This window comes from Lissotriton vulgaris, unplaced genomic scaffold (assembly GCF_964263255.1).
Source record: "Lissotriton vulgaris unplaced genomic scaffold, aLisVul1.2 SCAFFOLD_251, whole genome shotgun sequence".
Classification (NCBI taxonomy): Eukaryota; Metazoa; Chordata; class Amphibia; order Caudata; family Salamandridae; genus Lissotriton; species Lissotriton vulgaris.
Genome location: NW_028250285.1, coordinates 1,963,755 through 2,107,933, shown reverse-complemented (window position 1 = coordinate 2,107,933; position 144,179 = coordinate 1,963,755).

Here is a 144,179-nt window from a genome sequence, read left to right as displayed (position 1 = left end):
GGCTTCTTGAATTGCAATTAAGGAATCTCTAATTGAGATTCCTTAAATGCAATTATTCGCAAATATGCTATTTCTAAAAATGCGATTTTTGCATTTGGGATGATGAATCCCAAATGCAAAAATAGCGTTCGCAAAGGGCCAGATTCTCAGAATCTGGACCTTTGCGAGCCGTTTTCGGCTTGATGAATCTGGCCGTATGTCTTTCTTTCTTCATATAGATGCTCCTTCCAAACCAACACGGCAGGAGCTGGCTAAAAGGGCCCGGCAACGGAGGCTGGAGGTGACTGTCGCCGAATATCGGCGGCTGGTGGCCCAGGAGGAGGGGGACACGCAGTCGACCACAACATCGACCAAGACAGCTGCCTCCTCCTCTGCGCTCCCTGGGTCAGCTAGTCAGCGCAGCAGGTCTCCAGCGGTACGGAGCGGGGTACCGCAGCCACCCGCCACCGTCGAGCAGCAAACAAATCAGCTGCCCCCCACAGCAGTACCAAAAAAAGGTTGCAACGCCTTTCACTTAGGGTGTCCTACCTCGAGCAGAAGCTGATCAACACCAAAACCCTGCTCAAGACCCTCCGCAAGGCGAATGCCGACCTGGCCCGAAAAGTGAACAGCAGCCAGCAGTAGGAGGAGACTGTCCCTTGCCCCTTTTTTAAAGACTTCTGGGGGTGGGAATTGGGAGTTGGGTTTTTTGGACTTTTCACAGACATTCGTTGGGGTTAGTGAAGGGGGATGGTTTGCCCAAATGTTTTCAAAACTAAGTGCCTCTCGCAGAGTAAGTACATTCAATAGTCTTAGGACTTTACTAGTACTACCGTCAGTCTCTCGTCTCTCCTAATACTCCATTATACTACCTCCCCCCAAACGCTTATCTTACCTGTAATTTGTGTTTGGAAATAGGGCTAGGCACAGGGCTGGCTGCACGGGAAATGGCGATTAAGGTTAGCAATCCTGGGCGGATAAAATGTCATCATTGCGGTGGTACTAGTGGTGTTACACAGTGGCAGTTGCAGCATATGAAAAAAAAGACAATTAAACCTTGTTTGTCCTTACCGTAGCATTAGAACGGTACGATAGAGAATATAGCAGGTGACAGTACACTAGAACAGTGTCACAATGTAGCCTAACAAATGGTAAAGTATTGAAAGTATAAGTAGTACTTGCGTTGAATTTCTTTGACATTGGCTACTACTACAAGAAATAGTACTGAAGGTGAAGGACACAGCAGCGTAATAATTTGCCATGTCTAGGAGGAGGATGTTCTTGATGACCAATCAAGTTGATGGCGCACATGAAAATCTGCTTTCATTTGCCAATAGTGACTCTGTGTCAAGCTTAGTAAGAATATGTCCTTGGATTCCTTCACCAGCCTGTTGCTATGACCTTATCCTCCCCAGCAAGTGTGTGGAAATATTGCTGTCATTTAGTCACACATCAATCAAAACCACACAGCCCGGGGGAAGAGGGTTTGGAAAATGGATGGGAAAGGGGGTTTTTGGGAAAGTTTTGTTGAGAGAAGAAAAAAAATAGCACAGCATGGACAAACAATAATTGAAGATAAACAAATCTTTGGGTACAAAGCTATCCATAAATCTTTTAAGTGACATAAAGGAAGTGAATGCACTACTGCATGCATGGTTACTGAAAAGTAAGTAGTACTTTCCACAACCGTGAATGAAAGAATGCGACAGTACAGGGCTGCAGTAATAATTATGCGTTTTCACTTGCCTATCTCTGCACTCAGAGAAACACTTCTTACATTAAATTAGGTTTAAAAAATAGCAGAAGTAAAACCTATACAATGGCTGTAGGGATGAATTTAGAAGCAGAGATCAAAGAAATGCAGAGTCACACTCATAGAAGTTCACAGCAATAACATTACTTAAAAGATAATTAGAAAAGAACGGATACTGTATCTGTATGTTGTTGTAGTTGTCCTGTTGAATTTGGTAAGTTGCATGCTTCCAACCATTCCTCTTATTAGCGGGACTCCTCCATTCCATCTTACGCTCCGTCCATCAATGTTGGTGACCAGAAGACACCCTGCCACTGCCTGCCTGGCGGATGCTGAATTGCGGCTCGCTAATGTGAAGCCTGACTTCATCCTTTTTTCCCATTGCACAGGCTGAAACCCGGCCTGTAATTATTGATGGAAAAACAGGAAGTGATATTAGAACACCACTGACAAATAAATATAAGGTATGTACGCTGTGTAGTGCAAAAAGTCACACTTTGAGTTTCCTAATAGACAGTACAATATTTTTGAAAGTGCGTACTCTGAGTCTCCTTTTGAAGGATAAATAAGTATGGGCGAATTAATTTAGCGGATCTTTGCCCTCAAGCTAGGTTTACTGTAAACTGTGTTTTAGAACAAAATTAGACCTTCCCAGCAGTGGTCCCAGACCCTTACTAAACCCAGTCGCAAAAATGTAGAAGACCCCCAATCAGATCTCCAAAAACGAGGCCTAGTAGAAAATGGTGACAAAACGTACTTTGAAAGTAAAGTAGGCCCAAATCCCCCCTTACCCACCATAGATTGTATTCAAACCACTTGCAAGCAAGCAAAAGTATCCATACCCAGCATTGCTCCAAGACTCGCAAACCCTCCCACAAACACCAGGAACCCCCACAAACAGCCCCCCGAAAACGGTAGAGTGAGCGAAATCCCAGAAAATGCAAAAACTTTTTCCCCATGGATTGTCTCCAAAACACTTTCTTTCGGGTATTAGACCTTCCCAGCAATGGCCCCAGAACTGTCAACCCGGGAGAAAACAAGTTTAACCCCCCCCCCCCAACAAGCCAAAAGGCAAAACCCGGGAAAAGCCACATTAGAAAACTTTGGACCTACCTGGAATTCAGTCCAAATGCGCTCTGCAGCTAGGCCCCAACGCCCCTTTTCCACCATGGATTTCCTGAAAAACAAATGCAATCAACATAAGACTGTGCCAGCAGTGCTCCCAGACCCCAAAACCCACCCACAAAAACCTGGAAGCCCCCAAACAGCACCCAAAAGACAGGCAAGTGAGCAAAAATGCAAAAACCTTTTCACCATGGATTTGGTCCAAAACACTTGATTCCAATATTACACCTTCCGAGCTATGCCCCCAGACCCCTGCAGCCACCCGCAAAAAGCAGAACACCCCCAAACAGGCAAAAAGCAAAAATTGGCCTACCTTCAATTCAGTCCAAATACGCTGTGCAGCTGGGCCCTAACTCCCCTTTTCCACCATTGATTTCCTGAAAAACAAATGCAATCAACATTAGACTGTGCCAGCAGTGCTCCCAGACCCCAAAACCCACCCACATAAACCTGGAAGCCCCCCAAACAGCACCCCAAAGACAGGCAAGTGAGCAAAAACGCAAAAACTTTTTCACCGTGGATGTGGTCCAAAACACTTGATTCCAATATTACACCCTCCGAGCTATGGCCCCAGACCCCTGCAGCCACCCACAAAAAAGCAGAACACCCCCAAACAGGCAAAAAGCAAAAATGGGCCTACCTTCAATTCAGTCCAAATACGCTGTGCAGCTAGGCCCTAACTCCCCTTTTCCACCATGGATTTCCTGAAAAACAAATGCAATCAACATTAGACTGTGCCAGCAGTGCTTCCAGACCCCAAAACCCACCCCCAACAACCTAAAAGCCCGCCAAACAGCTCCCCAAAGACAGGCAAGTGATCAAAAGCGCAAAAACGTTTTCTGCTCCGATTTTCTCCAAACCACTTTTATCCGGTATTAGACCTTCTCAGCAATGCCCCAGACCCGTCAACTCACCCGCAAAGAAGTAGAAAACCCACACAAGTGCCTAGTCTTTCTTCATAGGGTGTAATCCAGCCACCTGCTTTGAGGGAAATAGGAGTTTGGAGGAGGAGCATAGAGGAGCATGTTCTTGGGAACTTGTGAACCTGAGGAATGCAGACTGCGGCACCTTCAAATCAATAAGCAAATAAGTGAAGAAAGTTCTGCTGATGGGCTTGTTTTTGTGATTAGGTGTTACAGTTTTTTTATATAGATTTTGCAAAACAAAGAAAGACAGACACACAGGAATAAAAGTGAATAAGGACGAAAAAGAAAGTTAGTGATTCATTGACTCATTTTCAGGGCTCTGTGTCAGGGAAGAAGAGCTCGTCCTCAAACTCTGCGAATTCAGACGGGAGTAGGTCAGTTAACAGAGAAGAACTTCCCTCATCTAAGTTGGTGTCCTCCTTGTCTTCTTCCTGCGTGCATTCTCGTATTTTGTAATCTGGTGGTATGAGGTGCTGATTCATCTTGATCATTGTTAACCTCTCCACATTTTTGGGCGAGAGGAAGGTCCTTTTGAAAGTTACAATGTCACCAGCAGCACTGAAAACACGTTCAGAAGACACGCTTGCAAGTGGGCAAGACAAGTAATTTATAGCCAGGTTGGTGATCTCTGGCAACACATCTCTTTTCCCATGCCAATACGCCAATGGGTCATCATGAACATAGACCTCTGTTGAGTCATTCAGATAGTCCTGCACCATCGACTCAAGGTTCTCCAGGGTTCTTCCACTTTGCTTACTTTTTTCTGGGACCTTTTGAGAAGCAAACCCAAGCTGAGTTAGCCAATCCTCTTCTTCACACAATGTTACTGTTGTGTCTGGTGCAGATGATACAGTTGCTGGTGTCTTTAACGGCTAAGAGGAAAAATCACTCACTTCTGCCACAGCCATGGATGCAGAAGTGGATTTGTTTGACTTCGGATGGCCTGCTGATGCTGATGAACTGCCTTTTCCTTCAATTTCCTGCCGTTCTCTTTCAAACCGACTGGCTGACACAGCTAGCCAATGTTTTTACTTTGTAATATCTGCATCATCAAAAGGAAAGAATACTCTGCCTGCCACTGCCTTTTTGTACCGTGGATCCAGAATAGTAGCACAAATGTAATGCTGTTCTGTGTGGATCTTGTGAAGACGTTCATCGCAAAGTAGGCTCTGTAATAACTTCTCCGCCAACTCAAATGCTTCTTGCTTTCCATCTTTTTGAAACGTAGAAGACAACGCCTTCAGTTGGTGCTCTAGCATGCGCAACAATGGGATAGCTTTTGCCAAATTGCAGTCCACCCTGCTGACTGCACGCGTGAAGACCTCAAAAGAACGAAGCATGTCTGTCAGGCGTTTAACTAGCTGCCATTGCTCCACCTGTATCCTCAGGTCAATCAGAGGTGTAACCAGTTTAAAGTAATACTGATCGACTACCGCATACTGCTCATACAGACGCTCAAGCATGTAGAAGGTTGAGCTCCAAGGTGTTACCACCTCCTGGATGAGTGCTTTCACTGGCAGTTTAGGTTCATGTTGCAGGCACCTCAGCTGCTTCCGGGTCTTAAAAGAATGGTTGAAATGTGTGCACATTCTTCGGCAGGTGGTCAGTAACTCGCACACTGGACTTTCTTCACTCAGGAATTTTTTAACAACCAGGTTTATACAGTGCGCCAAACACGGCACTCTGAAATAGTTACCCTTATCCATGGCCTTAACTACATTGGCGCCATTATCCGTGGAAACATAACCAATCATGCGTTTTCTTGGGGACAGCCATTAAAGACCTTTGTGTTAAACTCATGCAATATGTTTTCTCCTGTAAGCCCCTGAGGAAGAAGCTCTGTCTTTGAAAAGCGTCCGCTGCCGGAACAGCTGTTGGACTCTTTCAGCGAGTTGTGAGCTGCCCATACCTGAATAAAGTTGTATACACTGCAGTTGAGTGCTTCCCTTACGTTGGACAACCTTGAGCAGGAATTTAAATAGGCAGCAGTCCTGCAGTTGGGAATGCACCACCCCGCAGACCCGAGGGGGCCAAGAGGCGACGGATGCGAAGCCTTGTGTGTGGACAGCGGTGAAGGATTGAGGGCAACTCCACATTCTGTGGCTCACCCAGAGCTCTTTAAGAACGCAGTGGAGCCATCTTGGCGGCTAATACGGCACTTCAAATCCCTTAATGCAGCGCGAGCCTCATCAGAGCACCCCATCCAGGGGCGTGTCAGAAAGGTGAAGTGATCAGGCATGTCATGTTTCTGCAAAGCCTCTGAGGAAGAAGCTCTGTTTTCGAAACGCGTCAGGCGACGGAACAGCTGTTGGACTCTTTCAGCATGTTGTGAGCTGCCCATACCTGAATAAAGTTGTATACTCTGCAGTCGAGGGCTTCCCTTACGTTGGACAACCTTGAGCAGGAATTTAAATAGGCGGCAGTCCTGCTGTCAGAAATGCACCACCCCGTGGAACCGAGGGGGCCACGAGGCGACGGATGCAAAGCCTATTGTGTGGACAGCGGTGAAGGATTGAGGGCAACTCCACATTCTGGGGCTCATCCAGAGCTCTTTAAGAAAGCAGCAGTTTAAGCAGTGCAGCCATCTTGGCGGTTAATACAGCACTTCAAATCCTTTAATGCAGCGCGAGTCTCATCGGAGCACCCCATCCAGGGGCGTGTCAGTATGCAAATTTAAAGGTGAAGTGATCAGGCACGTCATGTTTCCGCAAAGTCTCTGAGGAAGAAGCTCTGTCTTCGAAACGCGTCAGGCGGCGGAACAGCTGTTGGACTCTTTCAGCGTGTTGTGAGCTGCCCATACCTGAATAAAGTTGTATACACTGCAGTCGAGGGCTTCCCTTACGTTGGAAAACAATGAGCAGGAATTTAAATAGGCAGCAGTCCTGCTGTCTGGAATGCACCACCCCGTGGAACTGAGGGCGCCACGAGGCGACGGATGCAAAGCCTTGTGTTTGGACAGCAGTGAAGGATTGAGGGCAACTCCACATTCTGGGGCTCATCCAGAGCTCTTTAAGAAAGCAGCAGTTTAAGCAGTGCAGCCATCTTGGCGGCTAATACGGCAATTCAAATCCCTTAATGCAGCGCGAGTCTCATCGGAGCACCCCATCCAGGGGCGTGTCAGTATGCAAATATAAAGGTGAAGTGATCAGGCACGTCATGTTTCCACAAAGCCTCTGAGGAAGACGCTCTGTCTTCGAAACGGGTCAGGCGACGGAACATCTGTTGGACTCTTTCAGAGTGTTGTGAGCTGCGCATACCTGAAAAAGTTGTATACACTGCAGTCGAGTGCTTCATTTACGTTGGACAACCTTGAGCAGGAATATATATATTATAGTTAGCTGGACATTTTACCGACATAAAACCATTGAAATTCCCACGTTGTAGTTAGTTGGACTCACTATAACTTGCGCGCCTGCAATGAACTGCTGATGACGTCACATATTACATCACTCATGACATGGTCAGTGACATCACTCATGACATCACTGATGTCACGTTGGAATTTCTATGGTTTTATGTCAGTAAAATTTCCAGCTAACTATAACTGGTGTGAAACCTATGGTTTTTTCAGTGAATTTAATAGGTTTTTTAAATGCTAACTCCTAACTATAACTGGTGTGAAACCTATGGGTTTTTTCAGTGAATTTCATAGGTTTTTTAAATGCTAATTCCTAACTATATATAGGGCCTCAAACCTATGAAATGTAATATTTTTTATAATGAATCCTATATTGTATATTTATATAATACTATTTTTTATTTTTTTGCCCTGGTGCGCTCCCGGTGCGCCCCCCGGTGTGCGCACCGGAAAACACAGTTTTCCGGCTCGCCCCGGGTCGCGCACCGGTGAGCGTCCCGTTAGCGCTATTGCCGCGAACGAAAACATCATCGTGACGTAGCGCGTAGCCGCGTCCGCGTGATACACGCGGCGTAAGCGCACCCGGAAGCACTCGAGCGAATACGATCGCGCAACGTAAGCATCCGATGCGCTTACCCGACGCGCCCCGTGGCTTCCAAATGATGAAAGCCCGGGTCATGTGACCTGAAAATAACACTTTTCATTGGTTCAGGACAGTTTTTTTTTCCAAATGATGAAAGCCCCCACCTTTTTTCCTTATTCTGACTTTGTCCTTTGACTGAGGAAGACCTGTTTGGAGATCTTTGAGTAATATTTTGTACTTTAAAATGGCTACAGTAGCAGCAGCAGCTGGAGCATCTGCACCACCACCACCACCACCACCAAGAGGACCACCACAACATCACATTGGTGGTCAAGAAGAAGAGGAGGGGAGGAGGAAGAGGAGGAGGGGAGAAGGTGGCTGCCAGAAGACAATACCCCATACAGGCCAAAGCAGCACATTGTATGGGAGTTTTTTTCCATCCCAGAGGGCAAGAAGAAAGTGAATGTGCCAAAGGTGACTTGCCAAATCTGTGGCATTAAACTTTCAAGGGGGAACCCTAATAAGAAATATTCATTTGGTAATAACACTATGATTCGGCACAAGCAGCGCAAGCATCTCAACAATTATGCTGCGGCAGAGGTGAGAGAACTGGCCAGCAACCCTCCCCAATCTTCACCCAGCACCTCCAAACGAAAGCAACCCACTCCATCGGGAACAGAAACAAGGGAGATGGTCCCAAACATTCAATCAAAGTTTGGGCAATACAAGATCTCTTGTATTTTTTGTGGTAAGACCATCACCTATGGTGAGTAAAGCCTAACGCTCATCAACTGTGCTGGTGACAACCACAAATGCCCCAAAAATCCTTAATTTTTTCCAGATTTACGCGCACCGGGGAGCGGACCAGGGAGTGTACCATGGGGGAAAAGAATGACAGAGTTTTAAAAAAATTTAGCCTTTTTTTTATAAATCGGAGGTAGTTTTAAAAAGAACTGTTTTTTTTCTTCTTTTTGTTGTTTTATATATTTATTTATTTTTAACATTTTGTACTTTTTTTGGCTTTTATGAACAATTTTATATATTTTTTGTTATTTTTATGGGGAGAAACAAAAACCAGGGAATTGTAAACGGCTCAACTGGAGCAAAAAAAAATCAGGAAAAAATTATTGTTTTTTGGGGCAATTGTGGTTGTCAAGAGCACGGTTGATGAGCTTTATGCTTTGCTCACCATAGGTGATGGTCTTACCACAAAAAATACAACTGATTTTGCATTCCCCAAACTGGGGTTGTATGTTTGGGACCATCTCCCTTGTCTCCCTTGTTTTTGGTCCCGATGGAGTGGGTTGCTTTCTTTTGGAGGTGCTGGGTGAAGATTGAGGAGGGTTTGTGGCCAGTTCTCGGACCTCTGCCGCAGCATAGTTGTTGGGATGCCTGCGCTGCATGTGGCGAATCATGCTGTTATTGCCAAATGAGTATTTTTTGTTAGGGTTCCCCCTTGAAAGTTCCATTTTACAGATTAGGCAAGTCACCTTTGGCACATTCACCTTTTTGAGGCCACTTGGGATGGAAAAAAACTCCCATACAATGTGCTGCTTTGGCCTATATGGAGTATTGTCTTCTGGCAGGAATGTCCTCCTCCCCTCCTCCTCCTCCTTCTCCTCCTCCTCTTCTTCATCTCCACCACTGTGGTGTTGTGGTGGTCCTCTTGGTGGTGGTGGTGGTGATGGTGGCTGAGATGCTCCTGCTGCTGCTGCTACTGAAGCCATTTTTCAGTCCAAAAAAGTAGAGAGAGGTCTTTCAACAGGTCTTCTTACTCAAAGCACAAAGTGAGAATGAGGAAAAAAGGTGGGGTCTTTCATCATTAGGAAAAAAAACTGTCCTGAACCAATGAAAAGTGTTAATTTCAGGTCACATTACCAGGGCTTTCATCATTTGGAAACCAAAACTGTCCTGCACCAATAAAAAGTGTTATTTTTAGGTCACATGACCCGACGCGCTTACGCTATGCTTACGTTGCGCGATCGTATGCGCTCGAGTGCTTCCGGGTGCGTTTACGCCGTGCGTATCACGCGGCTACGCGATACGTCATGATGATGTTTTCGTTCGCGGCAAAAGCGCTAACGGGACGCTCACTGGTACGCGCACCGGGAGCGCTCTAGGGCAAAAAAAAAACCCATGATCAATATACATAAAAAAAATTTATTTTATAAATATACATTATAGGATTCATTATAAAAAATATTACATTTCATAGCTATAGAAATTTGCTATTAAAAAATCTGTGAAATTCACTGAAAAAACCAAAGGTTTCACACCAGTTATAGTAAGGAATTAGCATTTAAAAAACCTATGAAATTCACTGAAAAAACCATAGGTTTCACACCAGTTACACCATATATATATATGTATGTATGTACACATATATATATATATATATATATATATATATATATATATATATATATATATTTTTTTTTTTTTTTTATATATATATATATATCTTTTTGGTCTTATGTGCTTATCTTAGGCTGATTTTCATTGATTTTATTTTTCTGTTTTATTTGATGAATTTTATTTTTCTGTTTTATTGATGAATCAATAAAAAGTGAATCTGGGTTTAATTGCATCCTGTTGAACCATCCTTTGTCTGTGAGAAGATGTTAAAAGTGTTAACAAGAGACGGAGGTTCCTACGATTTTGAAGTGCCCCTCTTCCCTATGGGCTTTTGTTGTGGACTACGTCGTATGACTTCTCCTGGGTATTTGAGATGTCATCAGTGTCATCAGAGATTTCATAAATGATTCATAGAGCATGTTATGAGTCATGTAATATGTAAAAATTATAAGCAGTGCACGGTGGGGCCGCAAGTTATAGTTAGCTCTTCTAACTATAACTTGTAAATGGCTGTGATTTTTAGAGGGCAAAATGTGACAGGGTTCTTATGGAGAAGCCATGCCTTCTGCACCCAAGTAATATGACGCTGGAGGATCACCTTTGAGTGCCACCCATGAAGTTCTCTATTTACAGGCAAGCCCACTGCCTCTGGGGAAGACCATACAAATAAATGAGGTCCATAGTGGATGCTTGCTGCCTAGAGCTCAGTGGCCAGGACCTCGACCAAAGATCACCTGAAGATCACAATGGACCCTAAAATGCCAAGTTGGGTATTAGAGTACTTTTAACATGACAGGATGAGGAGTTGCATGCACAAACCTTGAAGAAGCCTCAAAACAGTCCAGATTGGTGAAATAGTCACTGAGCGGACAAACTGCCACTATACATCTCAGTAGAGTGTAAAGATTCTCAGACTCATCAGCACAATTGTGGCCAACACCAATACTCCCTAATTCTCACACTGGGCAGATAATCTGTAATTTATCATTTTCCATTAACAACAGCTAGGAAATATGTAGGGGAAAAGGGGGTAGAACAATGCAGCAGAAAGTAGGAGCCTCTTGAAGAATCCTCTCACTGCGAGAAGATTATTAAACTAAGGAAGAAGGAAATAGTACAAGACATCAAGACCTGGCTATATCCGGCAAACAGATTATCACCAGGCACACACAAATATAATTTACAAGACTACTCGAACCTCTGGAAGAACATTGCTTTACTAATCAGGTCCAATCAGAAGTAGCATGGGGTTTACAGAAGTTAGGTTGTAGTGTCAGGAGACTTAAGGAGTAAGTCAGACAAAAGTATAAGAAACCACAAGAGAGCATAATGAACGTGAGCGCATGAAGGTTGGGTGCGAGCTCAATGAGTAAGAAAAGTCCATGCAACTCACAGTGTTGCCAGGCAAAGAATATATTTAAAGGCCAGTTCTTAAAGCTGACTCTGTCTACCATAACCTGAAAGTAGAAGGTCCATTTGAAGGCTCATGTCTCTTTGGCTGCACCATCTTTGGTAAGACTATGGAAGTGGTGATCTGAGTATGAAGATATCAAGGGCTATTGGATCATGGGCATCACTTCTCAAGTAATCTTGAGGGTTGAACCTCATTTCCACCTAAAATCTTTTGGAAAGTAGTCTATTGTTCAGAACAAGAACTTTAACCCCTTCACTGCGGCGGCTATTCCGCCGCAGTGCTAAGGGGGCCGGTCGGCCGCGCGGCGGGCGCATGCTGGTGACGGAACCTCTCCATCACCAGCCGCGGTCGCGCTGTGCTGATGACGGAGCGGTTCCGTCACGGCCCCGCCCGCTCAATGGAACGCTCAGCGCAGGCGCGGAATCCGCGCCGCGCAGGCGTGCCGAGCGGGCCGCGACGGAACCGCTCCGTCATCAGCACAGCGCGATCGCGGCTGATGACGAAGTGGTTCCGTCACCAGCAGGGGAGGGGTTAAACATGTAAGAACGTTAATACATGATACAGATAGGTCACAAAATGCAGTTGTACGCTACCTATCATTGTTGAGAGCATCTTCCTTCACTCGCACATTTCATTGACAACACCTTTTCCATCTTCCCCCTTCCAATTAGAGTCTAAGGAATAGCCTATGAGCCAGAATATCCTTCGAAGAAGCAGGGAGTAAAAATGAAAAAAATAATATACATTTAACAATCCCAGGCTGTAGACTCTAGAGCTAGACAGATTTTACAGGTTTACATAAAACTGCTACTGCGCAGGCAATTGAGATTTACAGGCTGAGAGAGCAGACAGATTACACCAATCCGAAAGGCTTGGTTCCCACTGGTGATTATCTCTCAAACATCAGCTTAAATATATATTTTGAAATTAATATTTTTTTACCCATGCATAAACTTTCCAGGTTATAAAAATACACACATTTTTCTGTCAAATGCAATAGTTTCATTCGGGTTTGAATATACTTATTTCGGCAATTTAACATTTCCTTTAGAAAATATGATTTTCGCCCTGAAACACAAGTTTTCCACCTTTAGTAAGTACGTTTTCTGTCCATACATCAGTGCTTTTTTAACCCAAATTGTATTGGGTATTTTAAATGTCGAGACTTTACATCACAGAGTAAAAACTGTTTGTTAATGTCATCCACAATTAACTATCGGTCCAAGTAGGGGACAATTCCTCCCCAGGGTTAAACGCATTATCTCTTGTATGACCTGTCCAAGTACTCACATGTATGCTACATATGGACAGATCCTGCCTACTATGCCCATACATCTGCATCTAGTGTCATAGATGTTCATAATAGGCCAATAAATGTTGTTATGCCAGTGCCAACATTTCATTTTGCAAGCGTCTCCAGATTTTAATATTGTACGGAAAGGCAGTTTTAATATTTAGGCACGTCATTACTTACGTTTCATAATTACAATGAACTTGTTTAAGCTGTGTGCAAACTGTAAGACATCTTGTCCTATTGGATCAAACAAACGATTATTGAAATTTAAATATATCTGTGTGATGTGCCTCTCCAGTACTTATATAGTTTTACAAGTTCCCTATATCCGATTCCCTGAGGGTGGTTCCGTTCCGTGACCTTGAAACTGACGTCCTTTATTTGGGTGGCACTGGGTGGCCTTTGCCTCAGCACAGAAGCCTCCTTTCTATGGCGACCTTGGCATGACTGATATTTATGCACACATATAGCATATCTAGGGGGCATCTTTACAAGGAAAGTGGCGGATTGAGACGTTAGCCTTCCTGGCTTAAAGACACGCTCCACCACTTCAGAAACGCAGGGCTGCACCATATTTACAAGAATATGGTGCAGCCCTGCGTTTTCCCCTGGGCTGGCGCTACACTTAGCAACCTAGGGCCAACGCAGGAACCCTTGCACCATAATGCAAGGGGGTCTGCGTTGTGGAGAATATTGTTTATGTGCAGCAAGGTCACCCTTCCTGCACATAAACAATCTTTTAATGCTGTTTTGTAACTTCTATGTGTGCTGCTTAATACAGCACACATAGAAGTTGCAAAACTGCATTTTTAAGAAATTATTGTTTATGTGCAGGAAGGGGGACCTTCCTGCATTTAAACAGTCATAGGCAATTTGATGTTTCTATGTGTGCTGCAAAAGACAGCACACATGGAAACAGGAAAAAACGAGGAGAAATAAAGCATTTTTCCTTGTTTCGCCTGTTTAAGACCAGGTTTTCCCTGGTCTTTTGGCGCTGCCTCCTATTTCCTTTGCACTTGTAAATAGGGGGCAGCGTCAAAATGAATGGGTGTTGCGGTGGCACGCCCATCGCAATACCCATTGCCCTCCCCTTTCACGCTAAACACAGCGTGAAAGGGTGCCTTATTTACAAGGCAGCTTTAAGCCACGTTAAGTGGCTTAATGCTGCCTTGTAAATAAGGCAAGGCCCCTATCCCCGTCACAATGTCACTGAAAGTGATGTTGTGGTTTCGATAGGGGCTTGTAAATATGCCCCCTTGCTCTCCTCAATGAATGGTTTACAGAGGGCTGGGACGACCCCACATACCATCTGGAGCTACACCTGCTGGGGTTTGAGGGACTTCTCGGCCTACTTCATGGGAGCCGGATGCCCTTAAGGTGCCCCCCTGTACCCTAGTGGCGGTGCTCTGGTGGAGGACAGCCTTGCTCCTAATCCAATGGGACCACCGTCTGACGGACAGGACTCCGCTTGAGGGTTTTGCCCAATGGGAATGGATAGGGATCACATACCTGTAGGACATTCGCCGAGGAGGGACTCTGATGTCCTTCCAGGAACTAAGAAACCAATACGGTGGAGGGGATGTTGACTGGTGGTGTGCACACCAAGAAAAAACAATATATGAGGCGCAGGGGTGCCCCCAAAAGCACATTAAAATATGGGGGAGGTGGTGGACGCATCATGGGACCCTAGCATAGTGAAATGTTGATTGTGATGATGTGACTGTATTGTACTCCAGAGCTAGTAAGGAAATAATACCTGTACCACAGTGCATATTGCTTGCATTGTTAAACAGAACAACATTTGAGTACCAAATATTATACCTGTGTGATGGGTCTTCTTACTGGCTAAAATGTTCCTTTCCCTTATGACATCTGCCATTGTCCCTTGACTATGAAATTGTTCCAACCTGGAATCTCTACATAAAAAAATTGTTATGATGAACCACCCAGTTAACAATAGCTGTCAAAGCTCGAGCAGTGTGCCAAATTGTTCTCAGGCATAATTTTGCTCTACCATGATTTTGTAATACCTATGGTTCATCCTTCATCCTAAGTGCTAAATAATTTTTAGAACCAGGATGCTGACTGCACAATGCAGTGCTATTAGTAACTTTAGTCATCAACAACACCACTGGGTTTGGCTCCCAACAGTAAGGCAGAGCCCTTAGTAACTAAATTACAAAAATAAATGCCAGTACTGGAAGTCTTTTCCTTTCTAACTAACCGGTATAAAATCCGGAAAGTAGTTGGTGTGAGAGTGTCGTATATGCTATTCGGAATTTGTACATTATATGTGTTTTTAATGTTGCAATAAGATGAAAAATGTAAAAAGCAAAAAATTGCAGGCAAAGATGTGTTATTTTGAATAAATACTAATTTCAATTTGATTAATTCAGACCAAAAAAATCGTCTACGTCACTTTTTGTTTTCTGTCAATTAGTGGATTGTTAGTTAGAAAGAAAAAGACTTCCAGTACTGGCATTTATTTTTGTTATTTAATTAGTCACTTTAGGTCATTGTAATCTGCACAGAGGAATAACGTCACTACATTGTGCAATTATTGAAAACGCCACTGTTTTTGACAAAGTATTCTGTTGAACATCATGGCTAAAAATGGCCAAAGCAGTAATCTTTTTTTATCTAACATTGCGTGACCCAGGTCAATGAAAAAACTGAATGGTGTGGGGTTGCCATGAAATGGTAGCATGGCAGACCTGTCTGTACTTTTTTGTTCTCTTATGACAGACCCCAAAAGGAGGCAGGCTGGCGAGACATCCAAAAGGGTGCTCTAAATAGATGTATATACACTGGATGAGCATCTGCTGAAAGTGTTTTCAAATGGCAGAATTAGGGGTGGATCTGCTATCTGCAATACCACCACCCTGTACTTGAGGTGAGGGATGTGATAGAAAGGTGGTCAGTACACCCATAAACAGAGGGTGGGCCTCTGTTCAATTGCTGTCCTACTTTAGTATATTACTGTCTGACCTTAGTAATTTACATGTTGCATGTGGATTACGATCAACCTTATGAAGTTCAGAACATTGGCTTAATAAATAAAAGCAGAACGTGATGTCAGATATAGATGCGTGTTTGCTCCTCTCTTAAATAGATTCACACAGAAATCTCCAAGAAGAACGTAAGAGTCGATGCTTGTTAGGGATCCCCAAGATCCCTGGTTGGCTGAGGTAGGTACCGCAGGCCAAGCAGGGACCCGTGAGCCCCAACGTTAGGGATAAGACAGGTTGCCTCCAGAGATAGCCCCCGCTCCACCCCCTTGGTAGCTTGGCACGAGCAGCCAGGCTTATCTTCAAGGCTTAATGTGTAAAGTATTTGCAATTACGCTCACAGCAATCCAATGATGACACCACAAATAGACCCCACACGAGTTTCATCGAAAACAAGTATATGTTTATAAAACGATATACGATGCGACCACACAATACTAAACCAACATATGCGTCGGGGTAGTGTTCCCCCTGGCCTATTATTATTAAGCTAAACTAAACATTCCTACGTAATCGTAATGTCCTAAAATGCAGTTCGTTATGCAACAGTCTGGTACTTCACAACATAAGAATAATGCAGAGCATAATACTGTTATCTGGTGATCTGTGCGGTTACTGTAAGGCAATGCGTAATGCAACAATGTGGTAAACTGCTATGTCCCCGTAATGCAATGCCTCTGATTCACCTTCAGGTACTCTGTCAGGAAAAATCAATGCAACGTGTAATACAGTTAAGAGGTAGTTAGTTATGTGAAACTAATGCAATGTGGAGCACATATATCCGGCAGTTCGGTATGCAACACTAATGCAATGTGTAATACGACGATCCAGCAGTTCGTGATGTAGGACTAAAATGAGGCATAACACATCTATCAGGCAGCTTGTTATGCAAACCTAGTGCAATGCGTAACACACCTCTCTGGCAGTTCGTTAAGCAAACTAATGCAATGGGCAATATGACAAAACAGGCAGTCCGTTGGGCAGCGACAAAGCAATGCGTTCGACAATCATCAGATACTCCGATACGGAATACGTAAGTTTACTCCAGCACCATTCACGGTGCTTCCGGCCGTCTCTACGCCTCTCGTGCAGTATTGTGGTTAATCTACGGCCACAGTTGCCCCCCCACATGGGTAAGATGGAACACAGTAAATGCATCTTCTCACTCAGACCCCGGTGCTGCCACTCCCTTGGCACACAGTCCTCAATCTGAGTCGAAGCCGAGCCTCGCGCAGCAGAACAGAGAGATAGGCCAAGAGCGACTTCCTCTGAGCCCGCTCCCCACCCCAGGAGTCGACACAAAAGTACCTGGGGGGCGCAAACCCTCTCATCTCTCCTCGTTCAGCGACTTGGGCCTCCAATGCAATCTCTGACTTTCCGCACAATGGGAAGATCCCAGGCTGGCCAGTACACCCGCACTCAGAGTCCACTAAGACTCACAGGAACTCTGGGTGCACGATTAACCAGACAACTTCCTCATAAGGGTCTCAGGCTACGCATGATACACGCACGCAGTGTCGCTGAGACACACTTGATCTTCTTGTGCGCTTGATCACACTGCACAACTTGCGCAGGTCTCAGGTAGCAGAAAGCACATGCACTCTGTGTCGCTGAGACACACTTTATCCTCAGATGCCCCTGATCATAGGGCACCTCTTACGCAGGTCTCAGGCAGTAGAAGGTACATGCACACAGCGCCGCTTGAGACACATTTGATCTCCTGTGCCCCCGATCACAGGGCACCTCCAGCGAGGGTCTCAGGCTGCGAACAGTACATGCACACAGCGTCGCTGAGGCACACTTGCTCTTCTGGTGTGCACGATCACGGGCCAATCCACACGAAAGTCTCAGGCTGCCCCCAAGCACACGCACACTCTATCGCTGAGACTTACTTGGCTCCCCGGTACACACGCTCACAGGTTGATCCTCTCGAAGGACTCAGGCTAGACAGAGCACACGCACCCACAGCGTATATCGTATATGAGTCTCGGTTGGAACTCCCGGTGCCCAAGATCACAGGGCACACCTGTCTCAGGCTAGACAGAGCACATGCACCCACAGCATATCTGAGAGTCTTCTCTGGAAACTTTTGTGTTCCTGTGTTTCCAAACAGGGAGCCAGCTCACCTCAGGCCCTTGGGGATAGTTACTTCAGGACACATCACACAAAAAAGTCCTTCAAGCAGCGGGACACAGCACACAGCAAAGTCCCTACAGCCTTTCCTTGGTTAAAACAGCAAACTGCAGGCCAGCCCCATATCACACAGAAAGAGCAGTCCTATGCAGCAGTTTCTTCAGTTGTTTCTTCCTTGCAAAGTATCCTCTTGATCCACGATGTATCTCCAGTTTTGTTCACACTTGATCAAGCCATTCTCCAAAGTTCAGGGGCTTCAGCTCGCATAGTCATACCCCTCAATGGCTTTGAAGTCTTTGTGTTACAGGGGGCACTGATACCTGCTCAAACCAGTTCTGGATGCCTCCCTATCAGTGACACCATCTCTCTTTGATTAGTGGGGGTCTGGATTCTCAATCACTCAGCAGGATGTGGGACAATTCTTTTATAGCTCCAGGCCCGGCCTCTTCACCCTACAGGCATCCTCCTCCTCCTGCACACCAGTTGCAGGTCAGCCCGTGCTGTCTAACCTCTTCCCCTGGATCAAGACATTCCCCAGATCCTAAAGCTTTCAAATCCAGCCAGTCAATCCACAACCAGGCAGAAACACACAGAAATGTTTAAAGCACAAAAACCCAGCCACTTCTGAAAGAGTGGCTTACAAACACACAATGCAAAAACCATCTTCATAAAAAGATGTGTTATAGCAGGGTGAGTTCAGGCATACTAAACTTCACCTTTCCATCGTAAGACTTTTGGCAGATAGGCTGGAAAACATATTACTCAGCCTCCCCATTCTATTCTAATGGGAAAGATGGCCTTTCAGCAGTGAACACGAAATGGAGTTTATTTCACTGCTAGGACATGGTACACACCTTTGTACATGTGTTACCTTTCACATGCACTGCACCCTGTCCAGGGGGTACCCTAGACCTACCATAGGGGTGCCTGAGGTGTATGGAAAGGGAAGGGCAGCATCTGGTAAGTGCATGCACTTACCAGAACAACATGGCAGTTTAGGAAACTGCGTGCAGGCCCTGCAATGGCAGGCCTGAGTTCCCTTCTCAAGGCGACTTGAGTGGGTGGCACAATTAGTGCTGCAGGCCCACCAGTAGCATTTGCATTACTAGCCCTGGCACACACAGTACACTTCACTAGGGACTTTACTAGTAAAGCAAGCATACCAATAATGGACAGCCAATCTCCATTACACTCTACACAGGGAACACTTGCACTTTGACACTGTTTAGCAGTGGTAAAGTGTCCAGATCATCTAAGTTGGCAACACATGTCAGGAAAAAGGTCTAAGGGAAAAAGTAAAACGTTTAGGGAACTTTAGCCAAAAAGGGCCAAGTCCCATAATGCTTGTTTTAGTTGAAGTTCAGAGGGTGGGGACAAGCGGACTATTTGTAAACTATTCCCATTGTACCTTCTTTGAGCTTGGGTAAATCTTCATAACAGTTAGAACTGGAATCAGGGAAAAGGTTGGGGAAGTAGTGCCTGGATTACATACCCATAATCTTCATTACTCCTCATCCATGTCTTTCTCATCCCAGTCCACTTCCATCTTTCCCTCCCTCAGCATTGAAGAACACTAAAGGTGGGATGCTTATTCTGAGCTTTGGTAAGAGACGTGTTGAAGGAAACAGATGGGGCTTTTAGGGGGAGAGAAATAATGGAAGAGGGACTAAAAGTTTTTCTTCTAGTTTTGTTGGCAAGGAAAGCATGTCTCCGGAAGCTCACCACCTGATTAAAAGTTAGAGGTAGGATGAGGAAGACTTGGATGATGGTTAATGAAGATTACCGGGAACTAGGTCAGGCATTCTGCAGCCATGCTATTACTTCTGCAGAGATACATACATACATACATACATACATACATACATACATACATGCATACATTCATAAAGATACATCTTGAAACACTGTAGATTTACAAAACGTGGAATATAAATGTTTGATTGCAACATTCAGAATACATTTGGCCAGCAATAAACTGAATAGCTATGACAAAGTATTCATTTTGAATTTAATTCTGTCTGTGTTTATCCTATTCTGTTTTGGGTAGACTGGGAGTTTGAGGGCAGTTGGGGTAGACTCATGGGGGAATCTTGCTGTCTACTCGTTCATTTCTTACTCTTAGGAATTTCCTACACGAGGCATTGTTGTCTTGTATGTACATGTCATTTTGCCACTAATTTGTTACTCAGACCTCTCCATGGGGATTGATATCTCAGGGGCAGATTGGCATTGAAACATGCGGCTGGATCAGAGGTAATCAATTGCTAAGTTATATGGCCTCAAAACACTTGTAAATCTACTCTTATGAAGTAGGTAATGGTCTTTCTGTGGCATCATTGAGGAGCAAGCAACTATTTAATTACCGATCAAGCATCATCTTGTGTCTGCTTATTAATTAACTCCAATGCACAGAAAATAGAGAAAAATAAGCTTCAGGTTCGAAACACACCAGCCAAACATCAACGAGGAAAGTTGCAGAGAGTGCTGTTTAGTTTTGGATGATGAAGGAAACAGTGTTAGAAGGCTTACAGAAGTTTGGATAATAAAGGGTTGCTTGGCTGCTGTCTACTCTGTCTTCTCGTTCCAGATAAAGGGTTAACCCAATGGTGCTGGGACCTAGGTAGTTCAGTTTTACATATAAAAATGGGCCCCAGTTGCTAAACAATCAATTGTAGTGAAGCGGTTTGAGAATTTTTCAAAAGAATGAAGAAATCTTTAAGAGGAATGTTGTTTATTTACATCCTCTTCATAAATTGATTATGCATACATTTAGTCATAATTTATCACAATTTATTCAATGCCCAAAGCGAGGCGTGGGTGAAAGGAATGAAGGGAGGAGGGAAGGTAAGTGATTAGTGTGGTTCAGGATAGTGAGAAAAGGTTTTTCTGAGGTCACATGTGGTCACAATAATACATTTTATAGTTGGACAACAAATGGGCATGTTAATATCGCCATCATACAATTCTATACAAATACCATCCTATCCCAATAGTTGAAACACAGTCAAAAATGTTCTGTTGAAATTGGGTAGGGTATGTAAAGGAGAGTAAGTCGACGTTTGGACCCCGGGTGGTGTAGGTTCACTTGCACCATCCTGTGGGGTCTTCATCAGGACAGGTGAGGTAGTGAATCTGGGGGTGGGTGGGGACCAGGGTCCGGCACCTATAATTAGAAAAACAAAGTAAGCTAGTGAACAGACCCCTAGCATCAAATTAATAGTAATAGGGAAAGCGTGTTTACCAGAATCGCCACTCGCAATGATGTGGCAACTCGAAGGAGGAAAATCAAATGGGCCTGTGGGCTCCAGTCAGCCGAGCGAGCAGTAACCTAACAACATGGAATAAATAGACAAAAATGGGCTTACATGGAACAGTGTATATGGAAGAACAAGCGCACACCTAGTGTTTTAAAAGGTGATTAAATTGAAGCTTATTGATAGGTGCTCCCTCGGTATCGTCTCCTGTCCACGTGACGATTAGACTTATGAAATTGCTAGCAGTGCATCCAATTGAAAATTGGTGGCATCCCAAGGGGCACACTGGTGTGTAAAGGTTCTAGATTTGATTCATGAAATAAAGCTTGAAACTTGTTCAGTATGGTAGATTTAAATTTTATTCCATCAGACTGTGGTGATTTTTCTTCTTTATATAATAGTTTTTATGTCTATTGCACTCAAAACTTTAATCTGAGCTCCAATTCATTTTGGGCTACCGCCCTTCATCTGTGAGCATATTTACAAAAAACAACAACAACATAACTCATATTGAACTGCTTGACTCATAATGTTATCTGGTACAAACAGCTAAAAGAACACTTACTGAATGTTCGTGTTAGCGGGGTTCAACACGGATAGATCTGTGTAAATAAAAAGCGAACCGTGGCCAAGTTTAAACAAGGACCCAAAGGGGCTGGTATATGGCGCATGCTGGTAAAATGACAGATCATCTAATGGGGTAGAGGGGAAAGAGCTGTGTGCAAAATTGTTTTAATAATTACGTGGCATGGATGCAATATTCTAGGTCAGAGTTGAAAAAAGACCCAAACAGCCTGGTGCATGGCTTGTGGTGGTAAATTGATCAAATGGGGTTGAGGGAATTGCGCTGTTTGTCGCTAGAGAGTAGCATTGTGGTGCTCAAACGACTTTATGCCCATGTATTGTGTATGATGACATGGAAAAATGGTGCATGGCATGTAAATGATAGGACCAACATAAATGAGAACGCATTACAAAATTCACAACAAACAATTAAAGCAGAACATGACATGAATGACCGTTCATCTGTGGTTCATCTGTAGAAGGGAGAGAAAAAAATAGAAAAAAGACTGGCATATACAAAAGTTCTTCCTAGTCAGATGGCTTCTCAGTTAAGACATGCTAATTGGGCATAACTCGCATCCTGTTCATTCAACCCATTGAAGATCGTATCAAAGCGTGTCATCCATTTGATCTCACGTAAAATGAGAATAGAGCCAATATTACCACCCCTGGGGCCCAAGGATACTTTCTCTAGGACCACCCAATTGAGAGCCTCTATTGCATGGTTAGCTGTCTTCCAATGATCCACTAGGGGTGCCTCCTGCACCTCACATCGTATTCTGCTTTGGTGTTGCAAAATACGGGCCTTGATTTTTTGTTGGGTCTGGCCAACATATGCCAGACCACAGGGACACGTAATGCTGTAAATGACACAGTCATATTACAATTAGTGAACGTTTTTAGGTCAACGTTATGATGCTTGAAGGTGAATTTTTTTGTTTGATTCCATGTAGGACAGGCCTTACAGTTTTCGCATCTAAAGTGACCCAACACTGATGGTAGATTCCACATAGTTAGAAGGGTCGGAGTTTCCGGGGTGTCAAGAAAGGATGATACCACATGATCCCTTATACTTTTTGATTTTTTAAAGGAGTGCATGGGTGGGTCCCGTTGATTAATGTCTTCAGCAATCAATGTCCAATGTTTATTTATGATTTTACGAATAGTGCTACTTTGGGTGCAAAAAGTGGTGACACAGATCATTCTCTCCATCTTTGTATTGTCCTTTTCTTGTGTCTTAAGTAGATCTTCATGAGGGCTGTACCAGGCTCGTTTCTGGACTCTCGTAATCAAGCGTCGGGGATATCCTTTCTCCTGTAGTCTGGAGCTAAGGTCCTCTGATTCCTTGAAATAGTCTCCTCTCCGTGTGCAATTGCGTCATATCCGTAGGAATTGTCCTACTGGCAGATTGTCCATCAGACCTCGTGGGTGGTGGCTGTTGTAAAGTAAAAGGGAGCTACGCTCAGCTGGTTTTGGGTAGAGTGTGGTAGAGAGCTTGTTGTCTTCATGGAATATTGTGATATCAAGGAAGTCTACCGTATGACTGTTTGATTGCATTGTGAATTGGATATCTCCATTTCGATGGTTCAGCCAGTGATGAAATGCATCCAGTTGTTCTCTACTGCCAGTCCATAACATAAGCACGTCATCGATATATCGACGCCACATAGTTACATGTTCTTGAAAGGGGTTGGTCATACTGAATACGTGTTTTTGTTCAAAGTCATCCATATAGATGATGGCCAGGTCCGGCGCAAAGGCTGCCCCCAATGCGACGCCCTTGGTCTGCAGGTTAGCTGTCTTCCAATTATCCACTAGGGGTTCCCCCTGCACCTCACATCGTATTCTACTTTGGTGTTGCAAAATACGGGCCTTGATTTTTTGTTCGGTCTCGCCAATATATGCCAGACCACAGGGACACGTACTGCAGTAAATGACACAGTCAGTATTACAATTAGTGAACGTTTTTAGGTCAACGTTGTGATGCTTGTAGGTGAATTTTTTTGTTTGATTGCACGTAGGACAGGCCTTACAGTTTCCGCATCTAAAGTGACCCAACACTGATGGTAAATTCCACATAGTTAGAAGGGTCGGAGGTTTCGTAGTGTCAAGAAAGTATGATACCACATGACCCCTTATACTTTTTGATTTTTTAAAGGAGTGCATGGGTGGGTCCCCCTGTCTTCTTCTCTCTCCCATCATTCTACCTTTGTTCATGTGCCATTGAACTTCCATGCTCTCTCTTCACCACTCTGGGGTAATCTCTGACAGCACTATATGTGCAGTGATGTCTTGGTGCAGGCACAATACACATAACATAGCATTTCACACATAGTAACCATGTGGCCTAGTATTGTGTATGAGACTTGTAGCTAGTAATTGTTTTTTTAAGCAGGCAACGATTTGCATTGTGGGGCCTGTCGTTCTGCTCTTACAATTATAATAAGCATTGGCAATACCAACACATCTTGCTTATGAATGAAATTGCCTTTTGTGTCACTGATGGGTCGAGTCACTCCATTAGTTATCGTACATGCACTATGTCACTTATTCTTGCTCTCATGCATCCATCTATACATCAACTGCCTCATTCCTGCATTCACCCTCTGAGACAGCCGCACTAAAACACACACAAACCCAACAATATATGCAAGATAGTAAGTATGAACGTTTAAAAAAGATAACATGTTGTTTCTAAACACTGCAGGCAGATGCTTGCAATAATGAAATTAAACATAGCAGCAGGTATCTGACTTGGAGAAGTATTGTAAATAGTCTATTATTGTTTTAAAGTACCCGCATGGCCTCCACACGTGGAACCAACATGTTAGCCACTATGGAATGGTAAAACAGTGATACACTAAGGACAACAGCATTCCATAATGGGAGCCTGGATTAGAGGAAGTGTCCATGTGGGATGTAGCACACTACAGACAAAATGAGTGGCAAACAACAACCACTAGCAGAGCTGTAGTATCCTCTTAAGAAACATTAAAATAAAAGGAGGAGAAGCAAAGAAATGACCTGTGTTGGCCATAAGTATTCCCGCAAGGCAACCTTCGGGTATACCATAATACAATTACAAATATTTACAAAATCCAGTTGTTCAAACTAAATAAAATCCCTACCAATAATGATTACCATAGTGTAAATTGTCTATTCCCATGGTTTATTTGCGTTGGTCGCAACACCCTGGCCCTTTCCTACTACAGTAATCTGCGAGATTCCATCTAACAAAAAACCTGCCTATAGTCCTTAGCACAGAATCAAAATATTCCTCCCTTTTACACATGCTTTTCACAAAAGTAAGTACAACATACTTACTTTGTCCGAAATTTCATTATAAACTACTCTCACCTAAGGATTCATAATGTTTCCCAGTGAAACTAAAAGGTCTTGGTTCTCTACCAATGGCTTGAATCTATATACAACACAAGCCAAATGAAGTGCACATAAGATGGCAACTGTCAGACACACATTTGTAAAATTATAAATATGTACAAAATTACAATTGGCAAAGCAATGTACAGCCCTTCTTGAGAGGATCTAACAAGAATCACCATAGTCAAATTCTACTCCTAGGGTTTGTCAGAGTGGGTGACCAACACCAAACCCTTGCCTATAATGGTACTTCTTGAAATTACATGAAACCAAACACAGTTCTACAGCCTGTAACATAATGTAATAGCAATCCGCTGTTAGAGGAGTATTGGCTTCAGCATATTCCTTCAACAATAAATAAGCCAGGCCTACTGCCTTTGTAATAACTTTCATAATATATAGACAAAACCTAAGGCATCTAATATAACATTCCTCTGCACACAAACCAAGCTTACATCTGTTATCATTAGCTTGTCATCATAACCAATTGAGGCCAACTGTACTAGTGTAAGCTTTCCCACAGGGCAACGATCAGGCATTCAGTTACAAAATAGCAAATCTATCTAAGATTAAAGTTGGTAAAGTCAAATACTATCTCTCCTAGGGGGGCTTTACAATGATCCTTGCAGTGCAAATCTTCTATACCCACGGTTTGTCAGCAGGGGTAACAAACATCAGAATCCTGCCTACTAAGGTAATCTGTGAGATTCTATATAAAATAAAACCTATCTGTAGGTTTTACTTCAGAGTAATAACAATTCAGTCTTAAAAGCCTATTGACTTTAACATATGCTTTCCGCAATTAATTTGTCAGGCCTATTGCCTTTACCATACCTTTTCCTTATAATCAGGCCTATAGCCTTTTTCATTGGCTTGTCCCCAAAAACAGAAGAGACCTATTTTGTTGGTAATAATCTTTCTCATTAGAAAACCATCAGGTATACCTTAATAAAATTGCAAATATATACAAAATACAGTTAGGTTCAGCAACACCTTGACTACTACGGTAATATGCGATTTTGATTGTAACAAAATAGCTGTCTAGAGGCTCTAACACAGTGTAATATCAATCCACCATTAAAAGCCTATTGCTGTTAGCACCTGTTTTTCACAACAATTAAGGCCTAGTTGTTTTGTCCTAACTTCTCATTATAAACAGATCAAAGACTACTCTACTGAGCATAAGCTTTCCACCAAGCCACCATCAGGCATAAATTCATGAAAGAACAAAGATATACAAAATTACCATTCTCAAAGCAAAATACTATCTCTCCTAAAAGAGATAGTATTGTAGTGCATATCTTCTACACCCATAGTTTATTTGGGTGGCTCACCAACACCCAAACGTTTTGCCACTAAGGTAATCTGTGATATTCTATGTAACAAAATACCTGGCTATAGGCTTCAGAACAGTGTAATAACAATGCATCCTTAAAAGACTAGTGTCTTTAACATGCTTTTCACAATAGGTAGATAAGGCCTGCTGGTTTTGTCATATTCTGTCATTATTTAAAAATCAAACCTATGAAATCTGGCATGACTTGTACCAATGAAAGGATGAAGCCAACACCCTCAACCATTGGCTTTACACCTTACACAAGACCGGCCTATTCAAGTACACATAAAGTGATAATGAGACAGTCGAATTGTATACATGCATTGTTCTGATGCCAATTGGGGGGGGGGGGGGGTTTGTAACTGTAATAATATAAACCTGAAAAATAAAGTAAAACAAAAAAAAAGTACATATAAAGTGGCAAACATCATGCATATAGTAATGAGAGTGAAGGGCCACCTCCAAAACCCTTGCCTACTAAGATAATCTGTGACAATGTATCTGTTTGTAGCCTGTGACACGGTGTGAAAACAAGTAACTGTTAAAAACTTACTGCCTTTAACAAATGTTTTTCCATTCAAATAAACTAGATCAACTGTCTTTGGCATTACGTTTCATAATAAGAAGACCAGGCCTATGACATTAGACATAATGTTTTCCAGTGCACCAGTCAATCCAATAGCTTGTCACAATAACTATTGCAGGCCTAAAGTATTGACCATAGGCTTTCCCACAAGGCAGCATCAGGTATACAGTCATAAAATTAGAAAGGTATACAAAACTACAGTTGGCTAAGAAAAATACTATTTCTCCTAAAAGAATCTAACAAGGATTGTCACGGAGCAAAACTTCTATATCATTGTTTTGTTTCAAGGGGCAACCATTACCAAAACCCTTTCCTACTACAGTAATTTGTGAGATTCCTTGTACACAAAATACCTCTTTTAAGGTTTTAATAAAGAGTAATAGCAATCCACACCTAAATCCCTATTGATTTTAACATTTGCTTTTCTCAATAAATACATCAGGCCTACTGCCTTTATCATAGAATCCATACTAATAATATAAAGAGAGAGCCCAAACCTTTGAGGCGGGTAATCTCAGGAACCACAGCACCAATCACAACACCTAATACAGCGTTGGAAAGGGCAGTTGCAGCAGAAGGACATAGGCTATACAGACGCCCACCATATACATTTAAAAGGTAAAAGAACCATGCCAGCAAAGTAGTCCCTTGTGGGCGTGTCTGTGTTGTGCTGTGGGCGTGTGCTGTGGGCGTGTGCTGGGGGCGTGACAAACGCTGGGGGCGTGTGGTACGTTCCACCCTTCATGCCATGCCTCATATTGTGTGCTAATCCCACCCTGCTCCCTTTAAATACCCCTGAACCCCATGATCATAACCCACCCTTACTCCTTAAAATACCCCAACACCCTTAAACACTAACCCATCTTAACCCTATAAATATACCCTGTACCCCTAAACCCAAATCTATCCCTAAACCCTAAAAATACCCCTATACCCCAAAACCAAACCTAGCCCTGAACCCCATAAATACCCTTGTACCTCAAAACCCAAACCTAGCCCTGAACCCTAAAAATACCACTGTACCCCAAAACCCAAACCTACCCCTGAACCCTAAAATACCCCTGTACCCCAAAACACAAACCTAGCCCTGAACCCTAAAAATACCCCTGTACCCCAAAACCCAAACCTAGCCCTGATCCCTATAAATACCCCTGTACCTCAAAACCCAAACCTACCCCTGAACCCTAAAAATACCCCTGTACCCCAAAACCCAAACCTAGCCCTGAACCCTAAAAATACCACTGTACCCAAAACCCAAACCTACCCCTGAACCCTAAAATATCCCCTGTACCCCAAAACACAAACCTAGCCCTGAACCCTTAAAATGCCCCTGTACCCCAAAACCCAAACCTACCCCATAACCCTAAAAATACCCCTGTACCCCAAAACCCAAACCTAGCCCTGAACCCTAAAAAGACCCCTGTACCCCAAAACCCAAACCTACCCCTGAACCCTAAAATACCTCTGTACCCCAAAACTCAAGCCTAGCCCTGAACCCTAAAAATACCCCTGTACCCCAAAACCCAAACCTAGCCCTGAACCCTTAAAATACCCCTGTACCCCAAAACCCAAACCTACCCCTGAACCCTAAATATACCCCTAAACCCAAAACTGTATCTGAACCCTTAAAATACCCCGTACCCCAAAACCCAAACCTAGCCCTGAACCCTAAAAATAACCCTGTACCCCAAAACCCAAACCTAGCCCTGAACCCTTAAAATACCCCTGTACCCCAAAACCCAAACCTACCCCTGAACCCTAAAACTACCCCTATACCCCAAAACCCAAACCTACCCCTGAACCCTAAAAATAGCCTTGTAACCCAAAACCCATACCTATCCGTAAACCCTAAAACTACCCCTGTACTCCATAACCCAAAACTATATCTGAACCCTTAAAATACCCAAACACCCCAAAACATATACCTCAGTACCCCAAAACATATGCCCCTATACCCATACTTACCTTATCCAAACATTAAAAACAAACATGCTTTTACCATTCATGCATTTACAACGAATTTCGTTGTAAATGTATGCGTAGAAAAAGCATATAAAATGTAATGCCATGCGTTATAATGGCATTGCGGAGTCATGGTACTTTCGTAATGAAAGTATGCGGAGTGATGGTATGCGGAAAGAAAGTTGCGGAATAATCGGTGTTTACCCTCCCCCGGTTAGTACATTGGTGACACGGCGGCCCACATCTCCAGCAACATACTCATATTTTTTCACCACCCATTTGAAAAATGCACAGGTCTCTCTTATTGATGGCCAGCACCAACATACACTTTTAGAGACAAGTTCTAGAATTGCGAACTTTAGAGCTGGGGAGCTACGTTCGAATCTCGGCATCAGCTCAACATCCTGTGATTCAAGGCAAATCGCGTTGTCTTCCCGTGCCTACCACAAATGAATGTGTTCTTCTGTAATGTAAATTGTACTCATGCCATGTTGTCGAGTTTGCGCTATATAATATTGCAAAGAAATATAAAGTAGGGAAACTCGAGTTCACACACTAATGAATGCGCACTCTTAAGTGCATCAGCAGTGCACTGTGAATCGGAGCATTTCACAGGCCTGTCACAGATAAGAAATGCTATCAAAACGAAATCCTACAAAACAATATACTACTGGCCGGCAACAATTCATACCCGGACAACGTCGGCACGGGCTGCTATCAACAAAGAAATCATAAACCAAGGACTTATAGAAATTGAAGACTCACTGTATCTATTAAGCGAGAAGTCCTTACAAGATTTCAGCCTGCCGCCAGCGGTCCGAACTAACCTAACTGGATACCACAATATCGCTACCGCACACAATATTCCAGAGCTAAATACCTACCTTGCTCAACACTTGCCTAACTTAGTTCCCGATCAACAACTCGCCTACAACACCATAGTTGATAGTGTTGAAAAGAAGCAAGGCAAACTATTGTTCATAAACGTCCCCGGTGGCACAGGAAAGACTTACCTAATCAACCTCATACTTGCCAAAGTTCGATCTTCTGGGAATTTGGCTCTAGCTGTTGCTTCATCTGGAATAGCTGCCACTTTGCTAACAGCTGGGAAAACAGCACATTCTACCTTTGAACTGCCTCTAACAGTTTCCCTTGAAAGGGATTCAATATGCTCTATTCGGAAAAATGGACCTTTGGGGACATTGCTTCAAAATGTGTCTCTTATCATGTGGGACGAATTTACAATGATACTAAAACCATTGCTGCCTAGCCTTTTTTTACCCGGACAACGTTGGGATGGGCCGCTAGTGTCATAATAAACAGATGAAGCCTATAGCCATGATCACTGGCTTCTTGCCTTAAACAACTCAGTCCTACTGCATCAAGTATACGTGTTTCCTCAAGCCAAAAAGTGCAATATAAGCAGTCTTTTTATTCGAAGTTTTAATGTTCACATAAGGTCAGACGGCAGCTGCACTGTTAACCCAGGCCTACAACTCCATGTAGACTAAATTACTTGCATATATGATTTAACCAAATCCTCCCTTTATGAGAATAAAATCAGGTCTGCCAGAAACTCCATAATGAACTCTTTAAGGTGGAAAAGAGGTCATTACTCCCCCTGTCCAAAATTCCATGGAGAACTCAGAAGATCCCTGCAACAAAGTTGTGGTCTACTTTATAGACAAGATCCTGAAGTTATACTCAGACTTCAACAGCATTGAGGATAGGCCTTTCCCCTAATTTGACACAGATGATCCTGCTAACCTGAAGTCTGCCATAGTTCTGTCTGCGTTTCCTCCTATTTCCCCCTTGCAAGTTTAAAAATCTCCTCCTGAATATAAAATCGGGTTTATCTGATGGTCCCCGTCCACCAAACGTTTTGCACCTTGCTCCGGATCAGATTGTAATTTTTTGGGTCAAAGTCTTTCAATCTATACTACTATTAAAGGAAGAACTTTGAGGCTTTGAGGCGGCTAAACTTGGGAACCACAGCATCAATCCACACACCCGATACATCGTCAGGGTGTGCAGAATGACATAGGCTATATAAAGTAAAAAAATATGTTATATTTAAAAAATGTACATTATAAAAAAAGTAGTCCACTGGAAGTAGCGCCGGCCGCGACCTGCGTGCTGACGTCCAGAGCACGGGGAGTAGCGGCGTCCAGGAGAGGCGGACATGGCACGGGGGAGGAGCGGTGACGAGCGGCGAGGAGCAGTGTACTGAGGAGCGGCGGCTGAGGTAAGGCAGCGGGGGTCAGAGCAGGCGGGGGGACGGGGTGATGTAAGGCTCCAAACTACCACGATCACGCTCATTAGTTTTACCTCAAACACAGCTCAGGAAGTTGAACTGCAGAGCGCCAGTGTTTCAGCGTTTCAGCTTTAAGGGTTTAGGTTGACACGTGGGCATTATGTTACCATGCTGGAATCTCGGCACGCCGAGCTCCGTCAAGGGTAAACCCCGCTCAAAGAGACCCCACAGGTGAAAGTGATCCGTCAACCTCGGAGCTGTGAGTAAATGTGCCCTCTTTTCGTGGTACTTTTCATGTGGACGGGGAAAGCAAACAGCCCGAAGCGCACTGCTGTGACTATCATATGTCGCCTTTTTAAGGCTCCGGGGGACAATGTCGATGCAGGCGGGGGTCGGGGCAGGGTGGGGACGGGGCGGGCGGGGACGGGGAAAGCAAGCAGCCCGAAGGAAAGCCAGGAAATCTGGTTCGGTTTATCCCCACTCTAAACACATGGAAATGGTAATTTCCAGGCGAAGGCTGGAGTAATAGCTGCAATACAGTGAGACAGTTTTACATTATAATGCACTGCTGTGACTATCATATGTCGCCTTTTTAAGGCTCTGGGGGACAATGTCGGGGCAGGCGGGGGTCGGGACAGGCGGGGGACGGGGCAGGCGGGGGCCAAAAATGCTGGACAATGTCGGGGCAGGCGGGGGTCGGGGAAGCCTGATTGCTCCCGGACAAGGTCGGGACGGGCTGCTAGTCATAAATAAACAACAGGAGTGTGTCCCTGTATTTGGAAGAAAGCTGTTGTCATTCCTCTTCAAAAAAAACAAATTGGGACCCATAAGATCCCAAGAACCTTCACCCCATCTCTTTATTGCCAGTGCCGGCACAAATATTTGAAAAATATACGAATCATGAGTTGGCTCAGTTTATTACCTCCCAGGACTACTTAGATGCATCACAGAATGGGTTAAAAAATGTTCACAGCACAGAGTCAGCACTCTGGATTTGTCAGCGGCATTTGACATGATGTCACTGGCCTGCTGGTCCAAAGATGACATCAGGTAGGGGTGAGGGCCACTGCTTTTGGCCTTCTTTTTTTCCCTTTCTGATGGATAGCGGCCAAACAGTTAATTGCAGTAATTTTAGAGCAGAGACTTTTAAGCTCCCTTGTGGGGTTCCACAAGGATTATCCCTCAGCCCCACCTTATTCAATCTATATATCTCCCCACTCGCTGAGTTGGTGTGCTCATTCGACAAGTTCAAACAATGTATGAATGGTATCAGCATCTGGATGAGGGACAATTGTTTAAAATTGGATGCGGAAAAACCTGAAATCTTGGTTTTTGGGGTACAGCATTCGGTGTGGTCTTTACCATCTTCAGCTGAATCTGGTCAAAACTTGAAGGTTATTTTTGATGACACTCTTACTTTTGACACCCAAGTTAACATGACTATGAGCCGCCCCTGTTTTTTATTATCAGAAGCTTGACAACAATCTTTGATCTTATCCCTCTGAACTCCAATGAGCAGTGATTATCGCTTTAATCACATCGTGCTTAGACTATTGTGATGCTTTATATTTGAGCATCAACAAGACCTCGCTGAATAGGCTACAGGGCCTTCAGATTGTGGCAGCCTGCCTAGCCCTGAATGTGCCTAAACGTCTCTCTGTGAGGGAAGGCATTTACTCCATTCACTGGCTGCCAGTCAGAAAGCCTGTGATATATGGTCTATCTGGCTCTTCACCATCAAAGGCCTGTGTCTTTCAGTACAGCATTTCAATGGTACACCCCTAAAAGACTGCTCAGATCATCTTCTCTCAGGAAGGTGACCATCCCTAAATTCCGGCAGGCCAGGTAGGGCAGCTGTTCCTCCTCAGTAATGGCAGCTAAATTATGGAACACTCTGCCTGTACATATTATGAATTTGGATTCCTTCTTGGCGTTCCATAAGCAACTTAAAACCTGTCTTTTTTCCCTTCCATGAACGTAGTTCTTTGGTTTCCATAGATGCTTCCTTGCCTGCTCTAGTGCTTTAACTCCTTCGAGTTTAATGTGCTTTACAAATTTTATTCTGTTCCATTCAATTCCATTCAAATTCCATTTGTCGATGTAATTCCTACTTGGGTAGGTATCCCCAAGCACGAGAGAATGTTGTTGATGCTAGATTATTAAACATTTTTCAATTTTTCATTTGTCCAGAGTATTTTGAGAGATGACCGATTATAATGTATATATCCAGTACTTAATAATGGAACTCATGAGGATTGTGTGAATGATATTAAAAAAACTCGAGTTGCTAATAAATTCAGCTTATGTATGTGATTGTAAAGGTATCAATGATTTTATTAATTATACTAGCTGTACCCTGCCACGTGTTGCTGTGGCTTAGTCTGGTTAAATGGAGAGAAAGAAAAGAGTAAGCGCACGTTTCTAATATGTTTACTTTCACAATGCTTGTGGGCACACAATATGTTTTTGTGACTATTGTCATGTTGTGTATATATTAAACACGCGCTAATGTTGCAAAGTGAACCAACTCTTCCCTGCATCCAAATATATGTAGACTATTGTCTCTATGCGTCATTTCTTAATTTTACAAAGTGAACCAACTCATCTCCCCTCCCTCCACCCACTTCCCGGTCTGCCATCCTGACACCAACTGTCCATCCTAATATATGTAGACTATTGTCTCTATGCGTCCCTTGAGTTGTTGCGCAGCAACCAAATCGATAGGGTCTGTTTGGCCTTTCGATTAAAAACACGCGCGTATTGGACATGCGCATATTCGAATCCAACATTGTGTATATTCAATTCAATTCAAAAATCTTTATTCGATTGTAGATTTTACAATCATAAAAGTACAATTCAAAAGTACACATTTAAAAACATTTAAAAACATTCCAAACAGTTCATTTCATATGGCAAATGATAAACACAGTATACAGTACAAAGAGAAAGATGTTACAACGAGTACTATGAGCGTGAGCAGTATTTGGTTAAAAACATAAATAACTATATTGTTTAAAAAGCACCTAAAACATTCACAGCATGATTAACCATCCATACTCTTCCTAAAACAGATGGCTTTTTAAAAAAAGTTACAGACAAATAAAGTGCAGTCGCTATTCAGTAGTTGTAGATAGTAAAGTGCAGGTTTGATTTGTACAAAATTCAATTTTTTAAGACACGGTTTAAGATATAGTTTCCGTGGGGAGGAATAATAGGGGCAGATAAAAAGTGCGCCAGATCTTGAGGAGACTTTCCGTCGCAGCCACAAGCTGGCAACACTTCACCCCGTTGAGCCCCACTTGGCACCGCAAGTAGGAGATGATATAGATCAAAACGGAACCTTATTAGCAAAAACCGTTCATAGCTGGTCATAGGCCATGTCAGGTAAGGTTCCATTTGTGGACAGGTTTTGAGTAGTAAGTGTTTCCTAACACTGTCCTTCTGTATCTCGACCTCTTCTCTGTCAGTACATCTTAACAATAATATAGCATTTTTTACCGTGGTAACATCGGATTTTGTGATCAAATTGGGAGCATAGAACAAGGCAGGGCGGCCAATTGCCTTTAAACAGTCCTTTATGTACTTCATCCACGGGACTTTGAACCTCCCATCTAGCAGTAAGGCTTCTTTCAGTATGGCATGTGTGAGTGGAATGTCAGTATTTAGCCAACAATTCAACCAACACAAAACCGGGTTTACTGCTATTCTATCACCTAAATAGGGGACCCCCAACTCCTCATGTACAGAGTAGTTCCCAATACCCCTTGGAAGCCTCAGTATCTTTTTCAAGACATCATTTTCTGTGACCTCTAGGTCTTTTATCTTGCGATAGCCCCAGAGCTCGCTTCCGTAGCAGGCGACAGCAACACTTTTTGCCTGATATAATTTGAGCAATGCGGCCGTAGGGCAGTTGCCGATTTTTTTTGCAAAGCCAAGAATGGCCGCATTTACCCGTGTTGTTTTGCCCTTCTTTTTGGAGATAGCGGGGCCCCACGATAATTTATTATCTAAGAGGACCCCAAGATATGAGAATGAGTTAGTTGAAGGGATTTTCTCCCCATTTATGCTAAAGGAGTCAGTTTTCCGGATACCCTTTCCTGTTTTCATGACATAGGATTTGGAGTTATTTATACTTAGGCCACGTGACTCCATAAATTTAAAGAAGGAATTTAGTAATTTCTGTAGACCGATTGCTGTTCTAGATATAAGAACAGCATCGTCTGCATAAAGTAACACAGGCACCCCTTTGCGCTCAACAAGGGGGTAATCTGCTTCAGTGTTTAAAAGAAATTCCTCCAGTTCGTTAATATACAGGTTAAAGAGGAATGGGGCCAGAATACAGCCTTGTCGAACTCCCCGGTTTATTCTGAATTCGTCCGTTACTTTAAGATCTTGAGTGTAACGGACGTTAGCTCTTGTATCAGAGTGCGAATCAGCTAGGAAGTTGACAAGGTTCCTCTCTACACCCATTCTCAACAGAGTAGCCCATAGTAAGCTTCTGTCCACGCAATCAAAAGCGGATGACAGGTCCATAAATGCCATGTAGACAGTTCCTTGTCTAGCCAGGGTATATTTGCTTAAAATCAGATATAGGTTCAGGCACTGTGTAATGGTAGAGTGGCCGGGTCTGAACCCATATTGTATAGGTGATAGAATGTTATTATCTTTAGCCCATGTGGATAGCCTGTTAAGAATTATCCCCCCTACCACTTTAGCTACTGAATTTATTAAAGAAATCGGCCTGTAACATAATGGACTGCTGCGATCGCCCTTTTTAAAAACGGGGACTATAGTCGATAGGCCCCACGTATTTGGGCACCCCGCTATCACCGCTGCGTTTATTACAGCCGTGAGAACAGGAGCCCAGAAGGGGGTACTAGACTTGAACAGGTCCGGTGGTAGTCCATCCGGGCCCGGGGCCTTGTTGCTAGTTAGACCCTGTATCCCCTTTGCAACCTCATTGGCTGTAAAGCAAAATGGGTTCACAGATGGTCTTAAAAAAGCATTTTCTGCCCAATGCTCATTACTCTTAAAAATTGTACTGAAGTGGGTCACCCACTCCCCCTCTGAAATATTTGTACCAAGAGCTGTGTCATTAGGGTTGTCAAACAAAGGTTTGTTAATAATTTGCCAGAACTTGCTGCTGTTCCCCAGCACTGAAGGATCAAGGAGGGATTCTATGATGTTAACCTTTATTTCCTTTTTTTCCTAGCGACCAATGCCTTCCTATAGGCTAGGCAAAGTTTTTTTATCAAATCAGAATCTCTAGGTTTGATTTTTAGGGCGTTTTTCAGATCCCTACTTGCCTTAGAGCAATTATGGTCAAACCATTTAGAGTTTTTTCCACTTTGCCCCTTTGCTGGAGCTGTTAGCATGGAACCAATTTTAGAAACCAGCCCTGCAAACCCGGACAAAATGTTCGTGGGGGATGAGTCGAAAGATGAACATGCAGACAGCTCCTCTTCACAAGCACTGTTTATTTTGGAGTATAAGGTGTCTTGGTTTATCATTGTCCATTTAATGCGACGTCTACCATTTATACAACTAAACGTGCCTCGGTCATTGCGAGACAGTCGTTTTGTGAATAGAGACCCGCCCATACTAATAACTAGGGGGTTATGATCACTATAAACACTGGAAAGGATAGTAAAGTGCGAGACCCCTTGTACAAGATCTGAAGATACTAATATGTGATAAATAAAGGATCCCTGCCCATGTCCTTTGAAGGTTGGAGTGTCAAAAAGTTTTGTATCAGGAACCAAAGACATAGCTACAGTCAAATTATTATCATCCACTAAGTCATTTAAGTTCTTGCCTCCCCTAGTATGAGAAAAATGGAAACCTTCAACACTATTACATCCCAAACAGCCCATTGGGGTAGAGCCTGGATTACCACATGGGTGAACATTAAAATCCCCTACTATCAACAGGTGCCGTGATACAGTGTATACAATTTTACTCAGTAATTCGGCTAGGGATGCAATGTTACAATCACCATTGCTACTATTAGCATTATAAAAGTTAACCAAGGTCAAAACATTCTTGCCATTTTTTAAGTCTAGCATCTGGATATTCAGGTTATCATTATGGCAGTTGCTTATTTGGCAGAGCAAACCCATGTTAATGAAGGTGGCCAGGCCACCCTTTGCTCTGCCCCTAATCGAGGCAACCGCTGGGATGGTAAAGCTTAAGAAACCTTCAATATGAACGTTATTATCCTCCAGCCAGGTCTCTTGAAGGCACACAATACTAAATTTTTTGATAAATGATAACCAGACTCGGTCACATATCTTATCGGCCAGGCCAGCTATATTCCACGAAATTAAGCTCACACAATCATCAGATACTGGGCATATAAAAGTTTCTCTGATAATTGGAGCAGATGTTGGGATAGGTATCTCTAAATTAGTGTCCCCCGAGTCCACAATGCTTGCTACAACCGGTTCAGGGTGCTCTAAAATAGGAGCAGAAACCCCATGCAAGGCAAAGAAGTTGTCAGTTTTAGGTGGAGAGTCGAAAGTTAACAGTGACAAGCTGGGTTGGTTTTTGTGGCATCCTAACATACATACACCCTTATCGACATCACTTTCAGAGTCGCTACTTTCTGGCCTCATTGCGGGTAAAGGCAGCAAGGACGCCTCATTATTCCCTGGAGACACTGTAGATAATGCAACAAGGGAACTACTAATCTTGTCGGCATATGTTACAACAGTATGTGTTTCTGGTTCATAGCAACTAAAACCCTTCTCTTCATGTGGCCTTACAATGCATGAGATGTTTTCACCCCCCCCGTACCCTCAACACACCTTAAACTTCAATCGCATTCCTCCAGGCCGCTAAAGGCCTCAAACCTATTAGAGAGCTCTAGGGGAGTAAATGGTATCAGATGTGACATATTACCAATAGCTCCTATTTTGTGATTTATTGGTATGGTATTCCACCCTTGCATAGCAGGTGATGGAGCTACATATTGCATATATGCAGGATTCAGGGCAGATTCCATATCGAGGAATTGAGAGGTGAGATGGCTATTATTAGTTAGGTATTGTGGGGGAAATACAGTGGATCTGGGGTAAAAGTACGTCAGAGGACATGGTACAATGCAATTATTTTCATTGCCGAATGGCCAATTTAGAATATGGTGAACTGCATTTCTGTCCCTAAAATTTATAACCACAACGTCTCCCCCTATGTCCTTCACTCTGCCCCCCAACCAAGACAGGCGACGGACATGAACTATTTCGCCATTTACCAGGTTGGGTTTTGGTCTATATAGGGAGAGCCAGTGCATTATTTTATTTTTTAATTGAGAGTATCCCTCTCTTTTTCCATTTGGCAGTTCGGGGACCCCGGTGAGTACAACCACATATGGTAGTGCTTCCGGTGGGAGTTCCATAGGCGGTCTCCTAGACTGACCCCCTCTCCCCCGCGTAATCTCTTTCCCATCGGGTTTAGGGTGTCTATCAGGGAGAATGCTAGGTTCCCTGGGCACACATTGTGTATATATAAACACGCGCTAATGTTGCAAAGTGAACCAACTCCTCCCTACTCCCTCCACCCACTTCCTGGTCTGCCATCCTGACACCAACTTTCCATCCTAATATATGTAGACTACTGTCTCTATGCGTCCTTTCTTAATGTTGCAAAGTGAACCAACTCCTACCCCCTCCCTCCACCCACTTCCCGGTCTGCCATCCTGACACCAACTGTCCATCCTAATATATGTAGACTATTGTCTCAATGCGTCCCTTGTAGTTTTTGCACAGCAACCAAATCGATAGGGTCTCTATGGCCTTTCGATTAAAAACACGTGCGTATTGGACACACGCGTATTCTAATCCCAAGTTGTGTATATATAAACACGCGCTTAATCGAATCCAACGTTGTGTCAACATTTCAAATCAACCAGTGAAGAACTTTCGGAGTTTTAAGATTTTGAACAAACGAACATTGACATTTTTATGTGTCTGTTTGGGCTTCCGATTAAAAACACGCGTGTATTCGACACGCGCGTATTGGAATTCAACGTTGTATATATAAAAACACGCCCGTATTCAAATCCAAAATTGTCAAAATTTCAAAGCAATCAGTGAAGAACTTTCGGAGATTTGTGATTTTGAACAAGCAAACATTTACATTTTTATTTATATAGAAGATAGATAAGACACTGTATACTCAATAAAGTCTTATTTGTATTGCATGGGAGTATGTATTTTGTGCAGTTGTTTGTATGTTTTTTATAATTGGTATGTTTTATGTTTTTTTATAAAGCAAACAAAGATAGTTTTAGCTAATAATAAGATAACTTCTTCTACCATAGTGTCTCTGGTGTTAATGCCCAATTGTTTGCCTATCTACCAGAAAATTTAATTTAGCAGGAAAGGAGCATTAGATGGCTGAATCAACTAAAAGGGTGGGTTTAAGGAGTGGTAAGGAGATGTGAAGTTAGGGGTATGAGTAGAGACATGCAGCCTCCGACAAAAAAATAAGCACACTCATATTTGCAAACTACACTTCTATAGATACTACTGCTAAGAAGGGCCCAAAACAGTAGTAAATATACTCTAGCTCACAGCTTTAGTAAGTCCAGCACCACACATGGCCAACCGCGGTAATATAACACTCCCCATAAAATATAATGCAGGTAGAAACTTAAAATAGACCACTTGGGAAACAGTTTTAACTTAAATTAAATTAATTTAAAAAGTTAAAATTAGAAATATTTTTTATTTAATGTAAAAAAAATCTGAAAATAAAACATATTTGTATCTTGCCACATTTTGATAATGGTTTTAATTTAAAAATTAATTCAACCTGATTTTGATTAGGAGCACTGTTGAGCCACTGCCTGCGGAGCGCTGTAGCGCCAAGAAAAACCAGGGGAAATTACCTGTTCCACGCCACGCCGCATCCTTGCTTGGAGGAACCAGCGACCGGAGACCGCGAGCACCAGGCACGCCACCGCCGCTCCGGGACTTCAGGTCCCGGCAGTCTTTGCGGCGGAGGCGCGTTCCCTGACGCCTGACCAAGGCGCCAGGAGGGGCGTATAAAATCATTAAGCCCTCGGTGAAGCGGGGGGAGCACTGTTGAGCCACTGCCTGCGGAGCGCTGTAGCGCCAAGAAAAACCAGGGGAAATTACCTGTTCCACGCCACGCCGCATCCTTGCTTGGAGGAACCAGCGACCGGAGACCGCGAGCACCAGGCACGCCACCGCAGCTCCGGGACTTCAGGTCCCGGCAGTCTTTGCGGCCAAGGCGCGTTCCCTGACGCCTGACCAAGGCGCCAGGAGGGGCGTATAAAATCATTAAGCCCTCGGTGAAGCGGGGGGAGCACTGTTGAGCCACTGCCTGCGGAGCGCTGTAGCGCCAAGAAAAACCAGGGGAAATTACCTGTTCCACGCCACGCCGCATCCTTGCTTGGAGGAACCAGCGACCGGAGACCGCGAGCACCAGGCACGCCACCGCCGCTCCGGGACTTCAGGTCCCGGCAGTCTTTGCGGCGGAGGCGCGTTCCCTGACGCCTGACCAAGGCGCCAGGAGGGGCGTATAAAATCATTAAGCCCTCAGCTACGCGGGACGCGAGCGGGACGCCCGGGGCGAAGCCCGGGCAAAGGGCGGGCCCTCTGTGTCCCTCAGAGGCACGAAAAGGCCAGGCAAGGCCATTCCCCTGACATCTACCGGCTGGCCTATAAGGTACTTTTCCCAGCTTGATAACTTGTATATAATACTGTATTGCCATTATTGGCCTGCCATTTTATCGCCGCTGATGGACAGTCATACCCCATTATATTGTTGACATCTATCGAACCTATCTGAGCTGTGTTCTTTGAAGGCTGCTTATAGCCACTGCCTCAATGATGGGGAAAAAACGGGTACCTGCCCCGGCCGAGACAGTGAATACTTTAGATTCTTATCTTGTACAAATGGTCAGTGACATTAACAATAAGAGAAGGCAATCTCTTGGCTTGAGCCAATCACCTATTCTGCCTTCAGAAAGCCCCTCTACAAGCGTACTAAGTACAGCGACATCTGAATTACTGCCAGAAAATCCTCCACTAAATCCAGCAGTTTCCAATCCCCAAGATAATGGTATTGAGGATGAGGATGACTCTGACCCTCCAGTAGATAGACTTGACTTAATAGACTTATCAGACAACGCTATCAATGATCCAAACCATCAGATAGCCGCTATGGACGAAGCCCCACAACCCCTGCAGCCTGCTAACGGGCTGTTAGAGCTTGTAGAAAACTCGCAGCTAAACGGGGGGGAAAACATCAAGGTAGAAAAAAGGCCACTACCCCACCCCCTAGACGGGTTGGGAAATACGCAGATCTCGATATTGATACTGAGTCAAGAAGTATTATTGATGACGACCTTTTTAATAGGATCCAAGACATGATAGACATCAAAATCAAGACTATAATTAAACCCCTGATCGGGAAACTGGATAAATTAACATCTGAGGTCAAAAAGTTGGGCGGGGTACATAGCAAGTTGGCTGATGAGGTAGAAAATTTATCTTCCCTCGTCACAAATCTAATACCCACGAACGTGGAGGTTACCCCGACTGAAAGCAATTCGCAACCTATCCAACAAGGGCCGCTGCTTCCGCCACCATTACCATCATTACCTGTATTTGGACAGGACGTAGATGCTGTAGACTCCCGTATCAGCACAACTGCCGCTACAGCGGGAACACATCAAGACGATGTTTCAGCCCAATTCATTTTGGAAGCCTCACCGGTAGTACTGGTGCTGGCAAATGTCCCTGTTCTATCACAAAACAAAATAGAGTCCAATCAGGATCTAAAAGATAAAGCGTTACATTGGCTCACTAACAATATGCACATGACAGAACAGGGGTTTGATAAATTGGCAGGGGATATCGTCATGTCTAGGAGGGTATCTTGGATTGGCAGTAAGCCAAAAAAGTTTAAAGGGGATTGCGTTATTCTAAACTTTGCTAATGCCGAGGTCCTCCCAGACATTTTGAGCAATGTTTTCCCACCCCAACGTCGCAGTGGTTCTATAATTCCTCTTACCCTCAAGTTTTTCTTCAATGAGACTCAGTTTGTTACCTTACCCAAACTCCCCAGTTATAAAAGACATACTAAAACTAGCAGCTGGGGAGGGGGCACCAGATTTCGACATTCAAATGACTGGTTTCAGCCTATAGCACACCGGGAGACAGGAAGAATCAATTACCCGAATGAGTTAAACATCAGGCCTGTCTTGGCACATGAGCCAAGAGTAAACGGCTGGGGTTCTGGCCTCCTGGGTTACGACCATAGCGTTCGGGGCATCAGGCCCACACACTGGCTGAGAAACGATCGGTTTTTGACAAGTCCAAATTCTCCACAACCCATGTGGAACTCAGCCCCATATGGACAGGGTCAGGGAGCTACTCCCTTTGAGTGGGGCTTTGGTACAGGAAATAGGTTTGGTCCTTTATCTTATCTAAATACCTGTGATTGACTTGAACTAGGAGTCGATCAAGAAAGGGAGGTGTCGAACAATCCATTATTAAAAAGTGGTGGTCTCAATATTGTTGAACACTTTAGTCATCTGACTCCCAACGTAGCGCCAGAGTCCCAAGTGCCAACAAATCTCGACCAGCAATCGATTTTTTCTCGGACTGCGGCTTGTGCTAAAATGAGTACGATTGGAGAGGATACACAGAGCCTCCGTCAAGCGGAAACTAGCGAGGGATCATTATTGCAACAAACAGCTGAAGGAGACTCAGAGGGCGTAAACGAATCAAGGATACCCACTGACTCTTGTAAGATTATAAGCTGGAATGTAGCAGGTTTAAACGCAAAACGCCAGGATCATGCTTGGCTGAGCTTTGTTTCAAAGCATCACATCATCGCCCTGCAAGAAACTTGGGACACATCTAACAACCTTTGGTGGGATGGGTTCACCAGCTTTACTAAACCTGCAGTCCCTAGCAGAGCGGGCAGAGCTAAAGGGGGCTTGGTGATTTTGTTTTCATTGGCTCTAAAAGGTAGCTACAGGTAGATCAGCTCTGATTCTGATAACATCTTAATGGTCGAAAGGGTGATCAATAAAACTAGCAGGACTTTATATGTCAACTTTTATAATTCTGGGAACAGTGAATATAGCGGTCGTAATATCGCCAGCCTGGACAGTATTTTAAACACAGTATCACAGAATATCAAGTTAGTTTTTGAGTTTATTTTATTAGGCGATTTTAATATTCATTTATGTAAATTAGCCTGTAAGGGAAGAGATGTTAACGAGGCCGATGACGCAGCCTTACAGGGACCTCACTTCGAACATTCTGCAGAGGGGCAGGAGCTTGAAGATCTACTTGCTAACTATGACTTATACGAACCTGACTGTGGCCTGAGAATGCCAACTTTTACTGGCGCCCAATATGGAACAGTGATCGATTATATTTTTGTCTCACCAGGCATTCTAAATCGGACTATGGCCTACCGTACAGTTTCAACACACTACAGTGACCACAACCCAGTACTACTCGAAGTGGCTTGGGGAGCTCATATGGGGGCGCCACCAATAACCGTAAAACTGGCACATCCCCTGAGGATTACTGACCAATATAGACGAGTGAAGTGGGCTAAAGTGATCGCGGAAAACTTTTACGAAAAATGCTTCCCTAAAATTAAAGCCCAGGTAGAGCTCTGTAGAAATCCGGGCACTCAAGGGAATATTATAGTAGCAGCTTATGAGGCAATATGCGACCAGGTCTCTAAGGATCTTCTAGCCAAACCCATTCAGGGAGCCCAAGGACATAAGCGATGGTTTGACTCTGCATGCTCGAAAGCCCACAGAGAATTGTTGGCGGCTCTAAAATCTGTTCCTAGGGTTAAAGATGATATCTCGAGACTAAGGAAAATTTATAAGGCAGCCATAAAGAATCGCAAAGACACCATCAAACGTGAAACATGGGATAATCTCCTTTCAGCGGCCGTGCTGAAGGACAGTAGGAGATTTTGGGAGATCATCAAACAGCCCCTATTTTCGGAAGATAGTAATGCACCCATGGATTGCGTGATTACCGATTAAACATGGCTGTCTTTTTTCGAAAACGTATATGGGGGTGACGATGAAGGAACTAAAAAAGGCCCACTGCCCAATGTAGATGCACATCCTATCATCTTTAATCCCCAAGATGTGGAAAAAGCCCTCTTGGCAACCACTAAACATAAGGCACCTGGGCCCGACGGAGTCCCCGCTGACTTTTTCATGTATTCACCTAAACTGTGGGCTGAGGTTATGTCAAATGTGTTTAATGCAGTTAATGGCAATTCAGCCCCCGCCTCGTGGGCCATATCTACCATCGTCCCTATTTTCAAAAATAAAGGTCAGCGGGACGATCCCGCGTTTTATAGGCCCATATCCCTCCTGGACTCAACCATAAAATTCCTGGGCAGAGTCCTCTTATCTAGATTGAGGGAGAACGTTGAGGGTCGTGGCGGGTTGTCTGAACTGCAATATGGCTTTAGAGAGAGAAAAGGGACCATTGAACAATGTATTAATTTGCATTTACTCATCTCTAAGTACACGGTGGCCAAGGAGGGTTCTGTGTTTCTTGCATTTATGGACCTTTCCTCGGCGTTCGACCTTGTCAATAGGTTAAAACTATGGTCGATCCTGTTGGAGATGGGCATCGATGAGGCTCTGGTCACGTTCATGGCCACCTTGCATCAGGAGCTTTTTGCAGCCGTACAAGTGTCAAACAATGGCAGATGTACTCCACTGTTTAAATCTCTAAAGGGGGTACGGCAAGGTTGCATTTTAGCCCCCTCGCTTTTTACCATCTACATTAATGGCCTGGGGGCACATCTGCGTGGCCAGGACGCGGACGTCCCGCGTGCAGGAGATGTCCAAATTCCGGCACTCCTGTACGCGGATGACGCCGTGTTGATCGCCCGCACTGGTGTTGGACTCCAGCTTCTCTTGGATGCCTTCGGCTCTTTTATGGATAATTTGGACCTGAAGGTTAATGTTTCCAAATCACACACGATGGTAATGGGGCGTGAGTGTACCAAAAAAAGACATAAATCATTCTTTTGCAGAGGGGTCCCTGTTTCAAAGGTAACCACATTCCCCTATTTGGGTGTATTGTTTGATCAAAAGGGAACGTGGGGGCCACAGATAAGAGCAAAGAGGCTGGCGGTAACCAGATCTTCCTCTGCGCTCTTGGGTTTTGCGGGCAAGTTGGGAGCTAGGCCCATGGAAGCTCTTTTAAAAATCTATAAGTGTAAGCCTGTGGCCATTGCACTATATGGATCCCCTTTGTGGGGGTATGTAAATCTTGACCCTATTCAGAGAGCAGAAAATAGATTTATTAGATCTCTTCTCAATGTACCTCAGTCAACCCCAACTTATTCTATCCACAAAGAGGTGGGCCTACCCTACCTGTCAGATTTACTGAGCTTAGCGCCCCTGACTCTATGGCTGAAAATGTGGTTGAATGAAGACCTTCCATTGAACCATAAAATATTGAAAGATGTCTTATCACTTGACAAATATAGCAGTATCCCATGGCTAGCCTATTTAATTAAATCATTCACAGAATTGGGTCGCCCAGAACTTTTTTTATGCCCAGAAAAAATCAGGGCTCTGGACATAGGCTATATAAAAAAAGTCATTCAGGGAAAGGAAGGAAGCGCGACGCGAGGAAGTTGAACTGCTGAAGCCAGCAGTTAGGGCACACAACCTCTTGGTTAGTGTACCCTCTCTCGCACCTTATCTTAGTTTCGTTACATTCCCTTATCACAGGTTCTTACTAACCAAGTTCAGGTTTAACCTGCTACATTACTACTTAGGTTCTTTTAAGTGCTGGCAGAAGCCAGACCTAGCCCCACCTTGCAGTTGTGATCATTTTTCGGTGCAGGACACAATGCACTTTGTCATGTTTTGTAGCTTGTATCATGAGCAGAGGAAAAAATATTTGCTCCCCATCCTGAAAGAAGCGGGATTCACACAGGTACGCCCGGCACTGCTCTATTTACAGCTCCTGACAAATCCCCGCACAACTTTCTGCATTGCTAACTTTTTAGTGGCCGCTGCTAGGGTGAAAGCTGCTGGCCAAATTTCGCCTTAATAATTTTAAAGGGTTACCATGTTTTTCTTGACATGAACTGAAAAATGTATTTTCTTAATTCTGTTTATAGTATTTTAAATGCGCATCTAGTTTGATGCTTTTTAGGAAAATGTAGGGTTATGTATATATCCTATGTTATGTTTTATTGTTTTTGTTTCTTTGTATGACTTGGAAAAAGTTGAATAAAGATATTCTGACTGACTGACTGATAATGGTTTTAATTTAAAAATTAATTCAACCTGATTTTGATTAAAATATATTTAAATTTGTTTTAATTATGTCTATATATTACTATTAATAATTATGAATACCTAATAAAAAGATATTTTTTACTTTAGGTGTGATTTTTTTAAATTTAAACTTCAGAAAAATCACTAATTTAATACATATTTTAACTCATTTAATTTTAAATTCTAACTTCTTTGTTCTACATTTAAAATAAATACATCAAATATATGTATGTTAATATTTAACATAAAAATATATTGACTAATGTTTTTCAAGTTTAACAAACTTTTTTACTTTTCCCTATAATTTGCCGTAGGGAGACCCTGTAGTCAGGGTGGAAGTCTCTGTATGATTAAGTGTAAGGAAAAGTTCCCTTTCTCAGGGGGAGGGTGTAAGTCTAAACTTTGTAGTAACTTATGCTTGGATTTTTTTAATAGACCAAAGTAGTAAAGTTACTATGAAGTGCAATAGTAAAGTAAACTGTAAATGACGCGCAAGTCTAACTTACCTTTGCGAATAGACCCATCAAAGTTCACTCCCAACGTCTGGACTTCTCTGACTCAGTTGAAGCTAGAGAAAGGTTTATAGAGGGTGAAGGCATTCTCTTTATATTGATTTTTTATTAGGAAAGTGGTACAGGAAAGAACAAAAATTCAACAGTGGTTACAAATACATATTCAATTCTAAAATTTCAATTGATATATTTACACAGATTTTACAGTATATACTTTAGCGAGAGGAATAATAAATAGCAAATAAAAGACAGTTCATAACAAAGCAGATCAATTAAAATCCTCAAATCCTTGCAGCCCTCCAGTTGGTTATAGGGGCCCAAATACGCTCACCCTTCTCCCGTTTTTTAATACCTTTAAGTTTGTACAAATTAGATTCGATGTTATGAATACCCAACAATCTAGATAACCACATCTGAAAGTACGGGGCTATCGCATCCTTCCAGGCTGCAGAAATTAAAATTCGAAATGCTGCAACAGATATAAATATTAGGGCTCTCTCATCATCTCCCAGACCCAGCTTAGAGTCATTACCAAGGATCATTAAAGTAGGGGATAGATCAATAGTATGACCTAGCAGCCCCTGCCAAAATTTCATAATTTCACTTTTAACATCATCCAGCCGATTACACAGAAAAAACAAATGTGTTATATGCGCGGGGCTTTCATTGCATCTAGGACAATTGTCATTTTCCCTTATTCCCCATGCATATAATTTGGCTGGTGTGTGATACAAATTAAAAATAGTTTTATAATGTTGTGCTCGAAGATTCGAAGCGCGAAATATCTTTCTATTTAGTAGAAGGGAAAGATCCACATCTGCATCCGGGTCAGCAAGTTTTAAAGTCCAGTTTGACTCTACCTTTTCTAAGTCACCTTGAATTTGTTCAATTAATGAGTCATGAATAATCTTAATCTTCTTACATCCTCTACATAGTATCTCCAACACAGGAAAGTCGGCATTCGCTGAGATCCTAGGCCTAGCCGCAGCGACCGTACGCGCAACTTGACCATACAGCAGCCAGTGGCTGCTAGGAATGCCGAATCTTTCCTGCAATGCATCAAACCCAAGGATTTTATCCCCTTCCAATATATCCCCCAGATATTTAACCCCCAATCTCTTCCACCCCAGTAAATTTCTGTCATTTTTCAATTGAGGCATGAGGGACGAGTTAGGCAATTGTACATATATATTGAATTTGGGGTCTTAAAAATGTCATAATTGCTTTCCACGCCTGCCAGGCACCATATAATGTCTTTAGCCGAGTCTTTTTATAATAGCCACACTCCAACTCACAATGCAGTAGCCCAACTGCCTTATCCTTCAGAAGCATTTTAAAAAGGTGGTTCTTGTTCTTCAACCTGTTCTGGATCTATTGCGTCAGGTTCAGGCTGGAGTAATATTGTCATTTGACGCAGGAAACATGCCCAGTGATAAAGTCTTAAATTAGGAAGGGCTAACCCACCCCGCTCTCTAGGTAGAGACAGTAGATTAGCAGAGCGCCTCACCCTTCCATATTGCCATACAAATCTAATAAAGGTGGCTTCCAGATGTTTCATAATTTTATCCTCTATTAGTAATGGAATAGCACGGAACCGATAGAGCACTCTAGGAAACATAGACAACTTCAATGCATTCACCCTTCCTATCAGAGACAGATGAAGCACATCTATTCTCTTTAATTCGGATTCTAGATTTTTGATTAGAGGTAAATAGTTTTCAGCAACAATCTTTTCCACACTGGCATTAATTTTAAGCCCTAAGTAAGTTGCAGAATCAACATATCTATGATCTGTTTTGCTTATATTCTTTGAGCAAATAATCTGAGTCTTTGCTTCATTTAGCAGATAACCTAACTCACTGCCAAACGTTTTAGCCATCTCACACAAGATTGGGAGAGATTGTTGTGGATCAGTTGTTAATACTGCTAGATCATCAGCATATGCCAAAATTTTATTAGGAGAGCCATTACAATACACTGAAGGTATTCCGGGACAAGCCAGGATGTTCTGGATAAGAGGATCGATATATAAAGCAAAAAGAATGGGGGAACAGGGACACCCCTGGCGGGTCCCTCTCTTGATGTTAATCACCCCAGATCTCTGGCCCATAGCCGTCACCCTCGCTGTAGGTTTTGCGTACATTGCCTTAAGGGCTCCAATAATGTTAGGCCCGAATCCTCTCACCTCCAGAACACCCCAGAGAAAGCTCCAGTCGACCCGGTCGAACGCCTTCTCTGCGTCGAGCAGGATCATGGCCATCCCCCCTCCCGCAGCAGCCTGGGCGTCAAATAATGTAATTGCCCTACCTATATGATCGGTTGTACCCCGGCCAGGGACAAACCCATGCTGCCACGGGGAAACAAGACCACCAATGACCCTGCTCAACCTTTTTACCAGAATCTTTGAGTACAGTTTGGTATCTGAATTAATCAGAGATATGGGGCGGTATGATCCTGCCTTCTCCGCTGGCTTCCCCTTTTTATGGAAAATTACAATATCTGTCTCTTTCCAAGACTCAAGTATCAAGCCAGAATACATAACCCCATTACAGAGATCTAATAGAAGTGATGCAACTTCTACTTCAATGGTTTTGTATACTTCGAGGGGAATCCCATCAGGTCCTGAGGCTTTCCCTGAGGCTAATTCATGGAGAGCATTGCTAATTTCCCCTGAAGTAATATCCTCATCAAGTTTATTTTTAATTGACTCATCAAGTTGTGGACCAGAGTGTTGAATTCTCTCACCAGGTTTCTTACTAGGCATTTCATAATCATAGAGCCGCTGATAGTAGTTCTCAAATACTTTAAGGATATCCTTGGTTTCTGTATACTCTACCCCACCCTCTTCAATACAAGCAATGTTATTCCTTACCCTTTCCTGCTTTAACTGAAGGGCGAGCACTCTCCCTGCTTGTTCCCCCGTCTCATATCTTTTAATCCTATCAGTCTGATATTCTCCGGTAGCCTTCAAATTTATTTCATTCTGGAGAGCAGCTTTAACTACTAAAAGTGCATTCTGGCTTTCAGAGCTATCTGAACCGGCTATTATATCCTTAATATGTTGTTCTTCGGCTTTCAATAATTTCAACATTAAAACCTCAACCTTTTCCCTATCTTCCTTTTTCAACCTAGCGGAACAGCTAATAGTTTTACCCCTCAGAGCCGCCTTAAACGTTTCCCAGACCATATTCCTAGAAGTGCTGTACCTGTTTGCATCAAAAAACTGTGTTACCCATTTTTTTAAATGATCCACAAATCTCTCATCAGTGAGCAATTTTTTCTCAAAGGACCAGGGATTTCTTTTCCTTTCTATATGTCCAAAATCATATGATAGAACTAAAGGATTATGGTCTGATACCAGTTTGGGAAGTTTGCTAATATCCACTTTTGGTAATTCAGACGAGGTAATAAGAAAATAATCCAATTTTGTATATCTCTGAGCAGGGTGAGAAAAATACGTAAACCCATAATCTTGGGGAGATTTAGCCCCCCATATATCCTGTAGCCCATGAGAGCCCATCAGGGATTCTATAGATTGAAAAACTTTAGGCTTACGGCCTGCATATGGTGTATGGCATTCCAATCAGCTGAGATATTGAAATCGCCAGTTACTATCAACGGGGTATACCACCCTACTAACTCAGTTTACGAAAAATCGAAGATATCAGGTTCATCAAAATTTGAAAAATAATAATTGCGTAACCCTCAACTGAGCTACGTCCCCTGGTCACAGCGTAAAACCCATTCACTGGGCTGTAATAGTTCCACAAAATGTATTCCAAAAACAAGTTCAAATTCTCTTCATAAGTCTTTATATTTATTTTTTCATTTTTTCAAGATTGCGTCATCAAAATCAAAATCAACGATCCAGCCTTATGAAAATCATTCATTTAGCGTCCAATGCATTTCGGCCATATGCTAGCCTTCATCAGGGTCTGGATTCTAAAAACAAATGTGAAGATATGTCAGGGACTTCAATGTCCTCATCACAACTATATTTATAATCATAACTGATAAATACAATCAACGTAAAGAGTGGGTTCAACCGATTGTTTGTTACCACCAAGTGAATCAATAAAGTATGCACAATGCAAAAGTACATCATATATACAAATCTCATATACGGTCTCTTTAGAAGATTGGGGGCAACTAGGTACAAGTGTAAAATGAAAGTGAACCTCCACCAGGATAAACGAGCTCAGTGTAAAAACAATGGTTAGATAAACAAAGCGCTGTTAGATGAAGATGCCGAGTGAACAGAAGATAAAAAACCGCTATAACGTGGAGCCAACCTTGCCCCCAATCTTCTAAAGAGACCGTATATGAGATTTGTATATATGATGTACTTTTGCATTGTGCATACTTTATTGATTCACTTGGTGGTAACAAACAATCGGTTGAACCCACTCTTTACGTTGATTGTATTTATCAGTTATGATTATAAATATAGTTGTGATGAGGACATTGAAGTCCCTGACATATCCTCACATTTGTTTTTAGAATCCAGTCCCTGATGAAGGCTAGCATATGGCCGAAATGCATTGGACGCTAAATGAATGATTTTCATAAGGCTGGATCGTTGATTTTGATTTTGATGACGCAATCTTGAAAAAATGAAAAAATAAATATAAAGACTTATGAAGAGAATTTGAACTTGTTTTTGGAATACATTTTGTGGAACTATTACAGCCCAGTGAATGGGTTTTACGCTGTGACCAGGGGACGTAGCTCAGTTGAGGGTTACGCAATTATTATTTTTGAAAAGGGTACTCTGAAGGAGGGTACACCCTGGGGCACGCAACAACTTTAAACCAAAGGAGATATGGAGTGTGAGCGAGATTAAATCATTTTCATCAAAATTTGAACCATAGATTGAACATATCGTGAGGCCTAGTTCTAATTCAACTACTGCCCATCTCCTGTTACTGTCTGCTTTTATTTTCTTTATTCTACCCAGAGATTTCCGAACTAAAATAGCAACGCCCCTAATTGTGGATGTCTGAGTCGAACAAACTGCTAGCTCAAAGCCATTCAGAAAAAGTTGCTTATGTTTAGCCCAAGGCAGATGGGTCTCCTGAATGCAAAGTATATCTATTTTTTCAAGTTTAACTATGTATGCCAATCTCTGTCCTTTTTCCAGTCATTCAAACCTCCCGCATTTATAGTGCATATTCTAATGTTTATCATTGTATTTTATTTTAAACTCAACTCTCAAGTCCTTCCACATAGTATTAATCAACAATTCACTGTCTTGTTCTTCACTATACCACCTCCCTTTTTTCCCCTTTTTCCACCCCACCACTCCCCCACCCAACCCCTACCCCACCCCCTCCCCTTCTCCCCTCTCCTACCGCCACCACCCCACCCATCCAACCCCCCCTCTCTCCCCTAGCTGTGGGGCGCGCAGACCTTGTCTGTGTACTGATGGAGCGCAATGAGGGCAGTGAGGACAATTATAAACTAATTCAGTAACCTACAACCACAGTGGAGCCCACTACCTAAATTTCCTCAAAATAATAACATTAAATCAAAAAGAAAAAATAATTGTCAGTATACGTTTTCACTCAATCATGAATGCGTTTGCCGGGCTTATACATCAGCCACTTGCTTCAATGAAACTCTATTATCTGGCTTAAATAGCAACTTTTCACATGGATAGAGAATCGAGGTAACCTTTCACCTTGGTCTCAGAGGAGAAAAATAGAGTTTTTCCATTGTTAATAATCTTTAAGGTCACCGGATTTACTAGGAAGGCCTGTAAGTTCTTGTCCTAACAAGGCTTGATCATTTCCCTCAACCGCCAGCGCCTTTCCACCGTAGTGTGGCAGAAATCTGGTCTGACAAAGAATGAAACCCCTTCCACACTCGGCTTCGCTTTTGGCTTTGCTAGATCTGCAATGGCTTGTCTCAAGGTAAAATTCCCAAAAAATATTAGAACTGCCCTTGGATAGTCCCCCTCCTTAGTATTCTTTCTCAATTTGAAAGGGGTACGATGTACTCTTTGAATTTCGGAGAGCCAATCCCAATCACTCAGCTTTGGAAATGCCTGGGAAAAAAGCTTAATTATATATGTCTTAAGGTCAGATCCTTCAATCCCCTCCGGAATCCCCAAAACTCGCAAGTTGTTTCTGCGTAGTCTATTTTCCATTTCCTCAAGCTTCCAATGGACGTCTATCATTTGAGCGTCTATATTGTTGACTTTAGAGACTGCCTCCGCAGCCTCAGTTTCAGTGGAGACAATCCTGTCCTCTAAATTTGCTACTCTATCATTAGTAGTAGTGCAGACCTTTGAAAGTTTCCTAACTACTCCCTGCATTTTTTTCATGGAGGAATGAACTTTCTGATTATCCTTACAAGTTTATTCCCTATGAGCGAGGATCTCTTGATGTATCCTCTCTAAAAGTGTCATCTGAGCAAACTCCAGGCCAGGACTGTCCTGCATAGTCCTATCCGTAGGGTGTTCCCAGCTTAACTCGTGTTGAGCAATAGAGGATGGCCCCTTACTCATAGCCCCTGAAGCCTTTAATGCTGTAGTTGGCTGATCTATTTCAAGATCGCTATCAGAGTCTAGGTCAGAAAAACCTGCTTCTCCATCTTCGGACCATTCCTGACCGTCTGATGCTGAGAAGAAGGCTTCACTTGGGGCTTTCTCCTTCCCTTCGGCGCCCAGGACTTTGCTACTATTCACATCTACACTCTGCATTTCATCTTGTGTAAGATTCGATTGAGTTACTGCAGCGGAAGTAGTGCTTGACAATATAGTGGGGACTAGGGGAGCGGAGCCCTGCAAAGGTTCAAGGTCATCTTGCTGTATCCGACCCTCCTTTAAATTATTTGTCGTAGTTTCATTCAATCCTCTTACATCTGAAGAGATTCCATTCTCAATACTTTTCATGGCACTGGGGGGCACATTGGGGATATTAAGCTTTTCCGTCGCTAAACAGTTTTTAAGAAGCCCACCATCAGCTTCACTCACAACATCAGTCACAACAGTAGACCCAGCTTCCTTCACGGACTCTTCGGCCCTTTCTGCCTCTTCTGCCCCCTTCTCCTTACCAGCTTTAGTGAAAAGTTCAGCTATTGAGGCGGTAGCCAGTCTGGTTCTTGCTCCAGCATGTTGCTGTTGATTCTGCTTCTTCTTGCGTTCGTCAGGCGGAAGTGTATGCACCGTTCCGAATTCCACTGATTCTTCCTCTTTAGAAATGTGGTGTTTCTTCTTACCCACCGGTTTGCCGACAGGATTAAGTTTGGGAGCCATAATTTCACCACTGTCGAGCTTTTCCTCTGATACACTGCACCGAGCACTCTCAGACAGAATCCGCCCGGCCGTCTCTCCGACTTCGCTTCTGCTCCTGCACACCGGCCTCTGTGTAGCTGCTGCTACAGCGTTCCTCAGGTGATGCAACCTTTGGCGTTCGCTCTGCTTCCACCTCCCGGCAGCGCTGAATTGTCCTCCCTTCTGCAGCAACACGGTAAGAATGGACGCCAAGGCTTGTAAAAGCCGTTTAGTCGTTCTGCAGCATGAGAGGGCAAACTGCATCATTTATTTTCACCGGCATTCAACAGCGCATCGGCATTAGCGAGTGTGTAGGGACTCGGGCAATATTAAACCATTGGAGCTCCGGTCCGCTATGTCCTCACTGCACTCCTGCGCAGGCCACTAGTGAGCAGCCGCCATCTTCCCCCCCCCCCTGTTTTGCTGTTTTGCTGTTTTGAGTGACAGACAACGTCACTGTCTGGGTGAAGGCATTCTCAGTGAGCCGGTGTATGCAAATCCTTTCCCCAGGCAAAACTCCAACCTTCAGGTAAAACTAAAATCTGTTACTTAGAGTAGTTTGCTTTACTACAGTGGGACACATTTGCAAGGTTATTAACTTTCCTGGGAAAATATTATTTTGCGCTGTAAGTTTGCCCTGTTCTCAGCACAAACAGTGCCTCGTTCTGCTTCCATCATTTTTCCTAGAGGTTGTGTCACTACGATGTAACTTAGGCAGGTCACCAGATCTGTTAAAGTTGTCAGATAAAGGGAAAAGAGCACCGCTGATGCTAAAAAAAAAAGGGTTGTAGACACAAAACAATGCAGTGAGGTGATCGCCGACACCAGCATACACACACAGTAACCAGAACAATACAAATACAATAATGTGTGCTTCCAACCCGAGGTGCTGGTCAAAGAATGGCTGAAAGTATAGAAACAACATAAAATTAAAGACCCTGCAAGAAGTAGGCAAACAAAGAAGATTAAGTGATGAAAGCAGAAGGAAATCATTTTTTCTGGGATTGTGTGAGAGCTTGCAAATAGAGCGTGGTCTGAGTTAACCAGCGGCTCTCACAGTGGATTTGTGTTGGCATGGGGGACAGTGACATGCCTTGGGGTACTCTACATGTCAAAGGCCAGGGATAATAGTGGGTTATACAGGGGTGGACCTATGGCCTGAGCTTCGTACTGATGTACAGATAGAGTCCCTTTTATCCCACATTGTCGTTTTTTCTGGCAGTTGGGCTGTGCATCCATATGATATCGACTGGCTCCTGTCTTGTGACAACTGGGATCTGTGTTTCCTTCACCACTCCTATTATTCTTTTGTTCCCCTTCCCTTCCCCATTCCTGATAGCTTGTCCCACGTTGGGTGTTTGTCATTCATTAATTCAATCAGTCTTTATTTCGATCATACTGATCATAAAAGATACATAAAATATTTACAATAATACAGTAAATAAAACTGACCAGAGCTTTGTACGTGGAACCGTGACGAATGCTGATCTTAAACCAACAAAGGCGACATAGGGGGACAATATATTGTTGTCTGCCATCCATGACTGGATTCTGTTTAACAGTAATCTGGCCATAATATTTTGGGTGGAATCAATTAAACTGATTGGCCTATAATTACTGGGACTGGATCGATACCCCTTTTTATAGATGGGTAGGATTTCAGCTCCTCGCCAAGAGTCAGGTATATTTGCTCTGGTAGCTATAGCATTCACAAACAGCTGAATATCTGATAGACAGTTTTCTTAATAGTGGGTAAACAAATCAACTGAGATGCCATCTGGGCCAGGAGCTCCCCCTTGGTGCTGCATACAGGGCAGTTTCCACCTTGCTCCTTTTAAAAAACAAAAAAGTATCTGAATTAGGTATTTGAAACAGACCACTACCTGGGTTGTTGGTCCCAACAGTAAATTGCTCCTTGAAGAAGGAAACCCACTTATCTGGGGCAACATGATTATGGGGTACCTTACCCTTTCCTCCTCTCCCCTATTTTACTAGCTGCCAAAATCTTTGCATATTTCTATTCTTACTAGCCTCAAGAAGTTCTAACCATCTTGTCTCGTCCCAAGACTTCTTCGCTGCAGCCTGTGTGTTTTTGTACAACGCCCGTTTAAGTTTGATGTTTCCTCGGTTGGGTGTTTTTCATAAAAACTGTTTGACTCCATAATCAGATTGCTGTGCTATGGCGAAATGAAGCCATAAGAAAAGTGCCTATGTACTTGACAAGTATTGCATAATTGAATCTAGAATGTACCATAACGTGATTGCATGGCATTTTTAGACGGAGGGAGGTGATTCTATTATTGACGGATTGTGTCATTTGTCATTACCAGGCATGTTTAAGTTTTCTGATGTAACCAGGTAGTTGAGCTGTTGTACGACCTGGACTTGGTATTTACCTACTGGGCCTATAAGACATCTCTTGTGATGGTATATCGTATTTGTATTCCTGTACATAAAAACTAAATTTTCAATAAACAGATCAAACAAAAAAAATCAAAGACCAGGGATGGGACAGATTCTAATTGTACAAAGAGAGTTGATACCTTTTCTGAACAGTAGTCGCCAGGGGCGTATCGTAGTGAGATACGGGCGGTGTGAGACTATAATTTGCCAACAGCTACCACAGTGAACCCAACAAAAACAAGCATTGGCATAGCCAGTAGGTCTCGCTTTTGGGACCTTATAAGTATTTGGTTATGCAGCACAATATCCTTGGTGCAATTACATCAACTGTTGCATGGCTAAAAACTTGTAAGGTCCCAAAAGCGAGACCTATTGGCTATGCCAATGCTTGTTTTTAGAAGCCTGGCATGCAGTTTTAAATGTAGACAGGTAAGAAAGGTGCCAACCTGGGGGGCAAGGTCTAGAGAGAAATAAGATAGGAAGAGAGGTGAGTTATAATGAGATAGCACAAATAGAAAGGTGAAGCACAGAATGACAGGTCAGGTAAACAAAGTAACGAGGCAGAGAGGCAGGTTGAGCCGGTGAGATGGAAAATAGAAAGATATGAGAAGTCGAGAGAAAAGAGGTGCACATGAGGTAGAGAGATGAGGCTAATACAGAGGAAGGGTGAGGGAGAAGTAGAGAATGGTGAAATAGGGAGAGAGAGACAGAGGTAAGACAGATGTATTAAACGACCAAGAAATTGGAAGCAGAGCGAGTGGACTGAAACAGTGAAGGAGATAGAAAGAGAGATGAAAGCAAAGGGAGTGATAGATGGAGTGGAAGAGGTAGAGAAAGCATTCTAGAGAAAAAGAAATAAAATAATGGGAAAGGTGAGGGAAAGAGGACATCAATAAAAAGAGAGACATAAAATGCCAATAGGTGAGGTAAATTGAGAGGCTAGATAGTGTATGAGAAGTGGGGAAGAGAGAGATGAGTCAGTGAGTTGTGAGGCAGAGAGAGAAATGAAAGAGGTAGAGAGATGAGGCTAATACAGAGGAAGGGTGAGGGAGAAGTAGAGAATGGTGAAATAGGGAGAGAGAGACAGAGGTAAGACAGATGTATTAAACGACCAAGAAATTGGAAGCAGAGCGAGTGGACTGAAACAGTGAAGGAGATAGAAAGAGAGATGAAAGCAAAGGGAGTGATAGATGGAGTGGAAGAGGTAGAGAAAGCATTCTAGAGAAAAAGAAATAAAATAATGGGAAAGGTGAGGGAAAGAGGACATCAATAAAAAGAGAGACATAAAATGCCAATAGGTGAGGTAAATTGAGAGGCTAGATAGTGTATGAGAAGTGGGGAAGAGAGAGATGAGTCAGTGAGTTGTGAGGCAGAGAGAGAAATGAAATGCCTCTTTCTACCTCACCAATGGTGAGGTAGAAAGAGGCATGCGAGAGGTAGAGAAAGGTAAGGTATAGATGGCAAAAATGATAGAAAGGGTAAGATAAAGAGAGATGAAATTAAGAGGGAGGTGAAGTAAATGGAAGAGAAATGAAGGGGAATGAGATGCAAACAGAGCAGCTAGATGTAGAAAGAAGAAAAGGTAGAGAGAGAGAGAGAGGCACTTGAGGAGATGAGAGGGGCAGAGAGCTAGAGATCTAGAGGTAGGATCGGAGAAAAGTGGCAAGTTGAGGTCATGAGAGGTAAGTGCTGTGGGGCACTGAGGTTTATTGAAAGAGAGGTGTCACATACAGAGCGAGTTTAAAGGTAGAGCAATAGTGTGGTAGGTACGTAGCCATGTATAAATAGACAGCTAAAAAGGGAGTTTTTAGGTAAAGGAATGAGGCATAGGACAGAAAGGTGCCAAAGAGAAAGAAATGTATTGGGTGGTATAGAGAAGTAACAGCTAGTCACAGAGTGTGGTATGTAGAGTAGTAAGCTAGAGAGAAGGGCAGGGATTTAGTCTCTGGTCAGGTAAAGAGAGTTAACTTACTGATGTGTTTTATCTAGGAACCCGATTCAATATTGTTACCTTATGCCCCTATACGGCTATAATCAATACATATCCCTATAATGGCATAATATTCAGAGCCATATTTTCAGTAAATCGCCTCTGCAGTCCATGACACAGCAGAAGCTACTTCCTTAGATTCCTAGAGAGCACACTGAGTTCTTTCGACACATCAAACCCACAGCAACCTGGGAAAGCCCAGCTTGCTTTGTTTTGATTTGTAATAGAACTCCTGCGAGCACTGTAAGAACGACCAATTCTTAGTGACATCTTTATTGACGTCTTATGTCCAAACCTTACGTCAAACTCGGCACCTTTCAGGTATACATATACTAACGCTGCCTTAAGCAAACACGCGGTGGTGATTCTGGAGCAGAGCAGCTAATCTATTTTCCGAGAGCCCAGCAGAAGCGAGAAGCCCACGGACGCTGCCCCTCCTCTTTGACGCGCTGAGAAAGACGCTGTCTTTTCTCCTGCTGAGAAAATCCAGCTCCGGCGTTTCCAGCCGACCCTTGCGGGTGACTGGAATATCGAGTCCTGAGAGGGAGATACCAGACCTCCTACATTCTATTCCCAAGGTACAGTGCTTACTAAACCCTTAGAGAGAATTCTTACACAGATCCTTGGCAACAAAAACCTACTTAACTTAAACTGCTACTTACTTATTCCTTCCCACGTATTAGGCTTAGGTCAGGTACACCGGGGTAGGCGTATTTTAGAAGCACCAGTTGAGCACGTTAGCTTATGTATATATGTATATATATTTTATCCATTTTAAAGTGTCTTATGGCTAAGAAACCATATCAATGCTTTTACAGTATTATTTCGTAATACTCCTTTTACTGTACGCACTTTACGTTATAACAAGTCTTGCAATTGTGGCAATTCATTTCTCTTGCATTCGAAGGAAGACTGCTCAATAAATAATATCTTTTATTGAAAACGCCTGTCTCTCTATTCTCTGCACCCTGGTGAAATTATCTGCACAACTGACTGAGTGAAATAGCTGTCTATTGTTTCACACGACTCTAGAGATTGACTCTTATTCTGAGGGAGCAAAGTTGTCATGTTTATGCAGTTGTCGCAAGCTGAATCCCTTCTTGTCTGACCCAGGGAAGCTGATCACTTCCTATTCAGTCAAGAAAGTTTCCAGTGACCTCTGAGCTAGCTGGCGCAATCCTAAATTAAGTCTAACATAGTCAGTAGAGACCTAGAAGACCTCAGTCCTACGTCTACACTGCTGTTTATGTTATTCCAATGCGCAAGGCCTATAGGAAAAATAGGAACTACACTACATGGCGTCCAACATTTGGTAAGGCGATAAAACTAACGCAAGACGTTAGAGTAACTCAGTTGTGCTTTTTCACACAGACCCTTTCTCCCGTAAATACTCCAATAGACGTCTGGAGTGGGTGAAAGGTTAATATCCGCCGGAACTTAGTAGGAAGAGATTCCTATGTAGAGTTTTTGGTTTAGTCAACGTTGAAGGATACAGTGTTCCAAAATATTGTGCACCTAATCTTTGTCTCCTTGAAACCTGATCTGCAACAAAAAACCTTTCTTACAGTAAAATGCCAGACAGTGATGATGATAGGGATGCTGCTATATTAGCAGCCAACTAATGGAGGATGACACAAGTCTCCTTCAGAATGACCAGAATGCTATCCTCATTCCGGTCAACATAAGAAAAACTATAACTTTAAAACTTATAGAAAACGGACTGACATCACGAGGTGGTACAGTCATTTTCGTGATAGAGGCACACGAATATCGGCAGACAGAAGTATTCTATTCATGGATATACTTTCCAACGGCAAACGCTACAACACACGAATTCCACTATTACAAAATAGAGGAACCACCAGAAGAATATACTCCTTTCGAGGATATTGAAATACCACTAAATTACCAAGAGCACCAGCTCTGGTTTAAAGGCGCCCTAAAATATAATGATCACATCACCAGGCTCGGTCCATTAGGTAGACCAGGAGCAACAGACAGATTTGTACAGCACTGCAATGTAGATGATAAATCCTACAATGCAGCCTGCGCGATTGTTAAAGGTCGCTGGCTCTGTGGTAAATTCAGACCGAAAATTACAAAAACTGAATCATTGAGAAACTGTTCGGCTCAGCGAGCTGAAATCAGATCTTTAAAGATGACGCTTGAAAATGCGGAACGTGTATTCCCGACACTAATAGTGTGCGATTCGCATTTCTGCGTCAAATCTTACAATAAGGATTTGCAGAACTGGGTTCAAAATGATTACAAAGATGGCACAGGTGCCACAATCAAACATAAAATGCTTTGGAAACAGGTAGTTCTTTTACAGAAAGAACTACAAAAGACTCACGTGATACACACTCTGAGTCATCAACGTGATGGCGTTCACGTTGCAGGGAATTCATTGGCTAATACAGCCACAGCGGAAGCAACTAAACCGGCTTCCGTAGCCACAAAAAAGCGTTCAGAAAAATACATAGACGGGGAAACCATACTGGCGGTAAAAACGTCTTCAAAAGGCAACTGTGCAGCACTACCTGTGAACTATCCACTCAATTATACATACGTAATTGATGCAAACTCCGTTCCTTTTGCTCTAATCCCTGGAGTGGGGGATAGGGTAATTCCAAACACGAACCAGAGAATCTTATTAATAGCAGATGCACACATGGGTGAAGGTACAAGGCACAAACAGATGAAGGAATCTCTGACAGAATTACAATCAGAATGCTGGTGGCGGGGGATGAGCCTGCAACATTAAAAAATTTGCGAAGAGGTGTCCAGACTGCAACAGAGACCGCAGTAACAAGCCAACCGGAGTAATGCCATGGCCATTTCTGTAGGTAGCAGAAGGCTATCTATATATGTAATCCAGCGTCCTATTAATTACTTTCAAGACTATCTTCACTTAAAAATGTGGCCCCAGCGCTCGGCTGATGCCAGAACTGTTATAAAAGATTTGCGAGTCTTTATCGGCACATACGCAATTGCCATGCTTCATTCTGACCAGGGTCCTGCTTTTAGCTCTCGAGCTTATAAGGAGGCCATGACCAGCATGGACATTGGGTTGCAGTTCTCTTGTCCCTTCCATCCTGAGGGAAACGGGGTTGTGGAAAGAAAAAAACCGAGACATAAAGCAATCTATAACGGCAAAGGTATTAGGTTCGGGTGATGGGTGGGTCCAGCATTTAACAAGTGTCCAACGTAGTCTAAATAACTTGCCAAGAAATTCTCTAAAAGGTTTCAGCCCGTACGAACTATTGTTCGGAACTAGAATGTATGTTCAGGACTTAGATAGTCATGCTTCAGTTGTAAAAGATAAGAAAAAATGCTTTGACATCAAAGATCGTTTGGCTGTTTTACAGGACTTAAATGAAACAAGAAAAGCCCTGAGCAACATAAAGATTAAAACTGCAGCCAACAACCACTGAAGACACACCACCTGTCCCAGCAAGACCTGTCTGGATTCCAAAGATTGGGGATCTGGTCAGAGAGAAAATAGCGGCGAAGAAGGAATTTGGGCCTTCTTACAGAAAGCAGTACCTGTCTTAGCAATCAACGGAACAAGATCAGTTGTACTACCGCCCCTTGCTGGTAAAAAGGAGAACCGAGTTGTATCCATCGACCTGGTAAAACCACAATCATGTGGCCAATAATAAGTAGTAGGCCCAGTGGATTCCCAAGAAATAGCAGAATATCAACATTTGCTACAATCCAAGAGGCTCAGACTGAAAGACTAATCACATTTGATAAACCTACAGTGAATAGAAAAGGTCTATGCAACAACAATGACATGGAACTTGCGCTTCTTGAAACCCAAATTGAAACAGTTGGTCAAGAAACACCAGTCTACAATGATGTAGCATCAGAATATGCTAATGAAAGGAAAATTGAAAAAACAATTCCACCAATTGACAGAACTGCATCTGGCTACTTCATCAATTTCGATAACTTTTCTGAAGATCAAAGCGAGCCTGAAGTAACGCCAGCAACAATGACTTTTGAAGACAAAGCAACAGAACTCTTTCATCAACTCCAAGAAGCATATCTAAATGCACCGTTCACTGAACATTGGATTGTATCAGGGGTACTCATACTCCTACTCTGCCTAATTTTAGTTTTAATTTTAGGAAAATATATTACAGTACAATGGACACAGCAAATCAGAACATCAACTTAGTTCTGAAGCCTCACAAGTCATCTCACATTGAGAAAAGAGAACTATCATCAGTGAATGTCACAGCCATTCCAATACCCGGCGGGGTAGTTTGGGACAAAACAGATTACAAAATATATGGACCAGTCGAACTCTTGAAATATCCTCATCAGTTTAAGGTTTCATTAAGTGACTTTGTAAAACCAAGTACATTCTCTGATGATTGGGACTTTGAAAGCATAAATAATATGATGTCAGATTTAGTTATGTCAGCAAAATTTACAGAACATGATTATTTGCAAGGTTCATCGAATTATGAACAGTTGTATTGCTATACCCATTATGCAGACCACTATTTACATAAATCTGCTCAACCTAGAAATGTTTTTAAATATAATTAATGGGAACATTGTGCAACTCCATCTAAAAGCAGTTCAAAAACATTCTATGAGAAATTCCAATACTTCTCAAGGTTTAACACAAGTGATGCAGAAATATTTTATTATAAACTGTTAGATAAAACAGGGACAAAAACTATGCTGACAAATACTAAATTGATATATTCAGAAGCATTTTATGAAAAAATTATTACATTTGTTTTGATTTCTGGAGAAACAACATTGAAACAAAAACCATCTGGGGTACAAAAGATTGGCAGGTACAAGGCCTAGAAGCATTATTTCGATCCTGCATGATCCCAGAACAAATAATGTTCTTGAATGACACCATTCAACAAACTACCTGTTTTGGCCTAGCCAAAATCAAAGACTTAAACAAATCATCTTTTCCAAAGCTAATACCTGATAACACAACCACAGATATTGAGATAGATGTATCACAAATTCTACATCAAAATAGAACACATCCTGATTGGAAAAAGTGGTTAATCTGGCCAACAGACACAAATAAATGTCAAGATAGATTCCTGAACAAAATACAGGGGTTAAAAATGACCAGACCAAACCCTAGATACTCCCAGAGACAACATCCAGGGATTGTAACAACATAGAGTGTAGGGAAACTATGCCTTGAATGGCTACAAACATCCACGCTGGCACAAATTAAGCAACACTTGTCTTTACTTAAAGATGGTGCTGACTTGCGTGATTTCATAATGGGACCACGCAAACAGCGTCAAAAACGTCTCATAGCGGCCAGTATATATGCTGCTTACAACGAGGCATGGAAAGTGACTCAAATTGAGACAGCAGAGAAAATACGAGAAATTGATTGTATTAATTTGGAAAAATCACTTTCTGTTGTGGACAACGGGTTAATGGCTCTGTCCTCCAGAATATATTCACTAGACAGTATTGTATCATCTGCTATAGATATAATAGATCAGGACTTGCTAATGTTACAACATGGTCAGTCGCAATTGCGTTCTATTGTACAGCTAGGCTGGACGTTGCAAAACCTGCGTTCAGGCTATGTGCCTTGGCGTTTAATCAATACAACGTCATTGTTCTCTATCTTTAACCTTACTGATAAACAAATCAGTTTGGCACAGAAAGGAGCAGACTATACGATTCTGAGCATTGAAAAACTTGAAAGATTACCATTGACAATGTCTGAAAGACCTGTCATTGAATGGATAATACACAGGATTATCACAATTCCGATAACAACTTTCCAATTAAAAAAATGCCAAGAGTATATACCAGCAGGCCAGTATGAAAGGTTGGGTAAAGGGTGCATTAAGTCAACATGGAAATTACCTTATACACACACATGTTATAGTGACAAAAACCAGAATGTATTTCTTAGTGGTAATAATTGTAAACATTCACTAAGCGGTATACTTCTGTGTCAGGGTATTAATTTACATGGGGCCTGTGAGGGGACTTCAAATAACCTTTCATGCCACCAGCACGGCACACCTGCAACACAGATAGAGCCATTCTTTCGACAACTTTCTAACAGGAGTTATGTTCTAATAACGGACCGCAGCTGTTGTGGCATGGTGCCAGGGAACGATTTAGAAAAGGGGGTGGTGATGAACAGAGTGTCTGAGTTAAACAGACCACTCTTACCCAGTCCAAAGATCAGGGCTTGATCCATCACCGTTATTTATCTCACTGCCCCATCCCAGCTCAGAACCTGGCTATATGCAAATCAGTCTGTCCCTGGCCCAGTGCATCATGGGAACAGGGCAGACTAAACTACCAAGCCAATTCTTCACCAGAAAGGAGACAAGCTACCGGGGACCGGTTTCTGGCATTTCAGCCTTCTTCGGCCCGGCTTGCTTGAATCCTGATGGAGCAGTGAGAAAGGGACTCATGTCTGAGTATACCCTGCCACACCTATAGTGGCCAAAAACGATTTAGAAAAGGGGGTGGTGATGAACAGAGTGTCTGAGTTAAACAGACCACTCTTACCCAGTCCAAAGATCAGGGCTTGATCCATCACCGTTATTTATCTCACTGCCCCATCCCAGCTCAGAACCTGGCTATATGCAAATCAGTCTGTCCCTGGCCCAGTGCATCATGGGAACAGGGCAGACTAAACTACCAAGCCAATTCTTCACCAGAAAGGAGACAAGCTACCGGGGACCGGTTTCTGGCATTTCAGCCTTCTTCGGCCCGGCTTGCTTGAATCCTGATGGAGCAGTGAGAAAGGGACTCATGTCTGAGTATACCCTGCCACACCTATAGTGGCCAAAAACGATTTAGAAAAGGGGGTGGTGATGAACAGAGTGTCTGAGTTAAACAGACCACTCTTACCCAGTCCAAAGATCAGGGCTTGATCCATCACCGTTATTTATCTCACTGCCCCATCCCAGCTCAGAACCTGGCTATATGCAAATCAGTCTGTCCCTGGCCCAGTGCATCATGGGAACAGGGCAGACTAAACTACCAAGCCAATTCTTCACCAGAAAGGAGACAAGCTACCGGGGACCGGTTTCTGGCAGTTCAGCCTTCTTCGGCCCGGCTTGCTTGAATCCTGATGGAGCAGTGAGAAAGGGACTCATGTCTGAGTATACCCTGCCACACCTATAGTGGCCAAAAACGATTTAGAAAAGGGGGTGGTGATGAACAGAGTGTCTGAGTTAAACAGACCACTCTTACCCAGTCCAAAGATCAGGGCTTGATCCATCACCGTTATTTATCTCACTGCCCCATCCCAGCTCAGAACCTGGCTATATGCAAATCAGTCTGTCCCTGGCCCAGTGCATCATGGGAACAGGGCAGACTAAACTACCAAGCCAATTCTTCACCAGAAAGGAGACAAGCTACCGGGGACCGGTTTCTGGCATTTCAGCCTTCTTCGGCCCGGCTTGCTTGAATCCTGATGGAGCAGTGAGAAAGGGACTCATGTCTGAGTATACCCTGCCACACCTATAGTGGCCAAAAACGATTTAGAAAAGGGGGTGGTGATGAACAGAGTGTCTGAGTTAAACAGACCACTCTTACCCAGTCCAAAGATCAGGGCTTGATCCATCACCGTTATTTATCTCACTGCCCCATCCCAGCTCAGAACCTGGCTATATGCAAATCAGTCTGTCCCTGGCCCAGTGCATCATGGGAACAGGGCAGACTAAACTACCAAGCCAATTCTTCACCAGAAAGGAGACAAGCTACCGGGGACCGGTTTCTGGCATTTCAGCCTTCTTCGGCCCGGCTTGCTTGAATCCTGATGGAGCAGTGAGAAAGGGACTCATGTCTGAGTATACCCTGCCACACCTATAGTGGCCAAAAACGATTTAGAAAAGGGGGTGGTGATGAACAGAGTGTCTGAGTTAAACAGACCACTCTTACCCAGTCCAAAGATCAGGGCTTGATCCATCACCGTTATTTATCTCACTGCCCCATCCCAGCTCAGAACCTGGCTATATGCAAATCAGTCTGTCCCTGGCCCAGTGCATCATGGGAACAGGGCAGACTAAACTACCAAGCCAATTCTTCACCAGAAAGGAGACAAGCTACCGGGGACCGGTTTCTGGCATTTCAGCCTTCTTCGGCCCGGCTTGCTTGAATCCTGATGGAGCAGTGAGAAAGGGACTCATGTCTGAGTATACCCTGCCACACCTATAGTGGCCAAAAACGATTTAGAAAAGGGGGTGGTGATGAACAGAGTGTCTGAGTTAAACAGACCACTCTTACCCAGTCCAAAGATCAGGGCTTGATCCATCACCGTTATTTATCTCACTGCCCCATCCCAGCTCAGAACCTGGCTATATGCAAATCAGTCTGTCCCTGGCCCAGTGCATCATGGGAACAGGGCAGACTAAACTACCAAGCCAATTCTTCACCAGAAAGGAGACAAGCTACCGGGGACCGGTTTCTGGCATTTCAGCCTTCTTCGGCCCGGCTTGCTTGAATCCTGATGGAGCAGTGAGAAAGGGACTCATGTCTGAGTATACCCTGCCACACCTATAGTGGCCAAAAACGATTTAGAAAAGGGGGTGGTGATGAACAGAGTGTCTGAGTTAAACAGACCACTCTTACCCAGTCCAAAGATCAGGGCTTGATCCATCACCGTTATTTATCTCACTGCCCCATCCCAGCTCAGAACCTGGCTATATGCAAATCAGTCTGTCCCTGGCCCAGTGCATCATGGGAACAGGGCAGACTAAACTACCAAGCCAATTCTTCACCAGAAAGGAGACAAGCTACCGGGGACCGGTTTCTGACATTTCAGCCTTCTTCGGCCCGGCTTGCTTGAATCCTGATGGAGCAGTGAGAAAGGGACTCATGTCTGAGTATACCCTGCCACACCTATAGTGGCCAAAAACGATTTAGAAAAGGGGGTGGTGATGAACAGAGTGTCTGAGTTAAACAGACCACTCTTACCCAGTCCAAAGATCAGGGCTTGATCCATCACCGTTATTTATCTCACTGCCCCATCCCAGCTCAGAACCTGGCTATATGCAAATCAGTCTGTCCCTGGCCCAGTGCATCATGGGAACAGGGCAGACTAAACTACCAAGCCAATTCTTCACCAGAAAGGAGACAAGCTACCGGGGACCGGTTTCTGGCATTTCAGCCTTCTTCGGCCCGGCTTGCTTGAATCCTGATGGAGCAGTGAGAAAGGGACTCATGTCTGAGTATACCCTGCCACACCTATAGTGGCCAAAAACGATTTAGAAAAGGGGGTGGTGATGAACAGAGTGTCTGAGTTAAACAGACCACTCTTACCCAGTCCAAAGATCAGGGCTTGATCCATCACCGTTATTTATCTCACTGCCCCATCCCAGCTCAGAACCTGGCTATATGCAAATCAGTCTGTCCCTGGCCCAGTGCATCATGGGAACAGGGCAGACTAAACTACCAAGCCAATTCTTCACCAGAAAGGAGACAAGCTACCGGGGACCGGTTTCTGGCATTTCAGCCTTCTTCGGCGCCAGGGAAAGCATATCTCTTAAGCGCCAGTTCCATGGTCACTTGCTGTATGCAAGCATTGTATCCTAATGGCCCTGGAGACTCAGAGGCGACGATTTGGCCTCAGTTGAATATCTCTTCTATACGAATTGATACTTTAAGCAGAATGAAGTCTGTGCTTTTACAGACAACAGTGCCCATCACGTCATCAAAAGAAACGTATGATCTTCAAGTTGCAAGGACAACAGCAGAGATACATACACTTTTATCAACTAATTGCCCCGTGCATTTCGCAGAAATGCTAAGCCAAATCCTAAATATGTTGGATGCCAGTGGTATCTCGAATGTATTTAAGACAATTTTTTCGGGACTGTTAACACCCTTCAAAGCAGTCCTGGGCATCTTTCCCAATTTCGTCCATTCGGTTTTTGGTGGCCTACCACTACTTTTGGGACTCGTAGCAGGAATCTTATTTCTGACTCTTCTGCTCCGATATGGCAAGCCAAAACGCAGACATGACTCTGGCAAGGATGGAAGAAACGATCCTAGCAATACGCTACCGGGACCGCATAACTATAGTCCTTGGATTAGCCCGGCTAAGGGATCTGAATATGACCTAGTTTCATTCGTTCAGACCTATATGGCAGAACTGCATCTTTCCTGTGCTTCGATGTATGCTATGCAGAGAAGAATGCGTGTTAGACACCTGTCTTACACTACAATCAGCAGTACCAATGGATATCGATACTTTGCTAAGTCCAGTAACGGCTCATGCATTGTGTTGTCCCCAGCGGTTACCAATCCTGATGACGGCATTCGTTGAGACTTCTGCACTACGATTAGGTGGTGGCAGTGAAGCAAGGAATGAGAGCAACATCACCCAGGTACGACCTTCTGTGAGCATTGCTGATCCTGAAATCGATGATAGCAATCATTCTCACGACTGCCCGGTCACAGCACTATCATCCTTGGTTGAACTTTCACCTGAAGCTGTAGACTGTTTTTTTGCACATCTATCTGAAGTCATGTTCTCCCCTGAACCAAAAGAATAACTTTAAGCCAACCGGCACACAGCGTTCCCCAGAACTCTGAATTCGGCCTTCAGCTTCGAAAAACAAAAGCTACTGAAAACATTTGGAACTATTTTTTCCCCTGAAAACGAAATTATTTTTTCCAAAATTCCAAAATATTTACCTTTTTTTGGCACTTGTACCCTGCTTGAAGTAGAACTATTCATAAAGAACAGAGCTTCTATTATTAGCAAAACTAGAGACAATATATTACCGCAGCCTCTAGCAATCTCACATGCAATATAATTTATATGTGATGAAATAGTCTCGACCTTCTTTTCTGTATATTAAGAGACTTTTTCATGTGTAATTTTCCCAAATCGTTCAACTGAAGATATATGCAATTTTTTTTTTAATGATTGCACTGCTTAAAAACGTACAGTACCTTTAACTTTCCGTGTATTTTGCATACACCATTTCAAATGCAAAAATGTAATTTGGGGTGGGTTGTAATACACATGCATCTTTTTGCTTAGTTTTTAGTGATTGATGGACATAAAACCGTGGAGTGGGTGATGTGTTTTATCTAGGAACCCGATTCAATATTTTGACCTTATGCCCCTATACGGCTATAATCAATACATATCCCTATAATGGCATAATATTCAGAGCCATATTTTCAGTAAATCGCCTCTGCAGTCCATGACACAGCAGAAGCTACTTCCTTAGATTCCTAGAGAGCACACCGAGTTCTTTCGACACACCAAACCCCCAGCAACCTGGGAAAGCCCGCTTGCTTTGTTTTGATTTGTAATAGAACTCCTGCGAGCACTGTAAGAACGACCAGTTCTTAGTGACATCTTTATTGACGTCTTATGTCCAAACCTTACGTCAAACTCGGCACCTTTCAGGTATAAATATACCAACGCTGCCTTAAGCAAATACGCGGTGGTGATTCTGGAGCAGAGCAGCTAATCTACTTTCTGAGAGCCCAGCAGAAGCGAAAAGCCCACGGACGCTGCCCCTCCTCTTTGACGCGCTGAGAAAGACGCTGTCTTTTCTCCTGCTGAGAAAATCCAGCTCCGGCGTTTCCAGCCTACCCTTGGGGGTGACTGGAACATCGAGTCCTGAGAGGGAGATACCAGACCTCCTACATTCTATTCCCAAGGTACAGTGCTGACTAAACCCTTAGAGAGAATTCTTACACAGATCCTTGGCAACAAAAACCTACTTAACTTAAACTGCTACTTACTTACTCCTTCTCAAGTATTAGGCTTAGGTCAGGTACACCGGGGTAGGCGTATTTTAGAAGCACCAGTTGAGCACTTAAGCTTATGTATATATGTATATATATTTTATCCATTTTAAAGTGTCTTATGACTAAGAAACCATATCAATGCTTTTACAGTATTATTTCGTAGTACTCCTTTTACTGTACGCACTTTACGTTATAACAAGTCTTGCAATTGTGGCAATTCATTTCTCTTGCATGAGAAGGAAGACTGCTCAATAAATAATATCTTTTATTGAAAACGCCCGTCTCTCTATTCTGTGCACCCTGGTGAAATTAAATCTGCAAAACTGACTGAGTGAAATAGCTGTCTATTGTTTCACACGACTCTAGAGATTGACTCTTATTCTGAGGGAGCAAAGTTGTCATGTTTATGCGGTTGTCGAAAGCTGAATCCCTTCTTGTCTGAGCCAGGGAAGCTGATCACTTCCTATTCAGTCAAGAAAGTTTCCAGTGACCTCTGAGCTAGCTGGCGCAAACCCTAAATTAAGTCTAATATAGTCAGTAGAGACCTAGAAAACCTCAGTCCTACGTTTACACTGCTGTTTATGTTATTCCAAAGCGCAGGGCCTATAGGGAAAATAGGAACTGCACTACATTACAACAAGAGAGGAAAAGGGAGAGATGAAGGAGGGAAATGTGAGTAGAGGTGGGAGGTAGAGAGGCATGTTGTTGGTATATTGTATGCATTTGCCTCAGAAGAGGGTGTTTGACTTGTCACACTGCTAAAGTACAGTACTATTGATTCAGCTGAATAGAGATTACAATTGATAAAAGAAAGGGAGGAGCATTATAAGAGAATGAACTGAAGGGCACCTTGTAGACGAGCCACCGAATAAACAGCAGCGCGGGTAGGAGGGGGGGTGGCAGAGAAACGGGTCAAGGAGGCCAAATTTGATTCTGGCGTCTTGTAGGCGGGATGAAGTGCCAGCAGATTTTTCCTTTTAACCGCCCCTCATGTGAAAAATCTGATGTGACGTGAATCGTAGCTCCGTCATAATGAAATGGTACCCCATTCTTTTTGGCCACCTGTAGTATAGCCCTGGTATGTTGGTGGTGCAGGAGATAAACTATGATGATTCTAGGGGGACTAGGGGAGTGTGCTGAGTTGGCTCATAGTTTGTGTGCCTGCTGGAACTCCAAGGGCTTCAAGGACACAGGATTCCAAGTCTGATACTTTACTTTTTAGTCTCTGCATATGAACCCCCTAGTCTGACTTTGGACAGTATAGTCTATCAAATTCATGCACCTTCTTATCCGTGGAGCTGAGACACAGGTGCATTTGCGAGAGGTCAGTCTGCAGGGATTTGATATTAGATGCCACGGGTGTGATGGTGGCATCAAAAGTGGACAATTTGGCTCTCATGACAGTGAGCTCCTTAACGATTGTTGCTATATTACTTTTGGCCATGGCATCAGATTTGGCAGGCATGTGGGACGTCCCCTGAATATGGTGGCCTTTGTGACCAACATGGGAAGGAAGAATGGGAGATAGCTAATGCCCCTAAGTACTAACTGGCACAGTGATATCCATAGTGTGCACTTGTAGTGGTGGGGCAGCTATTCAGAGGAGATCTGGTCCAAGGAAGTTCCCAGGTGCAAGGCCCTTTCTGTTGTGGAAGGTCTGGGTCACCTGTGAAGCAATGGATAGCAAGGTGAGGGCCAGCAGGCACCTGCTGTGTAGATTGCCAAAGGGCCCATTCCATGGCGGCAAGCCTGGTGAAGCTGTGCAGTATAAGGCTGGTCACCCCACAAACCAGAAAGCAGGGGTTGTGTCCCAGGGGACCAGGATAAATGAGAAATCATCCCCATCATAGGCTGATACACTGCTAGTCAGTCCCAGATAGCGCTAGTGGTGGAGGTGGGGTCTCCAGTGTCCGAAGAGCTTGAGGAGGCAACAAGCTATCATGGATGTTAGCATGTGACTTTGAAACTGAAGACAGATGCTCCTTACCACTGGCATATGCCCAAGATTCATTGTACCTTCTAATGCCCCGCCCCCCACAGGCCACCACTGTGGGAGAAACATCAGGAGTCGAAGGCCTTAAAGCACTGAGGGCCCTCTGCTACCATTCCTCTGCTCCCGCTGTGTCTTTAAATGTCGGGTAAAGTACACCATGCCTCGAGGATTTACTGGAGTCTCCTGAAGTAGCATGCACCGAGTAGTGTGTAGAGCACCCGCGGAATCTGAGATGGGATGACCCAGAGCAAACTATTTCCTTCAAAAGTAGATTTGGCAAATAGAAAAAGGTAGCCCTGCATGAGACCATGCTATGATGACGAGAAGCGCTAGGGCTGCATGTCTAGGCAAGCAGCAGTTGATTGGCTTCTGCAGCCCTGGCAAGGCCCCACTCATGCTCCCGGATCCCCCACACTGCTCCGGCTGCCTTGCTGAGGATGACTCACACCATGAAAAGACCTGTATGGTTTCTGACTCTGGACAGCAGGTGAAGTGGCGGTGGGGAGAAGGACCCGGGGGCCACCACAATCATTGTGTGACAAAAAAGTGAAAGTTCAAAAAACAAGCCCGGGAGTTGTGTGCGCGCATGCGCTAAAAGAAAAAAAAGGACGTGAGTGGTGCGTGCGGGCTCTACGGGAAAGCAGGCTGGCGAGTGGTGTGCGATGTGTGCGCACCATGATGAGAGAGGAAAGCCAGATGGCGCCTCTGCTCATCATTGTGCCCGTAACCGCATGCTCTATGCCACTCGGTCGGACTTTTGAAAACCCACTCACTAAATGTCTCGTCACTGCAACGCATGCGCTGGCTCAGGCGAGATTTTAAAAAAAGAGAGAAAGACTGACAAGTGGTATGGCTATAGAGGGTGTCACCTCCACTTGCAGATGCAATTCATAATAGGAGGCGGTTGTGTATCTGGAGCAGGGATCTGCTCATAACCTGCAAGTCACAACGTTCAGTGCCAGTATAAGATAGCTCGGTGGGTCAACCCAGCTGTCACAATAATTGATCAGCCGGACGGGTGTTTATTTTTCAATTATTGTACTGATTTTTTATATATAAAACATTTATACAAAAGGGGGCACAGCCCGTGACCCACAGACAACAAGACAGAACAAGTGACAAGAACAAGTATGTGAAAACGCACAAAAGCGGTCTGTACTTATTATTTGGTTTTACAGACTGAAATTCACTCATAGCAACCCATTGTTGATCAAAATTCATGAGGTCAAACCAACATATGGTGCAGTTAAGTCGACGACGTTTCGATGCAACTGAGTAATACATGCATCATCATCAGGAGAAGGAGATAATATGTCATGTTTGTCTACAGAGCCTGTTTCAATCACAGTGCCTCTATAGTGATTTATACAAAATTACAACCACATTTAAAGGAAAATTGAAAAGGAGAAGAAAAACATTGACAAGGTTAGACATGACTAGGCATGGGTGCATGTTACATCAATGACTAACAGACTAACAGACTTTACATTTCTGTGTCCAAACTGGATTGGTGCCATAGTGCACATGCTGGTGATCAGTAAAACGGGACAAGTTTACTTAAAAGGTGGCGCAGTGAGTAGAGCAGGTGCTTATAGCCATATTCGACTTATATGTAGAAGGAATAGTGATTTTTCGCACATGCTTGTGGCCATGCTGCTCAAAGAAAATGGCGATTTGCAATATACATTGAAACTGTTAAAAACCGGCGCAAGGAGTGAAGAGTGAGGGAGTTTTGGTTCTGAAAATGTCGCGGTGTGGAGAGATAGTGAAAGTGACCAACCGGGGCAGTGTGACAAAACAGTGCAGGTGCACATCGAGTAGGCCTGAAATCTCAAATAAACAGAGGGCGCCTAAGTATCGTGGTTACCTTGTTAAGAACTATTTAGATGCTCTTTGACATATTAAAGGAATCCAGCGTGGCAACGCATCTAAAAAAATCGGAAAACGAAATTACACTGTTGAAATGGGGACCGTGTTATTAAAGCTACCTGTAGCGCTAACGCGGGCAAGATTATACTCACAATAACTCCGTAGTAGAGGGGAGGAAACTGGGGAGAGAGGAATTAATCAATTGGACGTTTACACGGGATAACAGTAATACCGTGAAACTAAATAAAACTTACTTAATGTTGTTGCTTGAGGCGTGTGCTCGTAGCGGTCCGAAAGTGCATCAAAGTTATCTAAATGGAAATTAAGCATGCATGAGCCAGGCATAACGGGCTATATTTGGTCTAGGGCAGGGAATATCAGGAGCGGTACTCACTTGTTAGTGCAGCATGATAGCCGGACAATGGGGTTCTGGCGGTAATCGCTGCTAGGCAGAGGGAGGAATCTAGTAGTTATACTCGAGGAAGGACTATGCGCAGAGGTCAGTGACTAAGGTGGCCATCTTATAGTGGTGATTTAAAGTGAGCCCCAGTGAAGTGAAAAGTGCCAACTGATCTTTTCGTGACATATTATAATATACATTTGAGATAAAAACTGTATTAGTACCACATAGCAAGAGCTAAATGATTATTCATTACAAGGAGGTCCAATCCTCAACTCTGTTGAGGCCATTTCTTATACTGTCCGTTCTCAAAATCCAATGGAGCTCGACTTTGTTCAAAATTTGAGAAATGTCTGCTCCTCTTGGGGGCGCTTTGACTTGAGTAATCACAGTCTAAGTGAAGTCATTCTCTGTGTGACCTTTTTCCAGGAAATGTTCCACCAAAGGTGCATTGGCAGTTTGACAGCGGATTCGGCTTCTATGTTGTCCCATCCGTAGCTTGATTTTCTGACTGATCTGTCCTATTTATATCATCATACAAGGACAGAGAATTGCGTACACCAAATTATGTGAATTACAGATTGTAAAGTAATGCCTTTCATATTTGACTGTCCCATAGGTGAATGTTTTGCCTTCTACAGTAGAATCACAGGAGACACATTGGCCACACTTAGCATGCCCTTTCAAAGCAGGTAGATTCCACATATCATTTAGAGTATTTCTTGGGTCAGATTGGGGAAGCGAGGCACAGACCAGGTGATCCTTTATGTTTTTCGCTCTCTTAAAAGCAAACATTGGTCGATCTAGATTCAGAATACCGGCATTTACAACTGGCCAATGTTTTAAAACACTTTTCTTAATCGCATTTGAGGCTGGTGAAAAGGTGAAAAGGTGGTCACACAGGTGATTCTTTCCTGGTTATTCTTACTGTGGCGTTCTAGTAATATCTCCCTTGGACAGTACCATGCTCTTTTTAATGCACGCCGTACCAGTTTACGAAGATAGCCTCGGTGTCTCAATTTCTGGCTCAATGTTTTGGCTTCTGTAAAGTAGTCCTGTTTATAGTAGCAATTCCTACGTATATTGAGGTTCTTTAGGAAAATAAGGTTACACAGCTACTTCCTAATAAATACAAAATCAAATATGAAAGGCATTACTTTACAAACTGTAATTCACATAATGTGGTGTACGCAATTCTCTGTCCTTGTATGATGATATATATAGGACAGACCAGTCAGAAAATCAAGCTACGGATGGGACAACATAGAAGCCGAATCCGCTGTCAAACTGCCAATGCACCTTTGGTGGAACATTTCCTGGAAAAAGGTCACACAGAGAATGACTTCACTTGGACTGTGATTACTCAAGTCAAAGCGCCCCCAAGAGGAGCAGACATTTCTCAAATTTTGAACAAAGTCGAGCTCCATTGGATTTTGAGAACGGACAGTATAAGAAATGGCCTCAACAGAGTTGAGGATTGGACCTCCTTGTTATGAATAATCATTTAGCTCTTGCTATATGGTACTAATACAGTTTTTATCTCAAATGTATATTATAATATGTCACGAAAAGATCAGTTGGCACTTTTCACTTCACTGGGGCTCACTTTAAATCACCACTATAAGATGGCCGCCTTAGTCACTGACCTCTGCGCATAGTCCTTCCTCAAGTATAACTACTAGATTCCTCCCTCTGCCTAGCAGCGATTACCGCCAGAACCCCATTGTCCGGCTATCATGCTGCACTAACAAGTGAGTATCGCTCCTGATATTCCCTGCCCGAGACCAAATATAGCCCGTTATGCCTGGCTCATGCATGCTTAATTTCCATTTAGATAACTTTGATGCACTTTCGGACCGCTACGAGCACACGCCTCAAGCAACAACATTAAGTAAGTTTTATTTAGTTTCATGGTATTACTGTTATCCCGTGTAAACGTCCAATTGATTAATTCCTCTCTCCCCAGTTTCCTCTCCTCTACTACGGAGTTATTGTGAGTATAATCTTGCCCGTGTTAGCGCTACAGGTAGCTTTAATAACACGGTCTCCATTTCAACAGTGTAATTTTGTTTTCCGATTTTTTTAGATGCGTTGCCACGCTGGATTCCTTTAATATGTCAAAGAGCATCTAAATAGTTCTTAACAAGGTAACCACGATACTTAGGCGCCCTCTGTTTATTCGAGATTTCACGCCTACTCGATGTGCACCTGCACTGTTTTGTCACACTGCGCCGGTTGGTCACTTTCACTATCTCTCCACACCGCGACATTTTCAGAACCAAAACTCCCTCACTCTTCACTCCTTGCGCCGGTTTTTAACAGTTTCAATGTATATTGCAAATCGCCATTTTCTTTGAGCAGCATGGCCACAAGCATGTGCGAAAAATCACTATTCCTTCTACAAATAAGTCGAATATGGCTATAAGCACCTGCTCTACTCACTGCGCCGCCTTTTAAGTAAACTTGTCCCGTTTTACTGATCACCAGCATGTGCACTATGGCACCAATCCAGTTTGGACACAGAAATTTAAAGTCTGTTAGTCTGTTAGTCATTGATGTAAAATGCACCCATGCCTAGTCATGTCTAACTTTGTCAATGTTTTTCTTCTCCTTTTCAATTTTCCTTTAAATGTGGTTGTAATTTTGTATAAATCACTATAGAGGCACTGTGATTGAAACAGGCTCTGTAGACAAACATGACATATTATCTCCTTGTCCTGATGATGATGCATGTATTACTCAGTTGCATCGAAACGTCGTCGACTTAACTGCACCATATGTTGGTTTGATCTCATGAATTTTGATCAACAATGGGTTGCTAATAGTGAATTTCAGTCTGTAAAACCAAATAATAAGTACAGACCGCTTTTGTGCGTTTTCACATAATTGTTCTTGTCACTTGTTCTGTCTTGTTGTCTGTGGGTCACAGGCTGTGCCCACTTTTGTATAAATGTTTTATATATAAAAAATCAGTACAATAATTGAAAAATAAACACCCGTCCGGCTGGACAGAGGTCATATATACTATTTAGTATATGTCTATCATTTTTGCGATCCTCAATTACTAGGGTCCCCTGTTCTGTACAATAGATTACTGCCCAAGGACCCTAGTCTTATTCCTTTTGGGTTTCCCTTGTCTTGTTAAACAGAGTCACAATAATTGGGGCATTTGTGTGACGGGTTTCTCTCTTTGACTTCTCAAGGCTGATTTTATTTGATATTATATATTTCATGTGAGGTGGTCTGCAAAGAACTAAAAAGCATGTTGCAGAGAGCATTTTTATGCTAGTAGGAATATCTCGAATTTGCCATGTTTTACATGATAAACTGTTGCGTAAGCAATGTCCTGTTCAAATCTATTTACAAAAGAGAGACTGCGATGAAGAGGTGAAAAATAACAACATGGTGTTGCAACAATACTAGAATGCACTGAGATATTTTACATTACACATTTGTTTTAAAACAGAAGAGCACTGAACAGGAAACCATTGTTAATGCACTCTCCACCCCAATCCTTATCCATAACCTACAGTATATGGAACACTGTTGGGCCTGACTACAAAGAACATAGTAAATCTGTTTACATAAAAGTAGTCCTACCTCAGGGTTCTTCTTTTTGCAATTCACATCCATTCCCAGGAGTGTGCCAGGAAAGCCGCACCAAGTGAAGGTTTCCATATATGTGACTGGGAAAGTCACTTACCTTCTCCCCTGGGCTCCTGTTCTTTGTGTGCGGAATTCTAAATACTATAGAAGAATTACTCCCAGGCGGATTGGAGCTCATTGTGAAATGCACATTTTTCCTACTGAGAAAGCCCTTCCTTTACTACCCCACCAAATCTAGGGGCTATATGTTCTCCTTTCCATCATGGAACAGCAATCACTCCAAACTTTGAGTGGAGTAAATTTCTGATAATTTCTATGGTGGAAAGGGTCGGATTGGACTTTGGGAATGTGCACAAACTAACGGGCATATTTACAAGAAACTGGCGGAGCGCAGTGTTATGCCAAAAGTGGTAACGCTGCGCTCCGACAGTTTCAAAACGCAGGGATGTGCTGTATTCACAAGAATGTTGCGCACCCCTGCGTTACCCCTCGCTCTGGTGCTAAAAAAAGCTGCCTCGCGCCAGCGCAGGCACACTAGCCACATTTTGCTAGGGTGCCTGCACTACAGGGGCAATTGTTTATGTGCAGGAAGGTATACCTTCCTACGCATAAACAATCTTTACAGGTGATTTGCTCTATCTATGTGTGCTGCAGAATGCAGCACATGTGGGAAGAGCAAAACACCAGGAGAAATAAATCATTTCTCCTTGTATCACCTGCTTAAGACCAGGTATTCACTGGCTGTATTTTTGGTGCTGCCCCATACCTTGTAAATATGGGGAGCATCAAAAAGCAATGGGTGTTGCGGCGGAACACTCACTGCAACATCCATTGCACGCCCCTTTCAGGCTAAGTGCTGAGTAAAGAGGGGCATTATTTACAAGGTAGCGTTAAGCCATGTTAAGTGGCTTAACGCTGCCTTGTAAATAAGGGGAAGCGGTTAATGCCACCAGAACGTTGGAAAAAGTGACATTCTGGGGGCATTAACTCCTTATACATATGCCCCTTCATGTATGTGGGCGTTCACAAACGTATGAGGCTAATCACGCCTCATAATGCCCACTGCACATGCTTTGTGTGGGATATACCACTGTGCATGTCTCCACTCTTGTTGTGGGGAAATCACCCCCAACCCCCTGACGATATACCTCTGGTTGTCACAAATGCAAGGTGCAATGTGGTTTACGAAGGGATTGCCTATTTAAATATCGGTGACTAAGAACTGCCTTTGGCATGGGGAGACCAGGCCAGTTCAAGAGATTCTGCCAAAACCTTTTTTTTTTGATCCATCAGCATGGACCTTTAAAAAATGTATGTCAGAAACTGGGAAAATGTTCTCTTTGTTGCTCTAAATGCTATGATTTTGTGGCTTCCCCATCACTAATCCTTTATGGGTTCCGTAGTAGCATACTACTTGCCAAAAAAACACTTCAACACCTCATCAGGGGTAGCAAGCCCTCTATAAATGCACACCTTTTTTCCCTCTTCTATCCCTTAACTATCGTTCTCAATCCAAATAATTGAGTAACATATCCACCCCTCAAATTACTTTCATATTTCACTGTACTAATTCAACACTAATCCTTTATGGGTTCCGGAGTAGCGTGCTACTCACCAAAAAATCGCTTTGAAGCCTTGTCAGGTTCTTGCAGGTCCCAGAGTTATATTCAAACAGCCAGGTCTGGAGGGCTATTCAGAATTCCAGAAGTGAGTTTCTGAACTTGAGGTGCGTGGGGAGGCTGTACCAGATCTTTGCTGCAATGTGGGAGAGGGAGCGTCCTCCATTTCTGCTTCAGTAGATACAGGGAGTATGGGCAAGTGAAAAGTGGCGGAGCCTAGTCTTCTCAATAGTTGGTGGAAGTTCAGGCAGTGGTTAATGTAAGCAGGTCTTTGGTTGTGTAGAGCATTGTGAGCGACAGACAGAAGCTTGAATTGGCATCTCTTCTGTACGGGGAGCCAGTGAGGTTTCCTGAGTTGGGGTGTGATGTGGGCTTGTTGGCGAAGGCTGAGGATGAGTCTGACTGCGGTGTTCTGTATGGTCTGAAGTCTCTGTAGACGGTTTGCTTTGATTCCCACGTAGAGGGCCTTGCCGTAGTCTAGTCCGCTGGTGATGAGGGCTTGTGTCACGGTGTGCCTCATGTGTAGGAGTAGCCACTTGAAGATCTTACACAATGAATTCGTAGAGTGAGGAAGCAGACGGAGGGTTTGGCGTTGATCTGCGATTTCATGGTGAGCTTGTTGTCAATGATGATTCTGAGGTTTCTGGAGTGGTTAGAGGGAGTGGGTGTGAGTCCTAGGTCTGATGGCCACCAGGAGTTGTTCCATGTGTTGCTGCTGTTGCCAAAGATCAGTACTTCCATCTTGTCGGTAGTCAGCTGCAGGCAGTTGTTCTTCATTCAGTTAGCAATGTTTGTTATGCATCTGAAGAAGTTGGTTCCAATGGTGGTGGGTCGTCGGTGAGTGAGAGGATGAGCTGAATTTCATCTATGCAGGAAATTATGTTGAGACTGTGGGATCTGACATTGTTGGCCAGCAGGGTGATATATGCGTTGAAGCGTTGAAGAGCGTGGGGCTGAGGGATGAACCCTTGGGGACACCACGGGTGATCTCCTTAGGTTCATAGGTGAAAGGTGGGAGGTGAAGCCTCTGGGTTCTTCCAGTGAGGAAGGAGGTGATCCATATGAGCACGTCCCCTTGAATGCGAAAGTACTGAATGAGCAGGGATGTAGCCTGATTCTGAGACAACAATGGAACCTTCCGGGGAGAAGGCAGCAGGGAGTGGGTGGGGACAGGGCTCCAGGGAGCAGCTTCTCATGAATCTCAGACACTAAGGGTCAACATGACAAGCCTTTCATTTGGTAGAACGAGTCCAAAGGAAACCTGTACGATTTTCAAGATAACTTAGTTTGACACAATATCTGAAATCTTAGACATTGGCATTGTGTTGACCGATTGGTTAAGTGTGTTACGAGGGTGATGTCGGTGACTGGAGATGTTACATTATTGTCTCATGAAATGTACAAATTTCACTGTGGTAAATGTCGACACCTCCCCGATTAGGTGAGATAGTTATCGCTCCCAATGCTTTCTCATTTAGCTCTCCCTACGCATCTTATCTGTTCCATGTGAAACAAGGTCAGTTTCCAGCTTACCCATCAGTTTGGATTTTTTTAATTAACTTCAATCTGGAGCTCAGGATGGATCAGAATTTTCTCAATAAAACCCGCAACACAATTCTCAAAAGTTGGGGCAGCATAATCTTGCTTTGTGCTCCTCATTTGGTTGCTGGTGGTTTCAGCAAAGTTGACTCTCTGGAGTCGGATCCTCGACCTACAGATGAATTGTTTTTTTGTGTAAGCACCTAGTGCAGTCTGCAAGGATTCCCCACCTCTGCCTGTGCTCTGCCAACATCCATCTCACCCAACATGCTATAGTGTAAAACCTGCAATGCCAGGAAGTCCTTGGCAGTGCTCATAAAGGAGATTTCACAAAAGAAGAGGTAAATACTGTATTTTTGAAAACACACTTTCAGCATTATCTCAAAGCTAGATCCATGTCAAAGAAATTGCTTCTATAAAATAATTTCTGCAGGGTGAAGTGATGCCATCTGTTGGCCTAAGCCCTCGTCGGAAGCCTACTTTGTTTAATAGTTTGGATGAACCTTGTTCATCTTAACTATGTTTTTCTGGGTATTCTTAGATGCTTGAGGCAAGTCTGCAAAAAGGTGCCATCTTAGACACTAGTGTTGATATGAAAAAGGCAAATCAAGACATAGTCTTTCATTTTAGATGGGTAGTATTTTATTTAGCTGTTCAGGTGTGTTTGTGTGCACTGACATACGTGGCACCTAATGATCGCTTATCATGCTGAGTCATTGAGAATGATGCACGGTTCACAGTAACTTTGACTTCTGTTTAGGATGCAATGCTCTAGGTTGGTAGAAGCTACTTGTGGGTTTAATGTGATCAGCAGCCAGCTGTTCCAGAAATTGTGCATGTTGTTTCTGGCAAAATCGTGACTGCCTTTTAGTATGTGTGGTGGGTGAAGGCCTCCCTGAAAATGTAATGATTTTCTTTCTTTAGGGCTAGTAAAGTGGTCAAAGCAATGAACTCTTAATTTAGGTCATGGCAATAGCAACTCGAACCTTTGGCACTCTCTCTGCTCATTTTATTGGAAAACAGCCTTTATAACATGGGCATTACAAAATAATGCCTTTACCATGCATCCACTACCAAGCAATGCCTTTGCCATGCATTGTCTTTACAACAACACAAACCTTTACTACTAAAATGCTTTTACAACACATCTTTGCATCTCCAAGGTAGATATATATATATAAGGTAAGTGTGTGTATACATATACCTTATGCTTTATAAGGGTCTCAGGACTAAAGTGGACTTCTTACCCCAAGCAGCAGTGTGCCAGGATGCCCATTTACAGAGTGATGGAGAAAGGGGGTGTGGCCTCTGACCATCACTCTGCAATCCAGCTGTGTGGTTCTAACTGAAGGTAACAGGAGTGCTAGTTGCCACCCAAGAACCCTCAAGAGCCAAGGGGATTTCAACCACCAACTAGTAGTGTGCCATGAGGCACGTTTGCAGAGTAGTTGAGAAATTGGGTGTGGCCACCAAAAGCCTCTCAGCAAACCCAATGTGTGGGAGTTTCTGGAGGTAACAAGAGGGGTAGTTGGCCCTCAAGGGCCCTCAATAACCAAGGGGGCTTCATCCCTGTACTAGAAGTGAACCAGAAGGCACGTTTGCAGAGTGGTGAAGAAAGGGGTGTGTCCTCCTACTAGGTCTCAGCAATCGTGCTGTGTGGGACTTACAGGAGGTAATAGGAGGTGTACTTGGTTCTCAAGGATGTCTTTGGGGGCAAAGTACCTTTCCTGTTATCTATAATAAGTCCAAAACAGCTGAGTTACTAAGAGGTCTGTGAAGGCCACGCCCCATTTCTCCACCTCTCTGCAAATGCAGCTTGTGGTGCTTTACTGGTTGGAGACTGAAGTCCACTTTACTCCTGATGAACCTTGGGGCCAAAAATCCCACCTGGTACTCCAGAGCGGGATTCCTGAGAGCGAGTCAGAGGCCCAGACCCTTTCAACACCACTCTGCAAACGCGACTAGTAGTTCAAAAACCATCGAGATTTACTAAACAAAACAAAGGTTACAGGGACATTATAGTCAGGAAATGGAATCAAAAAACATATAATTTCACTGAAAAAACAAAGGTTATAGAGGTGTTCTTTTTAGGCTGACATTTCACTCATAAAAAACAAGAGAAATTCAGGAGCTATAGTTAGCTAACTATAACTCACAACCTTGCAATGTACTGCTTATGACCTCACATATTACATCATTGCCCTTGCTAACACACTGGACAATGGGCAGCAACATAGAGGTCACCTACCCCTTTTCTTCAAGAACCAGAGGTACCAGATTTCACCACGGTTAAAGACAAGACTAATTCACTATTTTTATTTATTTTAATCTTGATAGTTTTTTTTACACTATTGCACTTAGAAGCACAACTATTTGAATATTTGCACATTATACACCGTGAGGGAAGCAGTTTGCAATTTCGCTGTTGACACCAACCTCTTTTTCACCACTTTGTCAGTAATACCACTCACTTTATTTGACTGATTTCATGTAATACGGTCTCATTGTTAGCCCCGTAGTGATCTCATAGCCAAATGAGGCTATTAGTATAGAGACACTTTGGGCCAGATGTAGGTCGGTCGGTAACGGCCGAAAATCGGTATTTTCGGCCGTTACCGACCGGTATTCAAGAATTGGCATGTAGGGGCACAATTTTACAGAATCGGTAAATTTACCGATTCGGTAAATTTACCGATTCTGTAAAATACCGAATCGGTATTTTTACTGATTCGGTAAATCTCAGATGTAGGTGGGACTCTTCTGAGTCCCAAAGGCCCTACAAAATCGGTATTTTACCACACAATCCTATTGTGTGGTAAAATACCGAATTCAGGTGTGCATGCACATGTGTGCATGCACACCTAGCCATGTGACAGACAGACATGCCCTTAGGGCATGTCTGTGTGACACATGGCGCACATGCCTATTTGTGGGGTGCCAGAGGGTGTCAAAGTGACACCCCCGAACCCTTGCAAAATTCGGTATTTACCGATTCTGTAAATACAGAATCGGTATTTCCCATTGATTACTATGGGCTTCAAAGCCCATAGGAATCAACTGGAAATACCGATTCTGTATTTACAGAATCGGTAAATACCGATTGTTACAGAATCGGTATTTCCACATCTGGAAATACCTCCATATCCACCCTTTAGATTTACCGATTTTTAATTACCGAATCGGTAAAATTCGGTAATTAAAAATCGGTAAATCTAATTTACCTACATCTGGCCCCTAGTCTAATATTAGCCACTAGAGCGAGTAAATTTCTATTGCCTTTATTCTGTCCCATGAGGTAGCAGGGCAACTCCCACTAGGGAATTATTTTGGCATTCTACCCCAGTAGTGCTCCCCCAAGATGGGCCAAAAGTGACATTAAAAATATTTGGGACTAACTATCTCTATGTTTGCGTCTACGACATATAACCATTTTTAATACACTGTTGTACTGATTTGGCATATGTATGTTGTATTTACAAATAATTGTACTAATCTCAGTCTGACACAAAACAAGATTGTCACATAATAATGGGATACTGCCTCTATTTAGGAACCCCCCTTTGAGGATCCTTAGTTAACATTTTGAAAAAAATCAGGCTATTGGCACATGTACTTTATGTAATACATTTGGTTAATATATGCCTTATGGAAATACACTGTCCGCAATCAATATTTTGAAGAAATAATATGTATACAGGCAATTGGCATTCATATACTATACTATGAGAACCCATTACAAAATGGATGCCATATTTTCAGCTAACAGTGACTGGCTTAGGAGAATGTATTGTCCTTTTACTATGTCTAGTGATTGTATGGTGATGCAGAAGGAGCAATGTGTGTGGGGCAGAAGGATCAGCATGAGAAACAAATATATGTATATATATATATTATATGATGTACAGTAATATTGAGCACACAGCACTTTACAATAATGTTTATAATTTTTATTTTTGCACTTTTTCTTACTTTGAGGGCATCACAACACTTATGATTATATCTTAGTATGTGCACTCTTGCAGACATTTTTGTAATTCAGACTCATTGGGAACAGGGATCTACTAGCATTTAAGCATTTATTAAACGGACACCCCGTCCTTGCACAGTCAGTGTAACAATGGCATAATTGAACTATACAGGGATTTGTATGGACAAGAATGTTAATTATGTATTGGTACTTAACCTCATCCTTGCAATGGATATTTTCCTTCTGTGCTGGGCCCCCATGCAAATGGGTGTGGTCATGACGGAACGGTTCCGTCATGAGCACAGCTCGACCGATGCTCATGACGGAACCGTTCCGTCATTAGCAGCGAAAGGGCTAAATAATGTCCTACAGCGCTGTAAACAACGATGAGAATATATTTATATATTTATTTCAATATATGCAATACAGAGTGTTTTTTTTACAGTACAACATCAGTATGTTGTCTATGTCTATTTTTTGCAAATGGAGCACTAGCACTTTAAAAACGACAATCACAGTTTGAGCCGTGTCATGTGATAAAGGCAGAGGGACGGCTGAAACGTGTCATGGCGGACTAGTTTGGTGGCAATAAAGAAATTTGAAGCACGGATTGGGGCTATGCTCGTTTTTTCTGGTAAAAGAATGTATAACGAGGAAATTGCAACATATATATATATATATATATATATATATATATATATATATATATATATATATATATATATATATATATATATATATATATTCACTGAAAAAACCATAGGTTATAGACCATATATAGTTAGGGATTAGCATTTAAAAAACCTTATTTTACTCGCACAAAACCATTAAAATTCCATATATAGTTAGATGCACTAACTATATATCGCGGACCCGCAATCCACTGCTAATGATGTCACATATTACATCATTCATGACATGGTCAGTGACATCACTGATGACATCACTGATGACATCTCAAATGACATCACTGATGACATCACTGATGACAACACCCAGTGACTGTATGTTTCTGTAAAGTTAAAATATGTCTTACATATTGAAGAATGAGTGGATGTATAAGTGTCTGGATGAAGGATTTAGTAGGTGCATGACTGACTGTATGAGAGAATGATTAAATGTGTCTCACTGAGTGCATGGGTTAGTGATTAAAGTGTCTTAATTTGGCAATCATTATTTATGTTCTTCTGTAAACTGCTGCATGTTTAAATCAGTAGCTATATCAGTAACTATATGGGTTATTGAATGGTTGCCCAAGTATTTGTATGGGAGACTGAGTATGTGAGTGGGTGGCTGGGAGGTGTATAACTCTGTGCATAGATGTGTGAGCAGTTGATTCCCTAGGTGTATGGGTTCAAAAGTGCATGTAGGACCAGCTGTATGGGCAGTTGACTGTGTGCATGAGTATATTGGTGAGTGAATGGATATCTCAGTTCTACATGTCAAAGTAAGTACATATGTAAAACACACTCCATGTGAGAGTTGACATATATAAATAACTGAACATAAGAGCCAGTGAATGTGTGAGTGGCTGAATGGATCATTAAAAACTTGTATCAAGGATTGTATAGGAGAGTAAATATGTGTTAGTATATGTTTGAATAAGTAAGGTGTGTATAACTGTATAGTTGAGGAAATGGAGGTGTGATTGATTCTTTGCATGACTGACTAGGTGTGTGGGTAACTCCATGGATGTGTGACAGTCTGTGAGTGCCTGTTTACACTGAGTGTATCTAAGGTTATATTAGAGTCTGAAGATGTATTATCACATAAATGATATCATCAGTGATGTAATCAGTAATGTCAAATGAGATGTCAGTGATGTCATCAGTGATGTCATTTGAGATGTCATCAGTGATGTCATCAGTGATGTCATTTGAGATGTCATCAGTGATGTCATCAGTGATGTCACTGACCATGTCATGAATGATGTAATATGTGACATCATTAGCAGTGGATTGCGGGTCCGCGATATATAGTTAGTGCATCTAACTATATATGGAATTTCAATGGTTTTGTGCGAGTAAAATAAGGTTTTTTAAATGCTAATCCCTAACTATATATGGTCTATAACCTATGGTTTTTTCAGTGAATTTTCAAGGTTTTGTAAATGCAAATTCCTAACTATATATGGTCTATAACCTATGGTTTTTTCTGTGAATTTCATTGGTTTTTTAAAAGCTAATATCTATAGCTGTAAAATATATTCTTTATTAAGTGACGTATCACGTAGCCCGTGAGACGCCTCATGATGCATCGCATAACCGTGACGTATCGTCTCTGCAGCGCAAACCAAACCCAAAACGTAAGCGCGCCAGAACACGCTTAAAGATATATATATATTTTTTTTAACCTTAATTAGACAAAATCCACCCGTGCACATATCACAAACGTTCAAAAAACACAATATGTCGGACTCCCGTTACGCTGCCGGTTAGCTGCCCGGTTAACGTACCAGGAAGCACCTTTACCGCGAAAAATCGCAATTTTTTTTTTCACCCCCCAGGGAACTTTAATAGCCCCCTCATCAATCCTAGGGGTTCAGGAGGGGTTTGCCTTACCCCTTTCATTCATTTACACCTTTTTTTTTTTCCACCTCTTGTCTCTCGATCCCACAGAGAGACAAGATGGCGGCCGCTCCAGACTGTTTACAATGATAACAGCCAATCAGCTTCTCCTCAGACTCCCGTTACACTGCCGGTTAGCTGCACGGTTAGCTGCCCGGTTCGCGTACCAAGACGCGTCTCTACGGCGAAAAAAACGGATTTTTTTTTTTTTTTTTGGGCCCAGCGTGGCTCTATAATATCCCCTCATCAATCCTAGGGGGTCAGAAGGGGTCTACCTTGCCCCTTTCCTTCATTTCCCCCTTTGTTTTGGCCTCCTCTTGTCTCTCGATCATACCGAGAGACAAGATGGCGGCCGCTCCGGACTGTTTACAATGTTGACAGCCAATCAGCTACTCGTCAGACTCCCGTTACACTGCCGGTTAGCTTCCCGGTTAGCTGCCCGGTTAGCTGCCCGGTTCGCGTACCAAGACGTGTCTCTACGGCGAAAAAATCGGAATTTTTTTTTTTTTTTTTGGGGCCCAGCGTGGCTCTATAATATCCCCTCATCAATCCTAGGGGGTCAGAAAGGGTCTACCTTGCCCCCTTTCCTTCATTTCCCCCTTTGTTTTGGCCTCCTCTTGTCTCTCGATCCTACCGAGAGACAAGATGGCGGCCGCACCGGACTGTTTAGAATGTTGACAGACACCGGAGAGCCAATCAGCTTCGCTTCGCAAAGTTCCGATACGCGAAAAGTAAGCGGACCGGAGCGCAGCCCGGAGCGCTGTTACAGATATATATCTTGTTTTAAACGTTAATTTCTCAAAATTCACTGAAGCACATATATTGAGACCTAGCAAAGGCACATCGGGCTAACAGTCCCTACAATTTTGCCAAGTTTCGTGGAAATCCATTCAGCCGTTCGGGCTAAAAGTGAGTCCAACCGCCCTATGGAAATTAACATGGGAAAAATGCGTTTTGGGACCCCCCTTTTTTCTCGGCCCCCCCTTGACGAACCCCCCCCAAATTTCCAGGAGCTGCTCAGAAACAAAATGTGCCATTTTCCTGAAAATTTCAGCCAATTCCGTCCACAAACGCCAAAGTTATTAGGCATAGAATTTTCAAAAGTTCCATAGAGAAAAAATCCTAACTATATATACCTACTGGCTATCGCCAGTAGGTAATATATATATATATATATATATAATCACACACAAAAAACAAAGGTTACAGAGACATTATTGTTGGGGTCAAATTTTACTCTGACAAACCCAGAGAAATTCTTCTGTTATAGTTATCTGAGTTAACTATAACTCACACCCCCGCAATGCACTGCTTATGACCTCTCATATTACATCACTCATGCCATGGTCAGTGCCATCGCTGATGACATCACTGATGACATCTCAAATCACATGACATTATTTGTATTTTGTATTTGTATTGGTTATTTGTAGAGCGCAACTATCGCTCCGGAAGGAGCATCCTGGCGCTAATAAGACAAAGTGCATACAATTACAGGTACAGAGTTAAATAGTTGTCATTACATACTCATCTGGAAGATTGAAGATCCAGGTTTTCAGAAGCTTCCTAAACTGGTTTTCCTGAGTCAGCAGTCTAAGGTGTTTGGGCATTGCATTCCAGGCCTTGGATGATAGAAAGGTTAGGGTCTTACCCCCCTTGGTTTTATAGTTGAATTTGGCCAATTTAATTAGATTTTCTCCTGCGGATCGTAATGTCCTAGTAGGATTGTAATGGGGGAAGCGCCTAATGAGATACTTCGGGCCGGTGCCATTGAATGCTCGAAAGGCGACAATCAAGATTTTAAATAAAATCCTCTTGTGAAGAGGCAGCCAATGTAAAGTCTTTGAGGCAGCTGACGCTGAGGATTTCCTTGGCAGTTTAAGAACAAGTCTGGCCGCTGCGTGTTGTACGCTCTGGAGTTTTTTTAGTGTGGTTTTCTTAACGCCGGCCATCAAGCCATTGCAGTATTCCAAACGTGCCAGGATTAGAGCCACAGTGACAGCTTTTCATGAGTCGATGGGCAGGAAGTCGAAAAATTTCTTTAAGGATTTGATAATACTAAAGCAGCTTCCTGCAACATTCCTCACATGTTGGTCAAATGAGAGCTCGGTGTCAAATAAGACCCCTAGATTTCTTGCTGATACCACAGTTTGTGGGGGAGCAGGAGAGTCTTCAGGCCACCATTTGCTGGGACAAAAATGCTGGGACTTTCCCATAGGAAGGATCTCTGTTTTATTTACATTGCATTTAAGATGGTTTTTATCCATCCAGAGAAACACTTCCTTCAAACAGTTCTTGAGGTTTTGTTCAGCATTGGTAGAACTCTTCTCAAGAGGTACAATGAGCTGAGTATCATCGGCATACGATGTTACAAGTATGCCGTATGATTCAATGAGGGAAATGAGAGGAACCATGTAAATATTGAACAGGAGTGGGCTCAGAATAGAGCCCTGAGGGACTCCTGACAATACCTTTTTTTCCTTAGAAAGGAAAGGACCTAATGCAATTGTTTGTGATCTCTCCGTCAGAAATGAGATGATCCATGTCAATACTACCCCCGAGATTCCGAATGTGTTTAAAAAAGTTAATGAGTGTTAAATATATATACTTAGGTGTATTGGTGAATCAGTGGGTGTATGAGTGACTGTATGGATGATGTCTAAGTGGCTGTATGAGTGTGTTAGTGGGTATGTGAATGGCTATATGGGTGATTGATTGGTGGTCTGTCTATCTCTGTGATCAGTGATGTCATTTGAGATGTCATCAGTGATGTCACTGACCATGTCAGGAAGGATTTAATATGTGAGGTCATAAGCAGTGCATTACGGGGGCGCGAGTTATAGTTAACTCAGGTAACTCTAACGGCTGAATTTCTCTGGTTTTGTATAAGTAAAATTTGACCCTTCCTATAACGTCCCTGTAACCTTTGTTGTTTTGTGAATAACTATAACGTCCTTGTAACATTTGGTGTTTTTCAGTGAATTTCTAAGGTTTTTTTAAATGCTAATTCCTAACTGTAATGTCCCTGTAACCTTTTTTAGTGAATTTCTAAGGTTTTTTAACTAGCAGTCTCTTTTACAGAGTAATGGAGAAAGGGGGCTGGGCCTCGGACCAGCTCTCAGGAATTCTGCTGCGTAGGACTTACAGGAGGTACCAGGAGGGGTACTTGGCCCTCCCAAGGTCCCTCAGGAGCCAAGGAAACTTTATCCCCCAACTAGTAGTGCACCGGAAGGCACATTTGCAGAGTAGTGGAGAAAGGGGGTGTGGCCTCTGACAACTTCTCAGCAATCCTAATGTGAGGGACGTACTGGAGGTAACAGGATTTAAGGGTAGGTATGGATATAGTGTGTTAAGGGTGTTTTTAGGGTTTAGGGGTGGGAAGGGTATTGAGTGTTAAGGGTATTTTCGGGTTTATGGGTGGGTAAGGGTATATGCTGATATGGGTGTTTCTGGGGTTATGGGATGGTTAATGGAATGGGTAAAGGTATTGAGTGGTAAGGGTGTTTTGAGGGTTTATGAGTGGGTACGGCTATTGGATGGTAAAGGTGTTTTTAGGGTTTAGGGGTGGGTAGAGGTTTTGGGTAGTAAAGGTGTTTTGAGGGTTTAGAATTAGGTAGGGATATTGCTTGGTGAGGGTGGTTTTAGGGTTATGGGGTGGATCGGGATAGTAAAAGGAGTTTAGCCGAAACAAGTCAGCTGGGATGTTTTGTCATTTTATGCATCCTTCATTATTTGACTTATTTACTCAGGGTTGGCAATAAATCTTGAAGCTTTGCTAGGGAGACTAGGGTAGGTGGTGGCAGCTCCCACTCGAACCCCTTTTGCTCTGCAGAGGCAGTACACGCTTCGATTTGCTCAAATTTTAACATTGTGCTTTTTACTGTTTTAGCATAACTGTCGCTGGGCTTGAGTCTCGCGCTAAGGCGCTCGCACTCATTTTATTCTTATAATCAGTTGCTCCTGACTGCTAATTCCATTTTGTGACACCGCTTACCTGTGCTTTCATTCTGTGGTGCTAAGGTGTGCCTCCCCTGCCCCGTTCCACCGCGGCTTGCGGTGCCGATTGAGTGGAGGGCAGGTGGCCATCTTGAGAGTAGTCCCGGACCCCGGCTGGAACTGGTGGCAGCGCTCTAGCTGGGGGAGGGAGGCTCTCACATAAATTGACTGCCAGACTGGGACGCTTGCAGCTAGGGTAGATGGTGGCAGCTCCTACTTGATCCTGTTTGTTCTGCAGAGGCAGTACACGCTTCGTTTTGCTCTAATTTTAACATTGTGCTTTTTACTGTATCAACATAACTGTCACTGGGCTCGAGTCTCGCGCTAAGGCGCTCGCGCTCATTTTATTCTTCTAATCAGTTGCTCCTGACTGTTAATTCCATTTTGTGACACCGCTTACCTGTGCTTTCATTCTGTGGTGCTAAGGTGTGCCTTCCCTGCCCCTTTCCATCGCGGCTTGCTGTGCCGATTGAGTGGAGGGCAGGCGGCCACCTTGGTCCTTCTCCAGTGAGGCATTGGAAGAACTGGCCGAAGGGGAGGTTCTTCACTTCTCTCTCATTCTTACTCCCCATTTTACGTTGGGCGACACGCTGATATATCGACCCCCCAGGTCCACCGGGGCCTTTCTTCAATGCCTTGGAGGATGCTATTGTGCCACGTGCCTTGCGGTTTCCTAAGTTTCTTCTTTAAGGGGACTTTAATGTCCATCTGGATGCTTTTGATACACCTGACTCAAGAAGTATGCTTGACTCCTTAAATCTAGCAAAGCTAACACTTTGGGTTAAGTTGCCTATGCACTCGGGGGCCACCTATTGGATTTACTCTGTTCCAACTTTGACTTATCTTTATCGGATGCAGAATATGTTACTTGGTCCGATCACCATTTGATTAGGTTCTCCTGGTCTTTAGAGAAGCTGTCTTGTGCCTTTGCCCCTTCTCCTAGTGTATGTCCCCAGAAGATCAACCTCTCTGCTCTGTCTGGCGCTCTACTTCAGGGCCGCCCAATATAGGGATCGGAGCTATCTGAGGCAGTGCAGCGTTTTAATTCCTGGTTTGGTTGGGGGGTTGGATCTTCTGTGAAACCGGGTGTCAGTTCCAAAAAACGCCCCTCTCCTTCTAAGCCTTGGTTTTCGCATGCTTTGAGAGAAATGAAGTTGGGTTGTAAAAAACTGGAGCGTTGTTGGAGACGTGTCTACTGCCCAATGGCCAAGGTAGCTCTCTGTGCGGCCCAGAGGGAATACTATGCTGCCATTTGGACGGCTAAAAGCAACTACTATGCCGGCAGGATATCTAAGGCCAATAACAACAGCAAGGAAATGTTTGCTATTGTTAAGAGATTTATTTTCCCCTGGGTTGAGCAATAAACGTTTCCATCCTCTGAGCAGTGGTGCGAGGACCTGTCTTCCTTCTTTGCTGATAAAATAGCCGGGATTCAGGATAGCCTCCGCACTGCTTGTCCCAATCAGAGGAACGCTTCCTTGGCTTCCCCCCACCCCTTAGTCCCCCTACCTACTTGTTTAGGGAATTTTCACCACCAGATGAAGCCGGCATTTTGGCTGTTTTGAAATCTATGAAGTCCGGGTCTCCCACAGAACCTTGTCCTGCTCGTGTATTAGGAGGGGTGGCGGAGGTGGTCTGCTATGAGTTTACTGAGATTATTAATCTCTCCTTCCTGACAGTTACAGTTACTACCTGCTGGAAGCTGGCCAAACTTCTGCTGCTTCTTAAAAAATCGGGATTGGATCCCTTGGTTTCATCTAACTACCGACCCATCTCCCTGTTGCCAGCATTGGCCATAGTCTGTGAGAAGGTGGCATTTCGCCAGTTGGATAACTTTGTGGAAGCTTCTTTTGCTTTGCACCCTGCTCAACCTGGGTTTCGTGCTGCTTACAGCACCGAAGCAGCTCTGGTTGAAATAACGGAGGCCATCAGGGAGTGCCTGGACGGAGGTGGCAGAGCAGCTCTGATATTATTAGACCTCTCTGCCGCCTTCAACATGGTACCCTATCAGCTCCTTCTCACCCGGTTGTCTTCTATTGGCATCACCGGTCCTGCTCTGGAGTGGTTGACATCGTTCTTGGACAATCGGACTCAGCAGGTGTGGATGCCTCCCCATTCGTCCTCGGCCAAGTTACTCTCCACTGGGGTGCTACAGGGGTCCACTTTAAGTCCCCTGTAGTTTAACATTTACCTGACCCCCCTGATCTTTTTGGCTGAAGAACTGGGTGCAAAAATTATAGCCTATGCGGATGACACCCAGCTACTATTTACTTGGCCGGGCTCGGATCTGGATACTTCATCTGTACAGACCAGCCTTTCATCGGTCTTCCGCTGGCTTGCACTTTCCCAATTGAAGTGCAATGAGGAAAATTCTGAAATTCTCCTCTATGGACAGTTCCCTGCCAACTTCAGAGAATCATTGTGGCCCTCTGATGTACCTCACCCTAATTCTGTCGGAAATCTGGCAAAAAATCTAGGGGTATGGTTCGGGGAAAATCTAAAATTTGAGGAACACATTACGAAATTAACCAGTGTATGCTTTGGTACCCTTAAAGCCCACTGAAGATTTTTCCCCCTGCTCCCGAAGGAGGCCAAAGAAACAGTGGCGCGTGCCCTCAATCTCTCTCACCTCAATTACGCTAATGCCCTGTTTATTGGTATACCGGCCTACTTGACCAATCGCCTTCAGATTATACAGAACGCTGTGCTAGACTTCTCTTTAAGATCTCGAGGAGGTCTAGTGTTCGGCAGCATCTGCATAGTCTGCATTGGCTTCCAGTGGCTCAACGGGTATTGTTTAAGACCCTCATCTTCTCTTACAGAGCCATCCACGGTCAAGGGCCTCTGTACTTGAGGAGACACTTCACTTTGTATGCACCTAACCGCCCCCTCAGGTGGGCTACTCAATGCCGGCTGGTTATTCCATGATTTCGACAGGGGCGTCTAGGCGGCCAATCTATCTCTGTGAAAGCAGCTGCTGCAGGAATGCCCTCCCCGTGAAGCTCAGGCCACTCAGGACTTCAATCTTTTAAAAAAATTACTCAAAACACACCTTTTTAAAATGATGGTGTGACTTTTCCATTTTTTCTGCCTACTGCCCTTCTGCATGTGCACTCGCCAGGACACTCGAGTATTTGAGCGCGCTATGAAACTACTTATAACATAACATAACATTATATTTTGACTTCCCTACCTTGTTTTACTTTTCTGGTGCTGCTGTGAATGCTGGAAGAGTAAGCCGCAGCGTGGTTTAGGGACATATATATAGTACAGTGGTAGTGGGTATCAGGAATAATGCCCAGTGCTTCACTCTCATGACACTGGTACCCCATCAGTGTTGGCAATTATAATACAAAATATCAATATGGAAAAGAAATGATAATGTCCAAGAGCAGAGGTTTTTTTTTATATCCTCATACGTTTGATCAGTATATAAATGGAGAAAGAAGAGATGGCCGTATACTCCTCGGTTTTCAACCAAGAAAATACCTGAACTCTTCACTTGGACGGAGATGGTAGCCATAGCGGGATTCTGTTCTATATAGGCTTTACTCTTTCCTCCTCTTTATTTACAGGATTCTATTTGTTTCTCATACTAGTGTCACCAATGCGTCTTGGTGAAAAAACTAGTTATATGAGATTATCCTGTATTTACTGATGCTTAATCATTGGATTGGTAAAACACAAGAAAAACGATAGATAAAAAAGAAAAGTGTTAACAATGGAAACTGTACTTGAGTATATGTGTCAAAATGAAATATATTCCGAGTCTAGCCGGGTTCCTGGATTAGATTAAAGGGAATTAAGGAAAGTGTCACTAGTGGAAAAAAAGGGAAGAAAGAAAAGGAGGCTCCTTAAAAAAGAATTTAAGATGTTAAGATAGACAATGATTTTCAACCCAATTATCCCAAATACTCCAGTGTTTCATTCTCTTATTAAGGTGAATTGCTCTATCCATTTTTGCAATTCTATGAATTGAATTTGGCCATTCATGTTCTAAAGGGGGGTTAGGTAGTATCCACTTAATACAAAGTTCCTTTCGAGCTAATAAAATTATAACAAATATAAGAGCTTTTACTGATTTGGAAATGCTAACAAGTGATTCTTCCTCTGGAATTTCTCCAAATATAACGAATGGAAGACTAACCTTTACTTCCTGGTGCACCAACTCTGACAAAACTTTATCCACTTTTTGCCAGAATGGCTGGATGGGAGGACACCACCGGAACATGTGTGCTTCGTCCACGTTGGGTTTACTGCACTTCTGACAGTATCTCACTGATTGTTGGCCAAACTTTGCCCATCTTCGCGGCGTCCAGAATGCCTTGTGGATCATAAACAGATGATTTTTCTCTAAAGGCGCGGATTTCACATAATACCATAATAACGATGTAGATACCTGCCATAGTGATTCAAGTTCTATCTCCGGTAGCTCCCTCCTCCACATCTCCGTGTGCCATATAGCGGGGTCTTCTAGAGAGTGTACCATTGACCAATACCAAACTGAAACCTCTTTCTGGAGACCCGGACGTAAAGCTATTTTAGCCTCATAAAGTTTGTTTTGACTCCCAGCTTTGCTCAAAGTTTTACTCAAGGTTTTAACCGAGCCTAATAGCTGCCGGTATTAAAAGCAAGAAACTGCCCCTTCTGAAATCTCTTGAAAATCCTGCCAGGATATTAATTGAGTGCCTTCCAGTAACTAGACCCATTTACATATCTGTTAAATTCAGTAAAATAAGGATGAAGGGTCCTTGTTGTAATGTTCATGTAGTATATTTATTCTTGAGATTAGATAGAAGGTACAGCATTCAGGTAGGAATGTAATATGGTAAGAAACCCCACCGGGAGCAGATAACTTCCTGCTCAGCCTCCAGGTAACTGATAAATCCCTTGAACAGCAACAGGTAGAATCCTGGATGACTTCACAGAGACATCACATAGACAAGCAGACACTAACACTAAGGAGGGACAAAGAGAGAGGAAGAGCACAAAGAGAGAGGAAGTGCAGGATATAAACATCTCCCTCCTTTAATTGAACAAATGGATAAGATGAAACAGAAGATGGCAGAAGGAGAAAGGCAGAAGAAAGAAAGAACATAAATGCACCAGAAATAAACACCCTCTTCAACATGATGGAAAGAAGAGGTAATATCAAAGGGGCGCAGGTACAAAGGTTGTACAAGCACCTTAGGCTAACAAAAGAATGTACGCTTAAATGAAATGAAAACTGAACATCTCAATACAAATGAGCAAAGGTACAGTATGGCTCAGTACTGTAGATAGAAAATGAAATATCAACTCCTCAAATTCGAATATTTTCGATTCCTCTAAAATAAAGCACAGTAAAAATGAGCCCAACTTCTCAAAGTAAATACATGAACTCCTCTAAACATAGAGCACAGTAAAAGTGGTTCATGACAAAACGGCTCTTCACAGAAAATGCACAACTTCTCTATCAATAGAATAAAACTGCCCTAAAATAAAGCACAATAAAAATGAGCTCAACTTCTCAAAGTAAATACATGAACTCCTCTAAACATAGAGCACAGTAAAAGTGGTTCATGACAAAAGGCTCTTAACAGAAAATGCACAACTTCTCTATCAATAGAATAAAACTGAGCCCATGCAGCTCCTCACAGTAAGTAACAGAAAATCACCAATAAAACTGAGCCCTGCAGCTCCTCACAGTAAATAGATGAACTCCTCTAACCATAGAGCACTATAAGTGGTTCATCTGAAATGACAATAAAATTGAGCCCCTATGGCTTCTAATAGCAAGCACATGAACACCTCTAACAATAGAGCACTATAAAGTGGTTCATAACAGAAATAAACATCAATATTGAGCATCACTCTATCTCATCATCACTAAGAATGAAAACAAACTGGAGCAACTCAACATAGTTGAGCACATAAATGACCCCAATAAGCATAACGCCTACAAATCATCACCAAAATGAAAGCAAATGAGCACCTCAACAAAGGTTGAGCACTAACGTGGCTCCAGTAAAGTAGGCAATAATAGAATAAATTATTTCAAAATGCATCACTTGCAAATCCACACAGAAAAGAACATGTAACAGCATACATACATAACCTAGAAACAGAATTCTAAGTATTGAGCATATAAATCGATATTTAGCACACCACAGTACTTAGAAGAATGCACTCAAGGGTAAATTACAGCGCAAACTACACATTGCATAAATTAGAAAATATGCAAAATTGTTCACAACATCTTAAACATAACAAATCAAAATAATAAAAGTAGTCACCGTTGTCATTTGAATGAAGGGAGACACAAACAGCTCTGCAGAAATGTCCATGGGAAAATGTAAAGAAAATCAAACAGTACCTTGATGGAGAACACATTTGTTTTCAAGGGAAATAAATAAATAAATCATGAAACGGCAAACACCGGGGAGCGATCTCTCACCCGGATTACAGATCCAAACGTAGTGTAATGTCAAAAGTTAATGGTGTGCAGATCAAGTTCCAATTCTCGAAGTCAGGAATGTAGACAGACTCCCAAATGGTGTAGAGCCAAGCGCTGGCATGTGAATTCCAGCACAGTTTGCAGAGTATGCTCAGGACGTGGTTGGCAGAAATAGGCATCAGGCCTCAGCGTAGGCCACACGGCAAGCCAAATAACAAAGTAGAATAGCCGTCTCTTCACTCAAACTGCTAGTGCACAACCTCCAAGGTACCGAAACATGGAGTTCACATAGACTGATGCAGGCAGACTTAATTTTAATTGCAGGTTGTAACGGTCCCAGTTAGTAGCGCTTTTGTAAACAGGAGACCTTTAAACAGCAGGTTGGCACAAGTTGCGCAGCAATAAACTGAAGTCACAAAGTGAGCTGACAATCTTTTAAACAGCAGATTCCAGAAATAGCACAGGCACACTTCCATTTAAACAGGAGGTTGCAGAAGTAGCACAGGCACACCTAGGACAGACAGCAGCAGTAACGTTACTCACGTAAACCGCTGACTCACTAGATGAAAACAGGGAGTCCTTTAAGTTTGCTCTAGTCAGTGCCAGATGATATAGTAGTAGTATTACTTCAGCAAAGGTTATTCCAATGCTCTGGGTTGAGGCTGTCGGTTGGATTTAGACACCGGTGGGGTACCCAGAAGCAGGAAAGTAACTTTAAACGTTTCTCTTCTTGTCTTTGGTTGCAATGATGTCCTTTTTAAATTCATTGAAGTCCTTTTTCTTTTAAATGGGTCCTTTTTTACCTCATCGCCAGTGTTAAATTCAGTAAAATAAGGATGAAGGGTCCTTGTTGTAATGTTCATGTAGTATATTTATTCTTGAGATTAGATAGAAGGTACAGCATTCAGGTAGGGATGTAATATGGTAAGAAACCCAACCGGGAGCAGATAACTTCCTGCTCAGCCTCCAGGTAACTGATAAATCCCTTGAACAGCAACAGGTAGAATCCTGGATGACATCACAGAGACATCACATAGACAAGCAGACACTAACATTAAGGAGGGACAAAGAGAGAGGAAGAGCACAAAGAGAGAGGAAGTGCAGGATATAACAATATCCCTTTTTTCCTCATCAGAATTGCAAGAAAGTCTTGTGCACACTCCGGGGTACCTGGAGAATTCCAAATTGGAGCTTAGTGGCTGTAATATAGAATCTGAAGGATCTTCCTGATGTGGCACCACATAACACATGCACATTTTAAAGTCTATAATCTAATTTTCTTGAAAAATGTAGGGTCTCCGAACTTATAAAGAAAATGGTTGGATATATCTGGAGGGCCATATGTCAAGGCACGAAATAAAGGGGTGATATTGTTTGAACTCTTTAGTGTTTGTCAGAAATTTTTCAAATGAAACGCTCTCAGATAACATAGGAGATCTGGGCTTGCTATGCCCCATTTTCCTTTTTATCCCTACATTTCTTCCATGCAATTCTCGGGCTTTTGTTCCCCCATATAAAACTATTAAAAAGACCTTAAACTTTCTTAATCCAGTCGAGTCTAAATTCTAACGGGATTGAATTAAAGATGAAAGTGTACTTGGGAAGAATGGACATCTTCAATAAATGTGATTTCCCCAGGAAAGATAGCGGTATTGAGTCCCACTTCTGCAATTGTTTTTTAACTTTAGATGTTACTGAGTCAAAATTCACTTTTGCAACCGAGTCTAAGTTGTGAACCAGTTCGATCCCCAAGTATCTTATCTTATTCTTCATAAAGCCGCTATTCCAGTTAGTATTCCACTGCATGAACTCAGTTTTAGAGGGATGTACCACGTATGCAGATAATTTACCAAAGTCGGCTAACTTTTCCCATATAATGGAAATTACTGGATCCATATGGGTTGTGAAGATCATCAGGTCATCGGCATAGAGACCTATCTTTTTCTCCCAATTATTAAATGAAAGTGGATTTATATCTTTACATTAATTTAATGGCGAGTGGTTCAATATATAGGTTAGAAAGAATAGGGGAAAGTGTGCAACCCTGTCTGGATCCTCTACCTATTCGCACTATCTCGGAGAGAGACCCATTTACCAATACCCGGGCCATAGGATTTCTATACAGCATCTTAATTGCAACATAGGGAAATATATAGATAAGTATGTTTCATAACAATATGGAAAGCATTAAAATAAATCTATACATAGTATTATATTGTACCCAGAAAAACAAAGCCAAGTAGCACATTTGACAAACATGTAATCTGAACATACAAGATAAATTGCCATACACAGGAGAGAGGAAATGTACATATACTTTGTTCACCACATATTTGTCTATCTCAAAATCCTTCATTATGGATTATTTCTTAGTCATGGATATACAATCTCTTTGTAAACATAATCTCTTCAATTGTAGGTTCATAGTCTTATACCCTGGATTCCTAAATCTAGCGCCCTCCAGCGCAAGTCGTTATAGCGACTTGCGTTGTAAAGACTGCGATGTAACATACCGCGATCACTTTGATCGCCTTGTTACATCACATATTCATTACAGAGTGGAGATTAGGATCCTGAGAAGCAATGTCAGACAGCTGCAGTGTTTGCAGTCTCACGGTTTCTGCTATGTATGTGGAGACTTAGGCCCAAAAAGCTTGCAGTACAGTGAGCCATTCTTTGCAGTCTGCCAGATTCTGCACCTCTTCTTACTCATTCAACCCTATTGTTTGTACTTTGTACTTTGAACATTGTACTGTTGTAATGAGATGTAATAATTTTAAAAACGTTTTTTATCATATTTATGCGCTTGTATTTTACTGAGTTTATGTAACTTTTAATTCATTGATTCGGATGTGCTTTTATAGCGTGTTGCCGAATAAAGATTAATGATGATGATGATGAAAATTGGCAATACTGGGGCAATACTTCGGCCATTAGTTTGTTTAACTTTCAGCTGTTGATGTGTTAAACGGCTGGCAACCCTTAAATGCCATTAAGTGAGGCAGGCAATTTTTTGGTTACAAATTGCTATTTTTTTGTTTACATCTGTGTGTATGTGTCTGACTACAAAGTGGGTAACTGAATTGTAGAATTTGAAATTTAGTCAGGCTTGCTGAGATCTCCAGGAAATGGTGAAATTAAACATCATATGATATTTTCCTAATTTCCTGGGCTATATATCTAAAATACATTTGTTAGCACCCTTTTTAAAGGCTCTAAATTATTCAACAAATGCTTTACCAACTCTGGAAGTAGAATAAGGCATATTGAGGCCTATAACTAGATTGTGGGTGGAACAAACTTGAGTAGTGCAAAAACCAGGCATGACAAAATAATTTTTCTTAGTGTGATGTACACTTTAGCAGTTAAAATCAACAACATTTCAGACAGATTAATGTATTTTATAGCATCATTAGCAGGTGTAGTGCTATGTTAAGCTATTTAAGAAGACTTTTATTGTATGTCCATAAGTTAAATTAGCACATTAACAGCTGAATCTGCATATGTAATTTCTTGATTGCAAAAACGAGGGTGTGCGCAGGGGCGTAGCTTCTGGGGAGGGGGTTGGGGTGTTACACCCCCCTAAACAATGTATTCTGAGGTACATAGTTGGGTACAGGTGCTTTCGGTCGGGTAGGGCGAAATCTGTCGGATTTATCTCTGGAATTGTACATGCTCCAACTGACAAAAGCACACTCAAACTCTCGTCTCCGCCATAAAACTTGATTAGTTTGAAAACTATTGTGTTTTAAGTACCCATAACTCTTAAGCTCTCTTCGGGTGCTGCTTCTCATAATGTATTTTAACAAGATATGCCAGCGTGATTGTGGGAAAATCTAGAGCTTACACCCCACAATCTTACTGACCAAGTTACGCCCCTGGGTGTGCTGACTATTATGGGCCAGTGATGTCAGGTACTACTGTGGAATTTCCAGCAGGTGTGCACAAATTCAATAGTTGTGACTGACATCTTATATGTGTTCTCTGGGGACTGTCGGAGGAGTAGTCATTGCTTTAGAGATAAATACCCCACAATCACAACTTTTTTGTATTACAAGGTCTTCCTCGCATTTTTCTGCAGTTCGGAATTTCCACCTCTATAACTAGTAATACGTTATTCATTAAGCGTAAAAAGGTGTGCAAGAATTATATATATTTATTTACAAGGGTGTGGGAAACAGAAAGACGTTGGTGACAAAAAAATTCTATGAAATTAAACATGGAACAAAAGATATATTTTAAAATGTATTAAATGGCCTTACCTTATGTTATGCATTAGGGTTACTTAATTAAACAACAGCTCTCTTTCTTTCTTTCTTTCTTTCTTTCTCATCCATAGAAATTTTCCATGAAAAGTCATACTTTTCAAAATGAACTCTGTAAAAAGAAAAAAAGCGATGCATCTCCTCGCATTCACAATAGCAGTTTTTCAAGAGCCATTGAAGTCTAAGTAAAAAACATTGTATGGAATTGTGTACAAGTGTGAAAAAACAAGAAGAGGTTGGAAAAACGTTCAATTCATAGAACCCATATAACAAAGGGGCATATTTACAAAGAAGTAACGGAGCACGGCGTCAGCCTTCTTGGCTTAATGCTAACCTCCACCATTACTGAAACAGAGAGCGGCACCGTATGTGTGCTGCTTTGTGCAGCATACATAGAAGTTGCATTACCATTTTTAAAATGATTGTTTATGTGCAGGAAGAAACACCTTCCTGCACATAAACAATCATGCATGGCATTTCCCTGTTTCTATGTGTACTGCATAATGCAGCACATATATAAACACCAAAAATCACAAGAAATAAAGCCTTTCTCCTTGTTGCTCCCTGTTAAGACCAGGTAATTTTTGGTCTTAATTTTGGCGCTGCGCCATATTTACGCCACTCTTGTAAATATGGGTTATCCACAAAATCAATGAGTGTTGCGCCAGAACGCCCACCGTGATACCCATTTCCCACCCCTTTCATGCAAAGTGTAGCATGAAAGGGAGCCTTATTTACAAGGCAGAGTTATGTTAACACTGCTTTGTAAATAAGGATAAGCCTGTCCCGCCACAGGAACCTCAATAAAAATTATGGGGCATATTATCAAGGGGGTTTATCTCCGCTTTTTTGGCTTTAAAAGCCAAGAAAGCGGAGATAAAATTATCTCCCTATTGCCTAGCTGCCGCTAACACCAGTTAGCAACAGCTAGTAGGAGATAGCGACCATCTTGGGCCACACTTTGCATGTCAGTGATATTTATCACTAATGAGATGCAAAGTGGGCGTGCCAAGATGTTAGCGACTGAAAACAGTCGCTAACATCGCTATCTCCTATTACCAACTTTTGGAGATATTCGCGCTAAGCGGGAATATCTCCAAAAGCTAACACCTGCCCTGAGCAGTTCTTAGCCATGTTATCCAACGGGAGGTGGATAACATGGCTAAGAGCATTAGCTCGCTAATGCATGAATATCGCTGACTTTTCAGCGATATTCATGCTTTGCGGCGATTTTAACCGCATTTCGTTAAACCTTGGTAATACCAAGGTTTATTTGCGGTAAAAATCGCCGCAGCGCTGCGGTAAATTTTTGTCTCTAACCAAGCAATAGCGATAATTATCGCTATTGCTTGGTAATATACCCCTATGTTCCTGTAGCAATAACAGGTTGCAAAAATGCCCCAAATATGTGTGTATTTCATATTAACCGTATATAAAAGCTACAAAAAGGTACCCATCTACAGTGGCTTCTGTTACACACCACACTAGTTTGGATAGTAACACAGTAATTTTTACCCCCCCCCCCCCCCCTACAATTGTATTGTGTTGATGCTACTGGACAGCAGCACCTTTCTAAATATTGTTTCATGGCTACTGAGCACAGTCTTTCAGATTATTTTTAATTGTTTGAGATTCTCTTATTCATGTTTTTCGTGGGCACCCACCTACCTGTCCAATACAGCAACATAACACCGAAGTTTGTCAAAGAGGAGTTATTTTGTTCAGTCTACAGATTATGGCGCATATGTATAAGGGGATATCGCCTCCAGACGTCACTTTCAGCAACGTTCTGGTGGTGATATCTCCTTCCCCTTATTTACAAAGCAGTGTTAAGCCACTTAAAATGTCTTAACGCAACCTTGTAAATAAGGCCCCATTTCACACTTCACTTATTTTTTTTGCAGATTCATATAGCGCGGACTCGACCCGAAGCTTTACATGAGCACCAGTTACGTTACACATTCAGGAACGGGGAGATTAAGTGTTTTGCCCAGAATCGCAGGATGTGGACGCGACCCGAGGCTCGAACCCTGGTTTCCAGCACCAAAGACGGCAATCTAGCAGACGGACCACATCCTCTCCCCTTTCACTTTGTGAAAGGGGCCTGCAGTGGTTGTTGCTGTGGCCATTCCACCGCAACACCCATTGCTTTTTGACCCTGCCCCATATTTACAAGACTGGGGCCGCCCCAAAAACTAAGACCAGGGAATATCTGGTCTTAGACTGGCAATACGAGAAAAAATGATTATCTTCTCCTTGTTTTTTGCTCTTTCCATGTCTGCTGCATTCTGCATTCAGATTGTTTATGTGCAGGAAGGGGACTCTCCCTGCACATGAACAATCGCCCCTGCAGCGCAGGCAACCTCAAAACATGGCACAAGGGTGCCTGTGTTGATGCTAGGCAGCTTTTTTAGCACAAGGCAAAATACAGGGGTGCTCAGTATTTTTGTAAATACGGTGCTTCTCTGCATTGAACAAATGTCGGAGGACAGAGTTACCAATTTTGGCAGAACACCGCGCTCCAACATTTTGCTGTAAATATTCCCATATCTTTCTTGCACACCCAAACAATGATGAGGAAGCAGTTATATGTTGTTGGAGCATGGTGTGTTAGGTCCACATTGTGAATGTTTTTTTGCCGGACAAATTAGGCCTTGGACTCACCTTTCTGCTTGTTTGTTGGGTAGTTCGAGGTGGTAAGTGGGAAGATTTCACCTGAAATCTTCACGTTGAAGGTTATATCTCAAGAGAATGGTTGCGAGGACTGTTGCACTAAAGTGCCCTTACCATGATTTTCTGCTGTAGGACACAGTAAACATCTTCGGAGATGTGAAGGAGAAGCTTCTTAACCCCTTCGATGCTCATGACATGCAGCACAGTGCTCGTGTGCATATGACGAGCTGAGCTCGTCATGACCACACCCGTTTTTATTGCTGTCCAGCACAGCAGGAGAATATCTCAAGCAGGGATGAGGTTAAGTGAATCTGCGAGATGTACACTCAGTCGGGTGAAGACACCTCTTGCAGGCTTGCATACTTTTATTTAGGTGAGATTTAGAAATCGTCAGATTGAGTGGCTGTCCCGTAGGACTTTTAACATGTCTGTACAAGAGTGGTGTGAAGAAAAAAGCGAGAAAAAGCCTATTTGTATCAAAGAGGTTGTACACATCGCAAACATCAGATTAATAAAATGTGTCCCTTGTCAGAAGAAGCTTCAGGGCTTGTTTTCATTATTGTCGTGGGATACTGTGATTTGAAATAACACACAAGCGTGCTCGTGGGTGGCATTCATGGGGGGGTTTGGACTTTTTTACTGTTCTTTTGTAAGAGGCTTAGTTAGGGCCAAATGCATCATGCATTATACCAGTCAAATGCATTTTGCTTTGTATGAATTCCAATTTGTGATTTGGTAATGTTACTGAATCTCAATTTGGAATGGTGAATACATACCGATTCGATATAAGATAGGGGTGAGTTTAGGTTGTCCCTTCCTAATACCGAATCGCAGCGGTGTGTAGGAATGATTTGCGACCGAAATGTGCCGGAAAGCGTTCACATTTTACTCCCTACTTCAAGTAGGTGGTAACTCGCTTTTAAAAAGAAAGGGTTCCCAAAGGGACACCTTCCCCTTTATGAATGCTTGTGATAATGTTTCTTAAGAGCAGGCAGTGGTTCCACAGACATGGTGGTCTGCTGACCCCAGCAGGCCACCATCCCTTTGATCGTAGCCATTCACAATGGGTCGAAAATTGTGACCTGCCTCATGAATATTGAAGAGGCAGGGCCTTTTGCTGCCCACTGTGAATCGCTAACAGTGTTAAGCTCTCAGTTTGCGATTTATAAATAGTAAATCGCTAAAATTCGCTATTAGGAAATCCCAAACATGAGATTTCGTACATTTGGCTCTTAATGAGGACGGCAGTCATGATGGTGGAACAGGGCTATTTTTTGGAGTGGAAGGCTGTTTTTCGAAAGGGTCAAATTGATTGTAAAGTCCTTAAGTGATCAGTTATCCAGGTGTTTGTGTATCAGGCTTCCTCTCATCTGTGGTGCTGGTTAAGTCCAACTTGGATGAGTCCTTTCCTTGTCTGTACTGGAAATGGCTGTAAGAGTCTACAAAAGAACTTGACCAGAATCCTCAAATGTGGGACAGCTCCTGGAATCAGCTCGTGGGCAGCACCACTTGAAGGTTACAGAAAGATAACAGGCAAATTGACTGTAAAAATAATGAGGAAGAAATCGATGTCTATCGGGTTATTCTAAAATTTAGACCAAATCTTTGTGTTTTCAGGAGTCGGGCCTAGGTTCTGAATTGAGATGTGGCAGCCCCGGGAGAAAGATTAGGCACAATCTGTGATTAGAGTTCTTTAGTAACCTGTGCAGGCCACCCATTTGCACAGCCTTGTGAACCTCATAGTCCTCATATAGGGTTTGCCGGTGTCGCAGCTGAGTCCCCTGGCATGCTCCTTGGTACTGACAGCCCTGTCCTTGCAACACCTCAGAGGATATAAAGATAGTTCAATTGACAAAAGACAAACATGACTCTTAGAGTTGACTTTCTAGAGCGCATCAAAAACTGAAATCAGCATTATGCAGCAGGGAATGTTACGTAAGATTCTAAATAACATTATTTGCACCATTTTTTGAATTTCAGATTTGTATGGTATTAACCTTCAATGATAGTATCAAAAGCCAGAATATAACTTTTATCATGAAACATGGATTTCAAAAGTGTATTCTCTGTAAATAAGGCCCCCTTTCAAGCTACACTTAGTATGAAAGGGGTATGCAATGGGTGTTGCGGTGGGCGTTCCACCACAAGACCCATTGATTTTGACGCTGCCCCCTATTTACAAGGGTGGCGTAAATAGGAGGCACAGCCACAATTAAGACCAGGGAAAACCTGGCGAAACAAGGAGAAATGCTTTATTTCTCCTCGTTTTTTCTGTTCTATGTGTGCTGCACTGTGCAGCACACAAAGAAACAGCAAAACACCATGAATGATTGTTTATGTGCAGGAAGCTGTCCCTTCCTGCAAACAATCATTAAAAAAATTACGATTTGCAACTTCTATATGTGCTGCAAAATGCAGCGCACGTAGAAGTTACAAATCGCCATTCTGGATTCTTAATGTGCAGGAAAGGACACCTTCCTGCACATAAACAATCATTCCCTCAATGCAGGCACCCTTGCACTATGGTGCACGGGTGCCTGTGTTGGCATTAGTCAGCTGATTTTAGCACCAGCCCACAGAGAAACTCAGGGGTGAGCCGTATTATTGTAAATATGGGGCATACCTGTATTTCTAAAGTGACGAAGTGCGACGTTAGCAATTTTGGAGCTAACCTGCGTTCCTCCCAAGTGCGGCTCCTCCGTGTGGGAGGAGGAGCATCACCCCTCTGCTTTCTCACAGTGCAAGAAGCAGAAACATAAAATGGTATTTTAAATACCATTTTATGTTTCTGCTTCTCGCACTGTGAGAAAGCAAAAGGCAGGGTTTGGTTGGGGGCGTGCAGGTGGGCGGTCCAGCTTGGGGGGCAGGGGAGGAGTGGTTAGTCCACTGTTGTTGGCGCGGACTATTTGTCCGGCCCCAGGGCCCCCAAACCAGTCCTACGCCCTCTACATTTTTTCTATGTAGGCTGAATGCAGCCTATATAGAGAAAATGGCCTCCCCGTTGACCCCTGTGGGGTCGGCATCCCAGCCACTCACAACGCTGCCATTGCAGTGTTGTGATTGGCTTAGGGGAGGGAGGCTGCCTGCGACTGCTTCCTGTTGTAGACAGTGAGGACGACGCAGACCGACGACGCAGGACGGCAAAGGTAAGTTATCTTAATGTGTATTTTATTAAATTAAATCTCCCCCGCGCGCCCCCTCACTCCCCCCCCGAGTCATACCGGCCATGAATTGGTCCGAAACTTGCTTGTAAATATGACCCTGAGTGTCAGATCGTTATGTGTTTAATAACAGATTTTAATTCGGGTTGTTGCAGTCTGCTATGTGGATAAAGGCGAAAGCACACTGCGAAGGTCAACCCCGTTATGCGAGGTTGTGTTCTGTCAGACCTGTCCTTATGTTCCCTATCAATCAAAAAGTATTTCAATAATGAGACAAGCGGGGGGCGTGGGCGAGCGCGAAGCGAGATGGCCGCTTAGTTTGCGAGCTCCGCTCGCCACGACACAAATCCTGTTCTTATCCTGCCTTCCCCTGCTTGCACGAGCTCGGGGCATACCTGATGCGGCGTCGGAAGAATTGGTGACTGGCCGGCTGTAACTCCGGAGTTTGGACGTGTCCGGCAACTCTCCTTTGTGAACCTTTCCGCCTGGACCGCGACTGCGTCCGCCCGCTGACCGAGGGGCCGGAGGTTTGTGCCGGCTGCCGACGACACTCGAGGACGCGGCTCTACTGGCCAGGGCGTCCGAGGCTTGGAATTACTGGTGGCAGCATCGGAACCTCTCAGACGGCTGTGGTTGAAGAGCGATGCCCAGGATACGGCAGCGCGCTCGAGTGATCCCACACCATCGGCCAGCAAGACTGCTCCTTTGTTCTCGAGGTAGCTTTGAGTGAGCTGGCTGGACGGGCGGGTGGTCGCCATTTTAGATAGTGTGTAACGCAACATGCACTCGGATACGGACCTGTGCTTCCTTTGCGGACCCCGGTGTCCTGCAGGTTGGCAATTTTGTATACGGCTGGCGGGTCTGTCCCTGGTAATGTGACTACCAGCAGCGCAGTGCGACCACTGCCCGTGCCTTCTATCGGGCGCCCACGGACTGAGGGACTGGCTAGTGGCTAATGTGGAAATGGCGGATTGCATCCAGTGGCTTAGTGTGGCGATGGTCCCCCCTCTTTGGTGGCTCTCTTATTAGCTCCTGGCCGGATGAAACTGTGGGGGCTGCTGGTGCCGGTTGGGGAAGAAACTACACCGATTGCGAGAGAGTTTGTGCCGGCCACGCGCGATGGAACCCACGACTCGGGACCTTATTGTTGCCCTGGGCTCTCTCCACCTTGCCTGGGTAAGGGAAGCCAGGGACCTTGGACGGAAATTGGACGCCATTCTTACCCCGTTGACGGATGATGGCTTCGACGATCTGGGAGAGTGTGCTGCTGTTCGTGACTGCCACCGGATGAAACTGCTGTGTACCTACTGATGGCACCGCGGGGAGCCCTGCCTAGTGTTGAGTGCGAGTCAGAGTCGACCGACCGCATGAGAGCGGCATTGGGGACTGAAACTGGAATGCAGGCGGATCGCCTCCTTGGCGTTGTTCCTTTGTCCATCCAACTCACGTTGCTTTCGGCGTGTTGTGAATTGGGAGATTGGCCCGGAACCTTGCTGCTGTGCCTACATTGCTGGGAGTGCTGTTTCCTCTGCCCATTGACACTGGGGTCCCTCATGGAGTTGGTTCGGCTTTGTTTGACTGGTCACTTTGATCGTCCGAAGTTGTATTGCATCGCTAACTACCAGTGGCCACGTATTGACGGCAGGGTCCAAATGGGCCAGGGGTGAACTCTTCTTACTCGATATGAACGACGGATGCCCGGTCAATCATTGGGATGAGAACGCTTTTCCGAATTGTGCTGCGACGCCACTATCGTTTGTTGACTTACTGGTCTATTTGTGTTTGAACCTGAGCTAATGGGTGTGAGTGGGGGGAGGGCAGGGGTTTGGAATTAGTGACTTTCCCCCGTATTTTCCCTTTCATTGGGACACTTTTGGGGTGACTGGCACGTTAGTTGAGGGGTGGGCCAAAGCCTCTTTGACGTGCGGGGTGGGGGATTAGAGGGGGGGGGGTTCTTGGGTCTATCTGTTCTTCACTCTATGGCCTTTCTTGTCTACGTCTTCTCTCTAAATTTCGGGTATTCGTTTTGAGGGCAACAGGCACGCTGCTAGGGGGGGGTAGGCCGTAGCCTCTGCAGGGGTGCAGGGTGGGGGGTTGGGGGTTGGGGTTCTTGTTTTGTTTTCCTTAGTTACTATGGGCCTTTTTCTTCTTCTTCCCTTCTCTTGTGCTCTCTTTTTTCTCTTTTTCTTTTCCCTCATTTCTTTTGGATCGTTATGCTGGGTTAGTTGGGTGCCTCTCGTTGCTCTCCGCTTCTTGCGGTCCTGTGGGAGGTATTTGGGTTGCTTTACGTACCTGAGATGGGTGACGACTGGTATGTTGCTTGTATGGTTTATGCTTAACCCATTGGTAGTCTTTAACACCGGTATTCTGAAAATGCTTGCTTCTCAATTGCTATGTTACACGCATTGCCCACTCGGTTCTCCATGCTAGATTGTGCGGCATTTGATCCTTTATATTCCATAAAATTTAAAAATGAACCTTAACTCTTTCTGCTTCTCAGTAGTCGCTCTGGGTATAGTGTTGCTTGCTTTGCTTGCTACTTTTATCGATGTGCTACTGAGTAACCGTAAATTTGCTGCTGTGCTCCATATCGCAGCCGAGGCCGGCCAGGTGGTTGTAGGCCCGTAACTGTTTGCTGATACTGCACAATAAAGGTTTTAAAAAAAAAAATAATAATGAGACAAGCTAGTCAACTGGTCCTGCAAATCTTGACCTATTTCATCACCAGCTACTAGTCTACTCTCAGTGCTTTTAATACGCTTGGCCTTTTGGGTTCCTCTGTCCCAAGAGGAGCCAATCTCATGCCAAAAATAAATGGGTAAGGAAGTAGGGCACTTCCAGACATGACAGAGATGGTTTGTGTTTTACTGATTATTCCTACCAATGATGTGGCCCTAGTAATACATATTCTTGCATGTAATCAATATTTGATTCCTTAGATTTCTGAATGCAAGTAGTCAGGCGGCGTACCCAAGACCCATCTAAATATAAAAGTATGTTGAAATTCTACTGCAGTATGGCTTTTTACTGGAAACTTGACTACTTTAATGTAAAAGTCTCAATTGTTCTTTTATTCTTGGATGAGCATTGGAAAGGCAGGCAATTAAGACTGTAATGCAGCAGACGTCTAGATTTTGTCAATTCCCTAATGCACAGTCAAATGCAGACACTGCAACCTAACACAACACGCATTGGCAAAGCCAATACGTTTGGCATTGTCCACCAGCCTTTTGGTAATACTTGTTTCGTTTTGTCATGGCTTTTTAGAAAGAAGGGATTATAGACGAAAAAAGAAAGAGAGAATGAAAGAAAAAAGGATAATTGATAAAAAGGAAAACATGAAAGAAGGAATTAAAGAAGGAACAAAGGACTGAAAGAATGATAGCGAAAAAGGGAAGAAGGAAGGAAAGCGGGAAAGAGGTAATTAAAAAAGGAAAGCAAGAATGAATGAATGAAAGAAAAAAGCAAAGCAATACAGAATGAAAGATAAAGGAAAGTAAGAGGAATGAAATAATGAAGAAACAAATAAAGAAGAAAAGACAGAAAGATTTAAATAATGAAAGGGAAAAAGGTAAGAGGAAGGAAACAATGAAAGAATGAATTAAAACAAGAAATGAGGAAAGAAACAAACAAAGAAGAAAGAAGGAGGGAAGAAGGAAATAAAAAGGATAAGAAAGAAGGCAATGCAAAAGTGCTTCAAAATAAACACAATAAAAACTGTCGAAGTGTATTAAAGAACCATTGGTGAAATTGAGTTCAGAATGAATGTATTCTGAATAGTTGTCCACTTATGAATTCACATGTATAACATTAAAGCTTTGGATAACTTAATACAGAACAGTTTCAAATGGACCCAAACTGTTATAATGCGAAATACCAGCTGTCAAACAGTAAACAAAGGACACTCCAAAATGAATTTATATGAGCATTGGCATGAGACAGTAATTGATAAAGCATGGAATGTGGCCTGTGCTCACCTCTGGTATAGGGTCCTGCTGTCACAGCAGGTTGTAAACACAAAGGCAACTTCTTAGTAAAACATTTAACAAAAAATGCAACAAAGAGGAACTAGCTTGTGTGCTGATGTGCTCCTTGTGAAAGAGAAAAATGAAGTCACTCAAAGTTATCCAGTGGCTGAAGTGGGCTCACAGTCTTCCCCATGCTACATGCTGTAGTGGGTTGAAGCAGAACATTAATGGCACACCAACAGATCAATGGATGAAGGAAGCTGCCTGAAAACCATCAGCAAATGAAAGTGAGATCCTTCATGAACCAAAACGCCACAGGATGCGGAAACCATAATGCATAGAAGAGCCAAAAAAGGGGAGGCGAAGGTGTAGAGAAACCCCACCAAACGTCAAGCCATTAAAAGCTGGAGGAGACAGCCTGAAGCTGCTTAAGTCCACATGAGGCTGAAACAGTCAAGTACGGACCTAACAGTATGCCAAATTGGAGGTAAACAAATCAACCAAAAATATAAAATAAGTGGTCATAAGACCAAAAACATCGCTGGTTAAAATAATGAAGTAAGCAGGGCTGAACCCCAGAGCAACTCCAAAAATGTATCAGCAAATGAAAAACGCCAGCCTTGAGCAAAGGCAACCAACACTGAACAAAACAAAACTGCACCAAATAGGGCACCATAAAGTAAAAAAACCAACACACCAGAAGCAAGATTTGCATCTACTGCCTCCTACATCTTAAAAGCTCTTTGTTATTTCAGAGGCCAAAGACCACCTTCAGCCCTTGATAAAAACAAAGAATGCCCTTCTCTTCACAACATAGCCTAAACCGAATTTCGCATTATGTTACCAGCATCTTGGCTCATCGAGTGTGCTAATGAACCTTCTTCAAGAGCAGTACAATGATAGTGCATGCGCAGAATGCCAGATGTAAAAACACATCTACTCACCAGAAAGTGAATGGAAATCACTGGGGGGCACACGCATTAAGCTTTTCACTAGTCTCAAACAGGCCGATTTGCAGAATCGGCCAGCTTGCGACCAGTGAAAACCCATTTCCTTTTTTTTTGTTTATATTCCTCATAAACCAATGATGGGTATTCAAGATAGGGTATCTCCTCCTCTCCATATTGCAATGTATCGGCCTCAAGGATTCCATCCAAAGGATACAATCCAAAATAGGTGAGGAAAGAGAAAAACCCCTCTATGTTTAACTGTTTGCTAGATCCGCTCCATACCCTTTGAACGGGAAGACCCTTGGATGGGTAGGAGACCAAGCTCCAACAGTTCCCAGGTGAAATCATAGGAATAGTCTAATCTGTTCCGCCAGGCCTCTAGGGCAGCCCAGACCTTAACAAGGCTAGAACTATCACATGCTATATCAGATTCACTAACATATATGATGCACTTAAGACAGTCAGTAAAGATAGGAGCACTCTCTGCCTTCCAACCCTTACAGATTTCCCATCTGGCTAGAATCATTATATAAAATATAAATTTGGTACTCATGTCATTAAGCTGGTACTCTTCCCCTAGGCCAAAGAAAATAGTTTTGGCGGTAATAGTAAAATGTACACCGAACACTTCTGTTATAAATTCTTCAATTTTGGACCAAAAGAGCAACAATCTTGGGCACTCAACAAACATATGTAGATCATCCGCTGCGGGAGCCTTGCAGCGTGGACAACAATGTTCAAGGTTCGTAATCTTTACCAATTTTTCAGGGGATATATACACTCTATATAGGGTAAACAAATGATTTCGTTTTAGGGGGGCTGATTTCACCACTGTGTTTAGCAGTTTAAAGGAATCTCCCCATAGAGCAAATATGTTATCACATTACAAAACGTCTCCCCACAACTTATTTAATTCTAGTTCTGTTACTTCGTCTTTCTCATTGAGTGCCTCATACCAGAAAGATATTTCTTTTTTCCAGCTCTTTTTTTTCTTTACCAGTTCAAACTTAGGGTTAGTTGTTAAGTCCCAAGGTATGGTATTCCACCAGCTGGATAACTGGTAAGATTTGAACCTTGTGAGAGTTCCGTTTGTCAGCCTACTGAGTGTTTCCCATCCCAATAACTTTGAACCGTCAGAAAGATCCTGCCACTGCATGATCCCAGCTGTTTTAAGAGGAAGAGATAATTGGTCTCTGAGGCATTCTGGAGTACCCGGGGAATCCCATATTGGCACCAGAGGAGTATAGTAGGAGATAGCTAATTTTTTTCAAACAAAAACCCAATTTCTCAGGGCTGTGCCCAAGATCTTCAGTCTGACCTTCTTGTAGAATTTTGGTTCTCCAAATTTAAACAAGAAGGATTCTTGGCCTAGAGGGATACCTTGTAATAATGCCTGAAATAATCGACCCAAGCAAGATGTATCAGCTTTGTCTGCCATTAGCCTAAAGTTTTTAAAATGGAACGAATGGCAGTAGTGAAGAATATCTGGCATGGCAAGTCCACCTGTTCTCATTTTTCTTCTTAATTTTTTCAAGGAGATTCTAGGCGTTTTAGAGTTCCATATAAAAGATTCTATTCTTCCCTGTAATTTGGCAATGTCCTTAGGATTGAATGACAAGGGTATCGAGTTAAAAAGAAAAGTAACCTTTGGCAAGATAACCATTTTGATTAGGTTTACCCTTCAGAAGATATTCAATGGCAGTCCCGACCACCGCTGCAAGAGTCCATTGATATCCTTGAAGACTCTATCCAGATTTACTTTGGATGTCTCTGTTCTGAACCAGATGTATTCCTAGATATCTCATCCGGGACTTCGTTTCGGGGAGTGGGTCCTCCTGATTCCACTGCATGACCTCTGTTTTTTCTTTATTAATTCTATATCCAGAGCCCTCTCCGAAGACTTCTGCCTGATGGAATAATCAACAAATTGATGCATCTGGATTGGAGGTATACATTAAAAAATCATCCGCATACAGGGCGAATTTTAGGTCAAGGTCATTCATATGAAAAGGCTTAATTAGAACATCCGATCTTAACCGGATTATTAAGGGCTCTATATATAAGTTGAACAGAAGGGGAGAGAGGGGACATCCCTGTCCAGTACCACGTGTTATTTGGACCCAGTCTGTAAGTAAGTTGTTAACAAGGAACCTGGCCTTTGGATGGAAATATAATGATTTCACAGATGTTATAAAATTAGTTGTAATTCCAAATTTTATTAGAGCTTCCCACAAATACAGCCAACTACCCTGGTCAAAGGCCTTAGCGGCGTCTATTGCTACGATAGTTAGTGGAATTCTTTCCTCTGTGGCAAAGTCGATAGCCGCAATGGCCTGGAAGGTCAGCTCATTCAGCTGTCTGCCAGGCATGAAAACCCTCTGATCTTCGTGTACCACCGACTTGATTACTTTGGCCAACCTCGCTGCCAAGACACCAGCAAAGATTTTATAGTCTGTGTTTAGCAGCGAGATTGGCCTATAGGACTCAACACTCATGGGGTCCTTATTAGGCTTCAAAACTAATGTAACCGTAGCCTCTAACCATGTTGGAGGGATAAGCTCTCCATGTTGGTGTATTTTATTAAATAAAGTCGTGAGGATGGGGACTAGAATAGGAGATCCTATTTGGTATACTTCTACTGGAAGCCCGTCTGGGCCGGCAGCCTTTCCCCAGGCCATTCTTTTCAATTGATCATGTATCTCTCCCTCTTTAATTTTAGAGCCGAGAAACAGGCTATCTGCCTCAGTTATATGTGGAAGGCATAGCCCCTCTAACCAATTCACTGCAGCTTCAGTAGATGTTACATAGTTACCCATGTATAAGTTCTGCATGTAAGTTTTAACTTCTCCCAATATTTTGTCATTGTCAAACGATATCTCCCCAGTACTCTGTATCTTTAAGCTGCTTATCTGGTTCCTAACTCGATCGGATCTGGCTTTCCACGCCAAGATACGTCCACACTTCTCCCCATAAAAAAAGTTCTGTAGTCTACTTGCGTCCCATCTTTCTTTTATACTTTTATACAAATTAGCCTGATATTTAGCTTTTAGGCTCTCCAATTCTTTCTGAATGAAAATTAAGTTAGTCTGCTGTTCTAGGGAGACTTTCTGTAATTCTTGCTCTTTTTGTTTTATTTTGAATAAAGATTCATCCTCTACCTTCTTCCTAATTTTATTTCTGCGTATCATTATAGTTGTGAAAGTCCCCCTTAAATAAGACTTAAAAGCATCCCATATTATTTGATCGGATGCTGAAGCTCTGTTAAACTGGAAGTACTCCACCATATCCTTCAATAAATCATTTTTTAGTCCTTCCTGTAATAGTAGGGATCTATCCAAGGTCCACCGTCTGACTTGAATATCTTGTGGAAGTTTAACTGTTATTTCTACCATAGAATGATCAGATAATATGGCGGGAATACAGGAGGCAGACACAGTCTTGGGGAATAAGTCTTGGTCAATAAGGAAGAAGTCAATGCGTGAATGGTGCCGGTATCTATGGCTGTAAAATGAATAGTCTCTATTTTTCTGATTCTTTATGTTCCAAACATCTAGTAAGTTAAAATCTCTCATCATATTTTTAAGTTCCCTTTTGGATTTAGGTAATGGGGGTGAGGCAACCCTAGAAGTGCGGTCCAACTTGGAATCAAATACTAGATTGAAGTCCCCACCTAAAATAATGGGAACTTTTAATTTAATAAAGCTATTTTTTAAGCTTATCAAAGCTTCTGGAGAGTCCTGATTTGGTCCGTTATGTATTGCACGTTACCTTAGTGTTTTTTATGACTAAAGATACAGTCAGCCATCTACCTGTGTGATCAGTTTGATGCTTCTCAACTCTTATTCCACTATTAATTCTAATGATTATTGCCACTCCTCTAGTATTTCCACTCTGTTCAGAGCAGAGGAGATCCTGTATCCACTTTTGATTTTTGAAGGCTGCCTTACATTCCTGCTGTTCAAGATGTGTTTCTTCTAAAAGAAAAATATGACCCCCAGACTTATTCAAGAATTCACAGATTCTATTAAGTTTCCTTGTTTCTCTCAGTCCGTTGACATTCCAACGTAATATTTTTATTTTATTCTCCATATTTCAGATATTGTCACCTTTACCACAAGGAAAAGGATGTCCAGTTATAGGTTTAGCTCTAATTTCTACTCTGTTTGAGAAATGAGTTGTGCCCATTTCATCTTGTCTTGATTTATGAGGACATTTTTTACTCTTTAACACCCCAACCCCCCCAACCACCCTCCTCCCCCCTTGAGGAACCCCCCCTTATTACCTTTGGCGATTATATTGCCATTTGGAGGCCCTATCCTCGATCTGGATTCTGATCCTGGCTCTAATTGTGTGATATACCTGCCACTATATTACACCTAAACCTACTTTTATTTTTAACGTTTTGTACTCCCTTTTTTTTTTCCATATATGCCCTACATAGGAGGAAGATGGCGGCGGGCTGATCGTGAGAGCTCCATCCTCGATCGGAGTATGCCTGGATTTTATTGAAGTACCTGCATTCTTCTAGGAGCTGGACAACTATCAAAATCCGGTGAGCATGGGAGGCTCTTTCTCTTTCTCCTTTTTGCTTTAACTAAAATGTATTCCTTTCTTTTTTACCAAATCCCGCCGAGCTGAGCCGAGCTGTAACCAACTGAGAGGGAGAAGCGCACTAGGACCCGGCAGCCCGATTGTGCGTAGACGCTGAGTTCAGCGCTGGATGCAGAGAGGCCGAACTTCGGGGCGAGCGTGGAGCGATCGGCATAGTGAGTCAGTCGATTGTCTGGCTTAGGATCCAGGGTGCAGCTGCGAGAGTCTACCCTCGACGACGCGGGACTTCGGCGGTGAGCGGATATCGTCCCTGGCCTGGAAAGGCGGGTGGAGAGTTATCAGTTATTCGAAGGGTGGCCTTTGCATACAGGGGACTCGAAGAGAGGCAGTATCTTACGTGGGAAGACTATTGCAAGCTATCAATACTGACACGGGCTTCCACCAACATACTCACAGGTCTCAAGGGGATGGACATAGATATTGGTACAATTACTAAGACTATTCAGACCCCCTCAGTAGCCCTGAAAGAACTTCTACCACAAGAAGGGAGCCAAAGGGAGAGTAATAGTAATGTTGAGATTGAAGCTACATCACGTCCAGTTATAAGAAGTAGATATCTCCTTCGCTCCCTTCCAGAGGGGGAATATTCACATTCTGTATCTAATCAAGCTCGTGGTTTGCCTCCAGTCCCTTTAACTCCACGACAAAAAAAAAGAGAAAGGAGAGAGAAGAATAAAAGAGAAGAGGTGAAAAAACAGAGAAAAAACTTAACCGTATTAAAACCTACCCCCTCTTTAAAAGCGTACTTCAAAATTATGGAGAAAACTGTATCTAGTCTAGATGCAGCAGTCAAACAGGCGATACCACAGACTGAACCTCAGATATCTACTAATGCCATGACTATTACTATTGCCACTACGCCCAGCTCTGGCCCTAGCCCCAGCCCAAGCACCGCACTGTTGCTGCAAAATAAGTACGCTCCTCTGCTTGTAGAATCAGAAACAGATCTGGGGGACTGTCTCCTCAGTACTGATAACCAGGCCGTTAGCAGGGAGAACCCTAGCTCACAGATCTCTTGTGAACCTCTATCAGCTCTTCCATTACAAGCACCCAGTATTTCTGGTAAGTCCCCATCTGAGGTAACGGACCCTTTTGAGGGAAGTAGCCAAAGAATGGAGCAGCAACCGCAACAGCAAGCCGAAGATAGGGAGGGTTTATTCAGATCCCTTCGTGAAGACCATCTGGTGAAACTACTACCCAAATTTGAAATCTCCGAAGGGAATCAGAAAGAAATCACTGGAAAGTGTACGAACCTAGAGAGTAAACTAGACGACATCGCTACAAGAACAGAAGTTCTAGAAGGAGAGGTAGCAGTTCTTACGAGAGTCTCACAGGCACATTCAAAAACAATATCTGAATTAAAAGCTCGGAATCAGTCTTTGCAGCAGGACATGGAACGTCTGGAGATACGCGCAAGACGCAACAACCTGAAATTTCTGAAAATTCCCGAAGGAGCTGAAAATGGAGACGTAAAGTCCCTGATCTGTAGGTTGCTGAGAGAAGGAGTCCTGAAGGACAGACTAGACATCAACCTTGAGAATGAAATACAGCGGACACATAGAGATCCCTTTAGACGTCACCCGGATATGAATGCCCCCAGAACAATTCTGGTAAATTTTCTCTCATACTCAGTAAAGGAACTGATACTAGGGAGGGCTCTTATTGATTCTACACTTCAAATTGATTCCTCTAAGTATTTAATCCGCTCGGATGTTGGCAGAGTGACAGCGCAGAGGCAGTGGGAGTTGGGGGCTCGGATGCAGGAATTGAGAGGGCTGGGTGAACAAGTTATGATGAAGTTCCCAGCCGCATTGCGAGTGGTATGGAACAACAAAACGTATAATTTTACGTCCCCCCATGAAGTCGATAGCTTTCTTATAAGCGTGAAAGAAGCCCAGAGATAATTAACAGTATGAGAGAAACAGATATCACAAAAACTTGACTGAAAGAATATACGAGGCTTAAAATAGATATGTAGATAACACGAAAGAGAAAAAAATAATAATAATATAATATATGAATGTAAAAAAAAAATGATGAAAATCTACACATATGTGAATAAAGGTGAATAAAGGTGAAAAAAAAGTAAAAAACAATTTCCGATGCATCAAACCTAAATGCATTTGTAAAATAGGTAATCACAGTTTTTGCGATTACCTATTTTGCGAGGCATTTAGGGAATCGCAATTTGCAATCCTCTAAATGCAATGCATTAAGCATTTTAAAAATGTGCCTTTGAATTAAGGATTCACAAATTAACATCAACTTCAAATTGATGGTAATTTGCAAATCCTTAGAAAAATGCACAAAATTGCATTTTTCAAACTGCCATGTGGAGCATACACATGCCCTTAGGGCATGTGTGTGCGCCACATGTGCACACTTACCTTTTTTTGGGGTGCATCAGGGGGACCTTTGGTCCCCTAGCACCCTTGCAATTGCATTCACAATTTGCGATTACCTATTTGGTCTCTAGGCCCACAGGAATGAATGGGAATGCATTCTCTAATAGCGAATCACAATTTGCGGTTTGCTATTAGCGAATGTGCAGGATTTGCTATTTATTTTGCGATTCCTACATGCATAAAGAATTATGACTCCAAAATAACGATTCCTTGAAAATCGCTATTAAGGAATTGCAATTCCTTAACTTGATGCATGTGCCCCTAGGTGTCTCGCTCTCCATATCTTAGATGGAATGTACGCCCAATCGCAAAAGCAAATAAGGCTTGTGCAGCGAAGCAGCAGGACCTTGTATCAATGGATTCGATGAATGGCAGCTCTTGGAAACAGTCTCCCTCTCACTGATCTGGTTAGTGGAAGACATGCAAGGCCCTTGTGAACACACAATGCATCACATAAGTAAACAATCAAACAAATTCCTCCTTCCTTCTGCAGTGTAATACACTTCTTCTCCCATTTTATCTCCCTGTAAATTGAAATAATTTCTTCCTCACTCTTGCTTGGTTGGTCCCACCATCTTGCACCATTGTTCTAACTTCTCACCATAGCTTTTCTATTCAAATATTTTTAAATGCCTCTTCTGCATCTATTCTTACCTCAACTCCTTCAGTCTTGTTTCCTATCCATATGATCATGATACTTGCAAAAGGAACTGCAAGAAACACAGTACCAACCAGCTCTTACACAAAAGTCAATGATGTTAGCACCTGAGCAATGACAGAACCTGAAGGAAAGAGCTTAGACAGTGGGCAGGAGGGGATTGATATAAAATGGAAGTGTGCAAAGTAAAAAAGTGGAAGGGGTTGAAATCAAGACAAAATTGAGAAGGCAAGTGAAAAACCACATATGCGAGGAAATAAGAGAACACCAACAGCAGGGTATTAGTCCTAAAAAATGAGTGTGTGGTGCTAATCATCATATGTAATGACATCACATGCAGTGGTGTCATGGGTTGTGATGTCACAGGAAGCCAGCAGATAAAGGCGAGGTGACGGCAATTCTATATAAAGAAATGTACCTTGGAGAATGCCTTAGAGTCATGAACAATTCAGAGAACTACAGAAAACTTGAGAGGAACCCTACCAGAGAACTCTCTGATGATACACAATACATGGTGAATGAGGCAAAAGATAACAATTGGATAACAACTCAAGAATTCCTGATTGAATGACATCCAAGAGTACCCTTCATTTACACACTCCCGAAAATTCCAGAAAGGGGTACATCCCCCCTGCCCCCCCAGGAAGACCAATTGTTTCCGGCATCAGTTTCGTGTTAGAACCTGTGTCAAAATTTACGGACCACTTCTTAAGACCCCCAGTGAGCTGGACGCCCTCTTGCGTAAAAGACACCACAGACATCCTCAGGATGATACAGGACCTCACATTCAACCAAGACACAGATTTATCTATAACGCTTGGCGTAGAGGCCTTGTATACAAGTATTCCTCAAGAGGCCTCCCTTGAAGTCATGGACACTCTAATGAATGATACAGAGTGGAATTCTGTCTCACCCAAGAATTTTGTCCTGGACAGTGCACATATAGAACTCACATGAATTACTTCCAGTTTGAGGAACATCAATGGGCAGTACATTTGCCCCAAGTAAGGCGTGCCTCTATGTCCATGATTTTGAGCAGAAATACATCTCTGAAAACACAAATACTTTCAACATCAATATTAAACTGTGGAAATGGTTCCTTGATGATATACTCGTCATTTGTCAAGGTGGAGAACAGAAAGCCCAGGAATTTGCAAACTGGCTCAACACCACAAAACTTCCCCAACTTTACCATCACAATGAACACTGATTCCATTACATTCTCAGTATCTGGTCAGAAGATAATCATCTGAAAACAGAGGTCCACTACAAATCTACAGATGCCAACAACTTACTCTGGTACGACAGCTTCCATCTGAAAGCCCTAAGGGACAACTTACCAGTAGGCCATTTCCTTAAGCTGCACAGAAACTGCATGGAAAAAGCAACCTAGAATGAACATGCAGAATTACTCTATAAAACTGTCAGCCAAATTCCATCCCCAACACCTGATAATAGGAGCAAAAAAGAGAGTAAGAAACAATCAGAAGGATTCACTCTTGCAAAATTTTGAAAACCCAACAAATTTTTGTCTAGTGCATTTCACCACCTACAGTACCCATTCAATCCAGATGAAAAAACTGGTCCAAAAACATTGGAGAACTCAAACATCCGGCTCTCTGGACTATGCATGTCCAGTGATTTCCTTCGATAAAGGAAGATATTTTAAAGATCTTCTGGTACATACTAGGCTGCGGAAAAGAAAGACCCCAGTTTAAACTCTACAAACCATGTGGAATCTACCCAATGTAAGAGTCCACTACCCCTGTGGACACTGTAACATCTGCTCCCTCACAAGAGCAACAAAATACATAGATCTGGGCCTACCAACAACATGGATAATGAATAAGCATAAGAACTGCTACAGCTCAAATGTGGTTTACATCTTGATTCGCAAATGCAATATGAAATACGTGGGCTTGACCACTAGAAAAGTTAAAAAAAACTCAACAAACACCGAAGTGCCTTCCGGTGTAAGAAAACCGGCACCAAACTGATGCAAACTTTTGTTTCTACACTGGTCCCTCTCATGAGTACCACCTTCACCTGGTACATCAATGAAAGATTGGCTTCATCTGCAACAGAACAGGAGTTACTGAGATATGTACAAAGATGGATATATCGATTATGCAGCACATCTATGAGACTGAATGAGGACATCCCATGGACCTAACTGACACCCAAATAACGGCTAGAAGTGAATTTCCTATAGAAGGATCTTTCTCAAAACAAGCTTGCAACCATCCAAAATACAAGAAGGGAGTAAAACTCGCTCTCCATCAATGTGGTGTTTCACCAGGCTCCCTGACACACACATTCTATATCTGATTTCAGAAAATCATTGGAAGGGTTCAAAAACTTCCATTGTGGTCATAAAATCCCATTCCAGCCTTATTGTGTTTATTGTCAGTTCATATTTGAAAAAACCCCAGAAAAAATGAAGTAGACATACACAGAATACAAATATTATACATTTTTCCCAATCACACAACACAAAAACCAGGGAATTGCCGTCACTGGGATCTGCTGGAAGATTAAAAAAGCAATATTTTGATATTATTGGAGGGAAATAACAAATAAAGTTTGTCAGTTATATACAAGAATCAACATACCCGGCCTCCAGGAAACGCTAACATATAATTCCCAAAAGACATGAAGGTAATGTTTGAAAAACGAAAGAATCCCCCCTGTTTGAACTAATAGTGATCTCCAGGCAAAATACATATTAAAACATTTAAATTCTATTGTACCGTAAGATGAATAAACTTACGATACCAATTGAGGTGCAAGAGGAATACATATCTATAACCATGACATACTGCAAGAAATCTGTATGTCTTGTGTATAAATTCAAGCACAAAAACACATTACTAAACAAGTAGGGATATTGAGGGACTCAATCTTCCACAATCCCAAGGGGAGAGAGGAGATGCCTAATACTAAGTGTCACTTCCCAGGTAACACCGCTGCACAGAACATTCAAAACTGGGCGCTCCGAACAGCAGGGGTGGCTCTAGGCTCAAGGCGGCCCTGCTCAGGGAGCGTAGGTAGGGGGCCCCCGAGGAATGCAGGCGCGAGGCTAGTGAAGAGGGGGGTCAGGGTGTTTGGAAGTGGAACATAGCCGGAGGCCGCCAAATCCCTGCCAGGGGCCGCCACACAAATATGTATCCACCCTCAGAAGATTATTATATTAAGGATATATATTGCCGTTAAAAGGTTAACTAGAATGATGATTGGTATATTCTAGTGATAGTGGCGCTTCCCTTAGATCTCAGTCTATTAGTACTCCAAATCTAGTGTATTATGGTGCTTAGGGAGGGGGTCATCATCCACAACCCCATCATTCAGATCTCAACAAGAGATCCTATATAATTATTGCAATATCCTAACACAAATAAGTCAATTTTATCATATTCATAACATTTGTATATATACAACAGCAAGAATTATTCTTCTCAATCTTTTTTGTTCTTTATTCCAGTTGATCCCACCAACACGTGTTTCGTCGCTGATTGGGTTGGGCACCCGCGACTTCGTCAGGGCTTCCTGCCGGTTATACTTCCGTCCCGGCCAAATGTAGCGGCCTTGGTGGGGAAAGTTCTGTGGTCCTAGTCTTTAGGTTAAGTTACCTTTTGTATGCAAATGTGGAGTCTGCAATAATTTGTATTGAATAAGTGCCGCCTGCACAATGTAACACCATCTTACCCCACAGCACTTTCCTGCATCACGTATCGTATCTCCGTACCGAATGGCACTCTGGTTCCGTGTACGAACCTCGTGGCTGTCATTAAAGCCTCTTATATTGGCGTGGCGGCTCCTGGGGTTTGGCAGCCCTGTGCAGGTGCACAGCTTGCACATGCCTAAGGCCGCCCCTGCGAACAGTGAATTGTTCGGCTGCAATTCGAACATCAGCAACCAAGTGCTGCCAGTACTTTGACGCAGTGAGTTAAAAACCATGAATCGAAGCGAAGCACGCTTCAGGTCAGTGTGTACAAACCAGTATTGCAGAATTGGTCTGTTCGCGAACCCAAAAAAGGCTTTTCACATGTATCAAACCCAAATTGCGATTTGGTAATCTGAAACCGAATCGCAATTTGGGTTTGTTATTCAGTATTAGGAAGGGGCTTGTTTAAGGCGTCCCTTCCTAATACCGAATCAAATTGGTATGTATAATATTTTGCGACTGAAATGCGGTTTCAAAACATTTGTAATTTGTGACCTACTTCGTAACTCATTCGAAAAGGGACCCCATCGCCCTTTTATGAATGTTTGCAAAAGCATTTTTTAGGAGCAGGCAGTGGTCCCACGGACCACTCCCTGCTCTTAAAAAATAAAAGGAAAACCTTTAATTTTTCTTTTTTTAAAGCATCGTGTTTTCCTTTAAGGAAAACAGGCAGCATTACAAAAAAAAAGATTTGCTTATTTAAAAGCAATCACAGACATGGTGTTATGCTAACCTCAGCAGGCCACCATCCCTGTGATTTCTGCGATTCCTAATGGGTTTCAAATTGTGACCTACCTCATTAATATTCATGAGGTAGGTCATTTGTGACCCACTAGGAATCGCAGAAAGTGTTCAAACCACATTCATACATGGTGTTTTGCAATTTCCTAATAGCAAATTGCAAGGATTTGCAATTAGGGAATCGCAAAACAGTTTCTTCATACATCTGGCCCTTTCAATTTTGCAGTGACAAACAATAGAACCCAACCGCCGCATTGCTAATAAACAAATGCTAATCTTAGCGGGAGATTTAAAAACATACATTCAGGACGTATCTCTCTTGGGATGTGAAGAAATACTGCGACCCACCTTAACCGGGGGGGGGGGGGGGGGTGTAAGAGCTGTTAATGCTTTGGAAACAATAAGAATCTCATTATAGCGTCCAGATTAGGCATGGGCGGAAAATCCGTTCCGCTCGCGGATTTTGCGGATTTTCGGGAAATCCGCAATCCGCGAGATTTGCGAATTTCCTGAAAAATCCGCAAATCCGCGAGCAGCGGATTTTGCTCGCACTGCTCGCACTGTTCGCGTGAGTTCGCGCCCCGCGAATAAGTGCGAAATTGCAGAAATACGATTTTAGCAAAACTGAAAGTAACTACTTACCAGGTTCAAAAGTTCAGGCTCATCATTAGTAGCCATTTCCTGTAGTGCTTCCTGAGGGGCCCCTCCAGAGTTCAGTTGCCAGTTGCAACTATTATGTGACCCTGCTCTGAACCTCAGAATAGTTACACATATGCCACAAAGGTCCTGAATTACAGCTAAGGGAGACAAGCAGGAGCCAGGCTGGAAGTTAAAATCCATTAATCAGCCCCTAATTCATTATTGTCAGTTGGGGCAGGGCAGGTGTTGTAACTAATTTTGCAACAATGAAAGCACTTAGCAAGTGCAAAAGATCACTAATCAGGGCGCACTAAGGAAGCAGGTGCCAGCTAAAAAAATATTCTGTGACACATTAATCAGCCCCAAATTAATTCAGGTCACTTGAGGCAGGGAAGGTGTGCTTTGCTTTGCCAAAAATAATGTACACTGGACAACCAGAGGGTGTGGTGATGAAACAGAGGGTGGCATGGGTGGGCCAGAGGGTGGCATGAGTAGTCAGAGAGTGGCAGTGGTGACAGAGAGTGGCAGTGATGAAGAAGAGTGTCCCAAACAGGTTGGACACGTAGAAACAACAAGTTCGCAAAACTTGCGACCCGACAGGTAAGTTCGCAAATTGCGAAATTGTAAAAACCCTCGCGAACTGGCAGAAACACGGGCGAACACAAAAAAAAAAAAAAATCCGCAAATTCGCGGGAATTCGCGGATTTTGCGGATTGCGAGTTTGCAAATCCGCAAATTCGCGGATTGCCAATCCGCAAAATCCGCTCATGACTAGTCCAGATAACTACCTTAACAGAACGCTTTAGACAAAAAGAGTATTTTGAGGAACCCATTTTTAACCGTTGTCTACCCAATTATGTCCTCTTTTTCTAACTAGAGTGCATATAGGATGGCACTAGGCGCCAGATACACATGACCTTCAAACAACCAAGAAATAGGGTAAAAAGTATGAATGTGAGCTCATCCATTGATTAATGCATGGACAATACAGAACACCACCTAATCTTCAATGTGTGGATACATTAGGACTTTGTATCCCTTGTAATATGCCCATTTCTAGGTTCTAGGTTTCTTCCACTGAAGGAATATCTACCCAGATGAGAGCATTAGGCCTCATATCTGTTCATGGAATACATGTTAGTTAAGCAGGGATACACACACAGCCCTGAAGTAGGCCACTAGTCCGATTGGACTCTTTGCGTGGACTGAAACACGTTGGCACTGTAAAACCAGGGTAAATTGAGCAGTTAAATGTCAATCAAAACATTGTAATATATTTTAATCATACCTCAGGACCCTACTAATAAAGAATTATTTTTGGTATACTGCAAGGTATTTTTAATATTTTTTTCATTTTTCATCCGGATCCCTGCATCCTCCGCCCTGATGGTATCACCCTACCAGGGTGTGGATAGGCGCTGATGATAAAGCATGTCACAATTCAGTGAGTGAGGTGTCTACTCCAATATCTTTGGATACCCACTGTAGGACCGTGAAGTAAGGCCCTCAAAGGACCCTGTCCCTTCTTTAGCCCAGTTCAGTTGCCCTCTTGTGAGACGTGAAGTGATATCACACACCTACGATATCCCTTATGTAAGGGAAAGCAAGCCAATTTTACAGCACAAGCTGAGAATCAGTCTTTGCTACATATATATCAGTGTAAACATATGGAAACAGTCTATGTATTTATAGCTAAACCAGACATACGCGCACATCAATATGCTGTTGGTGAAGGCAAAGCAACAAATGTGTTCTGCAATAATTGAGCCTATATTTACAAAACAAGCCATGCAATTGTAAATATTTATTCATTGCTTTGAGTTAATTGCGTGTGATCACTGCCAGACCCTTCTGCTTGGTGACAACCGTTACCTCTACTGTAAAAGAGAATTACTCAACAGGCTTTCTTGGGTCAATGCGGAAAATGTGATAAATTATGAGAATTAATTGGAACTCTACAACTACAGGTCTTTGAACTAGTGGTGTCTATGTTGCTAGGTGAGAGTCTAATTCATTGAATATTTTCTTGATAAACTCACCTGGATGAGTATTTTAACACATTTTTGAACAGAGGGGGTGCTGAACTGTTCCTAAAGAGAATAAAACCGACTGGTGTGACCATAGGTGTGTGTGTTACACCTTTGGGCATCCATTTTGTTGGACGTGTTTGCCTCACACACCCGAAAGGGTGTCATGCTTCATCATAGGCATTGCTCCTCGTCGGGGAGGCGGTGCAATCCCCGACGGGCTCACCTCAGAGAGGGGCTCTTTGGCGGAGATCTTTTTGTCCAACAGCCTATTGGTGAAGTGCGGGTATGTGGGTTAGGGCAGTAAGTTTCCTGGAGAAAAGTGATTAAAATGTAGCAGGGGATGCCGGAAAACACTTTATTCTGGGGGTCCCCCTACTGCAGTTAAAAGCGTGGAACTAGCTCGCTGGGTTACGGCAGATTAGGTAGCGTAACCGGTATACACCTGTTACAACGCAACTTTTACAACTACCTACCATTACAACGCAACTTTTACAATGCATACCATTACAACGCATTGCGCTGGGGGGCGCTCTAGGATAGGGAATAAGTTTAATTTACTATCCAACACCTTCCCTAGTGTCCACGGGGACTGGAGTTGGAATAGTAAATTATACTTACCACTATCCAGCACCTCTAAGCGCTATGCGTTGTAATGGTATGTGTTGTAATGGTCGCGTTGTAATGGTAGGTAGTTGTAATGGTATGCGTTATAACGTCATACATCCAGCGTAACACTAGACGAGGCTAGAGGGTGGGTTGGTCAACATGTTTCTCGCCCGGGAAAATTCCCGCGATTCGTCAGGACCTAGTGATGGTGAGAGTTAAAAAGAAAGAAAGAAAAACATGCTGGTGTCATGTGTTTCGTGTAGTTTACCTCAGGGGTTAATCCTATGCCTAAACAATGGAGAAAAAGAACAAGGTTAACATTTTCAATAGTCTCTTGTATATATATAAGGTCACAGCCAGAGCAACAACATAGTGCAGTGAATTAGCGGATGTGCGGGGATACTCACACAACTAAACCATGCCTGTGTTGTCGTCGGGTGCAGTGCATAGTGAACACTCTTCCACACTATGTACGTGAAAGGAATAGTGTGGTGTGAAATTAAAAACCAGTGTTACTAAAAAACCGCAGCAGCAATCTCATAGAGAATACCATGACTATGGAGGTGTAATGCCCAACAGTGGTGCTGGTAAGATGTGGACTCGCAACTCACCTAATGGTCATGGACTAATTACCACATGAGTAGTCGGCGGGTCGGTACATCGGGGTTGTGCCTACAGTTTTGGCTGAGGGAAGAGAAGGGAATGTTAGCATGGGAAGATTCAAGTCAATGCCCTCCTAGAGAGGTCAAAGATGTGTTGACTCCTGTAGTGGGTTTGCCAGGGGTTAGGTGGAAGGGGACTTTCTTACCTCAAGCTTCCCGTGTCCGTGCGGAGTCACCTACCCATCACCGCCGAGCTCGAATAGGTAAAGACGCTCGGTGTTGTGTACTATTTATAAGTGGCCGCGTCATAGGGCTGCGTCAGTGAACGCCCACTGTCTGGATCACGTGTTATCTAAGGGGATGGTGTCAGCCATAGTTCAGTGGTGGCAAACAGAGTCAAACTATAGAGTCAAACTTCGCTGCATCAAATAGAAACAGATGTGCGTGGGGCAGGCAGATAAGCTCAAAAGGAGGTGGTGTACAGATTTATAGTATACAGGATAGCATGATGTAAAGCCAGATGGTAGGTTGGCGGGACAGACAGAGGCTAGTTTATAGAGAGTGCCAGGGAATATCTTCATTTAGTCCTTGCTTATCTGTAGAGAGGCGGTGGACCCATCTCTGCTCCTTTCGGAATAGGGCATTTTTGGGACAGTTGGGACTGGATTCAAGGACCACCCACCTCATGGAGTCTGCGTTGTGATTATTTTCCACATAGTGCCTGCACATTTTGGTGTGGGTTTTCTTGCAGCGAAAGTTGCTGCGGTGTTCAATGATTCGTGTTTTGATGGGGCGGGTAGTCATCCCAATGTATTGAAGACCACTTGGGCATGTCAGCATATATATGCAGTTGGTGGTGTTGCAGTTAGTGTGGCCCCTGATTTCCCACTTGAAGGTTTCGGAAAGCTGGATTGTTTTTTGAGGTGTAGTGTATCTACACACCCCGCATGTGCCGCATGGGTAATGGCCAGTGATGGGAGGTAGGTTCCATAAGGTCTGCTGGATGCATTTCTTTGTCGTTTTAGGTCTAGTGTTGATGAGGATGTCTTTTACGTTTTGTGACCTTTTGAATGCGAACCTGGGCTGTTCAAGATTCATGTCGCCTGTGTTAAGGATACCCCAGTGGCGTTTGATTGTGCTCTTGATTTGACTAGAAATGGGGGTAAAAGTAGTGACACAGGTGATTGGCTGGTTCTCGGCAGGTGTTTTTTCCCGTCTTTCCAGTAGGGCTTCTCTGTTGTTGTTTCTGGCCCGTTTGTTAGCCTTGGCGACCTCTCTTTTCGGGTAACCTCTGCCAAGTAGGTTCCTAGACAGGATGAGGTTCTAACATTTGAGCAAGCAGTACTCAAAGACATCGGCACACTAGATCGACAAACAAAACACTCCAATATTTCTCGTAAAGAGATGGAGGTGTTGAAATCACTGTCAGAAGACCCCCTGATCACTATAAAACAAGCTGACAAAGGAGGTGCCACAGTTCTGATGAACACTACAGATTATGAACTAGAATGCTCCAGGCAACTCAATGACCGACGGTACTATACTCCCATTCCCAGTGATCCTACCCCACGCCTACAAACCACAATCACAGGCTTAGTGGAGACTGCGGAATGCGAGCAATGGATCAGCAAGAAGGAGGCAGAATTCCTTATGAAAAAAGATCCAAGGGTGCCATATTTCTACATATTGCCTAAAATCCGTAAGGGAACGAGACCAGTACCTGGGAGACCTATAGTCTCAGGAATTGATTCCATTTTGGAACCACTCTCGCAGTTTTGCGATCACTTTTTGCAACCACTTGTGAAACGAATTCCCTCCTACATCCAAGACACCACCGATGTCTTACGCCTTTTGAACTCACTCCAAGACATGGGGCACATTGACCTCCTGGTTACTCTAGATGTGGAGGCCCTCTATACCAACATCCCCCAGAGGGCCACACTAGAGGTAATAGAGACACAGTTAGGACTGGAAGAGTGGAACTCGAACACCCCACCATCATTCATCATGGAATGCGCCACCCTGGCCCTCACAGAAAATTTCTTTGAGTTCAAGGGGAAATATTTCCATCAGACCGAAGGGACTTCGATGGGTAGTACTTTTGCCCCGTCAGTGGCATGTTTGTACATGGCCGACTTCGAAGAGAAACATATACACCATCAATCGAACCCCTTTACAGACAATATCAAAATGTGGAGACGTTTCATAGACGATATCCTTATCCTATGGACGGGCCCACCCAATTCAAATGAGGCTTTCTTTGAATGGGTTAATACACTTAACCCATATCTACATTTTACTATGTCTTCCTCAGCGAATGAAATTGCCTTCCTTGACCTAACGATAAGATTACGGGAGGGGAGAATTAACACCACGATGTTCAGGAAGCCCACAGATCGTAACAGCTTGTTACATTATGAAAGCCATCACCCAAAAGCTTTACGCTCTAATTTACCTTTCGGCCAATTTCTCCGTATCAGGCGGAATTGCAGTGATGTGGCAGACTACAAAAAAGAGTCCACCATCCTGTCTAGAAACCTACTTGACAGAGGTTACCCGAAAAGAGAGGTCGCCAAGGCTAACAAACGGGCCAGAAACAACAACAGAGAAGCCCTACTGGAAAGACGGAAAAAACACCTGCAGAGAACCAGCCAATCACCTGTGTCATTACTTTTACCCCCATTTCTAGTCAAATCAAGAGCACAATCAAAGGCCACTGGGGTATCCTTAACACAGGCGACATGAATCTTGAACAGCCCAGGTTCGCATTCAAAAGGTCACAAAACGTAAAAGACATCCTCATCAACACTAGACCTAAAACGACAAAGAAATGCATCCAGCAGACCTTATGGAACCTACCTCCCGTCACTGGCCATTACTCATGCGGCACATGCGGGGTGTGTAGATACACTACACTTCAAAAAACAATCCAGCTTTCCGAAACCTTCAAGTGGGAAATCAGGGGCCACACTAACTGCAACACCACCAACTGCATATATGCTGACATGCCCATGTGGTCTTACAATACATTGGGATGACTACCCGCCCCATCAAAACACGAATCATTGAACACCGCAGCAACTTTCGCTGCCAGAAAACCCACACCAAAATGTGCAGGCACTATGTGGAAAATAATCACAACGCAGACTCCATGAGGTGGGTGGTCCTTGAATCCAGTCCCAACTGTCCCAAAAATGCCCTATTCCGAAAGGAGCAGAGATGGGTCCACCGCCTCTCTACAGATAAACAAGGACTCAATGAAGATATTCCCTGGCACTCTCTATAAACTAGCCTCTGTCTGTCCCGCCAACCTACCATCTGGCTTTACATCATGCTATCCTGTATACTATAAATCTCTACACCACCTCCTTTTGAGCTTATCTGCCTGCCCCACGCACATCTGTTTCTATTTGATGCAGCGAAGTTTGACTCTATAGTTTGACTCTGTTTGCCACCACTGAACTATGGCTGACACCATCCCCTTAGATAACACGTGATCCACACAGTGGGCGTTCACTGACGCAGCCCTATGACGCGGCCACCTACAAATAGTACACAACCCCGAGCGTCTTTACCTATTCGAGCTCGGCAGTGATGGGTAGGTGACTCCGCACGGACACGGGAAGCTTGAGGTAAGACAGTCCCCTTCCACCTAACCCCTGGCAAACCCACTACAGGAGTCAACACATCTTTGACCTCTCTAGGGGTTGCATTGACTTGAATCTTCCCAAGCTAACATTCCCTTCTCCTCCCTCAGCCAAAACTGTAGGCACAACCCCGATGTACCGACCCGCCGACTACTCATGTGGTAATTAGTCCATGACCATTAGATGAGTTGCGAGTCCACATCTTACCAGCACCACTGTTGGGCATTACACCTCCTTAGTCATGGTATTCTCTATGAGATTGCTGCTGCGGTTTTTTAGTAACACTGGTTTTTAATTTCACACCACACTATTCCTTTCACGTACATAGTGTGGAAGAGTGTTCACTATGCACTGCACCCGACGACAACACAGGCATGGTTTAGTTGTGTGAGTATCCCCACACATCCGCTAATTCACTGCACTATGTTGTTGCTCTGGCTGTGACCTTATATATATACAAGAGACTGTTGAAAATGTTAACCTTGTTCTTTTTCTCCATTGTTTAGGCATAGGATTAACCCCTGAGGTAAACTACACGAAACACATGACACCAGCATGTTTTTCTTTCTTTCTTTTTAACTCTCACCATCACTAGGTCCTGACGAATCGCGGGAATTTTTCCGGGCGAGAAACATGTTGACCAACCCTCACTCTAGCCTCGTCTAGGGTTACGCTACCTAATCTGCCGTAACCCAGCGAGCTAGTTCCACGTTTTTAACTGCAATAGGGGGACCCCCAGAATAAAGTGTTTTCCGGCACCCCTTGCTACATTTTAATCACTTTTCTCCAGGAAACTTACTGCCCTAACCCACATACCCGCACTTCACCAATAGGCTGTTGGACAAAAAGATCTCCGCCAAAGAGCCACTCTCTGAGGTGAGCCCGTCGGGGATTGCACCGCCTCCCCGACGAAGAGCAACGCCTATGATGAAGCATGACACCCTTTCGGGTGTGTGAGGCAAACACGTCCAACAAAATGGATGCCCAAAGGTGTACCACACACACCTATGGTCACACCAGTCGGTTTTATTCTCTTTAGGAACAGTTCAGCACCCCCTCTGTTCAAACGTGTGGTTCACACAGGCACAGGCTGACACTGGACCTTCCCCCTTCTTGGGTGGTAATTGGTGCCCGTCCGATCGATTGATCACTCTCCCTCCTCTTTGATGACTATTTTAACACATTAGCATAATATAGCTGTATATCCTGCTGCCAAGTGTTATACCGGTTGCTAAAGCCTCTGAACCCGAGCTATAGCGAGGGTGAGAGCCTTTAACAACTGGTACAGCCTGAGGGAGAAGGGTTATAAGACATTTAGAACACTTCACTCACTGAGGTTAGAATGTTCTTAATTGAAAAGGGAGCAATATGAAGACCAACATTGGAATGTTGACACTCCAGGCTTATACCAGACAATGTACGCCTGGAGCACCTCCACTGTCTTCAATGGAGCTTTCAACAGTCCAATGATCTGACGTAGCCTATGAGCCTGACGTAGCAGGCTCTACCGGCCATTAAAGGCTCGACTTGTACCTCTATCAATGAAACATCCCTTTAATGGTCGGTAGAACTCGGTACTGAGGGCTCTAAGGCTATTAGAACATTTTGCCCCTAGAGGGCAGAATGTTCTAAATAGTAAAACAAAGAACTCATGGAGCCCAATGGGGTTGAAATCCCTCGGGCTCTGTGAGGCCTTTGTGCACAGCAACAGTTTTGAACAGACATTGTAATGTTGATGCTCTGGGCTTCTACCAGTCATTCGAAGCCCGGAGCACTCCATTGTCTTCAAACGTGTGGCCAACAAAAGGTTGTACCACTGTCATCCACCATTTATAAAAGTCTATGAAGGCAAGCAAAGTCCCTTCATCACATTTTCAAAATCGTCATTTTAATCACTAAACAGAATCTATTCCAGAAATAGTTCTCACAACAACCTTGAAATCCTCCCCTCTGGCATCTGAGTGCTCTTCGTCATGCAAACTTTTTTATTTTTGCAGATTAAAAAAAAAAAATTTAAGACACTGGGAGACTGACACAATTTTCCCAGAATCACATAATGCTGAGCCCAGACTGAGACGTGAACACAGTATTCCAATTCCAAGTTTGTTAGCTCATGACTGTTAGGTTACAGCTCTTCCCCTAACCTTTTTTTTTTTTTTTTTTTTATAGTTAGGAAAATTGTGTTTATTCTATTCAAACCAAATAAACTACAAAAACAGTAGAAATGTTAAAAGTTATACTTAAAATCTAAATGTATGCACTAACTTCCCATCACTATTACTAGCAAACCTAGTACCCTGTACACACTGTTTTCAGCTACCTAACCACACAGCAATAATTTGCCTTCTCTACCAACCATGCACTGTGTTCTCACCAATGATGTGATTTGAGATGCTATAAGTATTGTTATAAATGGTATGATTTCAAATGGTACAAGCGATGTAATATAAAAGGATATAAGCAGTGCATGGAGAAGAAGCGAGTTATGGTTAGATCAACTGTTACAACTGATTGTCACTGGGAGAGGAGAACACATTGGCTCCTGGTGTGCACACACATCTCTGTGACACACAGATATTGGTGTTAATAGTTTCATGCTTGAACCTACGACCTGCCATCTCACTGCTTTTTTAAATAATGCCAAAAACAGCACTAAAACCTAACTCTTTCAGAATAACATTGCTCAGAAAGAAACTTAGGGCCAGATGTAGGTAGGCAAATACCGGTCGGCAGCGGACGAAATTCGGTAATTTCGGCCGCTACCGACCGGTATGTGGAAAATGAGATGTAGGTGGGCATCTTACCGAATCGGTAATTTACCGAATCGGCACTCCAAGGAATCAGTAAATTACCGATTCCCCAAAATACCGAATCGGTAAATCACCGATTTTGCTATGTAGGGAGCACTCAAATGAGTGCTTTTCCCCTTTTAGGATTCGTTATTTACCACCAACTTCAAGTTGGTGGTAAATAATTGAAACCTTGGAAAAAGCATTTTTTTTGCTTTTCCAACAGTGCCATGTTGCAGACATACATGCCCTTAGGGCATGTATGTATGCAACATGTGCACCCATACACAATTGAGGGGTGCAACAGGGTGTCAAATTGACACCCTGCCACCCCTCAATGTTTCCTCCTTTTACTGAATCGGCAAATACCGACTCGGCAATCAATTACCGAATCGGCATCCACGACTCGGCAATTACCGAAATTTACCAATTCAGTAATTTTTTCGGTAAAAATACCTACATCCCATTTGCCTGTTCTCAAACACCGAATCGGTATGATTCGGCATTCAAGAATCTGTAATCTGGGATACCCACATCGGGCCCTTAATGTGCTCTAGGTTTTGGCATAACCAAAGCTGAGGGGTGCCTTCCATACAGTCACTCTGCCATCTTTCGTGTGGTACTATTTTCCTGCTGGCATCCACCCCAATAATATATAAGGGGGTTTAAGCAATTTGATTAAGGTCTAAGGAGCCACTGATAACGATTTGACACCAATATGTCGTGATGTAAGAATAGCAGTATAGTATACTGTAAATAATTTTTAGCATTACTTCATTACCAAATTGACAGTATAGGGTATGTACTCCTATCGTCATAGAAACTTAAATCAAAAGCAGCCCTTAAGAAAAGGAGATTAAGGGGTGCCACATGGCTAGCAAATGTGAAAATCAGCTTCACACTAAACATAGATGGCAAACAAATCAGCTGTGCAAGTTTCACATGTACAAAATAGGAGCATGAAAGAATGCATTAGAGTAAACTACCCCCACTCCCCCAGGTAAGGCACAGAAACCAGTTGTGCAAGCCTCCATTACACTAAACCTCTAAAGGTTGGGAAGCAGCAGAGCAAGTTTCCCTCACCAGAGAGGTACGGTAAGGAACCAGCTGTGCAGTCTGCATCATAAAACAAGCATTTGCCATGCAATAGGTCTCGCATTACTGATAGTTTGAGGTATTGGTGTTGCAAATAATAATGCAGCGCCAATAGCTCATACTTTTTTTTTTTTTTTTTTAAACCTTTATTTGGAGATAAACAAGGAAAAAGGAAGTGCATACATGATCCATACAGTCATAAATGGCTATTACAGTATAACGAAATACTCAAAAGAGTCCTGAGTACAGAGTGGCATATCAATCAGTATACACAGTAAATGTGGAGATCACATAGCATGTAGGAGAGCGATAACCCAGGGCGCACAGGTACACTGATAAGATGGTACAGCATGGGCATATACTGTGAGCGCAAAAGAAAACAAAGGAGAAGCAGAGAAAAGGACAATACATGTAAGAGGGAAAAAAAAAATGCCAGTGTCAGACGACACAAGCATATTACATGCATGATGTATTCCAACAGGCCCCCCCCCAGCCGCCAACTGACACCTGACAGGAGTTCGAACTCTATCCCCATCATCTGAGTGGCATACAAGGAAATACAGCCCCCTTGATCTCGCAGAAGAAGGAAGCAGTCCAGCCCCCCCCCCAATACCTGAGGACCAGCAAATGGAGAATGATATCTCAGCCCACCGTGCTGGCGTTAACCAACCCCTACTCGATCCTCATGTTCAGAATCAGAGTCCTGCACAGCTCTAGTCAGGAGGTACACCTGTAGCGGGCTCCAAAAGTCTTTGGGTCTAAACCGCACGGGCATCAGTTCAGAATAGACATTATATTGGTCCTGACAGTATATGAGATCATTCAACCAATCCTGGAAGCTCGGTACCCTGCCACGACCCCAGCAACAAGCCACCCTGTGCTTGGCCAGAAGCAAGGCCACGTCAACAAATCTACGATGAGGGGCAGGCACGTCCCTAGAATAACCCAACAACATCACCAAGGGGTCAAACGCCACCCCATCCTCCGCCATAACCTGCAGGGCCACATGGACCTGAGTCCAGTATTCCAGCACCCCCGCACAACTCCAAGCCAAATGCAGAAAATCAGCACCCTCCGCTCGACACCTAGCGCATCTGTCATCCTCCGCTAAATGAAACCGAAGCTTCTTCGCCGGGGTGTAATAGTACCTCTGGACAAATTTGTAATGGATGATTTTCAGGCGACAACTGGAAGAAACATTGGCAGTAAGTCCACAGCAGTACTTCCATTGCTCGTCGGTAATAGGGGCTCCCAGTTCAGCAACCCACTGCTCACGCACCCGATTGGACGGGACAGAGCGCTGTCGGCGAATAGCACCGTATAATTTCGACACCAGGTGACGCCCATCTGAAACCAACAGCACATGGAGGGGGAGAGTGACCTCCGGCTCCGAAGGAAAATCCGGTAGCAAGACACGCATGCCCTGCCTCAGACGAACATAGTAAAACAGCTCCAAAGGGGAGCAGGCAGCAGCTCCAAAGAAATGAGCCTGGGTACGGAAGGCGCCTTCATGAAACACGTCACCCCACGTAAGAATACCTAGCCGCCTACACAATCGTTGAAACCCCGTTTCCAGCAACAGAGACAAATCAGGATGATAGGATAGAGGCAGGGCCGGCGAATAAAGAAAGGAGACGCCCAGCAGTCGTGCTACCCGTTTCCAGGCATCCACCGTGCAAGTCACCGTCGTTTGAGGCGTATCCACATCTGACACCTTGCCCAATACTAACCCCTCCAGCGGGAGCGGATGGGCAACCCAATGTTCGGCCGCTATCTGGGGCATAAACGGCGTGGGGCGCATCCAGTGATAAACGTAATGCGTTTGAGCGCTAAGATAGTAAAGCTCAAATTCAGGGACGTCAAATCCTCCATCAGAATAGGGTAATGTAAGGGTAGCCCAAGCCACTCGCGGCTGTTTGCCCCCCCAAAACAATCAAATAAACTCAGAGCGAAGTCTACGAAAAAAATAAGCACCAGGGTGATATGGAAGGTTTTGAAATAGGTACAGAAATCGGGGCAAGACTACCATCTTGATGAGGGACGCCCGACCGGCCATGGAGAGAGGCAAGGACATCCATCTAGTGACGTCATCTGCCAGTTTAGTAATAGCCACACCATAGTTAAGCCTGATCCTTTCTTCTCTGTCCAATGACACAACAATGCCGAGGTACCGCAGTTCCGAATCGCACCACTTCAAAGGGTAATCAAGAGGAAACCTACGCACAGCCGCAGTAAGGGGGAAGAGTTGGGATTTCCGCCAGTTGATATGGACACCGGAGACACCCCCAAAAGCAACCAACTCTCGCAAGAGCGCATTAAGGTTGCTTTCAGGATCTTTTACATAGAGCGTGACATCATCCGCGTACAAAGAGATCCCGACCTGACGCTGAAGACAATTGAAGGCGCTCTGCTGGTGTAACTGACGAATCCTGCAGGCCAGAGGCTCAATAGCAATGGCAAATAGGAGGGGCGAGAGGGGGCATCCCTGACGAGTCCCCCTTGTAAGAGGGAACGGGGGGGATAGCACCCCATTCACCACCACCCTTGCCATCGGATCAGTATACAAGAGCTTAACCCATGAAATGAAGATCCGAGGAAAGCCCATCCGACAAAGTACATCAATAAGATAGCCCCACTCAACGGAGTCGAACGCCTTAGTGGCATCAAGGAAGATGGCGGCGACTGGGATATCAGGAGCAATGGTCGAAATAAGGGAAAACAAGGTACGAAGGTTGTGGGATGTAGCACGACCAGGCACAAACCCCGACTGATCGGGCAGAACAATAACAGGCATGAGCTCAGCGAGTCTCACCGCCAGGACCTTCGCGAGTATTTTGACATCGCAATTGAGCAACGAGAGGGGCCGATAGGAACCCACATCCAGTGGATCCTTACCCGGTTTGAGCAGCGATGTAATAGCGACCTCCCGCATGGAACACGGCAGTCGCCCCTCCTCCAGGAATTCCTCAAAAACCTCGCGGAGAACGGGGGCCATAATGTCCACATAACACTTATAGAATTCAGCAGGAAGGCCATCCAGACCAGTGGCCTTCCCATTATTCAGAGACATGATTGCATTCCTGACCTCTTCCACCTCAAGGGGCCTACCTAAGAACGCCCGATGATCATCCGACAACCAACAAAGTGCCAACTCATCCAGAAACCCGCCATACCGTGTCTCACCAGTCTGCTGCGTCGTGTAAAGGTGTGCATAGTGGTCAATAAAGGTACGCTGAATCTCCGCAGTGTCCCGACAGCGAGTGCCATCCGGCAAGACCAATTCCAGCACGTCCGACCCATGCCGTGGATGCCTAGTAAGTGCAGCAAGGACCTTACCGGGCCTCTCCCCCTCACAGTACCTCCTCGCCGTCCAATACTTCCCCCTATGTTTGGCCTCCCTGGCAGCCTCCTCCTCATACTCGGAGAGCTTGGTGCGGAACTGACTCAAAAGATCGGGATCCGAGCCCGCCTGCATCCTGCGTTCTAAGTCACGTAAGTCTCCCTCCAAGCCCCCGAGAGTCCGGACAATCAATTTAAGCATTCCACAACTTTTAGAGATAGTGACTCCCCGGATCGTAACCTTGAACGCCTCCCATATAACCTCGACACTGTCGACAGAGCCCCTGTTTCTGGGGAAGAACGCCTCCACCTCCTCGCCAAGCTCCGCCCTGAACACAGGGTCAAGCAAGGCAGTTGGAAAAAGGCGCCAAGGCGGGCGCGGCCTGTGCAGCCCGGGAACAGACAGGACAACCTTCACCGGGCAGTGATCAGAATACGTACGAGCAAGATGCACAGCCTCCTGCAGGCCAGCCACCAACCCCCTAGAGAGAAAAACATAGTCCAGCCTCGCCCATGAGCGCGCATGTGCAGTGTAATGAGTGCCCTCCCTAGTGGCAGGGTGAGAATACCTCCAGCTGTCAATCAGCCCAGCCTCCTCCACAACCCCACGCAGAACTTCTCTAGCTTGCACATTATACTGAGGACTCTCGTCCGATCTATCCAACTGAGCATGAAGTGCAAAATTGAAATCCCCCCCCACACAATGTGAGTGGCATCGACAGCAAGCACATGGCCCCACAACGTAACGAAAAAAGTTGGCGTATCAACATTGGGAGCATAGCAATTAACAAACAGCACAGTGATCTGCCCAAGCCGCCCCCAGAGTAGCACATAGCGTCCCTCTGGGTCCCCCATAGATCCCAGTTCTTGAAATGCGAGCGATCTTTTAACAAGGATAACAACCCCTCGAGCATAGGAGGAGTATGAAGCAAACATCCTGGCCGCTGCCCACCTCCCACCAAAGCTGGGGGAAGGCCCAGGACGCAGATGCGTTTCCTGGAGGAGGGCCACATGTATAGCATGCCTGTCCAAATACTGGATCACATTTCGACATTTCCTGGCATCATTAAGACCCCGTACATTCCAGGACAAAATTGATATCTTGTCTATAGTGACAGTCGACATTAGCCATATTCAGGGCCCCACAGGACCCAATGAGCAAGGGCGGTGTGTCCGACTCCCAGCAGCAGCCAGCAGCAGGACACCAGCCCAGGACGCAATCGTCCCACCACATACACTCCACACACATCCCAGCCATCTCCAAACCAAGCAACCAGAACCCCAACAACTCCCCCCCAACAGCACCATCCGTGCAACAGGCACCCAGAAAACACATCGCACAGCACGCAGCAAATACAGCTCATCCGGCCCAGAGCTCGCGCACGCGTCCCTCGTGTAGTGTGCTTACCACCATGCGGTCGCCGGAAATAGCGGCCGTTTCTCTCAGGCTCACAGCGAACGAAGGCAAGGGCCCCAAGACCAATGCCGCACAGAAAAATAAAGGACCAGCCGAAGCAGCGGACACGGAGCCGCGTCCGTACACACAGACAGCAATAGCAAACAACGCAACGACCCATGAGACCTGGGCGAGCACGTATTGTCAACATCACCCCCACCCCAACCACCCACCTGACGACACCCCAACTATCAGGCCATGCATACACCCTCCCCCCTCCATTCCCGAACACACATCCAGTCAACAAACAAAGGACTAGAGTCCAAACCAAAGGTACAAGTGGGGTACACCCTCCGGGGAACCCTCTAGAGGTGCACGGCACCACTCCCACACACCACGCCAGTGTCCGAGCCAACCAGTCCCAAATGGCTCCAGGCGCAGCGCGGGGGGGGGGTGGGTGCCCAGAGCGCGAAACCAAAAGCACCATCCTGCTGTCACATACCGACTCCAAGAACCGCCACTCACACATACACTCGCAAACAATCAAGGTAAAGCCCCCTCTCTAAAAGCGGATGGCCGCGAGGCCTCCGACGCAGACAAGGAAGTCAATGCAAAAGACATACTTCAATAATGTCTCAATACAAAAAATGACCAAGGTCACCCCAATCAGGCGACCTCCTCCTCAGCCGCCGAATGTTCACCCTCAGGGTCTCGATCGCCTCCTCGATCTGCAGCCGCTCGATCGCGCTTGAGGCGCTTCACAAAATCCTCAGCATGCTGTGGGTTAGTGAAAAAGTGTTGCTTAGCCTGGTGCGTCACTCTAAGCTTAGCAGGGTAAAGCAAAGCATAGTCCACCTTCAGTTCCCGAAGTTTCTTTTTCACCCCTAGGAACTTACGACGCTGGTCCTGCACCATCGGCGTGAAATCGGGGTACATGGTGAAAGACACCCCTTCAAAGGAGAGGGCCCGATTGGTGCGGGCAGATTGGAGGGCAGCGTCCCGATCTCGATAGTTTAAAAGACGCGCAATGATGGGGCGCGGTGCGGCTCCAGAAGCCGGCCGAGGTCCCAGTGACCGGTGCGCTCTCTCGACGATGAACTGGGATGAGAAGGCATCCGCACCAATGGCGCCCACAAGGAGTCTCTCCACATAAGTTTCCATCTTTCCAACATTCGTTGACTCCGGCACACCTACTATACAAACGTTATTGCGCCTACTCCTCGCTTCCAACTCCTCATTCTTAGCGGCAATCACCCGCAATATATTATCCATTCTCGCCAGCTGCGTGGTATGAGTGGCGGCAGTATCGTCGTGGTCCGAGATGCGCTGTTCCGCCGTTGTCAGGCGTTCCTCGTGCACGTCCAGCTTCTGGACCACCGCATCCATGCGCAACGATATTTTGTCCACCTTGTCCACTATCGTGGCAAACCCCTGCCTCATCTCCTGCATCATCTGGTGAAAGTCCGGGGTTTGTGGCTGCGGCACAGTATCAGCAACAGGCGGGGGGGGAGACCGTGAGGTCCCAGCATCCTGGAGCAGTCGCGTTCCCCTCCTAGCCGAGCCAGAGTCGAAGGACAACTTAGATTGTTTAGCGTCCGGTTTCCCCATGAGAAAGCGCTAGTAACACAGCGGGGCACCAAAATGTCAAAAAGAGCAAGACTGCAGGCCGGTCTAAACACTCGACCAACCGCCAAAGCACGGGGGCACGAGCAGGCATGGACGCCCCGCCACTCCCAGAGGAAAAAAATGGCCGTCTCCGCTCCCAGGCCAAAGGGGTTGCTCTCCAGGCGAACAGACGACGATCCGCTGTGCCTCCGTAATCAACAGTTCCTAGGCAGGCAGAGATAGAAATCGAAAAACCCAGGTCGAGGACAAGGGAGCATTCAGCAGCATGCCCGGCCAGCTAGCAAGCCCGGTGGAGAGAGGCGGAGCAGGGCCTACACCCCACGTGCGGAGCCGCGGGCTAGCGTGGGTAGTGACGCCGGGCAGCGAAGCACCCGACCTCCAGAGTGCAAGTCGGAGAAACTTGGAGCCCTCGTAACTTCGGCCAGCAGTCTCCGAATGGAACAGGAGTTGGACCGTGGGTGGCCAGTCGGTATCCCAGCAGATCTATAGGGTCAGATCAGGGCGCAGTGATGGTAAGCAGGATCCCTAGTCGGATAATAGCTCCGGGCAGCAGGAGCCTCACGGCAGTGCGGCCATTCTGCAGTGCGCCCTCTAGCGCCCCCCTCTTCCCCTAACCTTGGCATCAGCAACTGCAACTGTTGGGCCTGGAAAACATGGTAATATGGAACAGGAGCAGGCAGATGGTCAAAGATGCTTGCTGGTTCCCAGAACCAAGGAAGTGAACACATGGACAAAGACAGTCT